The 144,179-nt window shown below is 42.2% G+C and overlaps 1 protein-coding gene, 1 pseudogene and 2 gene segments (V, D, J or C); all 4 read right to left on the minus strand.

Moving 5' to 3' along the window:
- Nucleotides 1-830: 830 nt before the first annotated feature.
- Nucleotides 831-14,752, minus strand: LOC132869389 (uncharacterized). Its single transcript, XM_060902725.1, has 12 exons — nucleotides 14,545-14,752; nucleotides 14,159-14,452; nucleotides 13,574-13,879; nucleotides 13,164-13,448; nucleotides 12,732-13,058; nucleotides 5,107-5,412; nucleotides 4,714-5,007; nucleotides 4,129-4,434; nucleotides 3,714-3,998; nucleotides 3,282-3,608; nucleotides 1,444-1,731; nucleotides 831-1,145 (listed from the first exon to the last, which is right to left on the minus strand). The coding sequence occupies exons 1-12, from the start codon at nucleotides 14,663-14,665 to the stop codon at nucleotides 982-984; spliced, it is 3,303 nt and encodes a 1,100-aa protein (XP_060758708.1). The 5' UTR covers nucleotides 14,666-14,752; the 3' UTR covers nucleotides 831-981.
- A 1,549-nt stretch (nucleotides 14,753-16,301) lies between these two features.
- Nucleotides 16,302-80,465, minus strand: LOC132868313 (Ig mu chain C region membrane-bound form-like). The segment is given in 9 exon segments: nucleotides 16,302-16,504; nucleotides 18,513-18,652; nucleotides 21,720-22,022; nucleotides 22,409-22,708; nucleotides 24,521-24,826; nucleotides 27,328-27,410; nucleotides 76,393-76,515; nucleotides 80,128-80,329; nucleotides 80,423-80,465. Coding segments are annotated over 9 exon segments (1,509 nt in total).
- Nucleotides 80,466-123,249: 42,784 nt separating this feature from the next.
- LOC132868320 (immunoglobulin heavy variable 3-30-3-like) lies at nucleotides 123,250-123,680 on the minus strand. The segment is given in 2 exon segments: nucleotides 123,250-123,554; nucleotides 123,638-123,680. Coding segments are annotated over 2 exon segments (348 nt in total).
- An 8,285-nt stretch (nucleotides 123,681-131,965) lies between these two features.
- Nucleotides 131,966-132,413, minus strand: LOC132869390 (immunoglobulin heavy variable 3-74-like; annotated as a pseudogene).
- Between the last annotated feature and the right edge of the window lie 11,766 nt (nucleotides 132,414-144,179).

The raw sequence follows: 144,179 nt of genomic DNA on the forward strand, positions 1-144,179 counted from the left end.
AGGTTAAACTTGGAATTGATCTCGACTCCATGGAAAGTCTTTCACTCTGTAAACGCTGGAGAAACTCTGCTTTCGGTGATCCACATGTGGTTCCTTCAAACTGTACAGTGTGAAGTTTAGTCAACAAAAAGTGTAATATTTCACTCATCATGTGAGAGGCAGGTGATGTACAAACGGCCAAGTGTACTTCACAATATGAAGTAAGTGTGTGTGTGCTGTCAGCTCTGGACTGGAGAAAATTGTCTGCGTGTTAATGTTAATGTCATTTTCATGTTGATATTTTGTCAGACTAGCAGTCGTAGAGTCATTGACTATTACTGATCATCTCAGGCGATTAATAACACACTGTCATGATCTTTTATTTTGAGTTTCAAAAGTCTGAACAAAATGAACGTTAAATATCTTCCTGGGAAGTGAGACACATGGAGTTGTTGGAAGTGAAAAAGAATTTTGCATGTCTTATTCTCAGGGATGTACATGTGCGTCTGAATTTCATTTGATTCAATCATTTATTATATATATATATATATATATATATATATATATATATATATATATATATATATTTTTTTTTTTTTTTTTTTTTTTTTATTTGAAAGTTTGAGACATGTCTCCATCTTCTGGTGAAAGAGTGAATAATTAATCAGCAAAACTCCACTGGCACTGCCGTGAACAAAAGATTTAACAATCAACAAAACAAACGAAAAAAACACACGAATACAAATGTAATTCAAATTAAGGAAAGGATTTGAATATATGTCTTTCAAGACTCAGAGGTAAAAAATAAAAACAGCTGAAAAAAGCTCCAATTTCCATGATCAAACAACAAGTTCATTTTTTTCCTTCTTTATTTTCCTTTTACTCACTTGCATCTATCAACTTAGAGATTAAAAAGATTCACACAAGTACAACAATACAGCAATAAAGCATGACATAATGTAAGGATTAAACGCGAGTCTAAAAGACGCCCGAAAGAGCTGATCATGCCGTCTTCACTTTGACCAGAGTCATTGAACATCCATAGACGAGAGAGATGACAAAGAGGATGATGAAGGCACAGGCCATGTTCCAGGTTTCCTCAGCCTGATCCAGTGTGCTAGTTTCAGACTTGTTCTCATCAAAGTATATCGTCTCTTCAATAAATTCTGGAAGAAGAAAGGATGTGGAGTTATTTTGTCACTGAAGGAGAACCGAGAAGTAAAGAGCTGCTTCATGTCTCAACTTCATGAAATTAAGGGCAGAGTTTGTGCTTTTGCTCTCAGATGAAGTAAATGTATTTATACTGATTCGGATTGGTCAGGAGGTGTTGAGTCATTTGAAATTTGACTCATAGATATCTGAGTAAACACCAAAGATGCTAGAATTCTTCAACAGAACTGTTTATGATACAGGATCGATCCCAGGACTACGCTAATAGATTCCAGAAATTAATAAATAAATCACCTGTTTTGGAGATGCTGCGATTGATGGTGCCAGTGACGTGCTTGACATGGCATGTGTACGTGGCTCCAGGTGCCCATTCAGCGGCCTGGACATTCAGGTGGCTTTTAATGCTGAATTTCCCATCAGGCCCTTTGGCAGAGCTGCTGGTGTTGTCCTCACGCTGTACGCTCACACTGTTCAGGAGCCAGGTGATATTAATGGCTGACGGGCTGAAACCGTACACCAGACACACCAGCTCATCTCGACCCTGCAGCAGCTCCATAGAGGGAGGATGTTCGTTCACAGAGGCTGCAAGAAACACGCAAATAAGTCAACAAAGAAAACAGCAAATCAATGAAACGAGCCGCTTCCACCAGAGACAGGACATGACACGTTACTGACCAGCTAATTCACAGGGACTTGGAGAAAATGCTTCACAAAACTGAAATAGTCAAGCTTCCTGTTCATGGAAGGAGACACCAGTGTCAGTGCTTTGGAACAGCCAGAGGTAAAGCTGTTGCTTTAAGTTGAAGGATGGATGTTAGACTGTGTTTCAGAACTTTTCAGTAAAAAGCTGCAACTTCAAGAGAAAGTGAGAATACAACTATTTATAGCTGTGGGCTGGGTGCGATTTGCTGGGGGGGGATCATCCCCCCCTCTGGTTTTTATCTCTGCTGAAAAAAAATCCTCGGGGACAACCCCGTCAATAAAACAAACAAGCCAAAAAAAAAGTTGACATGACAGGCATGTTGTGACACAGTTTTCTATGGTCTACATTGCACTCACTTTCAAAATGACCCGAAGTGGCAGCTTTCATGTTCATGAACGTCCCCAGCAAATAGATACATTGTAGATAATAACAATATCTTTGCGTTCTATGCAGGGATGCAAACAGCGCGCCTTTTGGCGGATGCCGCCTTTTTCACGGCCAATTATTTTTTTTAGGGGGGGCGTTGGAGTGTCTGATTATAATTTCAAAGTAAATTCTGTATTAAAATTACTAAATAAGCAAATCCGTTACAGTCCATGAAACAGGAAGTATAAGGATGAGAAAAAAACAGTTTAAATTAGAAAGCTGCGCACAATGTGAACTGTGCCATCAGAGCAAACTGTTCATTTAGTATTCATGTATTTTAGTGATTTTCGAGTCACTGTCCATTTAATCCGGAGGGAGAGAAACATCACAGCAACTCGACAAGCAATGCGAACTTTGTTGTGTGTTAGTGTTCGTGTATTTAGTCAGAGAGGTAGGAAGATGAATTTACTATCTCTGGTTTAGTGTTCGTTTTCATTTAGTGTTATTCATTTGATATCATCGGATGTTACTGAGCTGTTAGCCTATTGTTACCTTAATTTTGTGACGTTTCATGATTAAAAAAAAAAAAAACTCCCCCCTTCTGGTTTTTTGACAAATCGCACCCTGGCTGTGGGTGAGAACTAACCTGTTATGCAGCCATTCCACAATATTTAATTTCACTACAAATGGATAAAAAAAGTATCACGGTAGTTTTTTTTTTAATGAATAAATTGTCATTGTTGGCAAATTGCTGTAATAAAAGAAGAATAAACATGAGACTTTGAGACATGCTTTTATGATTTTCCTATCAGAGCATGCCTCCAAGTGTTATATTTTTGGAAAAAGCGGCATCGAAGCCCTCAACATGCTTTGGGAGTCTGATGTCAGGTGTGTGTGATAAATGAATGCAATGTGATATGGACTAAATCATATTTATGGCTGTTCACATTCATAAAAATAATTAATTTCAGAAACTGAATCAAGCACAGAAATGGTTTTCTTCTCTTTTCACAGAAAACTCAACAAAATGGTTCCTTAAAGGTCAGTGTTTGTCAGCACTTACCTCTGGTTTTTGAGATGATGTGTTGCTGTGCGTTCTTGGAACAGAGATGTTTCACCTCACAGGAAACAGTTGTGTCTTTTTCCCACTCTGCAGCCAGAACATTGAGAACACTTTGGATGCTCTGTGTTCCATTGCTGTGCTCTTTAGGAGTTTGTGTGGTCGCATTCTGAGAGTAATTGTCCTTTCCTACTTTCCAAATAATGGAGAAGTCCTTGAGCCTGCGGCCCAACAGCAGACAGGTGACGGGGACCAAATCCTTGGTTCTCATATCACTGATGGAGGGACCCAACAGGTAAACCTGTGCCATCGGAGCAGAAGCTGGAGTCACTGGAGATAAAGACATGATATTAGTCTACAGACGGACGTCGACAAGATCTACATTTGGGATCAACATCATGAACTTTTTGTACACGTGGTCCTTTATTCGAATACCTGCACAGACACTGGTACTCTTCTGAACAGGTTTGTGATCCTGATCGCTGACCTCACATGTAAATTCCCCTCCATTATTCCACTCCTGCTGTGGAAGCGATATCTCGCTGGACACTTTCACACGCCCGTCTGCTTGCACCGTTACTTCACGGAGATCATTCAGCACAGATTTGGGGAGCCAATTGATCTTTGGGTTAAGTCCAGTTCCAGAGCAAAGAAGTTTTTGTGTCTTCGATGCAGATTTATCCACAGTGGAAACAACTGAAAGTTCCACTGAAGGGTCACCTGGAGAGAGGAGAAGCTCAAACATTTGAGCACAAACTGGAAGGATTTCATTTCTGGCTCCACTGATTTGTTCCTGTAAATATTACCGATATTCAAACAGTAAAGACATTGAGGTTGAAATATTTCTCACCAAAAATGTTTCCTGTAGAATTGGACTCCCACTTATTGGTACTGCTTTGCTGAATCTGACAGGTGTAACGTTGGTCTTTGGATCGTGTCGTTTTGGAAACAGTGAAACGTGCAGTCAGAGTGTCCTGGCCTTTGGGCAGGTCCACATACTGAGTATCAGAGAGCTTGGCTTCGTTGGCCTGGAGGGTGACGGCGAGCTCACCAGAGGGCAGATCTCTTGCGGCACACACCAGCACCGCGCTGTCTCCCTTCTCTCCGTCTGTAAGAATCCTCCTGATCACCACTGTCGGAGTTTTCTGCACAGGTTCTGAGGAACATCAGGGAAAGGTTTGTCCTTTCACATTTTCGATGAAATTAAAATATTTTAAGTGACTTTTCCAAAGTGGAACCAGTTGAGGATGATCCCCATGTACCTAAATTCATGTATCTACTCTTTTAATCACTAATGGACTGTATGTGAGGCAACCTGGACAATCCAGTCACACATCAAGTTGTAAAGTGTGGCCTTTTGTATCTTGCTTCTTGCAATATAAATGAACATATAGATTAGAAATACAAGTTTAAATTATATCCATTATATCCTTACCTGTAGTATCGATCGTCTCCTCTACTTTGTTGAAACATGGATGCTTAGCGATGCATGTGATTTTCTGCACGGTTTTCCAGTCTGCTGTAGAGATGGTCAGATTGCTGACCATCTTGCCCAGTCTCGTCGCTTCTGTGCTCGTCGTGTCCTTCTTTTCCTTTCCGTCTACGAGCCATGACACTTGGGTGTTGAACATAGTCTCAACAACACAGGAGACTGTTATTACTGAATCTGTCAATACTGACACGAGACGAGGTTTCTCCAGACGTATCAGCGGTTTGGATGTCGGATGAGCTGCAATATATCAGCACAAGATTGTTCACTTCAATTTTGAAATCATGGAAGATTTTTATTTTGCATTTTTATTTTGCATTTTTCTTCTGTGGAACTGACCTTTACATTTGCTCCATGTTTGTTTGAAGGTCTTGGAATTGTGTGTGGCCTGACAGGTGAACTCTGTCCCTTCGTTCCATTGCCCTGTATTAATGCTGAGTTCACGGAGTGCAGCAAACATCTTTTCTCCTTTGCTGGAAGCTTCAAATACTTTCAGGGTCGATTTCTCTTGGAGTAGCTCCTCACCCTTGTACCACTCGACTTTCACTTCTTTCGGACGAAAACCATCCAACCAACAAAGCAGATGAACGATGTTGTCTGCTGTCATGATGCTGATGGTGATGTTGGGCTCAGTCACAGGCTGAGCTATAAACAGCGAGATACAAGCAATTCAAGTGCATGACGTTTATATTATTGATATATTTAGTGATGAGTCAAACTTCCTCAAAGTTTCTTCATCTTTCGTTGTGTATTAAAACACTAGCACAACAATTTTTTTCAGGAAGTCAAAGTGTAATTAGATTAGATTTGATAGAACTTTATTGATCCCTTTGGTATGGTTTCCTCAGGGAAATTAAGATTCCAGCAGCATCATTACAGGATAAACAGAGAATAGAAAATGGAAAAAAAAAACCTTCTAGATCTCATCTCATCTCATTATCTCTAGCCGCTTTATCCTGTTCTACAGGGTCGCAGGCAAGCTGGAGCCTATCCCAGCTGACTAAAGGCGAAAGGTGGGGTACACCCTGGACAAGTTGCCAGGTCATCAGAGGGCTGACACAAAGACACAGACAACCATTCACACTCACACCTACGGTCAATTTAGAGTCACCAGTTAACCTAACCTGCATGTCTTTGAGCTGTGGGGGAAACCGGAGCACCTGGAGGAAACCCATGCGGACACGGGGAGAACATGCAAACTCCGCACAGAAAGGCCCTCGCTGGCCACGGGGCTTGAACCCGGACCTTCTTGCTGTGAGGTGACAGCGCTAACCACTACACCACTGTGCCACCCAGCAGGAGAGATATTGCACTTTATATTGCACATTATATTGCACATTGTCCAGTATTGCTTATTGTTAGGTTAGGCTACTGCTCCTTCCCATCCTCTGTCCTCCTGTTACCCTTCCTCCCCCCCCCAGAGAGGAGTTGTACAGTCTGATGGCATGAGGGACAAAAGAGTTTTTAAGTCTGTTTGTCCTGTACTTGGGAAGGAGCATTCTGTCACTGAACAGGCTCCTCTGGTTGCTGATGATGGTGTGCAGAGGGTGACTGGCATCATCCATGATGTTCAATAGTTTGTCCATAGTCCTCTTCTCTGCCACCGTCACCAGAGAGTCCAGCTTCATGCCGACCACAGAGCTGGCCCGCCTGATCAGTTTGTCCAGCCTGGATGTGTCCTTCTTGGATGTGCTGCCCCCCAGCACACCACTGTGTAAAACAGGACACTGGTGACCACAAACTGATAGAACATCCACAGGAGTTTCCTGCAGATGTTAAAGGACCGCAGCCTCCTAAGGAAGTATAGCCTGCTCTGTCCATTCCTGTATAAGTGATTGGTGTTGCAAGTCCAGTCCAGCTTGCTGTCCAGCGACAGCCCGAGGTACTTGTAGGAATCCACAGCCTCCACCTTGACTCCCTCGATCAGAACTGGTCGTGACCTTGGTCTGGACCTCCCAAAGTCAATGACCAGCTCCTTGGTCTTCGAGGTGTTGAGCTGCAGATGGTTCCTGTTGCACCACACAGCAAAGTCCCTCACCAGGTTTCTATACTCCTCCTTCCTGTCATCACTGATACACCCAATGATGGCTTTATCATCGGTGAACTTCTGAATGTGACACAGCTCCGAGTTGTAGCAGAAGTCCATGGTGTACAGGGTGAAGAGAAGAGGGGCCAGCACCGTGCCCTGGGGTGCTCCAGTGCTGCTAATCACAGTGTCAGACGTGATGTCCTTCAGCCTGACGTACTGCGGCCTGTCGGTGAGGTAGCTGGAGATCCAGGTGACCAGGCAGGGGTCCACTCGCATCCTGTTAAGTTTGTCCTGAAGCAAAAGAGGCTGAATGGTGTTGAAGGCACTTGAGAAGTCCAAGAAGAGGATTCTCACTGTGCCATTTCCCTTATCCAGATGCGAATGGGCTTGGTGTAGCAGGTAGAGGATGGTGTCTTCCACGCCAACACCTGCCCGGTATGCAAACTACAAACAGTCCTGGGCATGTTGTTCCTGGGGTCTGAGGAGGCTGAGGAAGAGCTGCTCCCATGTCTTCATCAGATGTGAGGTGAGTACCACAGGTCGGAAGTCGTTCAGCTCACTGGGCCGACTCTTTTTGGGAACTGGAATGATGCATGATGTCTTCCAGAGGGTGGGCACTCTCCCCAGCTGCAGGCTGAGGTTGAAGATGTGTTGGAGTGGTTCACCCAGTTCAGCAGCACAGGTCTTCAGTAGTCGGGGGGACACCTTATCCAGGCCTGCTGCTTTCCTGGGGTGAAGCTTCCTTAGTTGACCTCTGACCTGGTCTGCAGTAATGCATGGAGGAGTCTGTGTTGGGGTGGGGGAGGAGTGGGAGGAGGGGGCTGCTGTGATGACTGGGGGGAGGTGTGTTGAGGGAAGAAGGAGAGATGGCTGCAGTGGGGGGGAGGGTGGGGGGGACTTGGGCTGGTTGAACCAATTGAAGAAGTCATTCAACTCATTCACCCTCTCCACTGTCCCCTCAACGACTCTGGTCTTTGTATTGTGGCCTGTGATGGTTTTCACACCTTCCCAAACCTCCCTCATGCTGTTCTCCTTCAGTTTCTGCTCCACCTTTCTCCTGTAGCTGTCCTTAGCTTCCCTCACCCAGTGTTTCACCTCCTGCTGTGCTGCTTTCATCGCCTCCCTGTCCCTGCTCCTGAAGGCAGCCTTCTTCCTGTTGAGGACAGCTTTGACTTCCTGTGTTACCCATGGCTTGTTATTAGGGTAACACGGTACAGTCTTGGCCCATGTTTACATTAGACCGTATCAGCGGATCATCAGATTAACATTTTTAAAACGATTAGTGTGCACACAGCAACACCAATACACGATTTGCGTGCACACAGCAACACCAATACACGGATACGCTCAGCTCCGCAGGCACCCTGCGCTCCAAATCACTCCGCCCTGAACAGTGAGTGCCCTCTGGAGGGTGCGCACTCCGGCCTTGCGCAGCTCACAGAGCGCGCGAGTGTAGTGCACAAGCTGTGATTCGGGACTGAGCCACTGTGTGTGTGATCCCAGCGCATATCACTTACCACTTGCAAGTGGAAGGATGGCAAGCCTAAAGACAATCATAACTACACAATGGGCAGTATTTGCATCAGTATTTGCAGTATTTTCATACTTTTATACTCTTTAATGAAAGGTGATACAAGGCGGAAGTCCGCGCCATTTTTCAGCAGTCGCGTCACATGACCAACGCCAGCGAATCAGGAAGGTGGATGTCACAGTGACGTTGTCCAATGATGACGCCAGCTAGAGCTCAGCACAGCGTATCCGCGTATTCTCAATGTTTACACAGCACCGGAGCTGACACGATCTGGATTGAATACGTGGACCCTGGCGGATTCCCGTTTCCCGGCGTTTCCAGGCGGTTTAATGTAAACGGACAGTGCATCCGCGAAGAAAATGAGACAGATACGGTCTAATGTAAACTTGGCCTTAGTGGGGGAAAACACGTCTGCACAGAAGTTGAGATAATCTGTCAGACAGCGTGTCAGCCCCTCTATGTCCTCACAGTGTGGGCAAAGCAGCACATCCCAGTCCGTGATGTCATAGAAGTCTCTGAGGGCATCTTCCATTTCAGGGGATCACCTCCTGATGGAGCTAGTTGTTGCAGACTGCCTTTGAACCAGGGGGGTGTACTTTGGCTGTAGACGAACCAGGTTGTGGTCAGACTTCCCTAGTGGGGGGAGGGGTGTGACTCTGTATGCATCCCTCACATTAGCATACAGCAAGTCAAGTGTCCTATTGTTCCTTGTTGGACAGTCCATAACCTGGTAAAAAGCAGCCAAAGTAGAGTCCAAAGTAGCGTGATTAAAGTCCCCAGAAATGATCATAAATGCCTCAGGGTGCTGTGTCTGCCGCCTTGCTGTGACAGAGTGAATCCTCTCGCATGCAGTGGCTGCATCAGCCCTCGGAGGGATATAAACACCGATGGTGATCATGTGACTGAACTCCCTTGGCAGATAATATGGCTGCAGGCTAACAGCTAGCAGCTCCAAGTCCAGGCAACATAAAACTGTCTTTACAGAGATATGTCCCGGGTTACACCAGCGGTTGTTCACATAAATGATGAGTCCCCCACCTTTGCCTTTCCCGCATGCTTTCGTGTCTCTGTCGGCTCTCACAGCAGTGAATCCCCGCAGGTCCATATTAGCATCCCGTACAAGGTGTGTTAGCCATGTCTCCGTAAAGATAAATAAGCTGCTCTCCCGATAAATATGCTGGTTGTTCAGTGCGGATAGCTCATCGACCTTATTCGGCAGCGAGTTCACATTCCCCATGATAACGGAGGGAATGGATGGTTTGTAGCACCACTGATTGTCCGCTAGCCTAACCTTTTGCTTAGCTCCAGCTTTGCAGCCCCGGGGTTTCCTCCTGAGCTCTGCTGGGATGGGGTGTCGTATTCCGGCTTGTCCCATTTTTTTCAGGGCCAGCAGCTCCTCTCTCGAATAAGCGAGAAAACTGGCTCCTGGTCACATGTTAAAGTTAAAAATATCCACGTGATATAAGTAAAACACACTATGTCTTCGTAAGAAGAGCAGAAGAGTAAAAAAGGTGAAAAAAAATATTGGATAATAAGCATAATGATGATGTCATAAGAAATATGACTGCATCCCATACACCACAAGGAACTCTGTTTGAAACACACCTGGCACAAATCAGAGAAGATGGCATTTCTGTTTGTTCTGTGGATAAATAATTGAAAGCTATATTATATATATTTTTCAGCACTTTTTAAAACTCCTGGCCCATCAGATCATGAGTTTGGTGAGAGACGAGCGAGAAAAACATACTGAGCACAACGTGCCAGAGCCTCATTAGCGAATGAATATCAGCAGATTTACTATCCATTTCTGTTCAATCAAAAATATTTCATTTTCACTTCAATAATCTGACATTGCAAAATAACAAAATCAAAACTTGGTAATTTTTTTGTTCTGGGAAATTCACAACATCTTTTCTTTTAATTTTCTGCCCCCAAAGTTACAGCAAAGCCAAACAACCTCATCACCAGAGTTAAAAGTTCGACCAGTGTTTATTTCATCTGCATGACTGATCATAATAAATCTCATCGACAGAGCAAGCGAGACTGGAAGCGAGGACTAGTTCATAAACAAGTTTTTTTTTTCCTTTTTCTTTTGACTCATTATATATCTGTGTTTATTTGGTTGTGTGTGGGAGTTTTCAAAAACAGAACTCAATGGAACAACTAATGACAAATAACTCTGTGTTTAGAATAAAGTGTCGGATTTATCACAGTAATCACTCTGTGTGTGTTTGATCTCGCTCTCCTCTTAGTTTTTTGCATGATTAATTTAAAGAACAACATCAGTATAATTCTTTGTGTGTGTGTTTGACAGTGTGTGGTGTTTTGTGGTGTGGTTAGAGGAAGGAGAGCAGGACAGGTTTCAGCAAGCACAGCACCCAGTGGATGGAAGCAGCAGTGAGGCAACAAGCAGGCCAAAGTGAAACGGCACAATCTTCCGAATGAAGAAGTGAAATCATCTGTATCTCTGAGATGGAGTGAAACACACCTGCACAGGAAGAAGTGCAACGTTTGCATCAATTATTCAACCATTTACATGCCCTGTTTTGCCTCTTATCTAAAGAGTGTTTTTTATTTTCTTTGTTTGCTCAGTGACATGAAAAATCCTTTGTAAAAATGCACAAGAAAGTTTTGCATCATAAAATAATAAATCAGAGAACAAGCACTTGGGCAGTACGGTGGTGTAGTGGTTAGCGCTGTTGCCTCACAGCAAGTAGGTCCGGGTTCGAGCCCCGTGGCCGGCGAGGGCCTTTCTGTGTGGAGTTTGCATGTTCTGTCCGTGTGGGTTTCCTGCGGGTGCTCCGGTTTCCCCCACATTTCAAAGACATGCAGATTAGGCTAACTGGTGACTCTAATGGCCCTTTTTCAGCTCACTTCAGCTCACTTCAGCCCGACACGGCTCGCGTTTCGACTATCTCAGAGCAGCACGACTCAGCTCGCTTCAGCCCTGCTTAGCACCCAAAACTCGCACCGTTTAGGAGTAGGGCTGAAGCGAGCCAAACCGAGCTGAGTGGGGCTAGGGGCGTGAGCAGACACTCCCCTGTACACTGATTGGTGAGGAGGAGTGTCCTCACATGCCCACACACGCCCCGCGAGCACGCTGGGATCTGTAAACACCGTAAACCCGGAAGAAGAAGAATTACGAATTACGAGAATTTCTGAAGCCTGATGCGCCTCGCCTCATCTATACGCTCTTGCCAGTATCTGTTGGCGTTGTCGGTGACAACAAGCCACAGCACCAAGACCAGCAACACTAATGACTCCATGTCCTCCATGTTTATTGTTTACTATCCGGGTCGTGAGACTACCGCTTAAAAGATCACCGATGTCACTGTTTGCGCCGCCTAACGACATCACGTGACGTCCACCCACTTTCGCTAACTCCACCCAATGTGTCCACCCACTTCCAGCCAGCACGGTTCAGCGCGGTTGTAGTCGAAATGCAACTCCAACAGCCCCACTCAGCTCGACTCAGCCCAACTCAGCACGGCACGGCTCAGCCCAACTCAGCCGCGTTTGTAGTGGAAAAGCAGCATAAATTGACAGTAGGTGTGAAAGTGAGTGTGAATGGTTGTCTGTGTCTATTTGTTAGCCCTGTGATGACCTGGCGACTTGTCCAGGGTGTACCCCGCCTCTCGCCCGTAGTCAGCTGGGATAGGCTCCAGCTTGCCTGCGACCCTTTAGAACAGTATAAAGCAGCTAGAGATAATGAGATGAGAACAAAACACTTTTACTCCATTTACAGAACAGAAACTGAAGGAAATACAATTGTCAATGAAACTGTTTAGAAAAATGAAGCCAATTAAAATAAACACTCGACTCATGGAAGGAGTCTCCAGTGTCAGTGCTTTGGAACAGCCAGAGGTAAAGCTGTTGCTTTAAGTTGAAGGATGGATGTTATACTGTGTTTCAAATGTTTTCAGTAAAAAGCTGCAACTTCAGGAGAAAGTGAGAATACGACTGTTTATAGCTGTGGGTGAGAACTAACCTGTTATGCAGCCATTCCACACTATTTCATATCACTACAAATGGATAAAAATGTATCACGGTAGTTTTTTTAATGAATAAATTATCATTGTTGGCAAATTGCTGTGATAAAAGAAGAATAAACATGACAATTTGAGACATGCTTTTATGATTTTCCTATCAGAGCATGCCTCCAAGTGTTATATTTTTGGAAAAAGCGGCACCGAAGCCCTCAACATGCTTTGGAAGTCTGATGGCAGGTGTGTGTGATAAATGAATGCAATGTGAAATGTACTAAATCATATTTATGGCTGTTCATATTCATTAAAATAACGAATTTCAGAAACTGAGTCAAGCATAGAAATGGTTTTCTTCTCTTTTCACAGAAAACTCAATAAAATGGTTCCTTAAAGGTCAGCGTTTGTGAGCACTTGCCTCTGGTTTTTGAGATGTCGTGTTGCTGTGCGTTCTTGGAACAGAGATGTTTCACCTCACAGGAAACAGTTGTGTCTTTTTCCCACTCTGCAGCCGGAACATTGAGAATACTTTGGACACTCTGTGTTCCATTGCTGTGCTCTTTAGGAGTTTGTGTGATCGCATTCTGAGAGTAATTGTCCTTTCCTACTTTCCAAATAATGGAGAAGTCCTTGAGCCTGCAGCCCAACAGCAGACAGGTGACGGGGACCAAATTCTTGGCTCTCGTATCACTTATGGAAGGACCCAACAGGTAAACCTGTGCCATCAGAGCAGAAGCTGGAGTCACTGGAGATAAAGATATGACATTAGTCCAGAGATGGAAGTCGGCAAGATCTACATTTGGTATCAACATCATGAACTTTTTGGACACGTGGTCCTTTATTTGAATACCTGCACAGACACTGGTGCTCTTCTGAACAGGTTTGTGATCCTGATCGCTGACCTCACACGTAAATTCCCCTCCATTATTCCACTCCTGCTGTGGAAGCGATATCTCGCTGGACACCTTCACACGCCCGTCTGCTTGCACCGTTACTTCACGGAGATCATTCAACACAGATTTGGGGAGCCACTTGATCTTTGGGTTAAGTCCAGTTCCAGAGCAAAGAAGTTTTTGTGTCTTCAATGCAGATTTATCCACAGTGGAAACAACTGAAAGTTCCACTGAAGGGTCACCTGGAGAGAGGATCAAACATTTGAGCACAAACTGGAAGGATTTCATTTCTGGCTCCACTGATTTGTTCCTGTAAATATTACCTATATTCAAACAGTAAAGACATTGAGGTTGAAATATTTCTCACCAAAAATGTTTCCTGTAGAATTGGACTCCCACTTATTGGTACTGCTTTGCTGAATCTGACAGGTGTAACGTTGGTCTTTGGATTGTGTCATTTTGGAAACAGTGAAACGTGCAGTCAGAGTGTCCTGGCCTTTGGGCAGGTCCACATACTGAGCATCAGAGAGCTTGGCTTCGTTGGCCTGGAGGGTGATGGCGAGCTCACCAGAGGGCAGATCTCTTGCGGCACACACCAGCACCGCGCTGTCTCCCTTCTCTCCGTCTGTAAGGATCCTCCTGATCACCACTGTTGGAGTTCTCTGCACAGGTTCTGAGGAACATCAGGGAAAAGTTTGTCCTTTCACATTTTCGATGAAATTAAAATATTTTAAGTGACTTTTCCAAAGTGGAACCAGTTGAGGATGATCTCCATGTATCTAAATTCATGTATCTACTCTTTAAATCACTAATGTACTGTATGTGAGGCAACCTGAACAATCCCGTCACACATCAAGTTGTAAAGTGTGGCCTTTTGTATCTTGCTTCTTGCAATATAAATGAACATATAGATTAGAAATACAAGTTTAAATTATATCCATTATATCCTTACCTGTAGTATCGATCGTCTCCTCTACTTTGTTGAAACATGGATGTTTAGCGATGCATGTGATTTTCTGCATGGTTTTCCAGTCTGCTGTAGAGATGGTCAGATTGCTGACCGTCTTGCCCAGTCTCGTCTCTTTTGTGCTCGTCTTGTTCTTCTTTTTCTTTCCATCTACAAGCCATGACACTTGGATGTTGAACATAGTCTCAACAACACAGGAGACTGTTACTTCTGAATCTGTCAATACTGACACGAGACGAGGTTTCTCCAGACGTATCAGCGGTTTGGATGTCGGATGAGCTGCAATACAGTATATCAGCGCAAGATTGTTCACTTCAACTTGAACATCATGGAAGATTTTTATTTTTGCATTTTCCTTCTGCGGAACTGACCTTTACACTTGCTCCATGTTTGTTTGAAGGTCTTGGAATTGTGTGTGGCCTGACAGGTAAACTCTGTCCCTTCGTTCCATTGCTCTGTATTAATGCTGAGTTCACAGAGTGCAGCAAACATCTTTTCTCCTTTGCTGGAAGCTTCGAATACTTTCAGGGTCGATTTCTCTCGGAGCAGCTCCTCACCCTTGTACCACTCAACATTCACTTTATTTGGACGAAAACCATCCAACCAACAAAGCAGATGAACGATGTCGTCTGCTGTCGTGATGCTGATGGTGATGTTGGGCTCAGTCACAGGCTGAGCTATAAACAGCGAGATACAAGCAATTCAAGTGCATGACGTTTATATTATTGATATATTTAGTGATGAGTCAAACTTCCTCAAAGTTTCTTCTTTTGTTGTGTGTTAAAACACTGGCACAACAACACTTCATCAGGAACTCAAACTGTGACATTGGACAATAAACTTCATGATGATGATGTCATTAGAAATATGACTGCATCCCATACACCACAAGGAACTCTGTTTGAAAAGCACCTGGCACAAATCAGAGAAGATGGCACTTCTGTTTGTTCTACGGATAAATAATTGAAAGCTATATTATATTTTTCAGCACTTTTTAAAACTCCTGGCCCATCAGATCCTGGGTTTGGTGAGAGACGAGCGAGAAAAACATATTGAGCACAACGTGCCAGAGCCTCATTAGCGAATGAATATCAGCAGATTTACTGTCTGTTTCTGTTAAATCAAAAATATTTCATTTTCACTTCAATAATCTGACATTGCAAAATAACAAAATCAAAACTTGGTATTTTTTTTTGTTCTTGGAAATTCGCAACATCCTTTCTTTTAATTTTCTGCCCCCAAAGTTACAGCAAAGCCAAACAACCTCATCACCAGAGTTAAAAGTTCGACCAGTGTTTATTTCATCTGCATGACTGATCATAATAAATCTCATCGACAGAGCAAGCGAGACGAGTTTGTGAGATTGGAAGTGAGGATTAGTTCATAAGTGTTTTTTTCCCTTTTTCTTTTGACTCATTCTGTGTTTATTTGGTTGTGTGTGGGAGTTTTTAAAAACACAACTCAATGGAACAACTAATGACAAATAACTCTGTGTTTAGTATGAAGTGTCGGATTTATCACAGTAATCACTCTGTATGTGTTTGATCTCTCTCTCCTCTTAGTTTTTTGCATGATTAATTTAAAGAACAACATCAGTATAATTCTTTGTGTGTGTGTTTGACAGTGTGTGGTGTTTTGTGGTGTGGTTAGAGGAAGGAGAGCAGGACAGGCTTCAGCGAGCACAGCAACCAGTGGATGGAAGTAGCAGTGAGACAACAAGCAGGCCAAAGATAAACGGCACAATCTTCCAAATGAAGAAGTGAAAATCATCTGTATCTCTGAGATGGAGTGAAACACACCTGCACAGGAAGAAGTGCAATGTTTGCATCCATTATTAGATCATTGACTTGCCGTGTTTTGCCTCTTATGTAAAGAGTGTTTTTTATTCTCTTCGTTTGCTCAGTGACATGAAAAAGCCTTTGTAAAAATGCACAAGACAGTTTCACTTCATAAAAGAATAAATCAGAGAACAAAACACTTTTACTCCATTTACAGAACAGAAACTGAAGGAAATATGATTGCCAATGAAACAGTTTAGAAAAATGAAGCTGATTAAAATAAACACTCGACTTCAAGGCCAACAACGATTCAAATAAAGATGGAAAAAACAATGAGACTTTTAACTGCATATTTTTCAAAGACCTTTATTTGAGATTTGAGTAAAAGCATGAAAAAAGTCCAACATTTAAATGTCCAAAAGGTATTTACAGATATAAAATATGTGGAAAGTAGGCGAGTAGGCAACAGCAGAAAGTATAACTCAGAACAGTATCATGAAGAAACAGAGAGAAAACCAAACTCGTTTCCGCGCAGTTTCTGTCTTCATTTCACCTGAAATCACAATTTTAATCTGATTAGATCACAAAAGTACCATTCGTCATGTGGGACAGAAATATATTGTCTTTGTTCATTATGTAATGAAATCAAAGTATCCTGGATATTCATATCTCTCTCTCTCTCTCTCTCTCTCTCTCATTAGGGTGAATTCAAATACTAGTGCATCTCAAAAAATTTGAATATTGTGAAAAAGTTCAATATTTTCTAACAGTTATTTAAGAAAGTGAAAATGTTATATATTATAGACTCAATACACAAACTAAAATGTTTCAAGCATTTTTCTATTTTACTTTTAATCAGTATGGCATACAGTACAAAAACATTAAAAAAAAACATCTCAAAATATTAGAATACTTAATTTCGAGTTTGAGTAAAATGGTATGAACACAGTGTATCTCTCGGTCTAGTTCAGTACACACAACCACAATCATGGGGAAGACTGTTGACTTGACTGTTGTCCAGAAGATGATCACTGATGCCCTCCACAAGGAGGGTAAGCCACAAAAGGTCATTGCTGAAAAGGGTGGCTGGAAAAGGTGCACAAGCAACAGGGATGGCCGCAGTCTTGAGAGGATTGTCAAGAAAAGTTGATTCAAGAACTTAGGAGAGCTTCACAAGGAGTGGACTGAGGCTGGTGTCAGTGTATCAAGACCCATCACGAACAGACATCTTCAAGAAAGAGGATACAACTTTTGCATTCCTAATATCAAGCTACTCCTAAGCCAGAGGCAATGTCAGAAGTGTCTTATCTGGGCTAAGGAGAGAAAGAAATGGACAGTTGCTCAGTGGTCCAAAGTCCTCTTTTCAGATGAAAGTACATTTTGCATTTAATTTGGAAATCATGGTTCTAGAGTCGGGAGGAAGAATGGAGAGGCACAGAATCCAAGGTGTTTGAAGCCCAGTGTGAAGTTTCCACAGTCTGTGATGATTTGGGGTGCCATGCTATCTGCTGGTGTTGGTCAACTGTATTTTATCAAGTCCAAAGTCAACACAGCCATCTACCAGGAGATTTTAGAGCACGTCATGCTTCCATCTGCCAGTGAGCTTTTTGGAGATGCTGATTTCCTTTTCCAGCAGGACTTAGCACCTACCCACAGTGCCAAAACTACTACCAAATGGCTTGCTGACCACGATATTACTGTGTTTGATTGGCCAGCCAACTTGCCTGACCTGAACCCCATAGAGAATCTATGGGGTATTGTCAAGAGGAAGATGAGAAACACCCGACCCAAAAATACAGATACGCTGAAGGCCACTATCAAAGCAACCTGGGCTTCAATAACACCTCAGCAGTGCCACAGACTGATCACCTCCATGCCACACCGCATTGATACAGTAATTCATGGTAAAGGAGCCTCAACCAAGTATCGAGTGTACAAATGAATATACTTTTCAGAAGTTGGACATTTCTGTATTGTAAATGCTTTTTTGATCGATCTTAGGGAATATTCTAATAATTTGAGATACTGGATTTCTGATTTTCATGAGCTATAAGCCATAATCATCAAAATTAAAACAAAAAAGGCTTTAAATATTTCACTTTACATGTAATGAATATAGAATATATTAAAGTTTACCTTTTTTAATTAAATTATGAAAAAAAGGAACTTTTTCATGGTATTCTAATTTTTTGAGATTCACTAGTATATTGGGACAGTTTCCACACCATTAATTGAAACAAAATCCCCAACACACGACACATTTCTGATATTTTCATAATGAGATGAGATGAGTTAACGTGTGTTTATAATATTCTAAAGAAGCTTCAGACATTTTTCCTTCATTCCCATTTTCATTCAGCACTTATTTTTATCCCCAGCAGACTGACTAAAAACATCAAGCCAACCATCCCATATTACAGGGACATGAACACAGCACAGTCTGGAAAATTATATAAATACAGGATATGAAGTAAAAAGATATGCAGACTGCTTTTATTGATTTATTTGTTTTTTCCAGTCAACCTGAATTCACCCTGTTTGTTTCTTGGATCAGGTCTCACCTTGATAACAGTCACTCCGATGCTGTAGAAGAGGGTGATGAGGAAGAGGAACACAAACGTCAAGGCAGTGTTTACCATGCTGTCATCCTCCATATCTGTCTCATGGTAGAACATCTCGGTCAACCTCAGGCCATCTATTACTGTACACATACACACACATTTGTACATGATGAGAATAAGAACAGAAAGCACATACGTATCAGTTTACAGATGATGTACACCACAACTTACACACTCTATACAGTGTAAAGGATTAAAAGTGGACTCGACATACTGAATATGAAGCATGGAATTTCCCAGTGCTAGTCTCATGCAACATGTTTTCCAACATTACATCAGCTTCGGCTCTCGTTAAATGGAAACGTTAACATTTAAAATGGCCAAAGTGGGTATATTTAATGTAATATCCTGACACTTATTTCATTTCATCCCACAGTGCTGTTGAATTCTCGACTCTGTTTGGTCAGATGATGTCGATTTGCTTCTATAACATCAGTTCTGGCTACAAGGTGCTTGTTCTAATATGTTATTTTTCTGAAGTAACATGCACATGAATTGATTTTTAAAAAAGGGTTTGGACATGTCGATATGGTCATGTTTTCTGTCAGGAGACACTGATTGAATATTTATGGAAGGAGTCTTTAGCGTTCGTTTTTGTACATTCAGAAGTCAAGCTGTAATGTTCAGTTTTCTGACATGGGAATGTCTTTCGAACGTACGGCTTTGCACTTTGCAGTTTCTTGCTTTTGTGACAAGTCGCACTTTGAAGTCAGTTTTGTTCATCCCAAAACAACAGTTTTGTTGTTTTGGGATGTGCTTTACACATGATAACAAATACTCCCCACTGTCCACTTTATTAGGAACACCTGTACATTCCTGTAGTTATCTCAATCAGCCAATCATGTGGCAGCAGTGCAATGTATAAAATCCTGCAGATACAGGTCAAGAGCTTCAGTTAATATTTGCATCAAACATCATAAAGGGGGAAAAGTGTGACGTCTGAGACTTTAATCGTGGCTTGGATGTTGGTACCAGAAGTTTGAGTTTTTCATAAATTGCTGATCTCCTGGGATTTTCACAGAAACAGCCTGTAGAGTTTACACAGAATGGTGCAAAAAACTAAAAACACTGAGCGAGCGACAGATCTGTGGGTGGAAACGCCTCGGTGATGAGAGAGATCAGAGGAAAATGGACAGATTGGTTCAAGCTGCCAGGAAGAACATAGTAACTCAAATAGTCACTCTACAACCGTGGTGAGCAGAAAAGCATCTCAGAACACACAACCCATCAAACCTTGAGGTGAATGAGCGACAAGAGCAGAAGGCCACATCAGCTTCCACTCCTGTCAACCAAGGAAAGGAATCTGAGGCCATCATGGACACCGACTAACCCTCTGTATGCATTGTGCTGCCTGCCACATGATTGGCTGATTAGATAACTGCATGAACGTGCAGGTGTACAGCTGTTCCTAATAAAGTGGACAGTGAAAGTATAACAGCAAATAACTGCATTTTATTTCTTGACTAGGTTACCGAGGTGTGTTTAAAAAAAAAAATCTTTCAATGGATTTCATGTCTTTTGTAATTTATCTCATGATTGGGGAGAAAACTCGTGTTTCAGTGGTTCCTGATCAAAGTGGTGTCACTGTTCAAAATCAGCAAAAGGTTCTCGAGCCAAAGTGCCTTCACAGGTTCTTGTTTGTGTTTCTCTCAAATTAATATTGCATATCTTGATTCGTCGATGTTTGAATGCATGGTATTATGAAAGCTACGCATGAAGGTTTGTTAATTGAAACCGGTGACCACCAACCTGTCAAGGAAAAGGGGAGAAAAAATTCTCCACATTATATGAAAGTCTGAATGTCTTGGCTTGTTGCAGATAAAACAGCATTAAACTCATTCGTTGCAGCATTTTGATTTATGGCCTAATCAAGGATATATTTATGAATAGTCATCAACACAGAGCAACAGAAAAGCTTGACAAATATTACAGAAAGACACACACACACACACACACACACACACAGAAAACTGCAGAATTCTCTGATATTTAACAGAATGAATAGTTTATGAATGGATTTGTCTTTCTTAAATTTTATGAAACTACTTGAAATGATATTTGATGGACCTTTAAAGTCCATATTAATTATTTGCTTCTTTTTGATTGGAAATTTGAGCATTTTGGAAGATCCTGTCCAGTTTTAGGGAAAATGCAGTCCAACATGTCCCTTAACTAAAGACTGATGTGTTGAGAATATGATGAAGGAGGACTTTAAACCAGCTGTAACTAAAATGTCTTCAAACAAAGCCAGTCCAGGTGCAGCCATGGCATTATTTTACACAATCCACATTTAGGATATGGTCGGATCATGATGTCTTAAGTTAGTGTAATATAATAACATCATATTTCCGTACTGCACAGGGTACATGCTGAAGGATTTTTTTATTGTCATTGTTTCAGTGTAATATTGCATCAGACATATTCCAAAGACCAAGGACACACAAGCATCAGACAGACTTCAGGACAATGACATTGCATTAATTAAAAAAAAATAGGACATGGAAGACGGGGCAAAAATAAACATAAAACAAGCATGAATAGCAGACAACAGTTTCTAATACGTCTGGCAGGTCGGGGGAACATTCAGGTTGAGATTCACTAAGGTGGGTGGAGTCGCTTTGTTATTGATGGATCTGGATATGAGGCGCACAGAGTCCTCGATGGACTCGTGATAAACCCTGCAGCTGAACACAGCGCCACTCTCCCATTCTGTACTGCTGACAATCAGCTGGCTGTACACTGAAAACAGGTGGTCTCTCTCGAGAACCCGAGTGGTGTTGTGCTTATAGCCTTTCGCATCGTCCACTTGATTATCGTCAACAAGCCAAGACACATACACCTCCTTAGGGTAGAAGTCTTTTACATAGCAAGTCAGGGTCACCGATTTGCCTGGTCTCTCTGGTGGCGGGAGCAAGTAAACCTTGGGGCAGTGTTTTTCGCCTACAAACATGAAATCACAGTTAAGGTCAGTTTCAGTGTTCAGGAACATTGGTCATGCGTGAACTCAAATCAGAATTTGGACACAATTTCAATATTATTAGAGATCACCTCTGAAAATGTGTTTCTGCTTCCTAAAAGAAATTCCTCAGAGATTTATCAGACAAATTAAGAGCAAGAGTATATATAAGTAATAAAAGCATTTCCTACCACTCGTTCTTTGGTAGACGACTGATTTATACTGCTGGATGAACGCTGAATTTTCCACCTCGCAGGTGAAATTGGTGCCTTTGCTCCAGTCATCGAAACTGATCGAGGTGATGAGTCTGACTTTGGAATCCGTTGAGACTTTTTTGACAGAAGAGAGCTCCTCACCCTCGTCATTAATCCATTTAATGCTCTTGAAACCCGAATCCAAGTCGGTCCTGCACTCGAGCTCGCCGGCGCGATCGAACAGTATGTCCCTGGTGGAAGGTGGGAAGATGATCACCTCGGGCTGCTTTGGAACTGACACTGTTAAGAAGATGTAGAATTTTTTTTTTCATGAAACAAGCAAGTATTTGAATTAAAAAAAACAGTGAATAGATTAATATATGGTACATTTTCAGATTCTACAAAGTTTTAATGCAGATTAAACAAAATAATCATAACTGATAAATAACTCAGTTTCCAATGACAGCATTTCACAAGTGCTTTGTAGTCTTTCCTTAAAAAACAGTCTCTCATATTATGGTGTGAGAGTACCATCAAGCTCAAACCCCGTCACAGGAAGTTTTCATTTAGTTCAGTAAAACTGACTGCTTCTTTAGAAGAAGTGAGTCATTCAGCTGTTTGGACAGGTTTCAAATTGGTAGGTAAAAGTCATCAAAGTAGGAGTAGAAGAATCGTATAACACGTACCATAATTCGCCTCTTCGGATCCTTTCCATTTCTTCTGCTGGAATTCGCACTTCACTGGACCCGTCCATTCGTAGGCCCCGATTTCCAAAATACTTATGGCAGTGTAAGCACCTTTATCCTGGCTTAATATGGTGTCTTTGACCTTCGAACCGAGGTCCTGGTTTTCAAGAGTCCACTTAAACGTGTGTGATTTAGGCGAAAAATGTGCAGCTAAGCAGATGAAGGTAGCTGTTCCATTGTCTAGTTCTTTTTGGGTGGGAGTTGTTAGAAGCAGAGATGTAGGGGGGTGCTCGATCACATCTGCAAAAAACACACACAGGTCCATATGCAGCAGCAATGGGCACAGCAGGTTTTGCAGTCGAGGAATAGATTGTGTTGCCACAGTATATCAAGTCCACAAAAAGTGCATTTTTTTTCGACCAAATAATATCTGAATGGATATCAGTGCTGTCAAATTCTTAATGTTAATACATATTCTATACGTTGAAACTTGGAATATTAAAATTTCCGGTTTCTCAGTAAAAGAAGCTGTGGATATATTTTTCTTATTAACTTCGAGAGGGATCAAACATTGTCAATCACCAAATTGCTGATTATTTTCCTATCACAGCACCCCTCATGTTTTCTTTCTGGCTAAACAAATGACATGGATGGATTCGAGCAGGGTTCAGGAGAAAACTCTGAACTGTACAGAGCACTGGATCTCTGGGACTGAGGCCGAGAACCCCTTCAATTAGAGTTTCCCAGTCTGTAAAATCGAATCGATCTCATAACTGTTGATGCCACAGCAAAGTTTTGCAAGGATTTTTGAGAGCATACTGTGGCAACAAGCATGCGAGAAGTCATAAGCTACAGGTGAAAAAAGGGAACAGGCTTTGTTTAGCATTGGCAGAGAAAGAGCACACAGTGTACGTCAGCTTTGGAATTTAAAGTGTTTGACTGTGGATATGAAATATTCCGGTGCTGATTGAAAAAAAAATGGACAGACATTTTAGGAATAATAAACTTTTCGTCAGACACTTTAAATGGTCAAAGCAGACTGTCTCGGTGTGATTAGACATGCAACATCCTCTTTGAAAAGGACTCGAAGGAATTGAAACTGTTGTAGACATTTATTCTTGTCTAATTTACAGTCTAATTTCATGTCCTGTGCAGAGTTTTCTGAAAGAATAATGCTCACACCGAGACTGGAGTTAGATTACACATGAAGCTGAGAGAAATATTCACACTAAATATTCTCAAGTCATCGCCATCTCTCTGGCCTTTGAGGCTGCTGGGAAAACAGTCAAAGTGTCGGATCTGAATTTCTGATCTCTTGGATTGACTAACCACAAACTCTGATTGGTGCCAGGAGAGAAAAGAAACTTCAGTCTATCACGATTAAATGGTTGGTTTCAATTCTTCTTTTTAAATGATGGAGTTTTACAGGAACTTCACTTCAGTGCTCGCTAAAACCGTGTTGAAGAAACACTTTCAAATGGAGTACAGAAGATAACATCAGTGTTTAAGCATAGTTATACACGTTGTAGCATATTTATTACTGTTTGCTTGCTTCCGAGGCATTATATATAATGTGTGTTTACATTCACTGACCATTTCATCAAATCCACCTCCCATATCCAGTGTCAGTAATCCTGTAATCTAGACACAAACTGTTTTCTCTTGTCACTGGGGTGATACCATCAAGGGCTCGTCTTTTCTACCTTGAATATGTCCATTTTACCAAGGAAGATGCATGTCGAGCCCCTTTCATTACCTTTCAGAGTAAAGCTATAAATGTGCAGCACATCCAGGGGCTTTAAGGTCCAATTATGGACGTTACATTCTTTTAAAATGTGCACTATATTCACGTTTCCACGGAAAAGATACAGACTGAAGGGCAAAAAACTGCCCCCCTGACGGTTCCACCCCAGTGACAAGGAAGGTTTAGTCCCAGTTTGTTTCTGGGAGTGTGTGTATATGGGGCAGGTTGACAACAGGTTGATGATTTCTAAGTTTGATTCACTAATCATTTCTAATTAATTTGAATATTTGCATTTACAGTGTAGGTTTCTTAATCAAGTGGCCACCGATTGGGGAAAAAAAGGGTGTTTTCAGGTGTTTCTGTCTTACCTATCTTTTGTAAGGTCGCTTCTTTGGAACCGAGGCTATTTTCCACTTGGCACGTGAACTTCTTGCTCTGGTCCCAGTCGGCAGCCTTGACGCGCGCGTTGCTCACCGAGGTGAAGCCTCCGGTCGCGCGCACCGCCGGGTATTGCACGAAGTCAGTCAGCGCGCTCCCGCTCGCATCCGTCCATTTGAAGCTCAGTCCGTCGGCGGTGGCCAAATCGCTCGTGATGCAGCCCAGAGTGACGTAACCGTCCGGGGACGAGCCGCACTGCCACACGGGAAACAGGGACTTCGGCGCGCTTGGCACTGCTGTAGATAGATAGATCAGACAGATCAGATCGGGAGATAAACAGAGCCGCAAACCAACACGATATTTATTCTGCGCCTGGAAGCTTCAAATGCAACCGATTTTATTCCCAAATCAACATTTTTTTTTATCTCCTTCCCTTTTCAAAGTGGACTTTATTCTCCTTTCCAATCAGAGAACACACGGACATTTTTATTGGCCTCCATTTTAAATTATTAATCATCTACAATTCATTCAGACTAATGATTAATAATTATTATACATTCGAATGTTTAACTGCAATAATTATACTTATTTTACACACACACACACACACACACACAGTAACATGAGAAACTCGGTCTCACCGCTCGCGCAAACTCCGGCCGCAGTTTTCCACCTGAATGAGATTTTATTCGTTCATTTCAGATCGACGCTGTGGGCCGGAAAAAGGGTCCGATCACTAAACCCGCCCATTTCTTACGATTTAATTCGTTCTCGGAATAAACGAATTGTGCCGAATTTTCAAAACATGAGACAATTCAACAAAACTAATTAAATTAATTTCCTTCCATGAAAAAAAAAAATTATAAAACTCCGATATAATAAATACAATTTAGTCTCTTTAAACAAATAGAAAGCATTTACTAAGAGTTCGACCGATTTATTTATTTACTTATTTATCGAGAATTTTCGACCATGAAGGTCGGCGACTTGAACCAACTGACTTATAATAACCAACAAAACACAAAGCAAAGGCTAAATACATTATTATTATTATTATTATTATTATCATCATCATCATCAGTAAACCCACTCGGATTATTTGTCAAGATTTTCTTCCACAGAATCTCTCTATGTTTTATTCTAATTCTACATTTCCGCTCCTTTGGAACAACGGACTCCTCTAAAGCAGAAAAGCGCAAAACAAAATAAATCCATCATTTCAAATCGTTCAGATTTTTCACACCAAATTATTTTATAAACGATGAGAAGAAGCGAAAACAAACACACAACGTTAAAGGGATTTTCTGTCTCTTCTTTCCCCACTTTTCCCTCCATTATTCCTCTCCACAAATCTGTCTAAAGCAGGAACTCATCACATTCATGCACACTTTATTAGACGGAGTCATAATCATTCACTGACTTTAAATACAATTGTCTCGCAAACTTATAGCTAACGAGAAAAAAGCCCTAAATATGATGCAAATAACCGACTTTTTAACGTCCCTTAACTTTCCCGCAGTTTTACATTTTAGACCATTAAATCTCGCTTTATGACACAGAAATAAAGCTGAAGGTCAAATCTCTGAATTACTGACCGCTTGTTCCGGTGACAGCTGAGTCTCTTCCCCAGTAATCAGAAGCCCAGTTCCACAGTGTTCAAGCTCACAGCCCACCTCAATCCACTCAACTCAACTCAACCAAACCAAACCAAACCAGGGACATTATCGCGCTCACTGACGCTTCAGACGCGCATCATTATAAATCAACCAAATAGAGAACTTTATTCAATTAAACGCTGAAAATATCCGACAGCTTATTTAAAAAATAAAAAAAGGTTTTTGTTTTAACCAGAAAAACCGCGATCTTGTAGGATATTAACAGCATTATCATGTTTACTAAAACTGACCTTGAAAACTCAAAACCTTGAAGTGAACATTTTTAAAGTTTGAAGAGAACTGAAGCGTTATTTTCTGTGTTTTCTCCAGAAGAGTAGTCAAGGCTCATTAGAAAACCTCACAGCGCACAGTCATTACCACCAGTCTGCAGTCTGATCTTTTTTAAAGAAAAGAAAATAAGGGGAAAAAAGTTTCATGTTGGTTTCACGGCACGAATAGATTAAGATGTGGCTCTTACCAGAAGTAACGGTGACCGTCGTTCCCTTTCCCCAGTAGTCAAAAGCGTCGTCACAGTGACACAAATCCACTCTGACATCGTTCAAAAACACCTGCTGTCCGATCTAACGATATATTACTGATCATGTCTCAAAGTCTCTCACAAAAATCAGATCCGAAAAGTTGTAAAGTTTCTCAGCGTTAAAGATCCACCAGGTGTCATTTTATATTCAGAATTAAAACTTTACAGCACATTGCTGATCGATGCTGGGTTTATACGAGAAAATAAAATAATAATAAACGCACATTAAGAAACATACACGGACGTGCTATTTTCTTTATTTTCCCCAACAATCAGATAAATATTTCTCTTTTAAATGAAGTGCGACTTTTTCACATGAACCCCATTTTCTCATCATTTTAATGAAACAATAGAATTGCTCCAGTTTTTCTTGTAATATTGTTGGTGTTCGAGGAGGCGAATCGAAAGAGGTTTGGTTTGAATTTCTTACCTGAAGTCACAGTCACCGTCGTTCCCTTTCCCCAGTAATCAAAAGCAGCGGCACAGTGAGAAAGTTTAAGGCGCTACTCAGACAATATGGGGACCAAAAGTGGGGACTAATCTATTTTCTAAAATTTTGTAAATTTAAGGTGATATTAAACGTGTCTAACAAATGTAATCCTACCTGAAGTCACGGTCACTTGAGTTCCTTTTCCCCAGTAGTTAAAGTAGCCGTAGCTGTAGTAGTAGTCACAGTGAGTAAAGAGGCTGCGTCTCTGTACAAAATTGCCCCGAGGCTCTGTTTTTGCAGAGCGGTCACTATTTTCTCCCTCTTTTTAATTTTTTTTATTATTATTTTTACGGACGACTCAATTTTGACCTTTAATATTTGTATTCTTCTTTAAATCGATATTTGTTTCGAAATAAAAACAAGAACATTAAAACACTTACCTGAGGTCACAGTCACTTGAGTTCCTTTTCCCCAGTAGTCAAAGTAGTAGTAGTCACAGTGAGTAAAGAGGCTGCGTCTCTGTACAAAATTGCCCCGAGACTCTGTTTTTGCAGAGCGGTCACTATTTTCTCCCTCTTTTTAATTTTTATTTATTTTTTTTTTTACGGACGACTCAGACAGCCTTGACCTTTTATGTTTGTATTCTTCTTTAAATCGATATTTGTTTCGAAATAAAAACAAGAACATTAAAACACTTACCTGAGGTCACAGTCACTTGAGTTCCTTTTCCCCAGTAGTCAAAGTATTCATCACGTTGGTTAAAACCTCGGAGCAATCGAGCAAAAACCAATATCTGTGCCTGCAAGCCTCAAATGGATTTTTCTTTTCCACCAAGTAGTTTTTTCCCCTCTTTATCAGATAATACACATGTATTTGACTGTACTCCATTCGAGGAAATGGTATTGTTTATTTATTTAATTAATACGAACTAATGAACTTCCTTGAATCCTCTAATATAAATTATTCATTCAGAATTATAATTGCAAAAATAAGTAAATCAAAATATTATTAATAAAATTAATGATTTAAATTAAATGTGCTTTGTTTTACAACCACTAATTGTGATCCCTAGACTTCTTATTCTTCTTCTATTTTAGCAAGTGCCATTTCAGGAGAAACTTCATTCAAAATGTTTTGTAGGTCTTTTTGATATTCCACCGGCATCCATCTTTTTTTCTCTCTCTATCCGTCTGTATTTTCCCCAGAGACTTTGAATGGGAACATTTTCAAACTTGCTCGACATGTTCTGGGAAATGTTACAAAGCTCTTTTCTTCCCTCTATAACTCCTGCTTTCTATTTTTTATTCTTCACTTTTCCTCCCACTGGCTTCGGTTCATTTTTCAAAGCCTAACTGTTCCTTGAGATTAAAACCTAGGACCATCGAAGTTGATATATAGAGTTAAGTTGTCATGACATAGGTCAATACTGCATTACCTTTTCTCTGCTCCTCTTTGGTCCTTTCTTTTTTATCCCAATATCCTCCCATTAGAAACCAATGATTTTACAACTCCAACATCTTTTCAGGGGGAGTGATGAAACTTGGTCTGTGGACTCAACTGCAAAAGTACAGTACTGAATGGCTTTTTGGTGACACCTATCTCACCCTTCTATTCTTTCTTTCATCCCTCCAGAGCAATCCAGTAATTGTAAGTCCTCCTTTAAGTTTTAAGGTAAACTTGCCAACTGGATGTAGATTCAACTGCTGAAATAAAGCACACTGTTACTCTGTGTATCTCTCTCCAGCTTCATCAACTTTCCCATCTCGTGCTTAATTTCTTTGAGTCTAAATTATGTCCGCTCTCGTTTTCATTCAGTGCTAAGACTTATAAAACTCTGGGTGATTGGGCCTTTGCTGCAGCCTCCCCGTTTCTCTTCAATGCACTGCCTCGCCATATTAGAGAAGAGAACAATTACAACAGATTTAAGATTTTAGCAAAGACATTTTATTCAGAATTGCTTATGAACACTAAGTAATTATATTTTTTATAATCCATTATCAATCTTTGAATTATTTTCATTCACATATTCATATATAGCTGTATTATTGATTTAAAATATTTGTAATATCTTAAAGTTAGCAATTTATTGTAATTTGTAAGGCACATTTGATCATATATACATGATATATGCGCAGTGTAAATAAAGATTATTATTATTCATTTCATTGGTCTTCAGTAACCACTTTATTCTTTTCAATTTATTCCGGCAACATGACAGGATGGGAGAATTCACCCTGGAAGGGAAAACACCCTGGATGGGACAACATCAGGTCACCATTCCTCACACAAATTAACGCCAATGTTCATGTTCACGAGTGACAATGCCACATACTGCACCGCTGTGCCACCCAATTGTCGATGTCATTATGAAGCATATTACAGGCAGGAGGACACATGCTGGGGGAAAAAAAGAAAAACAAATTCCCCAGTAATTAACATACAGTGGTTGCTTGAAAGTTTGTGAACCCTTTAGAATTTTCTAAATTTCTGCATAAATATGACCTAAAACATCATCAGATTTTCACAGAAGTCCTACAAGTAGATAAAGAAAACACAGTTAAACAAATGAGACAAAAATATTATACTTGGTCATTTATTTCTTGAGGAAAATGATCCAATATTACATATCTGTGAGTGGCAAAAGTATGTGAACCTTTGCTTTCAGTATCTGGTGTGACCTGCTTGCGCAGCAATAACTGCAATTAAACATTTCCGGTAACTGTTGATCATTCCTGCACACTGGCTTGGAGGAATTTTAGCCCATTCCTCTGTACAGAACAGCTTCAACTCTGGGATGTTGGTGGGTTTCCTCACATGAACTCCTCGCTTCAGGTCCTTCCACAGCATTTTGATTGGATTAAGGTCAGGACTTTGACTTGGCCATTCCAAAATATTAACTTTATTCTTCTTTAACCATTCTTTGGTAGAACAACTTGTGTGTTTACGGTCGTTGTCTTGCTGCATGACCCACCTTCTCTTGCTGCATGACCCACCTTCTCTTGAGATTCAGTTCATGGACAGATGTCCTGACATTTTCCTTTCAAATTCGCTGGTATATTTCAGAATTCATTGTTCCATCAATGATGGCAAGCCATCCTGGCCCAGAAGCAACAAAACAGGCCCAACTATTCTTTTAAGTTCGTTTCTTAAGACACGTATTTTTAAGTATGTTACCTCGCTTGTTGACAGTTTCGGCGAACACTTCCGCCTTCTTCAAAACAGTCACCAGATCAAAGGTGACTGTTTTGAAGAAGGCGGAAGTGTTCGCCGAAACTGTCAACAAGCGAGGTAACATACTTAAAAATACGTGTCTTAAGAAACGAACTTAAAAGAATAGTTATAATTATCAGACATAATGAATTTTCACTACATAAAACAGGCCCAAACCATGATACTACTACCATCAAGTTTCACAGATGGGATAAGGTTCTTATGCTGGAATGCAGTGTTTTCCTTTCTGCAAACATAACGCTTCTCATTTAAACGAAAAAGTTCTATTTTGGTCTCATCCGTCCACAAAACATTTTTTCAATAGCCTTCTGGCTTGTCCACGTGATCTTTAGCAAACTGCAGACAAGCAGCAATGTTCTTTTTGGAGAGCAGTGGCTTTCTCCTTGCAACCCTGCCATGCACACCATTGTTGTTCAGTATTCTCCTGATGGTGGACTCATGAACATTAACATTAGCCAATGTGAGAGAGGCCTTCAGTTGCTTGAAAGTTGCCCTGGGGTCCTTTATGACCTCACCGACTATTACATGCCTTGCTCTCGGAGTGATCTTTGTTCGTCGACCACTCCTGGGGAGGGTAACAATGGTCTTGAATTTCCTCCATTTGTACACAATCTGTCTGACTGCGGATTGGTGGAGTCCAAACTCTTTAGAGATGGTTTTGTCATCTTTTCCAGCCTGATGAACATCAACACTTTTTCTGAGGTCCTCAGAAATCTCCTTTGTTTGTCCCATGATACACTTCCACAAACAAGTGTTGTGAAGATCAGACTTTGATAGATCCCTGTTCTTTAAATAAGAACAATCAATCCCATTGATTGAAAACACCTGACTCTATTTTCACCTTGAAATCACTGGTTCATCCTAGAGGTTCACATACTTTTGCCACTCACAGATATGTAATATTGGATCATTTTCCTCAATGAATAAATGACCAAGCATAATATTTTTGTCTCATTTGTTTAACTGGGTTCTCTTTCTCTACTTTTAGGATTTGTGTGAAAATCTGATGATGTTTTAGGTCATATTTATGCAGAAATAGAGAAAATTATAAAGGGTTCACAAACTTTCAAGCACCACTGTAGGTGCTGACTGCACCAGAACAAGTTATGGCTCACTTCCATTAAGGACCCATGTACAGTGTCTTGCAAAAGTATTCATCCCCTTTGGTGTTTGTCCTGTTTTATTACATTCGAAGCTGCAATTAAAATGGATTTCTGGGGGTGAGCATCATTCGATTTACACAACATGCCTACCATTTTCAAGGTGAAAATTGTTGTTTTACTGTGACAAACAATAATTGAGATGAAAAAAGAGAAATCTGGAGTGTGATTGGTATTCACCCCCAAGTCAATATTTTGTCGAGCCACCTTATGCTGCAATTACAGCTGCAAGTCTCTCGGGGTCTGTCGCTATTAGCTTAGCACATCTAGCCACTGGGAATTTTGCCCATTCCTCAAGGCAAAACTGCTCCAACTCCTTCAAGTTGGATGTATTGCATTGGGGTCCAGCAATCTTCACAGATTCTCAGTTGGATTGAGGCCTGGGCTTTGATTAGGCCATTCCAATACATTTACATGTTTCCCTTAAACCACTCCAGTGTAGGTTTAGCAATATGTTTAGGGTCATTGTCCTGCTGGAAAGAGAACCTTCGTTCCAGTCTCAAACCCTCTGGCTGACTCAAACAGGTTTTCCTCCAGAACTGAGCTGTATTTAGGGTCATCCATTTTTCCTTCTACCTTACCAGCTTTCCTGTCCCTGCAGAAGAAAAAAATCCCCACAGCATGATGCTGCCACCACCATGCTTCACCGTAGGAATGGTGTTCTCAGGGTATTGGGTTTCCGCCACACGTGGTGTTTCCCACAATGGCCAAAAAGTTCAATTTTAGTCTCATTTGACCAGAGAATCTTCTTCCATATGTTTAAGGAGTTTGCCACATGTTGTCAGGCAAACTCCAAATGTGTTTTCTGAAGGAATGATTTTTTTTTTCTGGCTGCTCTTCCATAGAGCCCCGCTCTGTGGAATGTATGACTTAGTGGCCTTCTGGACAGATACTCCCATCTCCACTGTGGATCTGTGCAGCTCCTTCAGTGTTATCTTTGGTGTCTTTGTTGCATCTCTGATTAATGCCCTCCTTGCCTGGTCTGTGAGTTTTGGTGGGTGGCCTTCTTTTATCAGGTTTGTCGTGGTGACATATTCTTTCCATTTTGCTATAATGGATTTAATGGTGCTCCCTGGGATATTCAAAGTTTGGTGTATATATATATATATATATATATATATATATATATATATTTTTTTTTTTTTTTTCTCTTTTTTTATTTTAATTTGCTACAAAACCAAGATGTGTGTAACAAACAATATAACAAAAAACATACAACATTAGTGAACCAGGACATAGGACATTCAGTAAGGGCTAGGGACATGGTACTGGGTGGGGGGTGGGGGGGTGGGGGGGTGTATTAAAATGTATGTGTGTGTCTGTGAGTGTGTTAGAGGGGGATGTTTGAGTGTGGGTGTGAGGGGGTATTTGTGTATGCGCGTGTGTGTGTGTGTGTGTGTGTGTGTGTGTGTACATGAATACATATGTATATTATCAGTTTAGCAATTATGTAAATGATATGTGAGCAGAAAAGTCCGGGGCATGGGGGATTAGGATGAGTCCCAGTGGGAGGGAGTGGAGGAAAGGAGGAAGAGACAAGGGAGGGAGAAGCAGACTTCGGGCAAACTGATGCACCCCCCCAGACACAATCACACACCCAAGAGAAAAAATAAATAAATAAAATAAAATGGAGGGGGGGGTGGTAAGATGACTTCCTCTGACCACTCCAAGCCCCAGTGCATCAGAGGTACAAGCCGAACCCTAGCGGGAGGAGAGGACAGGAAAGGGCAGCCGCAGAGCCCCCCAGACCACCCCCGGCCCCCACCATCCCGAACAGAACAGGAGCCCAAGGCTCCCCCAATCCATGCGCCTCACTGGCCCTATGATGTGTTTTATCTAATGTCTAAATGCATTAAAAAGAGGGGGGGCAGAGCAGAGAGAGAGCCTTACTAAAGACTCCCCCCCGACCCACCCCCACCTTTCCTATAAATTGAGATTGTGATTTTTCTAAGATGTGATGCATTAAAAGAAGTGAGGCGCAAGCTGATTCGGGCCTTTTTACAGGCCACTCTACAAAGCGCCCCACCTCGGCCCTTACTTACTGGACGTGTTTGTGTTATTGAGTGGGAATGTACCTTCCGAGTCAGCTAATGTGGAGCGTTAAAAAGTGAGACATGCAGAGTGGAGGCAACCCGGTCCATTCCAGGGGAGGATGGGGTCCGCAGCAGAGGCAGAGGGGGAGAGGCCCCACCACAGCCCCACCATGGCCAGAACCCCCCACACAAGTCAGCCAGCCCCCGACCCCTGGAAGCCAGAGCAGTACAGAGGAGAGACTGATGTTATGTTGTGTTTTGGATGGGGGGGCGCGGGGGAGGGGATAGATAAACAATGGAAAAGGGGGGGTAGGGGTGGGCGGGGGGGATTGGGGTGGGTCTCATCCTGTCTCAGGCAGAGAGGGCCAGCAGAGCGGTTATAACCGTAAGAAATTGGAAAGTGATGACCAGGTTAGGTTATTATTAGATGGGATATTAGAGGTTTCTAATGATATGTGGTCCAGTAACAAGTTTTTCCAGGCAGATATGTGAATTTTGTTCTTTGATTTCCAGTTCATGAGGATAGTTTTCTTGGCGACAGCTAGCGCAACCAATAGGATGATGTTAAAGTGATTCAAGGTGGATACAGTGGTATCTCCAAGCAAACAGAGCGATGGAGAGGTTGGGATGCAGCAGCCAAAGAAAGTGGAAAGTAGATCTGTTGACAGTTTGGAGTCCGATCCCTGCAGAACGGCTGAATGGCTTTGTGAGTATCGCGAGAACTCAGAGGTGAGATTGAACATGGCGGCGCGCAGTTGTTGACAAACGGGAGATACAGCACTAAAGATCCTACCAAAATAAACCCTTTTTTTTCGGACTAAATCAAACCAATACTCAGCGACTTTTTCTCATACATAATCCAACTTACATTCCGATTACACTCTGGATGAATTAACGGAATTGGAGGCTTTCATCGAAGACCATTGTCTACATCTTCAGACAACTATGAACCCGGACCAGATTCACTCAACTCCGAATGCAACTCAGCCCGACTCCAAAAGAAGGAAAAAGAGACTCTGCAACAGACACAACCGATTTAACAACCCAGGAAGTCGAGGTCAGTGTACTTACAAACATGAATAAAAAGCTGGACATGCTATTCACCATACACGAAGAGCTGAACGATATCCGTAACAGTCTCGAATTAGCACATAGTCAAATTGCAGTATTACAGATTTCAAACCAAGAGCTTCGAACTTCGGTAACTTCACTCACTCAACAAATGGAATATGTCACCGCCGAAAACAAAGTAATGAAAGAAACCATACTGGACATTCAAACACGTTCAATGCACGACAACCTCGTATTCTCAGGCATCCCGGAACCCAAAGACCCCGTTAAAACACCCGACAATCCAGAGCTACTCATAAAAGACTTCATGCTAACACAACTCAAACTGTCTAAGGACACTGTCAATCTAATCACATTCCATCGAGTTCACCGTCTTGGCAAGCAGCAAAAGGACAAACCCAGACCCATCATTGCAAAGTTCGAACACTACAAGCAGAAAGAAATGGTAAAAAACAAAGGAAAAGAACTCAAAGGCACCAACTACGGAATGAACGACCATTTTCCCCGTGAGATCAACGAAAGAAGAAAGATTCTATACCCAATACTTAAAGAAAACAGGAAAAAAAAAAACCATCCGCGCAACTCTGACAGTCGACAAACTCTACCTAAATGGACAGTTATTCAGGAATCCCGACACAACTCCTTGGCTTTTCTAAGTATACACACCCATGCCATAATCTACATTAATTCTATTATCCCTCCACACCTCTTTAATAACCAGCTCCCCACTAGCCCATACAAGTGCGTTACATATCTGTGTTACTGTATTCTTCGTTAACGTTGTTTTTTTTCATGTCATTGATAATTATGTTTCTGTTTGTACTTGTCATCTTGTCCACTCTGCCCCATGTTACCCTCCTCTCCCTATCCTGTTTTACATTCCAGCCTACACATTCACACTCACTCAGCACCACTCCACACATACCCCCATTTGCATCATTTCACCAATACATCTCTCATTTACCACAATCAGACATTAACCATATTAGCATGTCCAAGCTAACCTTCCTAACTTGGAATGTCCGCGGCATTGGATCTCAGGCAAAGAGGGCCAAGGTATTTGACCAACTTAATAAATTACAAGCAGATATTTGCCTCCTTCAAGAAACCCATCTATCAGAATTTGACTGCAACAAAATCAAATCTGCTCAATATAATCAAGCATTTTCAGCCAATTATAACTCAAAACAAAGAGGTGTTTGCATATTAATTCATAAAAAAATCTCATTTATTCACAATACTACCATTTCCGATCCAGAAGGACGCTTTATCATCATTAACATCTCAATTAACAATAGCCCAATTACAATCGGAAACGTGTATGGCCCAAACTCAGATAATCCAGCTTTTTTTCAATCCTTCTTTTCTTCAATAGCAAATATGACCGACTGCCCAGTAATAATTGCAGGAGATTTCAATACTGTCTTAGACTCAACAATTGACCGCTCTAATAATTAAAAAAACAAACAAATTTGGCAATCCACCTCAACTATCAAGCAGTTCATGGGTGATTTTGGTCTTGCCGACAGCTGGCGCATACAACACCCATACAACAGAGAATACTCATTCTTCTAGTCCGTCCACCACTCCTACTCTCGTCTGGACTTTTTTCTTACAAGTAACTCCCTTATTCCCAATATTTCTCAATCAATAATCCACCCAATCATCATCAGTGACCATGCCCCTGTAACAATTAACTGGTCTATGAATCAACCACACAGATCAATCCCCGGATGGCGCTTTAACATATCACTCCTCCAAGATCCACATTTTGACACCCTTATCAGGAGAGAGTGGGCACTCTTTCTAGAGATGAATGACTCCCCGGAGTCATCACCTTCTCTTCTGTGGGAAATAGGAAAAGCAGTGCTTAGAGGAGTCATCATCTCATTTTCCGTCTTCAAAAAAAAAAATAGAAAAGCAAAAGGAAACTCAATTGGAAGAAGAAATTAAACATTTAGAGAATATTAATATGACAAACGCATCAGTCGAAATTCAAAACAAATTAGATAAATACAAATTAGAACTCAATGAAATCATCAACAAACGGACCCAGTTTTTAATACACCGACTAAGACAGGAACATTTTCACCATGACAATAAATCTGGCAAATACCTGGCAAACCAAATTCAAAGAAACAAAGAAAAATCTACAATCACAACGTTACAGGACTCAGCAGGGAAGCTTACTCACTCACCAACTGAAATCAATCAGATTTTCTACCAATTCTACGATAAGCTCGATTCATCAGAAATAAACCCAGATATTAAAGACATTAATCATTTTCTGGACCACATTCAACTACCAATAATTGACAATGACCAAAAAAAATCACATTAGAAACCCCGATATTCGAAGACGAATTACATGCTGCACTAAAGACAATGTCAAATAACAAGGCCCCCGGTCCAGATGGCTTCCCTGCTGAGTTCTATAAACGTTTCTGGTCAACTTTAGCTCCACTTTTCTACCGGATGATCCATGAATCAAAACACAACTCCAGACTTCCGCCATCCTCTAATAGTGCTTCCATCTCACTTCTACTCAAACCCAATAAGGACCCAACGTTACCATCAAGTTATAGGCCAATATCGCTAATCAATGTTGACACTAAAATTATCGCCAAAGCCCTTGCAATCAGATTAGAAAAAGTTATTCCCTCTATAATTCATCCAGATCAAACACAGGGGTGATAGCGTTCCGGCGCCGCGCCGGATTTCCGGCGTACCGTGGCTGGGGAAAAAAAAAAAAAAAAAATCTAGTTCGCCCATTGTCCTGTGTCATTCTGAGATGCGCAGATAGACAGTAAAGGGAATTCCGAATTCCCTTTACTGTCTATCTGCGCATCTCAGAATGACACAGGACAATGGGCGAACTAGATTTTTTTTTTTTTCCCCAGCCACGGTACGCCGGAAATCCGGCGCGGCGCCGGAACGCTATCACCCCTGCAAACAGGATTCGTGAAAGGCAGGCTATCTTCGAGTAATACACACAGGTTATTTAACGTAATGCACCACTCAATAACTCAGGAAAACAATACAGTCATCGTTACATTAGATGCAGAGAAAGCATTTGACAGAGTCAATTGGAAATTCCTGTTTTCCATATTAGAGCGGTTTGGCTTTGGGGACTCATTCATCAACTGGGTCAAACTGCTATACAATTCACCATCAGCCACCGTCACTACAAATGGGTTAGTTTCCCAAAACTTCACTTTGCACAGGGGGACTAGACAAGGATGCCCACTCTCCCCCTTATTATTCACTATTTTCATTGAACCCCTAGCTGCAGCCATACGCCAAAACACGCTAATCACAGGTATTCAGACTAAAAACATGCATCATAAAATAAGCCTCTATGCAGATGATATTCTACTTTTTCTTCAAAACCCAGTAAGTTCATTACAAGAAACAATAAAAACAATAAACTCATTTGCTAATATTTCAGAATACTCAATCAACTGGAATAAATCATCAGCTCTTCTTCTAAAACCACAAAGTGGGAATGCAGCAGCCAACACCCTTCCTATCTCACTATGCACCGATCACATCACCTATTTAGGAATAAGAGTTTCCCCCAGGCTGTCTGATCTATTCACTTTAAACTTTCCCCCCTTCTAAAAACAATTCAGGATGATTTGCAACGCTGGACAAACCTTCCACTCTCCATCATGGGCCATATATCTGCTATCAAAATGATAATTCTACCCAAAGTTAATTACCTCTTTTCAATGATCCCAATACAACCACCCACATCCTGGTTTAAATCTCTAGATTCAGCAATCACAAAATTCTACTGGAAAAACAAGACACCCAGAATTAAACTAGCAACCCTTCAAAAACCCAAGTCCCTAGGAGGATTAGAAGCACCAAATTTCATTCTATATAGTCTGGCAAATCATCTCCAATACGTGCACAGATGGACCCATCATAACCAATCCGATACTATCTGGCTGGACTTAGAACAGAGAATTTGCAATGACCTTCTGATTTCAGATCTGCCATTCCTTACTCCATCAATCAAAAAACACCCCTGTTTCAAAGCCCCTACCATCCGTTCGGGTCTGACAGCCTGGTGGAAATTCCACAACATCACTAACACAAAGCACTCACTCTCAAAGCTCGCCCTGATTTGGAGTAACCCAGATTTAATTTGCAACAAACGAACACTTAATTTCTGCACCTGGAAAGATAAAGGCATTACACACCTACAGCACTTGTTTACGAACAGCAAATTTTCCACATTTGCGGACTTGGTCCAGAAATTCGGCATCACCAACAAGCACTTTCTACAATACCTACAGATCAAATCAACAATCACATCCACAATGAATACCTCAACACCCAATTTAGAACTCACTACACCCATCTCAAATTTTATTAATATATCTTCTTCAAAAAAGCTATTATCCAAAATTTATAAGTTATTGATACAAACTGATACCAGTAGGAGCTTACCATCTGCCAAATGGGATTCAGATCTCTCTATCTCTACTGATGCCAATTTCTGGACTCAAGTCTGCAAAAATACCTTTCTCATGACCAAAAATACCAACCTACAATTAATCCAATACAAGATTATCCACAGGACTCATCTCACAGGCCACAAATTGTTTTGCATGGGTTTTTCCACAGACATCTGCCCTCACTGTATTCAAAACTGCCCGGACACCTATATTCATGCACTCTGGCACTGTACCCCCATCAAACAATTTTGGGAGATGGTATATATTTTTATAACCCAACCCTGATCTAAACTTTTCCACAACTTTGTCTCTGACCTGTCTGGAGTGCTCTTTGGTTTTCATGTTGCTTGCAGAGTGTTGCAGAGTCAGACCCCTTCCAGAACAGGTTGATTAATACAGACATCTTGTGACGGATCACGTGACACTTCTATGGCACCCAGGTGGATCTTAATCAACTAATTATGTGACAAAGGAAGTTAATTGGTTGGACCACCTCTTATTTAGGGGTTTCATACACAAGGGGGTGAATACCTATGCACACTCCAGATTTCTGTTTTTTCATCTGAATTATTGTGTCACAATAAAACAAAAATTTTCACCTTTAAAGTGGTAGGCATGTTGTGGAAATCAAATGGAGCTACCCCCCCCCCAAAAAAAAAAAATCCATTTTAATTGCAGTTTGTAATGCAACAAAATAGGACAAACATCAAGGGGGATGAATAATGAATACTTTTGCAAGACACTGCATTGTGGGGCTGGGGTGCCATTGGAGCAGCACAGTCAGAGCAGCAATGCATCTGAGCAGTTTCCAAGGTGCATGGGCCAAACAATGGTTCAGTTTGTTTCTGAAAATCCAGAGTGGCAAAAGTTGCAGAAAGCCAATATCACAAGAGTGGCTGTCATTCAAATCCAAACTAGACCTGTGTGAGAGACCATCCCAACCCTCTGTTTTTTAAGCTTCATTTCAAGGCTATGATACATGCAATGCCAGGGGAATGTGGGGGGACAACAAGACAGAATGCCAGGAAAACATCTTTGGACATGGTGGACTCAAGGCAACATCAAGTTTCAGTTTAGAGGAGCAACAGCAGCAGCAAGCAAGCCTGCCTAAGTGACCAAAGAAGAGGTGAAAGAACTGCAGCAGAGAAGTAAATAGAGATACCAAGAAACAGATTGTCAGGAGTTGAGAAAGCTGTTCAAGGCCTGTCTGGACTGGCTTGGTCGAGCACCACACATACACCAATACAACAGCCCCAAAACACCTCCATCTTCATTATCTCTCTTTGACACGTGACAAGTAGTTGAGTGAAAGATAAAGCAGACAGCTCCAGTCAGGATTATTGACCCAAGAAGTGGCACATGGGCCGCCCCAGCCATGCCAGTCAAGAAAAGGAAGGATGGGGGCATGTGGTTCTGCACAGATTACTACTTCCTCCACAGAGTCACAAAGCAAGACTCTCACCCACTGTCTCACACCAATGATGCCCATGACTGTGTTGCTGTTTCCAACTGGTTCAGCTCCTTGGACCTGCACACTTGGCACTCCAGAGGTGCTCCAGATGGAAAGAAGAGACAGCAAATGGTGTGCTTTCATGTGCTTTCAATGGTATGAATTCTGACCAAGTGGCCAAGGAGTACTGCATGGTGTGTTCACCATGCACATGGACCATGCATCCATAACCTGGAAGATGTTGTTCAGTGAGTGAGAGGGACAGATAGCATGCGGGATCATCATGCTGCAGAATTATTGGTCTGCCATCCACCTTCATTTGAATATTATCCCCTTGTCCTGGCAGCCTGGTGTTCAAGGGCATTCCCATGATTATGAATGGTTGGAATCTAAGCAAGAATGAGAAGAAATGGCACTGAGTGATGGAACTGTTCAAAGTTTCAGTAAAGGGGTTTTAGCAAGGGGAAAATGCAGAGATGGCAAGGCTGCATAGGTGATTGAAAGAGAGGTAGAGGCCAGCTTACCCCCCATAAAGGAGGGTTACGCTGCACTTGCAGTGTGGTTGCTTGGCTGGATGCAAACACCTTCTATATCAGTGCTGGGTGGATACAATCTCAGGCAGTATCATTTGCATCAGGACTGCACGCAGACAGCAATGGCCTTGAGTGATTTAACAGAACAATCCATCACCATCCATCTGGCCATTGATACTAACTGGCATCAGTGCAATTGAGACAAGCATTTTCACTTTGTGCTATGGGAGTCTCTCTTGCCAGTGCAGGAGTCCATGTGTTTCATGCTGGCAGTACTGATGTTCGGGCATTATTCAGGTTCCCACATGCACCGGGTGTTTGGAACACCACCAGACACAGATGGCAGATCTGAAATGCTACTGGGTTATGAACAAAACCTCAATGCCAGGATGAGAACTGTCCACTTCCTTGCAAGACAGCAGCAGCAGGGGGCAAGCAGCTACCAACAGCAGGCTTATGACACTCAGTGCCAAGAGGAGCCTATATATGTGTTTTGGGAACTGGGTGTGGAGGTTTTCCCCACACCAACACAAGAGATGCTGCTCCAAACTTGGCAAAGAGGGGACTCTGTGTGGTGATGAGCAGGCTCACAGTGTTGTTGATCAAGCTGGAGGACTGGAGTGGTATACCAGGTTAAGCTCACATTTTATCGGCCCCAGGAAAGCACTTTGGATGTCGTCCAGGACTAGTTTTGTCATCGATTGTTCCAAAATTTCAATGTACTTTTGCACATAAATGCTGCCATCACAGAAGTGTAAGGTACCTTTGGCAAGGGCCCTGACACAACCCTCTACCATGACAGACCCTGGCTTTTGGACTTGTTGCTGCGAACAGTCTGGACGGTCCTTTTCATCTTTAGTCCCGAGCATACGGCGTCGATTCCATTGAAAAACAACCGAGTTTCAAAATGAACTGAAATTTTCAGATTTTTCAGGTGCACTTTCAAACTGTGAATTTACAGCAATACCACATCCTAAAGCTGTTCAGTAGAATTCGGATCCAGTGACTGGGAAGACCAATGGAGAAATAATTCTCATGTTCATGAAACCAGTTTGAGGGGCACTGACATACCAGAAATTGTCATTGAAAGTTGGGCAAATTATGGCCATGAGAAAACACTTGCTCAAAAAAAAAATTCAAACTGGCTGTGGCAGTCAACTAAAGATCGACTGGTAGTAATGGACCCAAAGTGTACCAAGAAAACCTTCCTCACACCATCATATCACTTCCACCAGCCTGGACTCTTGACAAAGTCGGCTGGGTCCATGGCTTCATGCTGTTGGCACTAAATTCTGACCTTTACTTCTGTGCGCCTCAGCAGAAATTGAGATTCATCAGACCAGGAGACATTTTTCCAGCCTCAAACTGTAATTTTGGTGACCCTGTGCCCACTGCAGTCTCAACTTTCTGTTCTTGGCTGACACAAGTGGAACCCATGCAGTGTTCTGCTGTTGTCGTCCATCTGCCTGAAGGTTCGACGTGTTGTGCGTTCTGAGATGCTTTTCTACTCACCACAATTGTACAGAGTGATTATGAGTTAGTGTAGCCTTTCTGTCAGCTTGTACCAGCCTGAATATTCAGAGGCCTCTTCAGGAAACACCTGCATCATGGACAGCAGCGTTTCTGTTTCCGGTGCACTCCTTAATATTACACGAATAACCCCTGGTTCACTTACAACCTTCACACCACTGTAACTACTTAAAACTTTGACTTTAAACTTTAATTGAAGTTTTTATTTCCTAAAAACAGAAGACATTCTCGAAGCAAAGTATACTGGAGTAATAATTTTCTTGTTTGCAAAAATATAAAACCAATGTTCAAAAAATAAGTGATGTAAAAGGCGAGACATATTTTAAGAGTTTATGAACAGTTGCACTTTTCCTGTGAACCATGGCAAAAGAAGGCCAGAAGAAAAAGCTCCAAACTCCAACATATACCATATTAAACCTACTAACTTGAATAAATATTTTAAACAAAGGCTCGTGACCCTCACAAGGGGTTCTCCTCTTGCAGAATAATAGGAGACTCACTTCCTTACTTTTCTTCACTGTACCTGAGGAGAAAGTGCACATAACACTTGTGACAGCTGATTCACATACAATAAACTGGAAAGAAATCTCCAGTGTTGAATTATTTGTGGTGTTCCTCATTGAATTAATTAAGAAAAAAAACTTGAATTATTCAGTTCATGACATGTTATACAGTAATATTCAAATAAACACATTCACAACTGGGTGCAAATTAACAGCTCACCAGGGTCTTGAGTTCAAGTCTGAGCTTGGGTTACTGTCTGTGTGGAATTTTGAAGCCTCTTCACATGGATTTCTTCTTGAAAACATGAATGGAGGTAAATTTGGGACTCTCCTGCCTTCCAGTCTGTGAATGTATTTCGAATCTGTTGATGGCATTGGAGAAAAGAAAAAAAAAAGCATCTTTGAATGAAATGCAACAATGTTTAAATTAAGGCTTATGTGACAGGATGATAAATAAACTGTCAAATATTTTTTCTTTACAAAAATTATTATTGTTAACCTTCCTCAAGGCAGTCAGAGACCGTCTGTATTTTTTCAACATGAACTCACTTTATTGATCATTTTTAAGATGAAAAATGTGCATCAAGTGTGAACTCCTTAAACTGTACTCTACATTCTGAAGCATTCAAGGCAGTTCTTAAACATGAAACATCAGAGTTCAAACTTGATTCACTGATGTTCATCAGGCTTCAGTTTCACCAACAGGTTTTTGTCATGGCATAAACCACTGTGCCCCAGCTACTGTAGCACAGTGATGCACTCTGTGACAAAAACTACTCCCACATGTCACACAGGAACAAATGTCCTACATTTACCACCAAAATTGGTTCAATTCAAAATTGATTTTAGAAAATAATAAATCCACAATTAAGCTGACTGAATAATTAAATAATTTACTTGAATGAAAAAAAATATATACATCTTTCTCAACTCATTAAAAAAATTTTGCTCAAGATCCCCCTGTGGACATTCTTGGCCCCCAGAAGGATATTTAAATAAGATGGATTTTATTTTATTGCCTTTTGTTTCCAAGAACTCTACTGTTGCCATTTCTTGTATCTCTGAAGTATAAGTATCAATTTGCACAACTGGGAAAGCACCATCATTCAGCATGATGTGAAAAACAAAAGGGCTTTTCAAAAACGTGGTTGACCGAAACATGAACATTTCCAAAGCACAGTTTAATCGATTCATGAAGTTCTCGAGTCCACTTACAGACTCAAACACGTCCATAACATTCATGAAATCTATCAGTCAAGATTATGGCCTCATGACAGTACTGAGACAGCTCTTTTAAAGTGGTAAATGACCTACTACTGGCCTCTGATCACCAGTGTGTCATTTTACTCCCTTTGATCAATGAGAAAATGTTGTTGGAGTGAATGAAACAGCCCTCTCCTGGCTCAGGTCTTATTTGACTGATTATTATCAGGTTGTCGATGTAAATGGTGGCTTCTCCGTGCAGAGTAAAGGAAAGTTTGGTGGACCAAAAGGTCCTGCATTAGGCCTACTGCTTGTTTCCTCAATATATGCTACTTCTGGGTACAGTTACTCATAAACATTATATTAGCTTCCACTGTTATGCTGATGACACACAGCTATACATTTCAGCCAGATGAGTGACGCCATATTAATAAAGTTAAGGAACGTACAATGGACATGACACATTACACACGACTCAGTCTTTCAGTCTTGGTTGAAAACCTTTTTGTTTATTCAAGCTTTTTGTTCAGAGCTTTTCTCTTGGGTAAAGGCACAGATCTGGAGAGTTCATGGGCTTTGTGTTTTGGGAGAATGGTTTGGTCCCCCTTGCTTTGTGACAAGGTCCATTGTTCAAAGCACAATACAAAACAATTGAATAGAAAGCTATTATTAACCGATCTTAAGTAATCAAACCACAAACTAACAAACCACTGACAAACTCATTATTAATTCTTGCAAACCTGTGTGGGGGGAAAAATGTCTCCCAGTGGCCTCATGTCCCCCTAAATGCAAGATTCTGCATGAAGCCCCTGTTGTTTTCAGATCAGGATCTGTTGGCATTTTTTTCCTCCAAAAATGTATTATTCTTGTCATTGTGACCATAAAGTGAGGGGGTAGGGCAGCAGGACACAGTTGCTATAATTTATAGTACTTTTCAGTTAGTGCATCGTGCAAATGGTTTAAAGGCCACATCAGGAAACACCTGCATCATGGAGAGCAGAATGATGAATTTCCAGCCGTCTGCATAATATTACACAAGTAACTCAGATACTTAACTGACCATTTTATCAGTGGGGGTTTGCCATTTATTCTGTAAAAGATTTCTGAAAAAGCTCCCCTCAAAACAATGTGAATGCTGTAAGCAGAAGTACACAGCAAGAGTAATTTTTAAATAATTTACTGTATAAACCATTTTTTAAAATGAGTAAATACTTTTAATAACTCGATAAGACACACAGTGTTGAACTATAGTTCGGCGTTCCAGTAATGCAGTCTGCAGTGGACTGACATCCCATCCAGGATGAATTTTCCTGCCACGAGGGCGATGGCTCCATGGGGTTGCTTGAATAAAAATATGGCATAAATCAATTGTCGATAATTCATTTTACAGTTTATAATACACAGTAATTCTTACCACCTGATACAACATGAAAAGAACGACTGTAGATCCACTTTAGATCACAATATGCAGTCTTGGGGAATGCGACTACTAAAAATTTTACGTCAGAAAGAAAGAATTATATTATTTTTAAGGCAGACTGTTTCAATAATCTTGTAAACTGACTGTTGGTAACGATATTCAAATCTTCTGGAATGTTATTTTCTTATAAAAATATTAGTCATTTGTATTTTAAACACAAAAAGAGACTGAAAACATGATCTGCCCAGGCCGATGGGTTTTTGTAATGGCATGAAACACTGTGGCCCCCAGTATATCACCGTGATGCACTCCATTACAAAAACCACTCCCAGATGTTAACTAAGCAGTACAGAGAGTCAATGCCAGAATGTGAACTCAAATAATTAAAATAATAAAGAAATGATTCTCATGTTTGTCCTGATTGTCATGTTTGAAATGATTGTCAAAGAAATGATTGTCATGTTTGAATTCATATGACATTTTTTGAAAATGGTTTTCATCAAAATTCTCCAAGTTTAGCTAAATTCTTGGCATCCTAAATAATATTTTAATAAAAGGCAAATCAGACCTGAAGCAAATGTCTTTTTTAATCTCTTGTTGATCTTATTTACATTTTTTCATTCTTTGCTCCAAATGTTGCTCTCAGTCTCTTGAAAAAAATGCAATCTTATTTAAAAATTCAAATTAAAGTCTATCGCGCAATATCTGTGTCTAACTATATGTATGTTTATATCTGTCTGTCTGGACGTATATTTATTGATCCTAATACTCTCATTACAGACTCGTATTATAATCGGCCTGTCAACTTTTATATGCATTTCACTTCAATGCAAATTTGCACTTCTGATTGGATCCCAAATGCATTTCTTGTTTCACTTGTTCAATGCCAAAGTTGAATCTCAACTAATAATCAATATGATGTTGCAGCTCTGTAAAATCCATCCAACACGATGTGAAAAATCAAAGAGGTTTTCAGTCCAAAGACATATTGTCATCGCAACACACCAAACTCAGTGCATGTAATTCACTCAACATCACTGGAAATACAACAGGAATCATGTGTCAGATGGAAAACTTTTCATCCACACACACTTGTGCGATGTCGGTGAATAAAAGGGGGCTGCATCAATAAAAAAGCACCTGATAACTGCTAGAAAATATGAAAGCGTCGTGGGCCATTTTGCAACGAGTGCAGGGGTGCTTGTGAAATTGATGGCATGAATTCTGCTGAGTACGAGTGTATTCACGCTCCAAACCTGGTTGCCTCTGCCAGAAGGTTAAGACTTGAAGGATCAGTCTACAGTCAACAAGACTGCAGACAAGAAGACATCAAGATGCAAACACATCGAAACAGAAATAGTTTCAGGAACACAGTGTTTCAGTCCACAGACAAGACTTGTAAATAATATTGTGCTTGAAACGTGTTGAAACATTCTTTCTATTAACAAGTTTCAAGCAATACTTGATGAGACACACTATCAAAGTATATAGATCGAGATCGTTTCATTTATTTATTCATCTTCACGAACCACTTTTATGATAAAGTTACTTATAAAACTCCGTAAAGTACACGGTTACTCATATTATAGGTGAACACTATTAATCACTTCTCTCAACACATTTTATGAGAAGTTCAGTCTCAGCAGCAGGTTTTTGTAATGGCATAAAACACTGTGCTGCTACCCCCGTCACAGTGATACACCCCGGTACAAAAACATCTGTCTGTGTGAATACATTAACTGTAGCTTTCAATTCTAATTCATTCTTCTAATGCCAGAGTTATACAAATAAAAACTGCTACCTCCATTAATAAACCGCTTTAAAACATTATTAAAGCATTTTACCTTCATATAATTTGTTGCCTTTTTCACATTTTGCAATAAATAAAAAAAAAATAAATTTGTGCATCATTATGAAATTATTTAATGATGTTTAATATGTAGAGCCTCAACATTTTCAGTCTGTTTGGACTTTTAAATGACTGCATTTCTGTCGCCGTGTGTCAAAGTTCCTGCTGTACTGGACGTGTAAAAACCTTTAAACCTGACAGATACAGGAGAAATACATTTACTGACTTATTTAATGACTTTTTATGCATTGGGAAATATTTTTGAGCTCTTCACATCCATGAAAGAAGGAAAAAAAAACCACGAACTTTACATGTAAATTATCACATGCTTCACTGGTGATTTTTAGAAATTGCACATGATGCGTTTCACAGTTTTTAATCACATGGAAGGGGTGTGTTTATTTTTGCGCATGTGATTAACACCATTCACTTATTTTCACAGGTTTAATTTTGGACATGTGGGGTTTTATTTTTCATTTTCCCGTGATCTTGTCTTATTCACAGGAATTATCGGGTTTATTTAAGTTTACAGTTGAACATGTTGAAATGAGCTTTATGGGATCACATGTTCCTCGCACGTGAAAAGCACAAGATCACGTGTGAAATGCGATTTTTCCCGAAAGACTGATGCTCCTGATATTGGTGCAGGATCAGAGATGAAAATGCTTTCTACACACTCCGTCCTGAGTCACATGTACAGTTGGGGGCCTCGGGGATGAGCCTCTTTAGGCCCTGTCCATACGGCAACGGATTCAGGTGACTCCGATACAATTGCTTATCGTTTAGGCCTGGCGTCCACACGGCACCGGCGTTTTGGGTGCCCAAAACGTAATCTTTTTGAGAACGGGTTCCAGAGTGGAAAGATCTGGCAACGTTGCCGTTGTGAAGTCGTCTGGATGAGTAGAACGGATTTGTTTACGATGAGGTCACAACCACATGACTGTGAGTGCTTCACGCCGGGTAGAAGTGTAACGAATATCACCAGGAAAAAGCCTTACAGAGCACTAGTGAGAGTGAAACACGAGCTTGGATATTATTATTATTATTATTATGTTCAGTGTTAGTTCACAGTAGTAATGCAAGAAGCAGAATAGTGACAGTAATAGTGAAGCAAAAACATGCAATTGTACAAACACTGCAGCTCTACAGCAAAATATTCATTTATGAAATGGTCTGATTCTTAACACCAGTAGTGCCAATGATCTTCTCATTGCAATGCGAGTTGTCAACAAATCCTATAACTTGGTTCATGAAACGCGCTTACAAAATATTTTCACTGTGAATATTTATTGTGTAATGGTGCAATCCCGCCAGCAAAAATAGGGGAAAAAAGGAGCGATCTCACCTCTTCAGATGTTGATTTAAGTCCGACAATACATTCCTCAAAAAGGGCGTAGAGGAGCAAATTAATCCAATTTATTCCGGACCATTAAAGACGCCGCCTTCCGCGTAGAATCATACGTCATCCTCGCCGCCATATTGGAGAGGTCAAAGCGGAGAATAAAGATTAGTTGCGTTTAACTGTACCAACAGGTTTACCGTCCAAACGAGATCACATGGGATTACCTTTCACAGGTGAGAAACAGCAAATTAATTCCATCAACGTGTAGCATTCACTTTATTCCGGACCATTAAAGACGCCGCCTTCCGCGTAGAATCATGTGTCATCCTCGCCGCCATTTTGGAGAGGTCAAAGCGGAGAATAAAGATTAGCTGCATTTAACTTTACCAACAGGTTTGCTGTCCAAACGAGATCACATGGGATTACCTTTCACAGGTGAGACTGGAAAAATACTTTTCATTGTATTTGGTCATTATAATGTAATTTTACGAACAGATTTTCCTGACTTTGTGGCTAATATGAAGTCTCGCGCATAATAGTTTATGCGCATGCGTCCTTACTTCTTCTATTGTTCTGGTGTCTCCGAAGGGACCATCTTACAGCGCCCCTAGAGGTGTGGCATGTGTATTGCATCGTTTTCAGCAAGCGTTGCGTTGCCATATGGACCTGATATTTTACTGATTGTTGCCCATTTGGACGCGATATATTTTTAAATAACATCTCGTTGCCGTTGTCGTGTGGATGTAGCCTTAGGCCCTGTCCACACGGCAACGGATTCAGGTGACTCCGATACAATTGCTTATCGTTTAGGCCTGGCGTCCACACGGCACCGGCGTTTTGGGTGCCCAAAACGCAATCTTTTTGAGAACGGGTTCCAGAGTGGAAAGATCTGGCAACGTTGCCGTTGTGAAGTCGTCTGGATGAGTAAAACGGATTTGTTTACGATGACGTCACAACCACATGACTGTGAGTGCTTCACGCCGGGTAGAAGTGTAACGAATATCACCAGGAAAAAGCCTTACAGAGCACTAGTGAGAGTGAAACACGAGCTTGGATATTATTATTATTAATATTATTATTATGTTCAGTGTTAGTTCACAGTAGTAATGCAAGAAGCAGAATAGTGACAGTAATAGTGAAGCAAAAACATGCAATTGTACAAACACTGCAGCTCTACAGCAAAATATTCATTTATGAAATGGTCTGATTCTTAACACCAGTAGTGCCAATGAGCTTCTCATTGCGATGCGAGTTGTCAACAAATCCTATAACTTGGTTCATGAAACGCGCTTACAAAATATTTTCACTGTGAATATTTATTGTGTAATGGTGCAAAGTGAGAGAGAGAGAGAGTCAATCCCGCCAGCAAAAATAGAGAAAAAAAGAGCGATCTCACCTCTTCAGATGTGGGTTTAAGTCCTACAATACATTCCTCAGAAAGGGCGTAGAGGAGCAAATTAATCATTATTTAATTAGCATTCAATTTATTCCGGACCATTAAAGATGCCGCCTTCCGTGTAGAATCATAGGTCATCCTCGCCGCCATTTTGGAGAGGTCAAAGCGGAGAATAAAGATTAGCTGCGTTTAACTGTACCAACAGGTTTGCCATCCAAACGAGATCACATGGGATTACCTTTCACAGGTGAGACTGGAAAAATACTTTTCATTGTATTTGGTCATTATAATGTAATTTTACAAACAGATTTTCCTGACTTTGTGGCTAATATGCATCCTTACTTCTTCTATTGTTCTGGTGTCTCCGAAGGGACCGTCTTACAGCGCCCCTAGAGGTGTGGCATGTGTATTGCATCGTTTTCAGCAAGCGTTGCGTTGCCATATGGACCTGATATTTTACTGATTGTTGCCCATTTGGACGCGATATATTTTTAAATAACATCTCGTTGCCGTTGTCGTGTGGATGTAGCCTTAGTCTTTATCAGGCTTCCAGGAGGGTTTTTTTCTCCTCCCCCGATATGAAACTGCTCGTGACTGGAGGTTCTTGTGCTTGTGTACATCACCGTGGTGGTAGTTACCACAACAATAAACTGCTGGACAAAAACCTCTGTCACAGCTGGACTTCGGGCTGCAGGGAATTCAGGAGAGTCAGGTTAAAATCCGGATGCACTTTTGGAAGACGAGCCTCAGATTATTTTTTATTATTCATTTTTTTTTTATTTTCATGCAATTATTTGGAACGAATTTTGAACATTTTTGGTTCATTTGCCTGAATCCGTCTGGGAAAAGCTTCGACTGAATGGAGGATTCATTCATTTATTCATTTGGGTTGGAGGATTTACAAGATATTTGTAATTATATGAGAATTTATGAATAAATATGAATTTATTCATTTATCTTATATGATGACCTCATCACGCAGGTTACACTCTAAAAAATAAAGGTGCTTCAGTGGTTCTTCAAATCTCTGGATGGTTCCATGGAGAGTCAAAACTCTGTGATGAACCATTACATTATGCGAAAGGTTCTTCTTCAGAGCCTGGCATTCTCTTACCATTTGCTGGTCAATGCATATAGGCTATGTTTACACAAATCTGTCTTCACTGCTCAAACAAATGGTTTAAATGGTTCTTTAAAGAACTGTTGCATGAACGGTTTTTTGAAGCCCTGAAAAAGGTTCTTCTATGGCATCGCCCTGAAGAACCGGTACTGGCCCCATTATTTTTTAGAGTGTATGTTTTCACTTCCGTTTGTTTGTTTGTTTGTTTCCAATAGTGAACGGTTTTTCATGAAATTTGGTGTCCAGTTGTTGTTGTTGTTATTACTATTATTATTATTACTACCGCTTTTACCCCCACAATGAAGAGTATTAACCAGTTACAGAGACAAATTATTTCATAGGTTTATAATAATGTGTAGTTACAAATATATTTAAAATAGTTACAATTGAAACAGATTCAGAAACAACAACAACTAATAATAATAATAGGAAGGTGAAAGTGGTTCTGGGAGTGGGATTAGACAGAAGAGATGGACTGTCGGTTCTGGACTGTGAGTTGCAGTGGGTTTGAAATGGATCTGGGTGATGAAGCAGCTTCTCTTCCAGCCATTTAAAAGGAAATCGGTGCAACATTTGCATGACAATAAACATCATCAAGGAACAGAAGTCCTTTCATTCATTCTGCAGTGTGACTCCTGAACAGCAATGGACTGTGAACTTGATCTCTGTAAAAGGTCTTTTTCCCCCTGAAACTAGAAATGCGCCTCGAACTTTAATCTACAAGGGAATTACGGTTCAATTCTGGATCTCCAATGTGTGCTCGCCTGAATAATGTACGACAACCCCAGTCATTACACAGGCTTTTTTTCTTCCTTTCTTTCTAAAATGGAGCCTATAATCTGGATAACGGAGCAGTTTGAGCATGCTGGGCTGATTTTATTTTATTTTATTTTTTCGATGTGGTGACACGAGCAGCTTTTTATCAGCACAAAGGAAGCTTCAGGCAGCGATTTTTCTCCACAAAAACCCGCCGTGTGAAAGCGGTCTTATCAACATCATATCAGCGGATTATTAAAACCACAAGTGACAAATAACAACAGAGGATTAGCAATAATTCAACTCCACAAAGAAACTCGCTCGAAGTAACAATAATGATTAGAAAGCAGCCATAAATCAAAATGTGAGCTGTGAATATAATTATGAATAACTTTAGCTCGTGTACGTGTTTGTCAGCAGGCTAACGATTATCACACACACGATTAGCATCAACTCGACTCCAGTGCTAGTGAGCTAATGTTGGACAGAAAACGTGACATCATTTTTAACGACCTGGAAGATAAACAATAACCTTAAATTAATGTTAAATGTCAGTTAACACTAATTTACCTAATTTAAGGCTGCTGTATAACAACATTTCCCCTCAGCTCACGGTAACTGCTGTACATTTTGTCAGCAGGCTAATATTGCCTATTAAACAAACCTACACGGTAAAATTACCAACATGCCTTAATGCAAAAATATAATAATTTCAAAAGATTAAACCAAATTAAAAATTAAGTTATGTGAAACATTCTTACTGTTGCACCGGATTCGTTTTACTTCAGACTTTTTCTGGTTGCTGTTCTGTCTCCACAAACACAGTGGAAAATTCCAGAAAATGAATCTTTCCGGTCCGCATCCCCAACCCAGCATGCTGGAGGTTTCCCCAGAGTTCACCCAAATTTGGGTCACAGAGACCCAGAGACCTGATCCAACAAGCTCAACCCAGCAAGTACAACAGGAAAAAAGTATGTTGTATGATGGAATTGAAATTAAAACTGAATACAATTAATTATAAATAATCTTTGACCTTGATTGTCCTCAAAACAATACAAACAGCACATTGTTTTACCTCATAAATTATTTATTTATTTGTTTGTTGATTTATTTCATTCAAAGAAAGATATTTCAAAAAAGTTGAGACAGGTAAACACTGACCACTTGATAATGCTGTCATTCATTCTCACAGCACTTAAAAGATGATTAGGGACTGAAGAGACCTAATGATGAAGCATTAGAGGTCTTATTTTGTTTCATTCTTACAGTAAGGTGGTCTTAAAGTTTGCAACAGTACAGGGTCATCATCATCATTTTGAAAATCGCAACACTTTCTCGATTGGGGACAGGCATCCTCTCTGTCCACAGCCATGCCTTTGTCCTGTGTGCAGAATGTGGTTTTGCATTGTCTTGTTGAAATCTCCCTGGACAATATGCCATCTTGAAGGCAGCATATGTTGCTCCAGAATCTCACTCTACTTTTTCTGTGTTAATGCTGCCACCACAGAAGTGCAAGTTACCTTTCCAGAGGGCACTGACACAACCCCATACCCTGACACACCCTGGATTTTGGGCTTGTTGTTTGGAACAGTATGTATGGTCCGTTTCATTTTTGGTCTGGAGCATACGGCATTTCTTTCATAAAAGACCTGGAATACTGATTCATCTGACCACAGTACACATTTCCACTGTGAGATAGTTCATCCCAGATGCCTCCGAGTTGCTTCTGGACACAGTTAACCTAAGGTTTCCTTTTTGCACAGGAAGGTTTTAACTGCCATTTGTGGATGTAACTATATTGTACTTGACAAAGATTTGCCAAAGTAATCCCAAGCCCATATGGTTATCTCCGTGATAGATGAATGATGGTTGTTGATGCAGTGCCGCCTGGGGGATCCAAGATCACGGGTGTTCAGATTAGGCACGTGCCCTTCCCCTTTATGCACTAAAATTCTTCCAGATTCCTTGAATCATTTCATGATCTCATGCACTGTAGAAGGTGAAATATCCAAATTCCTACCTATCTTTCTTTGAGGAGCATTGTTTTTAAACAGTTCAATAATTTTCTCACACAATCTGACAAACTGGAGATCGCCCCGTCCCAACTTTTTTTGGTAATGTGTTGCAGACCTGAAATGAAAGAATACATGTCTATTCACAAATAATGAAATGAAACAACCAATGCATGACATGAGCAGGTACAACCTTTCACGTGGAGAATGGGTTTAATGAGGAACTTGCACAAGGCAATTCTCTGAAAAACAACTCCATGCAAGTGAAACAGGAGAATTTCCTGAACGTCCCTCAGTGTGATGTTGCATTGTGCAACATCAAAACTTAATAAGGCGTGTAGTCTACCGGGCTATCAAAACTTAATAAGGCGTGTAGTCTACCGGGCAGAGGCATCCCCATCAACGCCGTTGGCGTCGAGTTCTATCTAGTCTCTTTTAAAATTAGAACAGCAAAATGTACTGCTCTATATTTCCCTCTAGTGGACGAACAGAGATGAGCTTCTCCCCCGCAAATATTTTACTTCATTTCGGGTCCAAATTCTTCTGTTAATTCTCTGTTAATTTGTTGGTCTGGAGGCCGAGTGTTTGACATTTCTGATTCCAACAAAATTTGCTACCTGGGACAGATGAGGTTCAACCTCCACCAAGTCTGTCGTTTTTCCTGTTGATCATTTATTACGAGTCCGGAGAAAGACACAAAAGAGACACACACATACAGTTGTCAGGTTTTGAAATCTGAAGGTTCCTGATAAAGCATGAGTCCATGTGAAACTTTATTCAAGCAAAGTGTTGATAAATGCATGTTGAAAGAAGAGGTGAGGGTTGTGACGTTTCATTCACGAGCGCAAATCCCAAAACCGATTCTGACTCTTGGCAGAACACACAGACTGAGTTTGTGTTCCAGGACCATTGTTGATTCAGAGCAGCTTAGGAACATCAGATTGAAAAGGATTTCTTTCCTCCCTGACACAGTCATCATTTTTTAACTTTCAATTTTAAAACAACAAGACACAATTTGTTGCATTTTTAGCTGTGTTTTTCATTTTCAAATTCATTTTTAAGGTAGGGGCGGCACGGTGGTGTAGTGGTTAGCGCTGTCGCCTCACAGCAAGAAGGTCCAGGTTCGAGCCCCGTGGCTGGGGAGGGCCTTTCTGTGCGGAGTTTGCATGTTCTCCCCATGTCCGCGTGGGTTTCCTCCGGGTGCTCCGGTTTCCCCCACAATCCAAAGACATGCAGGCTAGGTTAATTGGTGACTCTAAATTGACCGTAGGTGTGAGTGTGAATGGTTGTCTGTGTCTATGTGTCAGCCCTGTGATGACCTGGCGACTTGTCCAGGGTGTACCCCGCCTTTCGCTCGTAGTCAGCTGGGATAGGCTCCAGCTTGCCTGTGACCCTCACTGAATATTTGCTGTAATAAAAAATACTGCACACTATGATTGTGATAGGGCGGCACGGTGGTGTAGTGGTTAGCGCTGTCGCCTCACAGCAAGAAGGTCCTGGGTTCGAGCCCCGGGGCCGGCGAGGGCCTTTCTGTGTGGAGTTTGCATGTTCTCCCCGTGTCCGCGTGGGTTTCCTCCGGGTGCTCCGGTTTCCCCCACAGTCCAAAGACATGCAGGTTAGGTTAACTGGTGACTCTAAATTGACCGTAGGTGTGAATGTGAGTGTGAATGGTTGTCTGTGTCTATGTGTCAGCCCTGTGATGACCTGGCGACTTGTCCAGGGTGTACCCCGCCTTTCGCCCATAGTCAGCTGGGATAGGCTCCAGCTTGCCTGCGACCCTGTAGAAGGATAAAGCGGCTAGAGATAATGAATGAATGAATGAATGTGATAACAATTACAGTATTGTGATTATTACTGGAAGAACAATTCCAGTATTTTAGTGGCTCGAATTACATTCACAGGAATGTGTATACATGTGAACATCCTGTGAAATGTACTCCAGTCACTTACTCGCTACTTCCTGCCAGCCAGTTACTGGACATTTCACAGTGTCCTTTTTAGTGTCGAGCTCATGACTTTAATGTAAATCCCAGGAGAACATGTTCTCATATTCCACTCTCTCAGTCCTTTGAAGCTCAGCATGTTGGGTAGATGTTGTGTGAATAGAGAAAGTGCGCCCCTCACAGGCCTAAAAGCTGAAAGAAAAACATCATGTTCAGTCATTTCTTATGTGGCTACAGGATAAATATACAGGAGACACTACAAGACCAAAGGTGGAAGAAACTTTCTAAATTTGACTGTTTGTCAAACAACAATGCCACACGCCCGACACGGGCATCACACAATAAATAAAATAAGTATTGATTGTCTCTAGAGTTCAGTTCTCCGACATGGGCATGCAGAGATGCCAACCTTTCAATAAACAGATCTGTAGTCCGGGGCCGAAGAATCTGTAGTTTTCGGTTGCAAACTGTATGCATATATATATATGCACACAATACGATATATTGTAATGTTTTCACGAGTATAGAATGCACAGTGAAAGAGAACATTTGTTACTTTGCAGAATAAAAAAAAATGAAGCTTAGACAAGTCAATCCTTATGAAATGTGTTTTATTCACAGGTCATTTCATGCCAAATCACATTTTTTTCTTGGTTCCAACTGCAGACTTTGAATTTTTTTATTAAGTTGATTCTAGGGGGCGGCACGGTGGTGTAGTGGTTAGCGCTGTCGCCTCACAGCAAGAAGGTCCTGGGTTCGAGCCCCGGGGCCGGCGAGGGCCTTTCTGTGCGGAGTTTGCATGTTCTCCCCGTGTCCGCGTGGGTTTCCTCCGGGTGCTCCGGTTTCCCCCACAGTCCAAAGACATGCAGGTTAGGTTAACTGGTGACTCTAAATTGACCGTAGGTGTGAATGTGAGTCTGAATGGTTGTCTGTGTCTATGTGTCAGCCCTGTGATGACCTGGCGACTTGTCCAGGGTGTACCCCGCCTTTCGCCCGTAGTCAGCTGGGATAGGCTCCAGCTTGCCTGCGACCCTGTAGAAGGATAAAGCGGCTACAGATAATGTGATGTGTGATGTGATGTGAAGTTGATTCTAGATCACGGGCAGCACGGTGGTGTAGTGGTTAGCGCTGTCGCCTCACAGCAAGAAGGTCCTGGGTTCGAGCCCTGGGGCCGGCGAGGGCCTTTCTGTGTGGAGTTTGCATGTTCTCCCCGTGTCCGCGTGGGTTTCCTCCGGGTGCTCCGGTTTCCCCCACAGTCCAAAGACATGCAGGTTAGGTTAACTGGTGACTCTAAATTGACCGTAGGTGTGAGTGTGAATGGTTGTCTGTGTCTATGTGTCAGCCCTGTGATGACCTGGCGACTTGTCCAGGGTGTACCCCGCCTTTCGCCCGTAGTCAGCTGGGATAGGCTCCAGCTTGCCTGCGACCCTGTAGAAGGATAAAGCGGCTAGAGATAATGAGATGAGATGAGATGATTCTAGATCACAGTCATGAAAACTTATTTCATTCAAAGTAGTTTTAAGAATATGTCAACTGAAAGTTTGAACCCAAACCTTATCGAGCTTTGGCACTGGAACCATTTCTGAGGACTTACAACTACTGTTAATATTATCATATGTCATGATTTTGTTAGGCGGCACGGTGGTGTAGTGGTTAGCGCTGTCGCCTCACAGCAAGAAGGTCCGGGTTCAAGCCCCGTGGCCGGCGAGGGCCTTTCTGTGCGGAGTTTGCATGTTCTCCCCGTGTCCGCGTGGGTTTCCTCCGGGTGCTCCGGTTTCCCCCACAGTCCAAAGACATGCAGGTTAGGTTAACTGGTGACTCTAAATTGACCGTAGGTGTGAATGTGAGTGTGAATGGTTGTCTGTGTCTATGTGTCAGCCCTGTGATGACCTGGCGACTTGTCCAGGTTGTACCCCGCCTTTCGCCCGTAGTCAGCTGGGATAGGCTCCAGCTTGCGTGCGACCCTGTAGAAGGATAAAGCGGCTAGAGATAATGAGATGAGATGATTTTGTTAATCTAAAGCATATTAAATATTATCATTAAACCTGCTTGTATGGTTTGTAGCAATGGTTATAACAATTTCAATGAAATAAAATTCAGATCTGTCCTTTTTTACTTTATAACTAACCATATACATTTCAAGTTCCAAATTGTACATTTGTTGGTGACAAATGCTCAAAAAATTAGACCTGAGGTTAAAGGGTAACCTTCATTTTGATGAATATTTACATAGATGAAGACATTTATAAGAAAATGAATATTTATGTACATGAATAGATAAATTCAAGACTCCAGGAACATTTCAACATTTTGTGACGGAATTTCACACACAGGAGCTATGTTGTCGGGGGCATTATGCCCCTGTCAGGGTTTCCCAAGGCAGACAGGTCCTAGGTGACAGGCCAGACCAAGAGCAGTTCACCAAAAACCCCTATGGAGAAAAAAATCAAGGACCGTGATGTCGCCCGGTATGACGCAGCTGGGGCCCCACCCTGGAGCCAGGCCCGGGGTTGGGGCTCGTATGCGAGCGCTTGGTGGCCGGGCCTTTGCCCATGGGGCCCGGCCGGGCTCAGCCCGAAGAGGTGACGTGGGCCTGACCTCCTGTGGGTTCACCACCCACAGAGGTAGCAGTAGAGGATTGGTGCAGTGTGGATTGGGTGGCAGTCGAAGGCAGGGGCCTCGACGACCTGATCCCCGGACAGAGCGGCTGGCTGTTGGGACATGGAATGTCACTTCACTGGGGGGGGAAAGAGCCTGAGCTTGTGCGGGAGGTTGAGAGGTACCGGCTAGAGATAGTCGGGCTCACCTCCACGCACAGCTTGGGCTCTGGAACCCAGCTCCTCGAGAGGGGCTGGACTTTCCACTTCTCTGGAGTCACCCCTGGTGAGCAGCGGCGGGCTGGTGTGGGCTTGCTTATAGCTCCCCAGCTCAGCCGCCATGTGTTGGAGTTTACCCCAGTGAACGAGAGGGTCGCCTCTCTGCGCCTTCGGATTGGGGAGAGGGCTCTTGTTGTTGTTTGTGCCTACGGGCCAAATAGCAGTATAGAGTATCCGGCCTTCTTGGAGTCCCTGGGAGAGGTACCGAGGGGTGCTCAGACTGAGGACTCCATTGTGCTACTGGGGGACTTCAATGCTCATGTGGGCGACGACAGTGACACCTGGAGGGGCGTGGTTGGGAGGAACGGCCTCCCCTATCTGAACCCGAGTGGTGTTTTGTTATTGGACTTCTGTGCTAGTCACGGTTTGTCCATAACAAACACCATGTTCGAGCATAGGGGTGTCCATAAGTGCACATGGCACCAGGACACCTTAGGTCGGAGGTCGATGATCGACTTTGTGGTCGTTTCATCTGATCTCCGGCCCTATGTCTTGGACACTCGGGTGAAGAGAGGGGCTGAGCTGTCAACTGATCACCACCTGGTGGTGAGTTGGATCCGCTGGCGGAGGAGGAAGCTGGACAGACCTGGCAGGCCCAAACGTATGGTGAGGGTCTGCTGGGAACGTCTGGCCGAGCACTCTGTTGGGGAGGTCTTTAACTCCCACCTCCGGGAGAGCTTTTCCCAGCTTCTGAGGGAGGCGGGGGACATTGAGTCTGAGTGGACCATGTTCTCTACCTCCATTGTGGATGCAGCTGTTCGGAGCTGTGGCCGCAAGGTCTCCGGTGCCTGTCGTGGCGGCAATCCCCGAACCCGGTGGTGGACACCGGAAGTAAGGGATGCCGTCAAGCTGAAGAAGGAGTCCTATTGGGCCATGTTGACCTCCAGGACTCCTGAGGCAGCTGACGGGTATCGGCAGGTCAGGCGTGCTGCAGCTCGGGCAGTTGCGGAGGCAAAAACTCGGAACTGGGAGGAGTTCGGGGAGGCCATGGAGAAGGACTATCGGTCGGCCTTGAAGAAATTCTGGCAAACCATCCGGCGCCTCAGGAGGGGGAAGCAGTACTCTGCCAACACTGTTTACAGTGCGGGTGGGGAGCTGTTGACCTCGACTGGGGACATTGTCGAGCGGTGGAAGGAATACTTTGAGGATCTCCTCAATCCCACCGTCATGTCTTCCACTGAGGAGACTGAGGCTGATGACTCAGAGGTGGACTCGTCCATTACCCAAGCCGAAGTCACTGAGGTGGTCTGCAAGCTCCTCGGTGGCAAGGCACCGGGGGTGGATGAGATCCGCCCTGAGTATCTCAAGTCTCTGGATGTTGTGGGGCTGTCTTGGTTGACACGCCTCTGCAACATCGTGTGGTGGTCGGGGACAGTGCCTCTGGAGTGGCAGACTGGGGTGGTGGTCCCTCTTTTTAAGAAAGGGGACCGGAGAGTGTGCTCCAATCACACTTCTCAGCCTCCCAGGGAAGGTTTACTCCAGGGTACTGGAGAGGAGAATTCGACCAATAGTCGAACCTCGGATCCAGGAGGAACAATGCGGTTTTTGTCCTGGTCGTGGAACACTGGACCAGCTCTATACCCTTCATAGGGTGCTCGAGGGTTCATGGGAGTTTGCCCAACCAGTCCACATGTGCTTTGTGGATCTGGAGAAGGCATTCAACCGTGTCCCCCGTGGTATTCTGTGGGGGGTGCTTCGGGAGTATGGGGTTCGGGGCTCTTTGCTAAGGGCTGTCCGGTCCCTGTACGAACGGAGCAGGAGTCTGGTTCGCATTGCTGCCAGTAAGTCAGACCTGTTCCCAGTGCATGTTGGACTCCGGCAGGGCTGCCCTTTGTCACCGGTTCTGTTCATAATTTTTATGGACAGAATTTCTAGGCGCAGCCAGGGGCTGGAAGGAATCCTGTTTGGGAACCACAGGATTTCATCTCTGCTTTTTGCGGATGATGTTGTCCTGTTGGCTACTTCAAACCAGGACCTTCAGCATGCACTGGGGCGGTTTGCAGTCGAGTGTGAAGCGGCTGGGATGAGAATCAGCACCTCCAAGTCCGAGGCCATGGTTCTCGACCGGAAAAGGGTGGCTTGCCCTCTCCAGGTTGGTGGAGAAGTCCTGCCTCAAGTGGAGGAGTTTAAGTATCTCAGGATCTTGTTCACGAGTGAGGGAAGGATGGAGCGTGAGATTGACAGGCGGATCGGTGCAGCCTCCACAGTGATGCGGTCGCTTTACCGGTCCGTCGTGGTGAAGAAGGAGTTGAGCCAAAAGGCAAAGCTCTCAATTTACCGGTCGAGCTACGTTCCGACTCTCACCTATGGTCATGAGCTTTGGGTAATGACCGAAAGAACAAGATCGCGGATACAAGTGGCCGAAATGAGTTTCCTTCGCAGGGTGGCTGGGCGCTCCCTTAGAGATAGGGTGAGAAGCACAGTCACTCGGGAGGAGCTCGGAGTAGAGCCGCTGCTCCTCCACATCGAGAGGAATCAGCTGAGGTGGCTCGGGCATCTTTTTCGGATGCCTCCTGGACGCCTCCCTGGGGAGGTGTTCCAGGCATGTCCCCCCGGGAGGAGGCCCCGGGGAAGACCCAGGACACGCTGGAGGGACTATGTCTCTCGGCTGGCCTGGGAACGCCTCGGTGTTCTTCCTGAGGAGCTGGCCGAGGTGTCTGGGGAAAGGGAAGTTTGGGCTTCCATGCTTAGACTGCTGCCTCCGCGACCCGGTCCCAGATAAGCGGAAGAAGACGAGACGAGACGAGACGAGACGAGACGAGAATTTCACACACAGTCTGATGAGTACAAGCAGGAACATGTATTTAATTTATCTCATGATGTATAACACAGGAATGTATTTACCAAATTTTCAAAAAAAAAACCAACAACTGCACTTCTCCTCATGCCAAAAGGGAACAATTCTACAAATTTCAATTTTCCTTCATTCACCAAATATAGTTGCACAAATGAGAGATTTCACCAATGTGTTATTCCCCCAAATTTTAAAAACAGCCAAATGTTTTGGGGACAATAATGCAGTTTTGAAAATTCAAAAGGCAGCATAGATTACAGATTTCAATACTGTTTTCATGAATATTGGGAAAAGATGAACAGAACAGGGAAAAGCAAACTTACCATGATGTTCAGATTATTTCAAAAATAGAACAAAACTGTAGAAATATACAAAACTACCCCTGCCCCCAAAAAATAACAAAAAAGTTCTGTCAAAAGGAACCAAAGTTACAGACTTAAAAGTTGTTTGTCCAACAGTACTTGTACTGACATAGCACTGACGGTCAATTAACAGAATGAATTTCAATCCTGGGAATTTAGGCCTCTGGTTGTGGCTTTCTTGGCCTTGACCAACAAATCTGGTGAAAAATCCTGAGAAAAGCATGGTGTCTGCCTGGCTTGTCTGTCAGTCTTTGTGACCAGAAGGCTCTCCAGCACTGGCACACCGAGGTTTGGTCGGAATTCCGTCTGATTCTTCCTTACACTGGAGAAAATCCTCTCCGAATCAGCATTGCTGTGTGGAATAACTAATATTCCCAACATAACCTTGGCTAGGTGATGATATTTGGGCATGTCTGATCTGCACTCTTTCAACTGACCCAGCAGATGCCAAGCCACATCCAATCTTTCTGCCTCAAGGACAGCTGCTGGCAAAGAGTCCACCTGGTAATGAAGAAACTGCATCTCCAGTTCATCGATTGTGGACTCTGGCAAAAGGCATGGGAACCATTCCACAAAATACAAGACATCCTTGAACTTTGCAGTCTGCCTCTGCCCAATGTTGGCGACACTTGCCTTCTGGAGTAGGGGGTCATCCAGCGGAAACTTATTCGCAATATATGTTGAGGCTGTGGCATAATACCTCCTGATGGTATCAAAAAACTCTGTTCTGTCCATAGAATCCATCTGTCCATCCTCTTTGCATTGTGCCAGATAGCTCTTTGCCTTCTGGCCAATGACAATATCTTACCTGGTTTTCTGAAGAGATCTGTCATAAAAATCCAATGTGAATAAGTTGCTGGCACTTGCAATGGCATCAGGTTTGAAATACCTCACAAGCAACGCTGTCAGCAAGCCAACACATCTGGAGTAGAGTGTGTGTATCATGGGCTCCTCCTTCTGCAGCAGCAAGTTCATGGAGTTGAACAGAGGAATTGTTGACTGAAGAAAGAAACAATAGAGCTTTGTTTTGGGGTCTATCAATGCCTGGTAGACCCGGTTGGCCCTTGAACTGGCTTTATCAGTTTCACTGTCCTAGAGAAAAGGAAAATATAAAATACCATTCAAATACACATGATTTCATTTAGTTTTTTTTAAGTTATGGCGTGCTCTTTTTCCAATGGTTTAGAGTCTTTTTTTAGGTTTGGGTGCTCTTTAATCCAAGGTATTCTAGATCCACAGCCAAAAAAGAGAAAAAAATCTCTGACTAAGGCACTCCAAATTAAAATGTCTTTAATATTTTAGACAAGTCCTACATGGACAAATTAAAAACAAAGCCCACGCGTAGCGGCATGGGTGCCTTCTTCAGGGCAATATCACAAAGGAACAAGGTAGCTTTGTTCAAGATGTAGAAAAGGACAGGTGAAGACAATTGGATAATTAGTCCTGAAGCTCTACATATTGCCGAGTCCGCCCCTCACACAGCTCCCAGCACTAAAAAGTTTTCCATCAAAAACTGTCAATCAATGGCTTGGGCCCGCCTCTCACACGGCTCCCAATCCAAGACAGCCATCATTCAAAATATTGCAAAAACATCAAAAATACACATATATTCCAGTCACTGCAAGTGTACACAACCACATACATGCACAAAGGGTACAGAGAGAGAGAAAAAAATATAAAAATCTTTTCTTTCAGATAGAACCATGCAAAGCCAAAAACTATCACAAAAAAGGTGTGTAGTCTATTTCCTCATTCAAGCCTGGAAACTCCATTGCTTTTAACTTCCAAATCCAAAAAGTTTCCCGTTGTAATAATAACTTCAGTTTGTCACCTCCACGGATTGATGTTTTTACAATTTCAATGCCTTGGATTTTCAGGCTTGAATGGTCACTGTGATGTGCATCTTTATAATGCTTGGCCATAGGATAATCCTCATTCTGAATTCTTATTGCATATTTATGTTCATAAAAATGCTCTTTTAATTTTCTTTTCGTCCTACCCACATAAAAACATCAACATGGGCATCTCAGGCAATACACCACATATTCTGAATTGCAATTAATAAACCCATTTGTCTTATACTCTCTCTGTGTCCTCAGGTCATGAAAACATTTACTTTGGACAACTCCTCCACAGTGTTTACAGGAAGCACATTTATAAGTTCCCCTTAGCTCTGTCTGTAACCATGTTTTTTGTTTGGGAGCTGGTAAATAGCTCCTTACGAGTTTATCTTTTATGGTTGGTGCTCTCCGGAATACAGTAATAGGTGGATCTGAAAAGACACGTCTCAAAAGTGGATCACTCTGCATTATTTTCCAATTAGATGTAATTATTCTTTTCATTCTTTGGGCACAACTGTTATATTGGGTGACAAAATATGATCTAGTAGTAGTCTTGGCTCGATCAGTTTTCTTATTTTTCTTTTTTAAAAGATCAGAGCGAGGTATTGAGCGAGCCTTCACTATGGCATTATCAATTAGCTCAGGCGAATAACCTCTTACACAAAACCTTGATTTCATATCCTGGGCCTGCTCCTCAAAATCAGTCTGATCAGGCTGATTTCATATTCAACTTGATACAGCAACAAAAACTACAATTTTATCAGTTATAAGCTTCAACTACAAGCAAACTAAACATAACATTCAGCTGATAGAGTAGATCCTCATCTCATCTCATTATCTCTAGCCGCTTTATCCTTCTACAGGGTCGCAGGCAAGCTGGAGCCTATCCCAGCTGACTATGGGCGAAAGGCGGGGTATACCCTGGACAAGTCGCCAGGTCATCACAGGGCTGACACATAGACACAGACAACCATTCACACTCACATTCACACCTACGGTCAATTTAGAGTCACCAGTTAACCTAACCTGCATGTCTTTGGACTGTGGGGGAAACCGGAGCACCCAGAGGAAACCCACGCGGACACGGGGAGAACATGCAAACTCCACACAGAAAGGCCCTCGCCGGCCCCGGGGCTCGAACCCAGGACCTTCTTGCTGTGAGGCGACAGCGCTAACCACTACACCACCGTGCCGCCCAGAGTAGATCCTAAATGTCATAATAAAGCAAGAAATGATAGAAAGTCAAGACAATGTTACACAAACCACCAAGGCATTGCCATTTATTAGTAACAGCACCAGAATTTCTTAACCTGGCAGGTGATTCCTACTGTCCAACCACAATTCTTCTAAGTATGGATTAAGAATTTTCTGAATGTATCTTATAAATAGCATTTAGGTGTTAGAAATAAAACACAACTTCTCTTTTTTGCTACTGATGCTTTATACTTGACCTTGGGGGGTATTTCACCTGCCTGTCCCTTACAGTGGCTGAAAGCCTGAACACTAATGATTAAGAAGAAATTAAAATACTACTTCGAAAGCTATAAACAAATACATAGGTGATAATTAAATGTACAACCCGGATTCCAAAAAAGTTGGGACAAAGTAGAAATTGTAAATAAAAATGGAATGCAATAATTTACAAATCTCAAAAACTTATATTGTATTCACAATAGAACATAGACAACATATCAAATGTCGAAAGTGAGACATTTTGAAATTTCATGCCAAATATTGGCTCATTTGAAATTTCATGACAGCAACACATCTCAAAAAAGTTGGGACAGGGGCAATAAGAGGCTGGAAAAGTTAAAAGTACAAAAAAGGAACAGCTGGAGGACCAAATTGCAACTCATTAGGTCAATTGGCAATAGGTCATTAACATGACTGGGTATAAAAAGAGCATCTTGGAGTGGCAGCGGCTCTCAGAAGTAAAGATGGGAAGAGGATCACCAATCCCCCTAATTCTGCGCCGACAAATAGTGGAGCAATATCAGAAAGGAGTTTGACAGTGTAAAATTGCAAAGAGTTTGAACATATCATTATCTACAGTGCATAATATCATCAAAAGATTCAGAGAATCTGGAAGAATCTCTGTGCGTAAGGGTCAAGGCTGGAAAACCATACTGGGTGCCCGTGATCTTCTGGCCCTTAGACGGCACTGCATCACATATAGGCATGCTTCTGTATTGGAAATCACAAAATGGGCTCAGGAATATTTCCAGAGAACATTATCTGTGAACACAATTCACCGTGCCATCCGCTGTTGCCAGCTAAAACTCTATAGTTCAAAGAAGAAGCCGTATCTAAATATGATCCAGAAGTGCAGACGTCTTCTCTGGGCCAAGGCTCATTTAAAATGGACTGTGGCAAAGTGGAAAACTGTTCTGTGGTCAGACGAATCAAAATTTGAAGTTCTTTATGGAAATCAGGGATGCTGTGTCATTCGGACTACAGAGGAAAAGGACGACCCAAGTTGTTATCAGTGCTCAGTTCAGAAGCCTGCATTTCTGATGGTATGGGGTTGCATTAGTGTGTGTGGCATGGGCAGCTTACACATCTGGAAAGACACCATCAATGCTGAAAGGTATATCCAGGTTCTAGAGCAACATATGCTCCCATCCAGACGACGTCTCTTTCAGGGAAGACCTTGCATTTTCCAACAAGACAATGCCAAACCACATACTGCATCAATTACAGCATCATGGCTGCGTAGAAGAAGGGTCCGGGTACTGAACTGGCCAGCCTGCAGTCCAGATCTTTCACCCATACTTTCACACATTTGGCACATCATAAAATGGAAGATACGACAAAAAAGACCTAAGACAGTTGAGCAACTAGAATCCTACATTAGACAAGAATGGGTTAACATTCCTATCCCTAACCTTGAGCAACTTGTCTCCTCAGTCCCCAGACGTTTACAGACTGTTGTAAAGAGAAAAGGGGATGTCTCACAGTGGTAAACATGGCCTTGTCCCAATTTTTTGAGATGTGTTGTTGTCATGAAATTTAAAATCACGTAATTTTTCTCTTCAAATGATACATTTTCTCAGTTTAAACATTTGATATGTCATCTATGTTCTATTCTGAATAAAATATGGAATTTTGAAACTTCCACATCATTACTTTCCGTTTTTATTTACAATTTGTACTTTGTCCCAACTTTTTTGGAATCTGGGTTGTAAATCATTATGCATTTTCTTCATCAACTGGAAGTAAGAACAGAAATATAATGAAAAAACACTTTGCTACCTCCACCAATTTCCTTTTGACACCAATCCCAGACTGGGCAGCAGGTTTAGCACCACAAGTACGATCAGGTTTGGAAGATTTACAAGCTGATGAAGCAGATTTAGTACTACAGGTTTGAAAAGCAGAACCAACACCATCAGTAAGCTCAGAAGTGACTCGTGTATTGTAGACAGGTGCAGAATCCTCTGCCCCAGAGGAAGATGGCTGTGGATCCTGAAATTAATTTCACAATCATTAGAAATAATATCCCAAGCAATTTTTGCAGCAGTATAGTATAATTGTGAATGTTACTCTTTACTGAAAGCTACAAAAGTAAATATTCCCACCCTCAAATATAACCACATTCACTTTTTTAAATTTATTCATTTTTCACCCTCCATGTATATCTGCAACTGCCAGATGTGTGCAGTCATGCACACCCCTCCCCACAAAGAAACTTAAGGGCCAGAGAATAATAATAATAGTGTCATGCATATAACTTTACAATATCATTAAAAGAGATGGAAATATCTTACGTGAAGCTTGGATTTCTTCTCTCTGTTTGTCATATTGCTCTCTTCACAGAAAAACTGTGTCAGTGGATCCCACATGTCTAAAAGCCTGTCAATGGACTGTGCTAGTGACAACCAGCGAGTGTTTGTGTGTTTCAAAATTTTCAACTTGTCCTTTCCACAAACTTCCTGACATTCCCTGAAGTGCTTGGTTCTCTTCGAACTCTTCTCCAAGAAGTAATAGATGTCAATGAGAAGTTCATCTACTTTGACCACAGAATTGATCTCTGAGGCAGCCTTTGAGGCAGCAAGGTGACATAAATGGCAGGTGCAGCCAGTCACAAAGATGTCAGGGTGTTCATTGAGGATGCGTCCTGCCACTCCCTTCTTTTTCCCTATCATCATGTTAGCGTTGTCACTCCCAAATGCGATGTATTTTGTCCACTCTGTGTGCTTCACTACTTCTTTGTTTAAAATCTGGAAAATATTTTCCCCTGTGCTGGGTCCCTCGCAAGCAGGCAGACTAATGAGACCAGTCAATACCTTGCCTGAGGTTTTGTCATAGTATCTGATAAAGATGGGATACAGCTGGTTCTCGTATCCAGAATCATTTCTTCCGTCTGTCGCAATGCTGAAAACATCATTCTTGATGATGTTTGCCATGCTTTTTACACAATCTTTGGCGAGTTCATGAATGATATGTGTCGTTTTTGTTCTCCGACAAGCGAAGGAGCTGGCGATTTTGCTGTTGGGAAACATTGCTTTCATCAGCGGCAACAGGTGGTCAGAAATCGCGATTGACAAATTGTGTTCTATCAAAAAGTTTGTCATCAAGCATTCTGCCTTTATGACCGAGTTGTCGCTGTTTCTCTCCCATGTAACAAAATTTTCAATAGAATGTGAAGTGGTCGCCACTTTCAAGTTTCCTTGATGCTTCGGCGATGAAATGTGTGTTTTCACGTCGTATTGTCTGCTGTGCCGGACAGAAATATCGCAGTTGCAAACCGTGCATTGTGCGAAATACATCCCCTTTCGCAAAGGAACAATACACGGCCATGTTGCTGTATATTTATCATTAAATTTCTGGTTATTCTTGCTCGGCTTCTCCATTGTCGGACGGCACTATCACGAATTTTGATTGGTCGAGTTCAAACCCGGAAGTGAATATCAACCAATCAGCGACGACGTATCATGAAAGCTTTGAATGATTCCCGTGGATTTCATCCTTCTGAAAATGCGGAACGGACTGAATTTTCTTCGATCATGGCGGAGTTCAACGTACCAAACAAAAATGCGGAACGAACTGATTTTTTTTTCTGATCACTGCGAAATTCGTAGTTTCGAATTAACTGGTCGTAGTGGTGCAAAAGTGGCAGAAAATCATATAAAATACAAAAATTTCGTAGTGGTTGGCATCTCTGGGCATGACACAATAAATAAAATAAGTGCTGATTGTCTCTAAGGTTCAGTCCTCTTTCTTTCCTTTTCGTGGCGTTTTCTCCTCTTTTCCTCATTTAGAGCCTGTCTGTCAAAGTCAATCTTACAGCTGACACTTCCAACTATATCCCTCCATACTCGTCTGTCATACACAGCATTGCACCAGGACTGGAGCACACATCCACATTTTAGAATGTACTTGATTGTATCTTTATACCGTAATAGAGGTCGACCGACTTTCCTTGAACCTTCGTCCAGGACTCCATACAGAAGCTGCTTCACTGGGTGATCTTCTGGCATACGTGCAACATGGCCTATCCAGCGGAGTCTGTTTCAGATAAGAGTGGTTTTGATGTCCGTGGCTCTCGCATGATGCAATACCTCATCGTTTGTGACAAAGTCATTCCATTTAATATTGAGTATTGATCGAAGATGGCGTTGTTGTACGGTTTTAAGGAGATTTGCATGTTTACGATAGAGAGTCCAGGATTCGCTCCCATATGTCATCTGGGGGATGATGCACTGGTTATACACCTTGAGTTTTGTTTCCATTGTTACGTCTTTACAATCGAAAACCCTTTCCCTGAACCGTCCCATTGCGCTCGATGCGGTTTGAATCCGTACAGTGATTTCCGCATCTAACCTGCAGTCTTTAGTGACGTAGCTACCCAGATATTTAAAGTGGTCTACTCTCCGCAATCTCTGTCCATCAATATGGAAATCAACTTGATCACCAATACTCATTGTTTCAGTTTTCTTGATGTTGATACAAAGGCCCATCTTCTTTGATAGACTACTGTAGGCAGACAACAAACACTGTAGACCTATTCCATCAGTGGAGAACACTGCAATGTCGTCTGCATATTGGGCTTCTCTTATATAGCTGGTGAGAGTCTTGGTCTTGGATTTCAGTCGTCGCAAGTCAAAGAGGTCGCCATCGTATCTAAAGCGAATTTTGATGCTGTACTGTGAACCAATGTCTTTAAAAGCCAAGAGCAGCATAATAGCTGCGTAGATACCGAACAGAGTAGGTGCAAGTTTACAACCTTGCTTAACACCACTGTTGTATTCTATTGGTTCAGACAGTTCCCCATCAATGCACAGTCTGGCATGTACTCCTGAGTAGAGTTTCTTGATGACTCAGACAAACTTGGGAGGGCAACCGAGCTTGTGTAGAATCACGAAGAGGAAGTCTCGGTTAATGCAGTCAAAAGCCTTGGTGAAATCAATGAAGGCAATATGTAAATTCTGATGCTGCTCCCTGCATTTTTCCATGATTTGTCGCAAAACAAAGATACCGTCAATTGTACTTCTTCCATCTCTGTAGCCTGACTGAGATTCAGGATTGACACATTCTGCGATACATTTGAGACGCTGCAGCAAGATATCAGAGAATACTTTGCCAACTACACTCAGCAGAGATATACCACGGTAGTTACCACAATAACTACGGTCACCTTTTTTGAATATAATGCAAACAATTGCATCGATCAGGTCCGCGGGTAGGCTTTCTGATGACCAAAAGAGGTTGAAGATGGTGTAAAGGAAATTTATCAGGGTGTATCCACCATTCACTAGGATCTCTGGAATTATTCCATCTGGACCAGAGGTCTTCTTGAGTTTCGTGTTTTTGACAGCATTCGCCACTTCATCCATGTTGATTGGGTCATCAAGTTCTACAGTGACCGAGCGCTGTTCCAGCTCATCCAGTATGCTCGGATCAACTTTGGTGGTTTGGTTTAAAAGCTCGTCAAAATGCTCAATCCATCTGTCCTTGATGTCATGAGGTGAGGAGAGCAGTACTCCACTTTTCGATTTAACTGGATTGAGAGTTTTCGGCTTTGGACCATAGATGGCTTTAATGGTGCAGTAGAAATCTTTGAGGTTGTTCTCTTTGGCATATTTGTCCGCTTCGTCTGCTTTACGCTGAAACCAACTGTTTTTGAGACTCCTGATCTCATTTCGTAGTGCGGCTCTATCACCATCCCGTCTCTTGTCTTTGATGACAGCCTGAATCATTTCAGCTTGATTGTCGAACCAGTCTGTGCTTCTTGCTTTCTTTTTACCAAAAATATGGCTCGTTGCACTTTGAAGAACTTCTTTCAGAGTGCCCCATGCTACCTCACATTCAGGAATATTTTCGTTCAAGAACCTTTCCAGTTTCTCTTTCTTCTCTGCATTAATTGCAGTATCCAGTCTAGGAGGTGGTCTTGACCCTCTTTTCTTCTTTTTTACCATTATTGAGCATTTACATTTAAGGAGCTTGTGATCTGTGAAACAGTCAGCTTTGGGATCAACCTTGACTACATTTATGAAGCACCTAGCTTCTTTATCGGCCAGTACGTGGTCTATCTGATTCCAGTGTTTGGATCACATGTGCTGCCAGGTATTCTTAAGATGGTTTCTGAGTTGAAACATTGTACCCATAACTGATAGTTTGAAACTGGTGCAGAACTCCAACAGCATCAAGCCATTGGCATTCATTTTGCCAACTCTGTGTTTTCCGATGACAGATGGCCAGGAATCCCAATCTCTTCCAATCCGGGCATTAAAATCTCCCAAGACAATGATATTATCACCCATATCAACATTCCCCAAGCTTCTCGTAGAAGCACTCCTTCTCGATTGCAGATCTTTGCATTGTGGGGGCATAGACACTGATAAGTGCTAAATACTTCTCATCTAGGAGTTGAATGCAGATGGTCATTAATCTGTCATTGACAGGAACTGGGATAATGTGACCCAATTTGTTAGAGACTGCGAAACCGACGCCAGCAGTCTTGTCTACTCCACCACTCCAAAAGATGGTATGGCTTTTCTCCTTGATATTACCGGAGCCAGGGCATCTAACCTCACTGAGCGCACAGATGTCGATTTCCGACTTTTCAAGTTCTTTGCAGATGATGGCTGTTGCACGTTCAGGTCTGATGCCTGTATCGCTGTCATTAGTAGTGCGGACATTCCATGCTGCAATGTTTAAATACTTTCTTCTCCTAAGAGGATTGAATGTCTTATCTGATTCATTGGCTGATATAGCATTCTCATTCTCATATGGACTTCGCCTATTTCTCGCCACCGCCATAGATTGTGGCGTGTCGGTTCCCTCGGATGCAGTAGTATTCTCTAGAGACATTCTTGACAAACTCATCATCAAATTGTGGGGCTGTGCCTATGAAAGTTGACACTTACCGGCACGAAAAAGTGTCCCTTGGCGAGTGCTGCCTGACACACGACGGGACAGCAAAGCTGACACAGTCGTAGGAAGCACACGTTACAGATGCTAGAACAGCTGCCGAATTGACAAACTGAACTACCTTTTGCCAGAACAGCTGCCAGGTTGACAGACTGAACTGCCGTTTGCCAGAGCAGCTGCCAGGTTGACAAACTGAACTGCCATTTGCCAGAGCAGCCGCCGAGTTGACAGACTGAACTGCCTTTGGCTGGAAGAGCTGCCGATTTGATGTAACCCTGTCCAGGGAGGCTAAGAGTGTGCTAACGCTTGCCTAAGGCGTTCACTCAGACTAGTGGAGGGAAGGAGTCGTCTTACTTCTCCATTCTAGACCAGCTCTAAGCCAAGTCTAGCCACTGCCTATTGTTTGTCAAAAATGGAAAATAATTTGCATTTCTCCTGGTTAGAAACCAGAGGTGGACAGTAACAAAATACATTTACTTGAGTACTGTACTTAAGTACACTTCTTGAGTATCTGTCCTTTCCTTGAGTATTTTTTTTTTTTGGAAACTTATGACTTTAACTTCACTACATTTGAAAGACAAATATCATACTTTTTACTTCACTACATTTCTATCAAGGTCCTTGTTACTCATTACTATGAAACAGCTTTGAAAGTGGATTTTTTTTTTTCTTTTCTAAAACATGATTAATTTTTTCGCAGGTGACATTGAGACAGCCTATCAGTAATCATTAGGGTCACGTCACATCCACAGACTGGATAAAATCAAGTTCATTGATTTCTCCGCAACATTATTTTAACATGATCAGTTGATGGCAGAATGGAAGGAGGCGGTTCTTCTGGAGAAATGCACACGCACCCATGGCTTTACCTAGAACCCATGTTTCGGTTTTCTGAAATGATTAAAGATTCATTTTGTTTTAAATGTTTGCTTTGTTTGCTGAAAACGAACCACATCACAGCCTACAAAAACTTGCCGTCCAACCTGCAGAAGCATATTGAGGTCCGTAAATGTTTTATTCCAAGGGAAAGCTTGCAATGAAGTTGTCTGTGCTTTTAGAGCTAGCGATAACGTTGCAATAGTTATGCAGTCTGGTTAGTCAAATGACTATGGTTTTGCCCGCCAAGTTGCCATAGCCTTGTCCACAGCTAACATTGACACATAACTTGGACACTGTTAGTTAGCATGTAAAAATGGAGTAATGCGAACATGAATAACATTAACTGATCTGAAGTCCTCTCAGATATATGTTTGAGCAAAATCTTGCCAAAGAAACAGAATATAGAAATCTTTCTTTTCTAGGAGCATTAGCTCCCCAATATGATTTTGAGTTTGAAAAGAGTTTGCTCGCATGTCAGGTGGAGTTTCACTAACTAGCTAGCTTAACATTAAAGGGATAGTTCGGGATTTTTGACATGAATCTGTATGGCATCCCCATCAATAGTGTCGTGCAAACACACTGACTTACCCCTGACAGCATCCTGTGAGTCCAGTTCTTGTCCAGTTTTGGTCCAGACGAAAGTAGTCCGGCAAGTTTGTTGGGGTCACGAAAGTAAAAAGTTTTTTGTCTCAAAACAGTATGTGTTCAAAAGAGTGATATATTTGCATCACAAAACCGTTGCCAAATAAAAAGTCAGACCTCAAAATCACTTGGCACTATTTTCTCTCCCTCAGTATCACTGGGCGCTGTCATGTTGACATCTGCGCAGGAATCAACACCTTTCCCATTGTTTGGCAGTGATTAGGAGTTCAGATCAGCGGCGCTAACAAGCTAATTTGAGAGCAAGAACAGCGACAAATTTATCACCTTCTATAACCTATACAATAATATATTTGTGAAAATGGTGCGCACTTGCGACTATCCAGGCTGTAGTAACAAAGATGTGGCTGAATCTCCGCACACATTTCACCGTCGTAGTCAGACATGTTGTCGCTAACTTTGCTAGCAGTAAACAATGTAGTGATGTGTCGGTCACGAACGATCCGGTTCAAAGAGCCGGCTCTTTGAAGTGAACGACGGGAGCCGGCTCTTCGGTGGGAGCCGAGTTGGGGAGCCGAATTAGTTTTTTGTCCTTAGATGCCTCAGAGAGAGAGAGAGAGAGTTCAGCTCAGCTGAAGGATGATTGTCTATTTGACAACCATGATCATTGTTTTGTTGCCGTGAATTCCTAAAGCTCATGATATAAATTGTCACTCATAAATTGACAGGTTCGGTCGGCAACCGCCTTGGCATGGCCAGATTAATCTGCGGTATACAACGAGACAGCAGTCATTATAACAGGAGCATATTTGCTGTTCCAGCGGCTTCTCATTACTGGTGGAGCAGAGTGCGGCACTTTTTTCTCTTTTTACATACGCTCAAGGTGCCACATATTTTGTTGTACATTGTTCTGTGTTTGTTAAAATAATTTCCAACTTTGCTTCATAGTTTCTTAGGCCTGATTTATACTTCATAATTTATTTTGTGGCATTTTGTTCAAGGTCGAGTGTGAAATAAAGCCATAAAGGATAAACAGTTGATGTCTTCTGTGTATTTTATATTGGTAATATAACACAGTTTTGCATAATGTTTGTGAGAAAATAATTTATTAATTGGTAAGTAAGTTTTATTTCTATAGCTAGAACATTGTTACACTGCTATACTTTACAAAGCTTTACAATGGCTACAAAAACTAAAAAAATAAAATGGAAAACATCCTACTGATAAAATATAAATAATAATGTAATTAATTAACTCGTTAATTGCAGCAATTAAATCAAAAATAAAATCTCAGGAGCCGTTTGGGAGCCGAAAGAGCCGGCTCCTTATAGTAAGAAGAGCCAAAAGAGCCGGCTCCCGAAAAAGAGCCGAAATTCCCATCACTAAAACAATGAATGAAACAGCCGTGGCTGTCACCTGGCGGCAGCGCGCAGTGATAAGAAGGGAGAGAAAATAGTGCCAAGCGATTTCGAGGTCTGACTTTTTATTTGGCAACGGTTTTGTGATGCAAATATATCACTCTTTTGAACACGTACTGTTTTGAGACGAAAAACTTTTTACTTTCGTGACCCCAACAAACTTGCCGGACTACTTTCGTCTGGACCAAAACTGGACAAGAACTGGACTCACAGGATGCTGTCAGGGGTAAGTCAGTGTGTTTGCACGACACTATTGATGGGGATGCCATACAGATTCATGTCAAAAATCCCGAACTATCCTTTTAAACCACCATGATGGCACAGCATGCGTTCATTTTGTGAATTCACATTTCTGTCTTTGGTAACGGCATTAGGTTTTGGAAGCGATGTGGCAATAATACAATGATGCGTTGACAGAAAATGTATTTTTAACACTAAAGTATTTTTAAAAGCAAGTACTTCTGTACTTTGACGAAAGTAAAAATTTGACTGTACAACTTTCACTTGTATTGGAGTAACATTTGACCAGTGGGATCTGTACTTTGACTGAAGTAATGAACTTGGGTACTTTGTCCACTTCTGTTCGAAACTGCTGCATTATTTTTCTCTGGCTGTTCAATAACTCATTGATGTCAGAGAATATATTTATGGATGATTTACTCGACCTTCCTTTTTCCCCAGAATGGCTTTCAAGAAGAAACTCAAAGTCAGTGAACTAGTGACACATTTTCTGATCAAAAACCAATTACACAAAAGGACAGACAACAGAACTGCACACTTAGTGTTTCGTTGTCATAATTTACTCCACATTATTCTGATGATGGCATGGATGAGACCTAATGATACAATGTATTAGTCAACATGAGCAGTTTAACTGGCAAGCATTTGATTGATCTTAGATTTGAGCCTGTCAACTATTAATCGACTATTTGTGTGATTAAAAATGACACAAACTATGAAAAGTTCATTCTAGTGGAAGAAAGTAAAAGTGTGACTGGGATGTTTATTGTTTGCATTGAAAGGAAGTCTCGAACACATCTCAAAGTTTTTGTAAGGGGAATCCACTATTCTGTGTCACTGTGTGTATCTCGCGCAGTAATACACAGCTGTGTCTTCAGTCTGCAGATTCTGTCCTCGAATTGTTATTGTGTTAGTAGCAGTGTCTCTGGAGATGCTGAACCAGGGCCAGATTATGGGGGGTCTGGGCCCCGGGGCCAGGAGTTCGCAAAGCCCCCCCCACACACACACACACAAAGGCTACTGAGGTCGCAAACTAGCAGAGGGCAACATGTGAATGAAGTAAAGAAAGTGACGTGAACATACTGTATGTTTAGAACATTAAGGCATACAATGTTAGTGATTAAAGATATATGTATTGTGTCAAGAAGTTAACAAGGAAACTGATTAGGATATGTCAATAATTAAGCCGTACCTAAGGAATAATTCATTCTAGGCTATATAAGTTTTTTCCTACTCTTCCTTCTTGCAAAGTCATCCACTAATTCTTCAAAGTTAAGCTGTCAGACCAACTCTGATTCAATTGCCAGAAGAGAAAGTGAATTCAAGCGGTTTTGGCACATTGTCATCCTGAGTTCATTCTTAATACGAGCCAGTCTGGAGAATGAACATTCCCCTTCACAATTTGTAATAAGCAGGGTCAAAAAAAGTCTGAGTGCTATGTAGACATTTGGAAAAGTGGACTGTAGATCCAAATCCACCATGGTCTTTAGCATTGTACTTGGGCATTTTTGATTTTCTGACATGAATGATTTGTATTGTACAAGTTCATCTGCCAGGCTCATGTCCAAATCTGTGGGATATGCTGCAGCAAGTGATTTGGCCCTTGAAGTGAGCTCACTGTTGGACATATTGTCAGGCATGAAAAGAACATGAAAAAGATTGGTCAAGTGTGTGTATGCAGTTAACCGATGGTTAAGACAGGACACAAGTTTGTCAATTAGAACATTGAATGTTTCAATCCGAAACTTTTCTTTTCCACTAAATTCAACACCTGGCTCTTCACTTTCATCAGCCATACGTTTGCACTTCTTTGTGCGCTGGAGGTCATGCCTGTAGTCTTGGGAGACTGAATGGGTAACATTTAAAGCTGACCCTTCAAAAAAGGCGAAATTGTCTCTCTGTTCTGCCACAAAGTCACGAAGTGAAAGGAGAAGCCGTGTAGCCGTGTGTATGTCAATGTTATGTTTCTGCAACTGCAGACTTGTGGCTTGGAACCGCTGCAGTATTGTATCCCAAAAGTGTGCCATGAAGGCTATCTCTAGGGTGTCCAGCTTGCCACAGAGTGCAGAGGCCTTGCTTCTCGTTTCACATTTCTCCTGTGAATCTTTGGAAACATTGTTCAGTGCCTCTCTCAATTGTGGATAATATTTCCAAAGAGCCTTTGTGGATTCAGCTCTTGAACTCCTGACAACGATTTCAATGTGAGTTTCACATCTGTATCACGAAACACCTTTCCCCACCTGTGTGTTGACGAGGTACAAAATGTGTATAGTGATTGCACAAAGTCAAAGAAATGGCCAGCTTCTGAGCAACTGTCAACAGCATTGACACCAACTAAATTCAACGAATGTGCTGCACAGGGGTCATAACAAATTAATGGGTTTATTCGTTTCAGATGAGCTTGGACTCCATTGTACTTTCCTGACATATTACTTGCATTGTCATAAGACTGGCCTCTACAATTAGTTAAGTCTAGGCCCAGCTTCTCCACCATAGCAACAACACACTCAGCCAAACTGCTCCCACTATGATTTCCAAGAGGCTCAAAAGCCAGAAAACGCTCAACTACTTCTCCACCATTATTTACAAACCTGAAAATAAAAGTCAGTTGGTCCACATGAGCAAGGTCTGGAGTGGAGTCAACTATAACAGAAAAGTATTTGGACTCTTTAATCTCGCTGATAATTGCTTCCTTTGTTCTTTCTCCCATTAAGTGGATAAATTCCTCACAGATTGTTGATGAGAGGTAGGACACATAGCCTTTGCCCTTGCCTCCAAACCTTTGGAGATGGTCGGCTAGAAAAGGGTCAAATTTGGCCAACAGTTCGACAATGCCCAAGAAATTACCATTGTGAGGTGATCCCAGCTGCTCATCGTCTCCCCTGAAAGCAAGGCCCCTCTCCCCCAAAAACTGGATTACAGCAACAACTCTTTTCAAAACTTCCCGCCAGTATTGCCTCTCTGCATCCATTTGTTTGACAAGATCAGAATCAACTCTTCCTGTGTTTTTGGAGCGATTGTGTAATGCTAGCATGCAAGCCGTATGCTCCTCACTCCTCTCATGCTCACCGATACGCTCAGAATGTTTCCAATCAGAAAACCTGTGGACAAACGCATTGTGCTTACTTGAAAATAGCTTGCAAGCAAAACAAAAGATGCAACCAGTTGAAGGGGAGTAAAGTAGCCACTGCCTAGTCACAGATTGGCCATTAGGTAGAGAACATTTGAGTAAGGAATTTGTGAAACTCCTAGTCATGCCCCCCATTGTCCTATCCCTACTTGAGGCAGGGTACTTTTCACTTTGATTTTGAAAAGCAGCTGCTCCTCTACTAACCAGAATCGACTTGGCTTGTTCAGTAATGGAACTTGGCCATAAAGCAGGGTCATTATCTGTTTCACACCAGGAGTTTGAGCCCCCAGCTTCTGGTGTGATACTGGTCTCGGTGTACCCCTTCTGACTTGACAAGACTTTCTCAGGCGATGCCTGGTCTGACAGTGAGTCTCCTGTACTAACAAGAGTGCAGTCTTGGTCGGTTGTGGTATTTGGCTGTAAAGCAGGGTCATTAAGTGTTTCACAACTGGAGTTGGAGTCCCAAGCTTCTGGTGTGAAACTGGGCTCCGTGCACTCCTCCTCACTTGGAAACACTTTCTCAGGTGATGCCTGGTCTGATTATGGGCCTGAGCCTGACAGGTCGGGTCTACACTTGATTGGGTCTGTGAGGGCCACCGCAGGCGAAATTCGGTCCTTATTTGTATAATATTAAACTTGGCCAAATATTTTCACTTCGCTTCGCCCTGTTCGCTTGCCTTCACCCCACTTCGCTTCCCTCATAGGAATGAATGGCGAATTTCGCTTCGCTTTGCCAAATTCGCGTGTATGTGTCCCCAGCGTGAGGCACACAAGGCATGTTGTTATCTGCCTATGACATGACATGAAGTAAGGAACAAAAACGAACCCCAACACCAAAACCCTTGGTAAATCAGAGGCCCTTTGTAAGGGCGTTTGTAATCAGAGGGCTCTCTTCAGGGGCGTCGAAGTAGGGGGGAAAGTGGGACTCAGTCACCAGGGCCCTACGTATCGGGGGCCCCATAGGGAGTCAGGTTTTTTTTTGTAGGGGGGGGGCATTTGAGCTAGGTCCATAGGGCCCAGAATTTGGTGCTACTCTTAACAGTATGCTTTCCCATTAGGGCTCTCTCTAGGGCCCCCAGATAGCCAGAAGTCATGACCCTTAGCAGGGGCTTTCATAGGATCCTCTGAAAGCATTCCCCCTACGTCCTTGAACCCCTAGTTGGCAGACGTTACGGCCTCAGGAGTTTTCACGAGAGGCACTACAGCAGGGCCAGGGGCCCTCTGATTGCCGTCCCCCGCCGCCCACCAACCCACCCCTTCCCTCTGTTTTCTTCAGATATGCCCTATAACAGTGTAAGTAGTCATAAGATCCTAGAGAATAGAGGCCCTCTGATGTAACAATTGGCATCGGCATCGCTATGGGCCCCCCTGGGCCCCTGGACCCCTTGGGCCCCTGGGCGCCGGCCCCACTGGCCCGGTCCGTAATCCGGCCCTGTGCTGAACCTATTTTTTAGTTTCTCACTGTAATATGGACTTCCACCATCACTGATGGTTCCAATCCACTCCAGAGATTTTCCTGCAGGTTGCTGGATCCAAGCTGTACTATAGCTCGTAACTGAGTATGAAACCTTGCAGTGAATGGAGAGACTCTGGCCTGGCTGGACTGTCATGGAAGCAGGCTGAGTCAGTTCCTCACCGTGCACGTCTGTGGAGGAAAACACATGGTGATATCTCACACAATATATGCTGCACATTTATTGTTATTGTAGTAAATGAATGAATTTAATAAAGCACTCACAGGAAGCAGCTGCCAGCAGGAGCAGGAGAGATGGAGAGAACATGGTGTGTGTTGTTTGTACTGGGGTCTTCTCTGTTCTCCAAAGTTTAACAGAGACCATCACACAAGGGCGTAAAAACGGTGTTGATATTGGTGGGGACATAATTTGGCCAAGCGCCCCAGTGCGCCATGGTTGTCGCATGAAATGTGGCCTACACTGTACAAATGATTGGTTGTCCATTCCTTTGTGTTATTTTGATTTTTAGCACCAGGTACACTTAGTCTTAGACTTAGGCTAACATCTGCATGTATACGGGCAATACATTATCACACAGAGAAAGTGGACATTGAAGTTGCTGTGAATTTCGCTGTAGTGGATGACCTACCCAAAATACAACAACACAATCAATCAAAATTATGTGCTGCTGCTTCATTTTCACACAACTTTTACTATTTTCACACATTTGAAACATCATGTGCTTCCTTTTGAGTTACTGCAATTTCAGAATCTGGAAGTAATGTAGGTATGGGTGGTAGAAGTGTGAAGAGTTTTGGTAGCTGTAGTGCATTTTGCAAAAATGTTTATTCATTAAGTTTCACATTTTTACATTTTCACATTTTATTGCAGAGGTTACATACATACGCATATACACATGCATATATACTGCATATACATGCAAACAATGAGCAAGAAAAAAGTAGATATAAGTAAACATTTAGCATTACCTACAAGCATTTATTAGTGTGTGTGTGTGTGTGTGAGAGAGAGAGAGAGAGAGAGAGAGAGAGAGAGATTGCAAACAGAAACTCCTTGCTGTTACAGTAAATATAAGTAAACATTTAACATTGTTTTGAATAGCTTACCGTTGACTGGGTAAAATAATGTCTTATGTCCTCCTTACGTTTTCTTTTATTGCCCGACATCACTGCCTGTGTGCTGTTTTGCTGTAGCAGCGAGCTGGATGCTGATTTTACCGCTTGCTACTGCTTACAGCCAATGACAACAAAAAACCATAGCAACGTCAAGGCAACGGGAGGTGGGCCAATCAAAAACCATAGCAACGTCAAGGCAACGGGAGGTGGGCCAATCAAAGCTTCATAAAGCTTTTTTACCTGCTGTCCCCACCAATAGTCAGCCGCCTTTGAGAGGTCTGTTCACAACTGAAAATCAGCTGGAAGCGATACCGCGTTTGGTGTTTTTATTCAGCGTTTCCCACATCGCGGCTTCTCCATTCAAAAATGGTATGGACATTTTAAACTCAGCTGAATATTGGTATGGACGCGTCCATACCGTCCATACGCATTTTTACGCCCATGCCATCACACCACATAAATAGAGCGATATCCAGCCCTGACGCTTGTATTTGCTTCTCTGCTGATGATGGGAGGAGAACAGATTTAAAATTTATTTAAATCATGAGGAGGAGATTCCTCCAATGGAGAAGGTGTGGCTTTTTAATAGAACAAATCTTTTCCATGACAGAAAGCTCTTTACCAACTTCCATTATTTATAAATCAATAATAGAGGGAATTATATATGTTGAGAAATTCACAACAAGGATTAGATACTGAACTTAAGGAGATAATTATTATCTGTGCTTGAGGACATAAATTCCCCTCCTGCCCACTTCTGCATTTATTTTTGTTTCATAATATTTTTTCACAAACTCTGTTGGTTCTTTTCTTTTTTTTAAACCACAGTGACGTGAACAAGAATGAAGCAGAAAACTTGTCACGCAGTAGAGATGGAGAGAACATGCACTGTAAAAACTGGGATTCATCTCATCTCATCTCATTATCTCTAGCCGCTTTATCCTTCTACAGGGTCGCAGGCAAGCTGGAGCCTATCCCAACTGACTACGGGCGAAAGGCGGGGTACACCCTGGACAAGTCACCAGGTCATCACAGGGCTGACACATAGACACAGACAACCATTCACACTCACATTCACACCTACGGTCAATTTAGAGTCACCAGTTAACCTAACCTGCATGTCTTTGGACTGTGGGGGAAACCGGAGCACCCGGAGGAAACCCACGCGGACACGGGGAGAACATGCAAACTCCACACAGAAAGGCCCTCGCCGGCCACGGGGCTCGAACCCAGACCTTCTTGCTGTGAGGCGACAGTGCTAACCACTACAGCACCATGCCGCCTCCAACTGGGATTCAGGTTAATTAATATTTAGTAAATAAATAATAGTAACCTGTAAATAATAATAAAGACTTTATACAGTTTGGAATCACATTGAGCTGAATTCAACCAGCTTGAATGATTTAATAATTGCATTTTATTCAGTTTTTGTTTGAATAAAATCAGCTGTGAAGAAATGAGTAGAATTTAATTGCATTTTAGTGTGAAAGTCAAAGATGCTGGAAATCGATTAATTTTACTCATTGAGAGGTATTTACTTTTAAATCACCTTACACTTCCGGTCAAGGCAATTTGTACCACACCTGTTAACGTCTGCCACCTGCTTCAGCATTTCATGGACTGCCATTTTCCTAAAGGTAAGACCTGTTTAATTATTGTTAGCTGATGAACAATTTGTAACCAAGTTGTATAGTTGAACATTGTTTTGTGTTACAATTAATTTAATGTGGGTGGCACGGTGGTGTAGTGGTTAGCACTGTCGCCTCACAGCAAGAAGGTCCTGGGTTCAAGCCCAGTGGCTGGAAAGGGCCTTTCTGTGTGGAGTTTGCATGTTCTCCCCGTGTCTGCGTGGGTTTCCTCCAAGTGCTCCGGTTTCCCCCACAGTCCAAAGACATGCAGGTTAGGTTAATTGGTGGCTCTAAATTGACCGTAAGTGTGAATGTGAGTGCGAATGGTTGTTTGTCTCTGTGTCAGCCCTGCGATAACCTGCCGACTTGTCCAGGGTGTACCCCACGTCTCACCCATAGTCAGCTGAGATCAGCTCCAGCTTGCCTGCGACCCTGTAGAACAGGATAAGCGGCTACAGATAATGGATGGATGGATTAATTTAACGTGCTAACTTTACTGCGCTGTACATAAATCAAAATTAAGCTCTGTGGTGATTCAAAGTCAGTCTGTGTTGTCTTTTTATTTGACTACAAGCATGGGAAAGACTGAAGAGTTGGTCAGTCAGCTTGGTGTCACAGTTTCATGTGACTTTCTGAAGTATAACGCCATATACTCTATCTAATGCTCTTTTATCATACCATCTAATCTACTTTTACAGCACATCATGTTCTCAAGTAAACTGTATTCAAGTAATATTTTATTACTCAAGTAACATGCTGTTAAAAGCAGTATACGTTTTTAGTTTTTTTACATGAGGGGGGGAGGGTTCCACGCTGCTCTCGGTTTCTGTTGACAGGATGCTGTTTCATGTCTCTGTTCATGACACTGAGGCCACAGCAGGAAATTCAGATGACATAGCCGGCCTTTTTCACTGTTTCTCTGTCAGAGTAAGCTGTGAAACAGTAGTTGTAGCTCCTGCTGTCAGATTACATCGCACTGTGTTTGTGAGTGCTAGCTTAAATTAGCGCATGGTGCAGACTGTGGAGCTGCAGAATTTTTGTTAGGCTTTTTTTTTTTGCGATGACCCATTTAACACTGTACATATTGTTAGCATGTCACACTGTAGAGTAGAGTGGGGGAAAAAGCCCCCCTTAAGGAAAATTCAGTTTTTCTCCAAGTTGAAATGAACCATGTGTTGTTTTAATCATAGTTTTTGACAACAGTGACCTGAACAATAATGCCACCTAAAGTTTGCCTAAAGTTAATACTTATTTTTTTTTTTTTTTTTAACAAAAACAAACATTGTGCTAAGGGGGCCTTTTACCCCCCCAGTGGGGTAAAAGGCCCCCTGAGGTGGGGCAATTGAGGTTTTTCACCCACGTGACCAAGTCATGTGAGGCTGCCATTTTGGACGTCACGGCTTGAATCAGTTTGAATGCGAGGAAGGCGACAAACAAAAAACATAAAAGAAAAAGGAGCGAGATGCAGAAAACTCCTTCACTATCCAGCGACGTAGGGCATTTACAGGGCGAGCAGAGGGAGAGGTATTTGCAAAAATTGAGGTTAGCAGGCTTAGAGAACGACGTTTACCTGCTTCCACCAGGATTGTTCACTGACAGATGTTTGTTCACATTTTCATTTACTTTCGGTCCTCAGGATAAACAAAATGTTATTAAATGTCATTGAAATAACTTCTTAGTCTGTTGAGACATGGCCCGTTATAAGTTTTTCCTTTACTGTATTTACTAGTTTACTGAGCTAGCGCGCTCCGGGGCAGGCTGGCGCTAGTTAGCGCGCTCTGGGGCAGGCTGGCGCTAGCTCCGGGGCAGGCTGGTGCTAGCTGGCGCTAGCTCCGGGGCAGGCTGGCGCTAGCTGGCGCTAGCTCCGGGGCAGGCTGGCGCTAGCTCTGGGGCAGGCTGGCGCTAGCCCCGGAGCTAGCGCCAGCCTGCCCCAGCCTGCCCTGGAGCTAGCGCCAGCCTGCCCCGGAGCGCGCTAGCTAGCGCCAGCCTGCCCCAGAGCGCACTAGCTCAGTAAACTAGTAAATACAGTAAAGGAAAAACTTGAGACTGAAAGGTTTTAACAGTCATCCAAATGACTGAATGTAAACGTTGCTACAGTAACATACTAGGTACTATGTTGAAATTAACTAGCTTGACGTTCAAAATGGCGGACACCGGGGCGTCACGTGACCCTGTGACGTCAGGTGAAAAACCTCAAAAGGCCCCCTCACTCAAAAAAAGCTGTTTGGATAGCAAAAGTGTTTACTTAAGCCAATAATGTGAAAGAAACAAGAAAATATCCCTGAATTAATGAATAGATGCATTATTTTATTATATTTTGCATTTTAATTTCAATATAATTTTGTGTGGATTGAACACGAATTAACAAAGAACAAGCTATTCATTAATTCAGGGATATTTTCTTGTTCTTTTGAGTGAGGGGGCCTATTGCCCCACCTCAGGGGGCCTTTTACCCCACTGGGGGGGTGGGGGGGGGGTAAAAGGCCCCCTTGGCACAATGTTTGTTTTTGTTAAAAAAAAAAAGGATTAACTTTAGGCAAACTTTAGGTGGCATTATTGTTCATGTCACTGTTGTCAAAAACTATGATTAAAACTAAACACATGGTTCATTTCAACTTGGAGAAAAACTGAATTTTCCTTAAGGGGGGCTTTTTCCCCCACTCTACTCTAATTATGATAAAAGGAAATGATGCCCCCTGGGGGCCATTTACCCTGCCATTAAGGGGGCGTTTTACCCCACAGACTACACTTTTACAAAAAAGGGTCTTACTTTCAAAATGTGATTCAACTTTTTATACCTAATGTATTTTTTTAACGTACTGACTTGTCTACTCATACCACATACACAGCTGTGATATCTGACGAAATAGCAGCTATCTAAATACAGTTTTACTGATATCTGAAAATTATATCACTTACCATGAAATTTGATTTCTCTCCGCTGCATTGCTGATATGCGATCCACAGTGGATATTTGTATATCCCCGTTGTCAAGCCAGTCCATATCAACAATAGAAATGTAACTTTGCACCATCTGGTGGTTATTTTGGGTAAAACAGACCGGGGGCCTTTTACCCCACGGGGGCATATTACCCCACTCTACTCTATATCTGTATAGCCAATACTTATCCTTTCTAATTAATTTGCCTGATAATATTTCAACCGCTAAGAGTCTTCCTCAGCTGTAAATGAAAAGGAGAACACAATTAATAATCTTAAAGTAAAGGATCTACATAGATTCATGTTAAATGTGTAATTTGCCATATTTTATGGGAACAAATCTACCATAATGGTGTCTGACAAGTTTGACTCTTCTCTCAGAGGCTACTGGGTTATTTCCTGTAAATGCAGATCTAGGATGAGTTTTATAGAATCTGTGCAGTCTGAAATAAACATTACTGTTTCAGGATGCTGATGAAGACAGTGTGTCACAGGACCTTGCTATCCAAGAGATGAAAATTTACAGCATGACTGCTACATTGTAAAAAATGTAACTTGCAAAATTGTTGAGTGAAAAAAGTATTCTAAGTTGAATGAACAAATTTCCCGTCTAATTGTTCAAGTAACTAAAAAAAATAGTTGAGACGCCTTTCCTTCACCACAAGTTCATAGGAATTGGAAAATTAAGTTATGTGAACTTATATTCAAGTGCTGATTGACGCCCCTTAACCGATGCCACTGCGCATGCGCACTTCACAAGTTCGAAAGTTTCAACAGTCGGGTTGCTCAACTTCCTCAAGTTAAGATGGACTATTGCCTTTTTATGCAATTTAACCTTTCGATTTATTAAGTTATAAATCATAAAGTTTCAGGATGTACATGTCGGAGTAGTCTAGTTGCTATTTGAAAAATGACCATATTAATATTATTTTCAGCCCATACACAAAGAGAAGGCTATTACTTTATTTGATCATATTTTATGTTTCACTGTGACATGTTTAGTCTGTTGACTTCCTCACTGGAGTCTAACTATAAACAATACAATACAATGTTACAATACAGTGTTAACTAGTTCCCAAAACAGAGAGAAGTCAAAGGTATATTTTTTAATCATATTTTCTATGTTATTTACTGTGATACTTTTTTTTTTTTAAATCTGCTGACTTGTGCAACTGTAAAAAGTCTGTTAATTTGCCAAGTAGTAGACAAAGAATTCTACAATGTTAACTTGTTTCAAACACAGAGAGAAGGCAAAGGTATATTTTTATTTATAATATTTTATTTTACATTGTGAGACTTTTATTTATAACTGCTGGCTTTTATTCCTGAAAAAGTCTATGCTAACTTGCCAAATTGTGAAGAGAAATAAAGATGCAATGTTAACTAGTTCCAATTTCATTACCTTACAGCCAGAACCAGAAACTGACACTTTAGAGACGTTGTATAGGAGTATAGACTAAGCTTTCCTCAACAGAGGCCAGGGAATTCCCTCCTTGTATGTCGGTATTTGTTTCTGTTTGTGTAATAATAGGCAAAGTGAAGTAGAACTTAAGTGTTGAGAGGTTTGTGTTAACTAAAAAATGTAATGCACACTAAATCATTGTAAAAAAAATAGTCAAGCCAACTTAAAAATGTAACGCAACCTGCTGCCAAAGGATTTTGAGTAAACTCAACTTAGAACCATGATGAGCCAACTTGCTCTTCTAAGTTAATTGGCATTATTATTTCAATTTATTTCAACTAAATTTGTTGGACTGAACTTCTAAAGTCAAGTCAAAATAAAATACTCTTCTATGTGAACTTAAAAGAATAATTTAGGATAACAATGTTTTTTGTGCCAACATGCTTTTCCAAGTTAATTGGAATGATTATTTCAATTTATTTCAACATCACAATTTGAATGCACTGAACTTGCTAAATAAAGTAAGGTCCACATAAAATACTCATCTGTGTCGACTTAAAAGAGCAAATCAGCACAACTATTTGGCCCGGAGTTGGGTTTACTCAAAATCCTTTGGCAGCAGGCTGTGTTACATTTTTAAGTTGGCTTGACAATTTTTTTTTTTTTTTACAGTGTATGTCAGAGGGTCCCAACTACATTGGCATCATGGTTGAGGGCATGAAAGTTCTGACTGCACTGGGTAACTTTCCAAGGGCTTGCTTCATGGTCATTGGGTTGGCATACATAGTGAATCTTGCCTATCTGAAGGACGTCAGGTGCACATTTGAAGTCTTCCAGAAGCTCTTCCTTGAGCTGGATTGTTCAAAGCTGTCCCGCAAAGTCAACGGCTTCAAGAATAAGTTACTAGCTTAAAGCATATACGCAGAACCATGGCCTCACTTTCGTTTATAAATGCCTTGAGACCTCAAGAATGGCACAGGAATAGTTTTAAGCATTAACAATAAATCTAATATGGTAATTTTTATGATTAAAGGGATTTATATAGGTAGCGGTCTGAGTGAATGACCTTGATGTCCGTAATGTCACAGCAGGAAGTCTAGCGGTCTCATCGCCATTTCTGCTATACTAAAACACAGAGCTGACTGCAACCCTGATCCTCCATTTTGAGCTAATTTATCACCATGCCACATAGATGTGTTGCTGCACCTGCCAGCAACACGACAGAAGGTGGATTTACGTTGCATTCATGGTCCAAGAATGTTCAAACTGCAAAGATTTGGATGCGTTTTGCAAGAAGTTCACGGGCACATTGGGCACCTATGCAGTGATCTGTCCTCTGCTCTGCACATTTTACTGAAGACTCGTACGAGACCTCTGATCTGTTGAGGAGTGTTGGCTATTAGCCCGTATTGAAAGAGGGTGCAGTACCAACAATTAAAGAAAAAGAAAACTACAAGAAAAGGAAAGTATTTATTTATTTATTTATTTAAAAAGCAAAGTTCAGTTGCAACAGTCTTCCCGGAGTAAGCCGAGGGTTGTTGCTAAAACCTGGGATGGAACAGGATGCGACATATCGCTCGGGCAGTGACCTCCTCACGGTTGTTGCTAAAACCGGTGACTTCCCATTCCATCCCGGGTTTTAGTAATTGCCTGAGCTGAGCAGTAATGGTGGAGCACTCCGTATGGACAAAATAGAAAATGAGTGGAGCAGCCATCTTATTTCTAAACCGGATATCGCTACCATCTTGCCCGTATGTGGAAGAAGTGAATGAATGGAGAACTGAACGAACAACTGAAAGTCAGATTGTTTCAAAACAATCGGCTACAAGATCGGCCTTCAAGAAGCGAGAACGCAGACGGGTAAGCTCCGACTCTTATTTGGATAAAAAAAAAAAAAGAGCACGTTGTTTACCTGCATTTAGATTAATGCATGTAACTTGTATTGTGTATTTAAGTTACCGGTATAAGATTATTTAATTTGCTTCAGAATGTGATTGTCTCAGTTCATCTAATTATTTAATTAGCCTTTTACGTTTTATCAGTGAAAATGCATGCATGTACATGTATGTTGCGTAAGTTATAACACCTATCCTGTTCTAATGATAGTCAACCCACAATCAATGAAGTCAAATCAGTCTTAGTTGAGCAAGTCGGTAACGGTATTTCTTACTTTCACCATAAATTTTTATTTATATGACTTTGGTCTACAGCTGTAAAAAGCCTCGGCCTTAAAACCGGTTACTGCAGTGACGTCACGCACTCAGGGCTGGTTGGCTCAGCGGGGCAACTTGAATGCCAACTTTGTGGTCGATTTTAACTCTCAAAAATATATTTTTTTTATCCCCATTTATGCAGCATACAAGAGTCAAGGATGGAGATACTGTCCACTCAGAAATTTATTTAAAAATAAAGGTTCTGCGTATCTGCTTGAAGAAAATTGACCCTTGTGGAATGAAAGGGAATTGCTAAGTGACTGTCAAAACATGTCGCAAGGTTACCTTCAAGGCTTTGTTGAATATGTTGTTTATTGTTGGTCAGGCCATCATTGAGGGGAGTGTGTGGGGCCATTATTGTAGCAAAACTATTTACAAATGTGAGTGGATAGTTGTGTAACTGTATCTCAATCTGTGTGTGTAATCAGATTTGCAAATGTGTAAAAAAAATCTCTAAATATGTACTGAGTTTCGTGAATGTGTACAGTAATCTACAAATCTGTATTTGGATTTGTGTACAAGTGTATATACGTAGCTCTGTAAAAGTGTAGACAAATATACATGCATAGATCAGTACATATGTCACAAATCTGTAAACTCAGTTTGCCTCTCAACTGGTTCCTTTTACTTTTGATTTTTCTGATTAAATACACATGGATTGAGATATAGTTACACAACTATCCACTCACATTTGTAAATTGTTTTGGTACAATAATGGCCTCACTGGAGTGGCATCATGTTTTTGAGCAAAGGCAGCTGTTCTTGTACCTTGTGATTCCAATGTGCACACCAGAGATGCAGATTTTACATGTTTTAATTCAGGAACTTGAATTTGCACATGAATGTGCTTGTTGAAGTCGGTCACATTTTAGCAATTGAAATTTTAAAAGTATTTTTTGCAGTCTGAAAGCACTGTCGGAATTTAAGTGCAATTTCTCAGGTAAAACATAATTCATGGACAATGAAGCCAATGGTGTAGCACAAAAGATTACACCTTTATCAACATTGACAAATAGATTGCCAGGATACAGTTTATCCCTGTTGTACACACTGTACAATATTGTGCATGATTACTGTCTTATAGCGACTCTGTGTATTTTATTGTTGTATTTTGGCATTTTGCACTTGGAAAATTTTGTATGTCCATGTTTAGATGCAAATAAATGTTTACCTGCTGTTCCTTTTATGCCTGTTGTTCGATTGACTCAACTTAATTAAGCTGTGGTACCAAAAGTACATGATTTTGTGTAGAATAGAAATTTTGACAACAAAGTGACATGCAATATTATTGAATAGTTTTAAAGTCCTGTGATACCAATTAAAACTGTAATTTAAACAATTTATGTAGGCACAAATATAAAAGAATAGTAATGTAAACGTAGTGAATTAAGCAACAATGTGCTAAAATATGAGTTAATAATTTATTTTAGTCAGTGAATCCAAATCATTTTTATCCAGATATTTAGTAAGCTTATGTTAATTTCACCCTGATAACTGGTAAATATAAATAAATATCACCTAGATATTTAGTAAATCTAAATTACCTTTGCTCAGATATTTAGTAAATATCAATCAAATTTTCTTGTGAAATTGATTTGGATTTACTAAATATTTTTGGGCTATATAGCTCATCATTTGGCATGCTATTAGTAAATCAAACACATTTTAACTGTTGCTTTTATTACCATGTACTTATTTTTTCTGTTTAAATTTAGTTAATTTATTAAATACTTTTTAATCAAAATTGTAATAGTAAAATCTATTCATTTATATTACGTGTCATTTTGTTGCCATAATTTTTTAAAGTAACCTTAGGTCAAACTTTTTACAGTGTGGTGTGCGTTGTTTGTACTGGGGTCTTTTCTGTTCTCCAAAGTTCTCCACATGAGCTCCCAATACACTGCCATGTTCATGTTTCTGGTCTTTTGTGGCTCCCACAAGCTTCATATCTGACCACATGCTCCTGTGACTTTATTAAAGCTGATTCCCATCCTGATGCACACCTCAAGATTGTACTTTTCTGATAACTATTTAAAAAAAAAATCAAACTAATTCCAGTCACATTGTTGGACATCTCTCAGTCCTTTTAATCTCTCAGTCCTTTTAACCTCAACATGTTGGGCAGATGTTGTTGAAGTAGAGAACGAGTGCCTCTCAGAGGACTTGAAGCAAAATGAAAAGCAGAATGTTCATGCATTTCTAATGTTGCTGCAGATCTCTTGAACCCCATTTCTGGAAAACTTGGGATATTTTCCAAAATGCAATAAAAACAAAAATCTGCGATTTGTTAATGAAGGTGAGCCTTTATTTAACTGACAAAAGCACAAAGAAAAGATTTTCAATAGTTTTACTGACCAACTTAATGATATTTTGTGAATATGAACAAAGTTAGAATTTCACGCCTGCAATACACTCAAACTAGTTGGGACAGAGGCAAAATAAAACTAAAACATTGATATAATATTCAAGTACCACTGTTTTGGATGATTCCACAATAAGCAGGATAATTGGAGAGATGTGACATGGACAGAGCTGCAGGAGGACGAAGTTTAGGGCCAATGCTCTGTGAAGCCTGGAAACAAACAAACTGCAATCCTTCTGAACGTTGTATGCTTGCTTGCCACTCAATTTTTTGACCAGTTTCTGTGTCCTGTTTCACAGCAGAGTTTTCTTCCCTCATCTTCTTCATTCAGTAAAAAATACCAACATTTATTTTAAAACCTTGTGCTTTACATTTCATTCCAGTTGTGTTCTGTGCCGTCAGACACACTGAATGAGTTGCTGATTAAAGTCTCTGATACCATAGTACTGTTGAATTCTCAGTTCTGATTGGTCAGAAGGTGTTGATTCATTTTCGATAACAGCAGCTCTGGCAGTTGTCCTGGCTGCAAGGTTAATATCTGTATGGCGCTCCATATCAACGGATATAAAATGTGTGTGATTGACATGGTCAGGTTTTCTCTGATGAGATGTTTAATTAGCCTTCAGGGAAGGAGTCTCCAGTGTCAGCACTTTGTAACAGTCAGAGGTAAAAGTGTAACTCAACTGTTCAGAAAGTCTTCAGAAAGGAAGGGTTTATAGTTTCTCAGTGACAGAACAAGCTGCAACTTCATGAGAGAGAAACAAGAGAGAGGCTGGTGAGGGACCAATTGCTGAAACTGCTCTAACGGAAGTGATAAAAGGAAATAATTTGTTTTGTGGACGTTTCATCAGATTACTTGTCACCGTCATGAATAAAAAATTCCATAATGTTGTCTGGAGTTAATAAAAGAAGCAATTATTCCCAAAATGCTGTGATATCAGAGGAATAAAACACTGTTCATTGTGGATCCAGCGACAGAGCGATAAAGTCCTGCTTTACTGATAAATAAACACACAAGCAGGGTTTATAGATACAGTTGGGAAGATGAAGGTCTCAGGAAGGGTTTGGGTGTGTTTTTGTGCACTTTGGAAATCTTTTCAGTTGTGTTTAATATCTCATCTCATCTTATTATCTCTAGCCACTTTATCCTGTTCTACAGGGTCGCAGGCAAGCTGGAGCCTATCCCAGCTAACTACTGGCGAAAGGCAGGGTACACCCTGGACAAGTCGCCAGGTCATCACAGGGCTGACACATATGTTTTATTCTTTTCTTAGACAGAATATTTAAGATTTGGGAGAAGAAAAGAATCATGTCCCTTATATTTTCTGAAGTAACCAGGACAGAAAAAAGACAAGCTTCCATATTATGAAGGGGTTGACGTCCAGCTCTAAAAACCTCATGTGTCCCTGTGCTTCTCTCGCACCGTCATACACTGCAGTGTATTTTGTCCTCATGCTGTTCATGTGCAGATATACCTGCATCTGACTGTTGTCTCTGGAGATGATGAAATGGCCATTAACTACATTGGAGTAATATTTGTTACTTCTACCCTGTTAGATAGTTGCAACCCATTCCAGCCCTTTTCCATTTACAGGCACCTGTCTGATCCAAGCCATGTAATAGCTCTGAAAGTTAGTTTCTGAGACTGATCAGGTTTGATGATCACTGAATCAGACTCGATTGGTGTCTGAAAAACCAACTCGAGTTCAGTGACATTTAATTGTACTTTATCTTGTATGCACTGTATATTCTTTGTATTATGTATGTAGGTGCATTTGGGTAATTGAGTGATCAATCTCATTAAATCTGAAGGTTAATAATTAAATTGAATCAGTCTCATTTGAATCATTTTCAGTGAATCATTTTCATTGAATCAGTCTCATGTTATCATTAAATCACTCATGGAATCAGTTTCATTAATCAGTCTCATTAATTAATACCATTAATTTTGGTGCTTAATAATAAGTTACCAAACAGCTAAATTATGGTATATTACAAATTATTATGATCACTTACCATATTAGATAAATCATATGCACCTTTTAGAATTCTTTGGAGATTGGGGACTTCAGAGATATTGGAACACAAACACACAGTTTCAATAATAAATGAATTTATTATAACAAGGATAAAAATGGATAATGGCAGTTGAAATATATACAAACAGTGAGATGTGTGTGTGTGTGTGTGTGTGAGATGTGTGTGTGTGAGTGAAAGGCCCTATGGCCTGAGCAGAAGGCTAGCGTGGGATGCTAGCTAGGTATGTTCATGTGTGTCCACGTGGTGTAGGGATCATCACGTGGGATTTGAGGAGAACAAAGGAATTAGCCTTGTGTGGCTAAGCTAAGACAAAGGGAAGCTAGCTAAAGTGGGTTTGTGAGACATGTGGCCACGTGTGGAGGCCTAGATTAGCCTTGTGTTTAGCTAAGACAAAGGAATGCTAGCTAAGGTGTGTTTGTGTGTGGGGAGAGCGAGAGGCCTTGTGTGTGGCCTACAAAAAGGATTAGCTCTGGTAGCTAACTCCACGTGTGTTTGTGGGGGAGGAGTTGACCACGTGGTAAGGCCTATGGCCTAGCAAAAGAAAGAAGCTAGCGTAGGATGCTAACTGAGGTGTATTTGTGAGGCCTGTGACCACGTGTTTGTGTGTGTGTCAGGCCTGGTGACCACGTGTTCGTGTAGGCCTAGATTAACCTCATGTGGCTAAGCTAAGACAAAGGAATGCTAGCTAAGGTGTGTTTGTGTAGGCCTAGATTAGCCTTGTGTTTAGCTAAGGCAAAGGAAAGCTAGCTAAGGTGTGTTTGTGAGGCCTGTGGCCACGTGTTTCTAAGTAACAAAAGACTAGCCGATAGCTAACCCACTAGCTCATAACAATACTGAATCCACTGAAATCTTGATGTGGTCAAGATGTGATAAGGAAATTAAGTATGTTAGTAAGGAATAAAGAGAAGCATGCACAGCCTATCTATTAAACAATTGAGAGGACAAAATTAGAACAATTCAACACGCTGCGTGTCTACAGTGTAACAATTAAACGTTCCAGAGTTTAAATTCACACTAGTTCAATAAAAGCTAATTCCTAAGACTAGGTTTTGCCCGAATGCCAAGTCTTACTCAGTATCTTACCTCTAGCAAGATTATGAAGAGATGTTCTGAGACTTTTGGAGTTTCGCTGTTGTGGAGCACGTGAGTCTCTTCCGTGAGGCACAGAGAACTTCTTGATCTGACGCGTGGTCGCTCGTGATGAAAAGAAAGTCTCTGATTAAACAATGTGCACAGCTTTTGAGTTAAAAAGGATCCAGTCGCTTCTTAACTTTAAAATAACTGCCTGGTTGCAGTGTTGTACGTACTTACAAGGAACAAATGAAAAACCGGTTGTAAACTCAAGCTGAGTTTAAAATCGCGCGATCTTAGAGTCTACCGTGGCCAAAGGTAAACAAAGAAAAGCGCGAAACTGATTCTTGCAAGAAAGAAAAGACGTCTTTTTGGGTTTGCTCGCGGAGCGAGCGATTCCTCCCTGTGTCCATGTTGAAATCACAGCACCAAAAGAGGAGGAGCTAGGAGTTTCCGGGTGGTTTATTCCTTCCTGGAGGATGTGATGTAGATGATCCCGCCCACGTGTGACGTAGGTCAACGCGGAAGTTGGCTGATGGGAAATGTAGTTTCTTAAAGAGATGGACTGAATGTACCTACATGTATTAAATGTACTGACTCCCAGTCATGATAACATTCTGATTCTCAGACTTGGAATTGCAACATGGAGTGCTGAAGGTTAAAAAAAAGTATATTTTTACTCATGATTCTCAGCATTAGTCTTCCTGTCACATTAACCATGACAGTAAATGTTATGATTTCCTGCAGCCAGTGTTGTTTTCGTTAACGATGACGATGATGAAATAATTTCATTAACGCACCTTTTTTCATGACTAAAACGAGACAGTGACAAGCTAAACATAACTCTTTGATCACGAAAATATGACGAGACGTATCTGTTGTTTTCGTTGACGAGACGAGATGAAAATGTTTGTGGGGTGGCTATAGGACTATCAAAATGCATGGCGTTTCCTCCAACGGTGCGTGCAACCTGTCTGCCAAATGCTGAAAATATCAGCAATGCACTGCATCCTGTCCTTGTTTGGCCACGCCCACCACCGGGCATGTCCGGGCACAGCGCACACCGGGACAGCAACACAGTTCATGGACCATGGCGGCGGCAGCGCCAGCACAAGGGCTTGGTGGGAGGAAAAGACACAATGATTTATGGACATACTTTACATAGCATCCAGCCGAAAATAAAACGGAATGCCTTGTAGTGGGAGACAGAGGTACACGCTGTGGCTATAAACTACGTGGCAAGAATACAACCCACCTCAAGAGGCATCTTAAAGCTCACCATGCTGCTATTTCTGCGACGGTAAGTTAACTTTACAAGAAGTCCTTAACAGATCATGGATACATTTGCTAGCTTTGGTTAATGTCACTCACGAATCAGGCTGTGATGAATTTCCTATGAAGTTTTCCAAAACACCGTGACCTGGCAAAAATGAATGGGACTGCTAGCTTCATGCTAAAGTTGGCTTGGTTAAGCTAACTTAAATTCAATTAACATGTCATGAATAAAACTTGTCCTGCAGGGATTATTGGTGGGACAGCAACTGAATGCTTTGTCATATATTGACCCATATTTGAGTTACTGTGAAACATACGGGGGGAAATGTAGCTTTTCAGACCTGTTGCTGTGCCTTAATATGTGTAAATGAGCAGCAGCACACCTGGCTACTCTAACGTTAGCAGCATGTTTAGCCATCATATTTACATTAACGGACAGCGTGGTCATCTTCTAGTTGTGTGTTCATCATGACATGTTTGTGCTCTATCAGCGCATTGTGACATGTTAAACGGAGGCAGAAACACGAGTCTGTGAACAATGGCATATACACACTAGAGAGTGTTTATGTAGAGAGCATGCGCACTAGACAGTGTTTATGTAGAGAGCATACGCACTAGACAGCGTTTATGTAGAGAGCATACAAACTGTGCTTTTTGCTGTACGATTTTGTCCTCCATATGACGGTGACGTCACGAGAGAAAGTTGTCTGTGTGTTTGTGTCCATATCTCACGTCCAAATCAAAACTCAACACCATGGTATACAAACATCATTACAGTCATGTGATTAATAAGCAATTAAGACTGGTCTAGGCTATTCTATTTTCTGAACATGGTCGTATTTTGGGAAAATTATGTTGTAACACATGATGATGTGCATATATAATCGGCTAGTTGTACTGTGTTATCTCATAATTTTAAATTTCAAAATGTGATACAGTTTATGATAATACTGTTAGCACATTCATATAAAAAATGTACATAGTATTGGCCAACATTTTGCATTTACTCGAGGTCTACTTTGTATACAGAGTAATTATATCCCCCTTTGTTTTTTCCTTATCCAGATCCCAGAGACCACATGTCCTAAAGCAAAACCTGGTGGTTCAAAGGACAGGGTACAGTCATCTATCCCAGCAGCCTTTGTAGCAGGATCCAAATATAGGTCAGACTCACAGGAACAGTGTGCTAAAGAGCAGATGATTGCTCTCTGGATTGGGCGCACTGGTCTTCCTGCTTGCACAGTTGAGGATGAAGATTTCATCCTCATGATTGAGGCCTTTGACAAGAGGCTGACCATACCCAAAAGAACAAAAATCAACAACTTGATTGTAAAGCTTGTCAATGATGAAAAACAAAAATTTAGAGAGAGACTTGCCAGAGCACGCAAAATAACAATCGGCCTGGACATATGGACCAAAAGTGGACTCACAGCGTCATTTCTGGCAATTAGTGCATGCTATTTTTGCACTGAGGAGAACAAAGCAGAACATATACTGCTGAGACTTGACCAGATCCCTCACCCCCACACTGCAGAGTGTATAAAAACTTGCATTGAACGGTGCACAGAGGACTGGGGAATACCACAAGACAAAATTCTGACAGTCATCACTGATAATGGAAGCAACTTGGTTGCAGCTAGAGGTCTGCGCGGGTCGGATTTTTCAGTCCCACTCCCGCCCGTGCCCGCATTGTGCAGTCACGCTCCCGCCCGCGCCCGCAAAGAATTATGATTTTCAGTCCCGCTCCTGCCCGCGCCCACAAAAAAATTATGATTTTCAGTCCCGCTCCCGCCCGCGCCTGCCATATTTTGTCCCGCTCCCGCCCGCAAATCCCGCATGATGCAGACGTTCGCGTTATTTCTCAGGAAAGTTCTTGTCTTGACACAGCGTGATGGTGCCCCGCCCCCTACTTTGAGTGGATTTGAGCATAAATATCTACAGCTCACGTTCACATTTGTTATTATTTACCTTGTTTCTGAATTCAGTATGTAGTGTCTCTAATAATAATAATAATAATTAGTGCTGTCAAGTGATTAAAATATTTAATCATGAATCGCACATTTTTATCACATGAGAAACCATTGTAATTCTCTGATCAGCATAAAAAAGTGAATGGGCTTGCTTTGTACCAATGGTGTTTTTTTTTTTTTTTTATTGCAAAGCAGAGCTAGCAAGAGGAGTGAACTTCACTCTTCTTCCACTTCACTCAGTGAAGTGATTTACTGCTTGAGTTAGTCTACAGCTCTAATCAGAGAGACAGGTTACACAGTGACGGTAGGCTTGACATGCTTGATTATAATATAAAGTACACTATTATATTAACTTTAAGTTGTTCGTTGATAAATATTGCATTGAATCTGATCTTTACTGTTTCATCTCACTTAACACAGTTCGTACTTTTACACTTTTTCTGCCTGTTGATGCGTCGCGTTGTCCAATCAGAGGTGGCCAAATTTGCATATTACAGGAAGGATTTCTGGGATAGCATTGAGTTTACAGACACTGTCTTCTTAAAACTGAATAAATATTTAAAAAGAGGCAAATGAGCCAGTCTTCTGAACGGCTCTTTTCAAAGAACGGATCACAAAGATGCGGATCCCATCAAAGAGCCATAAATCCCATCTCTACTAGTTTCAAAAGCTTATGAAAAACCTACATCATGTCACAGAGCGTTAATCTCGCGACAAAAAAAAATATCGCCGTTAAAATTGAGTCAAGTTAATGCGATAATAACGCGACATTTTTTACAGCCCTAATAATAATAATAATAATAAAAGGCAGGCAAGCACGTAATTCCAAGTGGAAATTTTTAACGGTAAATGTACCTCTTTTTAAACCAGCACTTACTTTTGAAGCACTGTGAGATTCAGTAAAGGAGCTCTGCTCTTCTGCCATGATCGGAGATCTCAAACATGAAAGAGGAAAAGAATCTAGAAACGAACGAGAGATATTTATCCTCTCCTGAATCAGAATTATAATTCTGATGACCAGCTCATCTAAGGCTACGTTTACATTACGTCGAATCAGCGGATCATCAGATTAACGTTCTTAAAACGATTCGCGTTTACACTAAAACCGTTAGCCGTGCACACAGCAACACCAATACACGGATACGCTCGGCTCCGCAGGCATCCTGCGCTCCAAATCACTCCGCCCTGAACAGCGAGTGCCCTCTGGAGGGTGCGCACTCCGGCCCTGCGCAGCTCACACAAGCACGCGAGTGAAGTGCACAAGCCACGATTCGGGACTGAGCCGCTGTGTGTGTGATCCCAGCGCATATCACTTACTACTTGCAAGTGGAAGGATGGCAAGCCTAAAGACAATCATAACTACACAATGGGCAGTATTTGCATCAGTATTTGCAGTATTTTCATACTTTTATACTCTTTAATGAAAGGTGATACAAGGCAGAAGTCCGCGCCGTTTTTCAGCAGTCGCGTCACATGACCAACGCCAGCGAATCAGGAAGGTGGATGTCACAGTGACGTTGTCCAATGAGGACGCCAGCTAGAGCTCAGCACAGCGTATTCGCGTATCTCAATGTTTACACAGCATCGGACCAGATACGATCTAGATTGAATACGTGGACGCTGGCGGATTCCCGTTTCCCGGCTTTTCCAGGTGGTTTAATGTAAACGGACAGTGCATCCGCGAAGAAAACGAGACAGATACGGTCTAATGTAAACGTAGCCTAAGGTGTCATTGAGGCATCATGTTAGTGTGGGTCACTGGAGGCTGGGTGTGAACTGCGAGTCATTAGAGTGATCAAAGGATTTCCTGTTAGGGTGATCAATGGCAAATTTAAGATGCCATTCCTTACTCAATCTGGCAATCTGACTCTCTCTGCAAATTTAGGTGGGGTTTACATTAGACTGTATCAGCGGATCATCAGATTAACATTTTTAAAACGATTAGCGTGCACACAGCGACGCCAATACATGATTCGCGTGCACACAGCAACGCCAATACACGGATACGCTCGGCTCCGCAGGCATCCAAATCACTCCGCCCTGAACAGCGAGTGCCCTCTGGAGGGTGCGCACTCCGGCCCTGCGCAGCTCACAGAGCGTGCGAGTGAAGTGCACAAGCAGTGATTCGGGACTGAGCCGCTGTGTGTGTGATCTCAGTGCATATCGGGCATGCGCGTCACTTACCACTTGCAAGTGGAAGGATGGCAAGCCTAAAGACAGTCATAACTACACAATGGGCAGTATTTGCATCAGTATTTGCAGTATTTTCATACTTTTATACTCTTTAATGAAAGGTGATACAAGGCGGAAGTCCGCGCCGTTTTTCAGCAGTCGCGTCACATGACCAACGCCAGCGAATCAGGAAGGTGGATGTCACAGTGACGTTGTCCAATGACGACGCCAGCTAGAGCTCAGCACAGCGTATCCGCATATCTGCGTATTCTCAATGTTTACATAGCACCGGACCAGACACGATCTGGATTGAATACGTGGACCCTGGCGGATTCCCGTTTCCCGGCGTTTCCAGGCGTTTTAATGTAAATGGACAGTGCATCCGCGAAGAAAACGAGACAGATACGGTCTAATGTAAACTTGGCCTTAGGCATCTTAAAATGTTTTTATTAATGCCAAATAAAATATCCAGCACAAATTATATATGATAGACATAAATTAATAATTTATAAATTTTATTTCAAACACGTTTTTAGTTAGCGGGACTGCAGCTTATCACAGCTCCCACCCGCGCCGCATATGTGCACCCCCGCTCCCGCCCGCGCGCGCATATGTGCACTCCCGCCCGCGCGCGCATATGTGCACTTCCTGTCCCGCCCGCGCCCGCAATGAGCTTTCAAAATTTGTCCTGTGCCGCACTGCTTTGCGGCGGGTCCCGCGAGTCCCGTGGGACCCCCGCGGGAGTGCAGGGCTCTAGTTGCAGCGTTCAAAACTAATGAACAGGTTGAAGCCAGCAGCTCCGAGGACAGCGAGGAGGATGAATCCATGGAGAGTGACAACGAAGACCATGAGGTGGTTGGAGATGACCAAAGGTAAATTATTTCAGTTTAGCAGATTAGATTATGTCTGTCATATAGAGATCTTGCATGTGATGTCACAGCCGATCCAGATTGTAACAAACACCATCTTGTCGGTCAAACGCCATATTTCCGCCTTCTACTTCTGGTTCTACTTCTGCTTCTACTTCTACCTTTTCTTCTGGAAAACCCTACTATATACACAATTCTCCTACAATGGCTGCGGCTACAAGCTCTTCCTACCTGTGCACGTTTTTTGTGTGTATTTTTGTGTGTTGTTCGTCTGTACCGGACTTCAATATCCACTACAACCGTATGGACTAACTGGACATTGATTTCCAGCAGAAAATGACGGTTTGTAGCGATTTCCATCGCATGCACAACATTCCGGACGAGATAGCGAGACCAGAGGGGTCTCCGTGGATTGTTATCGGGTCTGGCAGGCGAAGGAGGCGGCGGCGTCGGGAGCAGAAGCAAAAGCGAGGCTGCAGAGCCGGCCTGTTGACTAAGCTCAGAAAACAGCCACTCAAATCTCCACTGCCGCCTCTACGTCTCCAACGCCAGATCCATGGTAAACAAGACGGACGATTTGGAATTACAGCTGGAATTACCTTATTCTAGTCTATTCTATTCTATAATCGGCTGGTCAGTGCTATACTAGATACTTAAGTGACTTACCCGTCCAATGAGGATTGTTATTTTCTTGTTTACAAGATGCCACATCTGAGGGGGGGGGGCTGAGTCGCTGACAAATCCCGAATTTCTGTAAAGATAACTGTCCAGAGATTTATAAGCACACAGTGCTTCACCACTGAACAGCGAGGGAAAGTTAATGAGGTAATTATACACATCTGGGTATTCCGCTGGCAGTTCAATATCCACTGACACGGTCATGAAAACTACGTCCGGTAAGCCATAAGGGTCACTAATCTGTAGATCGTTTATTTTAGACATATATCTAGTTATCTCTTCATTAAAAAAATGAGCCGTGTAGTCCGTCGGTTGAAATTGATCCATTCTGTACACGAGTGCAGCAGTATTCAGCTGTGTTTTTTACCGACAAGATGGCGGCTGTTAACTTTCCGGTCACGTGACTGCAAGATCTCTATTGAGCTAGGCTTGGTTACATTCACTATTAGCAATGAAGATGTGCGAGCGTGTGCATACATTGTTTATTGTATTGCATGGTGTTGCTCATGTTAATTATGCTTACTATAGGAAGTTAATTAAAGCAACACTTACCTTTCTTGTATTTCACACAGCACTTTGAAAAAATTTTAACATCAACAACTCCACCTCCCTCCATAGTCCTGCTCCCCCTCCTCCCTGGTGGAATTCTCTTAGATTTTAATGTGCCATCAGCTAATTAATAGCATTTTAACCTAAACAAAGAAAAGCGTAAAATTTCCAGAAAAGTAAGTGATGCTTTTAACTCTTTTTTTTTTTTTCTATTTTTGTCTTCTCTATCTAGGTTTGGAGTCATAGTTAGGACCCCCTGCATTGTACACACACTGCAACTTGTGGTGAACATGATTCACAAAGAGGCAAGCATCAAATGACTATTGGACAAAGTTAGAGTGCTTGTCAAGCTCTTCCACAAGTTGTCAGTGGCAACTGAGCGGCTGCTGCAGCTGTGTCAACTTAGGTGGGGTTTACATTAGATCGTATCAGCGGATCATCAGATTAACGTTTTTAAAAACGATTAGCGTGCACACAGCAACGCCAATACACGATTCGCGTGCACACAGCAATGCCAATACACGGATACGCTAATCACATGACTAATTCGGCACGTAAGTTGAAATGTGTCAGTGCGGCTCATCGCTTCCTCCTCAGCGGCTGCGCTCCAAATCACTCCGCCCTGAACAGCGAGTGCCCTCCGGCCCTGCGCAGCTCACAGAGCGCGCGAGTGTAGTGCACGAGCAGTGATTCGGGACTGAGCCGCTGTGCGCAAGTCACTTACCACTTGCATGTGGAAGGATGGCAAGCCTAAAGACAATCATAACTACACAATGGGCAGTATTTGCATCAGTATTTGCAGTATTTTCATACTTTTATACTCTTTAATGAAAGGTGATACAAGGCGGAAGTCCGCACCGTTTTTCAGCAGTCGTGTCACATGACCAACGCCAGCGAATCAGGAAGGTGGATGTCACAGTGACGTTGTCCAATGACGACGCCAACTAGAGCTCAGCACAGCGTATCTGCGTATTCTCAATGTTTACACAGCACCGGATCAGACACGATCTGGATTGAATACGTGGACCCTGGCGGATTCCCATTTCCCGGCGTTTCCTGGCATTTTAATGTAAACGGACAGTGCATCCGCGAAGAAAACGAGACAGAGACGGTCTAATGTAAACTTGGCCTTACTTTGGTCAAAGACTGCCCCACTAGATGGTCCAGCACATACCTGATGATATCACGGCTTCTCCAAGTCAAGGACTCAGTAGTTCAGGTTGCTGATGGGATGAGCTGGGACTATCTACTGCCAAGTGAGTGGCAGAGGCTGACTGCTCTAAGAGATTTGCTCCTCCCCTTTGCTGAGCACACCCAGATGCTCCAGAGTGACACACAGTCTTTATCCCTTGTGGTACCTGCCCCCCTGGACCTGCATGGTCACCTGTCTGACTTCCCCCATGCCCAGGGTCCGAGCTTTAAGGACCTAGCTTCCCTGGCAAAGAAGATGAATGCAAACATGGAACAGCGGTTCAGCTGCTTTCTCAATCCCACTGACTCCAAGTTTTTACCCCTCGCTGCTGCTGCATGCTTACTTGACCCAACAGTCACCCCTGAAGCACCCCTTGAAAACGATGATGAACAAATTTAGGAGCTTCGAAGCAAAGCTATTGGTCAGTTGGTGCCACAAGCAATACAGGAGGAGGAGGCTGAAGATGAGGAGCCAGAGGCAGGAGAAGAAGAAACAAAAGAGGAACCACAGAGAAAGCGGTACAGATTCAGATTCTTGTCAAAAGCAGGCCGTCCATCCAGGCTTAGCCTCTCAAAGCCGTGTGTCAGGCAGGAAATGCAGAAATTCAAGGAACGCCTATCACAACTCATAAAAGAAGAGGGTCCAGAGATTGCCCTTGACTTTTGGGTTCCACAGGGAGATCCTGTTTATCCAAGCCTGAAACCTGTTGCCTTAGGTCTTCTGGCCATGCCAGCATCTCAAGCATTTGCTGAGCGAGTCTTTAGCATTACAGGTGACCTCAGTCGTGGCCGTCGAAATAGAGCAAGATTAATCCTAGAGAGAAATGCTTTCCTCAAACTGAACCGGTAGGCTAATTCTGCTAACAGCAAGTTCTTACTGCCATTATCACTTATATCCAACTATGTTTGTTTGTATTTACTGTGAAACTGCACTAGGAGCCTGTGCTCTGATTGGTTTAGAATGTTTTGTTTATTTTTGCCTTAAGTACCAAATACACTGTTTACAGTGTTTAAAAAATTCAGGGGTTGTCTTCTTATTTTACAGACATATCATGCACTTTTGTTTTGATTTGTATGGAGAAAGTTGAGGTAAGGAATACTTACAAAGTCTATCAAACTCAAGTTAGGTTTGTCATTTCATTTTTGAAGACTTCCAAGTGTTATGTTTGTTTCATACCATTCAAGTATGTACATACAACCTAACAACCTCATGTACCTCAGGAATTAATTTTGTTTATTTCAGTTGTTCTCATGATGGTGTTTTCCTCATTACTGTTTTCATAAATGTTTCATTGCTGCTCCCAAAAGTAACAACAGGTTATTACTTTTATAGGTTGAAATGACTAACCTAGAAATCATAGACAGGGCTTTAATAAAAGATGTCACCCTTTGTCAGCATGTTTGTGATAAAAATAGCTTGAAAGTGTATTACTCTTCAGAAAAAATCCATCTTAGGCAGTCTGGTTGGCAGAGCTCATATGAGCCACTCACTGTGATTACTTAGGTTGCAAAGTCTATCAAACTAGTCAAGTTTGTTATTTCATGTTTGAAGACTTCCAAGTGTCATGTTTGTTTCATACCATTCAAGTATGTATAACCTTACAACCACATGCACCTCAGGAATTTGTTTTTCTTGTAGTACTCTTAGTTTTAGAATATTTGCAGCTTACATGATGTTAATATAGACTGGGGTTGTATTTTGGGCATGTGTGTGTTAATTACACTATAATAGGTTCTCAGGAATAAAGCCACAAAGAAAGAATTCTCAGTATTCTCAGCTATTCTCAGTAGATAAGCAAGTACAGCATGACAGAATTGCATCTTCATGGATGGGAAAGTCTAGGCTAGTGCTATCAAACTGGTAAGGAATCTGGTTATTATACAAAAGTGTTAAGAGAGTTAACTGTTGCTTTATGAATTGCAGCATAACCTGTCAATCTCAATTACAATTTTCTATCTCTGTATTGGCCTAATTTAATGTTTTAAAGTAATTCTTTTTTCGACTAAAATGAATGACTAAAACTGGACTAAAACCCTTTTAGTTTTCGTCGACTAAAACTAAACCAAAACTATCAAGGATAGAATTGACTAAAATGTGACTAAAACTAATAAGCATTTTGTCCAAAAGACTAAGACTAAAACTAAATAAAAAAAATGGCTGCCAAAAACAACACTGCCTGCAGCCCCTTCATCCTGTCGACCGACAGAAAAACTGTCATTTTACACTTCCTTACATTATGCAAACTCAGTCCCCACCTTTACTTCAATAAAGCTGGACCATCAAAGAGCAGATCCGACCACTACAGCCTCATCTGCAACCACGTGGCTACTTTATTCCCTGGTGCTGCTCGTCACTGCTTCCTGGAAGTTCATACATGTGTTGTAGTATCCATTGTTGTACTTTGTGTATTTGTTGTTGAGATATTTTCGAGAAATTACTGTTTTTTTTTTGTTTGTTTGTTTGTTTTTTATTGCAGTCACATTTGGTGCAATCGATTTTGCTCAGTCAGGTCATGAAATTGTCCAGCTTGGACAGGCTTTGACCACTGGGTGTAAAGTGTCTGGATGATAACAGCTATTGTACAAACTGGATCCAACATGCTCCAGGGAAAAAGATGCAGTGGATTGGATACATTTGTAGCAGTAGAAGCACAGGGTGCACAAATTATTATTAATGCTGGAGAATATTGGATCATGATCGTGGAAAAATTCAACTTCTCTTCAAAATCATGACAAAATGCTCTCACACTTTCTCACACGAGATACACAAACTCTGATTTGTTGAGGTGATTATTGTTCCATTGACACAATGTTTAACAAGTTCTTGTTAGTGATGTGATTATAATAGTGTGTTTCATGTGCAGCAGTGTTAGACAAGTAGCACTGTGGTTTAAAATCTCCGCCGCAAACGAATAAAAAAAATGAACATGAAACTCTGTTGTAATTTGGTATTTTCGAGGAGTTAAAGAAGCCAATTTTGTCAACCTGGAACGGCCATCACTGAACAGAGGTGGTGGTCTAATACCCTGTCCACACGGCAACGGATTCAGGTGACTCCGATACAATTGCTTATCGTTTAGGCCTGGCGTCCACACGGCACCGGCGTTTTGGGTGCCCAAAACGTAATCTTTTTGAGAACGGGTTCCAGAGTGGAAAGATCTGGCAACGTTGCCGTTGTGAAGTCGTCTGGATGAGTAGAACGGATTTGTTTACGATGACGTCACAACCACATGACTGTGAGTGCTTCACGCCGGGTAGAAGTGTAACGAACTCGATGCGAGTTGTCAACAAATCCTATAACTTGGTTCATGAAACGCGCTTACAAAATATTTTCACTGTGAATATTTATTGTGTAATGGTGCAAAGTGAGAGAGAGAGAGACTCTGCCCTTAGGGCAGAGTCAATCCCGCCAGCAAAAATAGGGGAAAAAAAGGAGCGATCTCACCTCTTCAGATGTGGGTTTAAGTCCTACAATACATTCCTCAAAAAGGGCGTAGAAGAAATTAATCCATCAACGTGTATCATTCAATTTATTCCGGACCATTAAAGACGCCGCCTTCCGCGTAGAATCATATGTCATCCTCGCCGCCATTTTGGAGAGGTCAAAGCGGAGAATAAAGATTAGCTGTGTTTAACTGTACCAACAGGTTTGCCGTCCAAACGAGATCACATGGGATTACCTTTCACAGGTGAGACTGGAAAAATACTTTTCATTGTATTTGGTCATTATAATGTAATTTTACAAACAGATTTTCCTGACTTTGTGGCTAATATGAAGTCTCGCGCATAATAGTTTATGCGCATGCATCCTTACTACTTCTATTGTTCTGGTGTCTCCGAAGGGACCGTCTTACAGCGCCCCTAGAGGTGTGGCATGTGTATTGCATCGTTTTCAGCAAGCGGTGCGTTGCCATATGGACCTGATATTTTACTGATTGTTGCCCATTTGGACGCGATATATTTTTAAATAACATCTCGTTGCCGTTGTCGTGTGGATGTAGCCTAAGACAACATTTATCAGTCACCTACAATGCAGTCCTTAGCACACTTCCCAGACAACTGAATGCACACCAAAACCCAGCTGGTTTCAGTGATTCACAGGAGGACAGAGAGAACCAACAATCCATTGATCACCCCAACGACTCTCGAGGCCGTTCACACCCAGCCCCTAGTGACCCACACCAACAGGATGACTCAACGCCACCTTAGGATTGCTTTTCATCCATGAGAGGATAAATATGTGATACTCCCTATTAGTCAGACAGAACTGAAAAAGCCTTTTGGATGAGAGGTGAAACATCTTGAAGAATCTTCAAATCCAGTTGCTCTCTTTTACCACCCACAGTTTACTATGACCTGGATGACAGAATCTTCACAGACATGCCTTATCAACATCATATCAGCGGACATTATTAAAACCACAAGTGATGAATAACAAATGGAGGATTAGCAATCATTCAACTCCACAAAGAAACTCGCACGAAGTAACAATAATGATTAGAGAGCAGCTATAAATTAGTGACTCAAAAAGTGAGCTGTGAAGATAATTATGAATAACTTTAGCTCGTGTACTTGTTTGTCAGCAGGGTAACAATTATCACACACAAGATTAGCATCAACTCGACTCCAGTGCCAGTGAGCTAATGTTGGACAGAAAACGTGACATAATTTTTAACGAGCTGGAAGATAAACAATAACCCTAAATTAATGTTAAATGTCAGTTAACACTAATTTATCTAATTTAAGGCTGCTGTACGTTTTGTCAGTAGGCTAATATTGCCTATTAAACAAATCTACACGGTAAAATTACCGACATCATGCCTGAATCCAAAAATATAATAATTTCAAAAGATTTAACCAAATTAAAAATTAAGTTAGGTGAAACATTCTTACAGTTGCACCGGATTCATTTTACTTCAGACTTTTTCTGGTTGCTCTTCTGTCTCCACAAACACAGTGGAAAATTCCAGAAAATGAATCTTTCCGGTCCGCATCCCCAACCCAGCATGCTGGAGGTTTCCCCAGAGTTCACCCAAATTTGGGTCACAGTGACCCAGAAACCTGATCCAACAAGCTAAGCCCAACAAGTTCAACCTCAAAGCAGAAAAAAAAGTGTATTGGAATTGAAATTAAAACTGAAAACAGTGAAATATAAACAATCTTCAACTTTGATTGTACTCAAAACAATACAAAAAGCACAGTAAATAAAGTTTTACCTCATTAATTTTTATTTATTTATTTGTTTGTTTATTTTTAATTTCATTCAAAGAAAGACATTTGTGGCAGTTCTTTACGAGTGGGTGGAACACAGAGGACGGCAGGACAGAGATCAGGTTGGTACAAAGGCTTTTATTGCCACACTTTTCAGTCTAACAATATTTTTCCTCAATCAAGAGACAGACAGACAGACACACACACCAGCGTCTCGTCCGGGGATGAGTTCCCCTCTGCTCTCACTCTCCCTCCTTAAATAGCGCGGTTTACTGGGGAGAACACACACAAAACATAGGTTAATCACACTCAGGTGAAGCGATTCTGCCACTTACCTTCCCCAACTCCGCCCTCCTGTCACAGACCGGCGCTTGACCACGCCCCTGCTGCCACATACCCCCACCGCCCGACTCAGGCCGGGCGCCTGTCCGGCCCGCAGCCGACTCCCCCCCCCCCCCCCCCCCCCCTTGACGGGAGAGGAAGTCCGCCACGACCATCTGCGCCCCCGGCCTGTGGACCACCTTGAAGTTGAAAGGTTGGAGCGCTAGATACCAACGGGTGATCCGCGCGTTGGCATCCTTCATGCGGTGGAGCCACTGGAGGGGCGCGTGGTCCGAACAGAGGGTGAAAGAGCGCCCCAGCAGGTAGTAACGGAGGGCAAGGACCGCCCACTTGATTGCCAGACACTCTTTCTCGATGGTGCTGTAGCGCCCCTCACGCACTGACAGCTTGCGGCTGATGTATAATACTGGGCGATCCTCTCCCCCCACCTGCTGGGACAAAACGGCCCCCAGCCCTCTGTCCGACGCATCCGTCTGTAACAAAAAAGGGAGAGAGAAGTCAGGGGAGTGCAAAAGTGGCCCCCCACACAGTGCAGCCTTTACCTCAGAGAAAGCCCGATGGCACTGCTCCGTCCACTGGACCGGATCTGGCGCCCCCTTTTTAGTGAGGTCAGTCAGCGGGCTGGTGACGTCCGAATAATTAGGTATAAACCTACGATAATAGCCAGCCAGCCCCAGGAACTGTCTCACCCCCTTTTTGGTCTTGGGCCTCGGGCAGGCCGCAATCGCTGCTGTCTTATTAATTTGGGGATGCACCTGCCCGTTACCCAAGTGGAAGCCCAGATACCGTACTTCCACCCGCCCAATCGCACACTTCTTCGGGTTGGCAGTGAGCCCCGCCTGCCTCAGCGACCTAAGGATGGCCCTCAGGTGTTGCAGGTGCCGCTGCCAGTCATTACTATAAATGATGATGTCATCCAAGTAAGCGGCCGCATAGGTGGCGTGGGGCCGGAGGATCCGGTCCATCAGCCGCTGAAACGTAGCGGGCACCCCAAACAGCCCAAACGGAAGTGTGACGAACTGGTGTAAGCCGAACGGTGTGGAAAAGGCCGTTTTTTCCTGGGATAATGGAGTCAAGGGGATCTGCCAATATCCCTTCGTCAAATCCAGTGTTGAGTAAAAACGAGCCGTGCCTAGTCGATCGAGCAGCTCATCAATACGAGGCATTGGGTACGCGTCGAATTTAGACACCGCATTGACTTTTCTATAGTCCACACAGAACCGGACCGAGCCGTCGGCCTTGGGAACCAAGACCACCAGGCTGCTCCAGTCACTGTGGGACTCCTCGACGATGCCCATTTCAAGCATGGCCTGAAGTTCTTCCCAAACCACCTTTTTTTTGTGTTCGGGTAATCTATAAGGACGGCTACGCACTACCACCCCCAGGGGCGTCTCTATGTGGTGTTCTATGAGGTTGGTGCGACCGGGCAGGGGCGAGAACACATCCGAAAACTCGGCCTGCAACTGGGCGACCTCCGTGAGTTGGGTCGGGGAGAGGTGGTCTCCACAGGGGACCGGAGAGGTGCGAGATGCCAATGACCCTTTTTGGACCTCCGGCCCCAGCTCCGCCTTCTCCGGAACTACCGACACCAACGCCACGGGGACCTCCTCGTTCCAGAGCTTCAGCAGATTGAGGTGGTAGATCTGTAGCGCCCCCTCCCTGTCAGTTCGCCTAACCTCATAGTCGACGTCCCCGACTCGCCGTGTGACCTCGAAGGGCCCTTGCCACTTGACGATTAATTTGGAGCTCGACGTGGGCAACAGGACGAGTACCTTATCTCCCGGAGTGAACTCTCTAAGGCGCGCGCCCTTGTTGTACAGGCGGGTTTGCCGTTCCTGGGCCTGCCGCAAATTCTCCTGAGTTAAGTGGGTGAGCGTGTGGAGTTTTGCGCGCAGATCCATAACGTATTGAATTTCATTTTTGCTCTGCGAAGGTCCCTCCTCCCAATTTTCCCGCAGTACATCTAAGATGCCGCGCGGCTTACGCCCATACAATAATTCAAACGGGGAGAACCCCGTGGAGGCTTGGGGGACCTCTCGCACTGCAAACAACAAGGGTTCGAGCCACTTATCCCAGTTACGTACGTCCTCACTTACGAATTTTTTGATAATATTCTTGAAGGTGCGGTTGAACCGTTCGACTAAACCGTCCGTCTGTGGGTGATACACGCTGGTGCGGATCGGCTTAATACCCAGTAGCCCATACAGTTCGGCCAGTGTTCGTGACATAAACGAGGTGCCTTGGTCAGTCAGAATCTCTTTCGGGATTCCGACCCGGGAGATGACGTGGAAGAGGGCCTCTGCAATACTACATGCGGAGATATTGCGGAGAGGCACCGCTTCCGGGTATCGCGTTGCATAGTCCACCAGAACCAATATAAAGCGGTACCCTCGTGTTGACCGATCTAATGGCCCGACGAGATCCATCCCAATTCTTTCAAACGGGGTCTCGATTAATGGTAGGGGGCGCAAGGGCGCTTTTGGAATGGCCGCTGGATTTACTAACTGGCATTCGCGGCATGCCGTACACCACTTACGGACATCACCGCGAATCCCCGGCCAATAGAATCGGGCCATTATCCGGGCGAGTGTTTTATCCTGCCCGAGGTGTCCCGCCATGGGATTAAAGTGAGCCGCCTGGAATAGCAATTCCCGGCGGCTCTTTGGAATTAACAACTGGGTGACACGCTCCTTTGTCTGAGTGTCCTGCGTCACTCGGTATAACCTATCCTTTAAAATGGAAAAATAGGAGAAGGTCGGGGTGGCGTTCGGCTGGAGCGTTTGACCATCGATTACTCTCACTTGGTCAAACGCGTGTCGCAGAGTTTTGTCTCGTGATTGTTCCAGGGGGAAATCCGCGAGGGATTCCCCAATAGAAAGAGGAGGGGCCGGGGGCTCCTCACTCTGTCGCGGAGATGACGTAGACGGCTCTGCGACCGCAGCTCCAGCCAAAACAACACCAGGACCCCCCCTGCTAACCGGCAGGACCCACTCTTTACTAGGTGTGCCATCAACCCCCGGAATCCCGGCCAATCAGTCCCCAAGATCAAAGAGTGGGTAAGGCGAGGATTAACCGCCGCCTTTACTATGGATTTGTCCCCTCTGAAATGTATGTGGACCGACACCAACGGGTAGCAGTGAACATCCCCGTGCACACACAACACCTTCACCCCTTGTGCTCCCCCCAATGCCTCGTCTTGCACCAGGCTTTGGCGGATCGAGGTCTGGTTGCAACCCGAATCCACCAACGCCTGATATGTCGCCCCTTGTACACTTACCGGTATGTGATATGCTCCGGCCTGATCGAGGGCAGCCTCTGGCGCATCGGGGATCCGCACCACCGCCCCCACCTCCATCGCGGCACACTGTTGCTGCAGGTGGCCCGGTTCCCCGCAGCGCCAGCAAACCGGCCCGGGCCTCCCCTCTGCAGCTGTGGTTTGAGGGTCACTCACCTGAGGGGGGGGAGAGACAGACACAGAAGGGAGAAATGGGAGGGCACCACGGGTGCGGCGGGCCGGCTGGGGTGGAGCCGGCCCCCGCCTCCGTGGTGGGGGGATGGGGCGAGGACGGGACACGGGAGGAGGGGGAAGAGAGAGAGAGAGAGGAGAGAGAAGATGATGACATCCGTTGTCCTTCCACCGGGACAGCCGCCAGATGATCCTCCGCCAGTCCTACGGCCTGATCCAGCGACGCCGGGCGGTGGCACTGGACCCACTCTGCGGTTCTGGCGGGTAGGCGGGCGATGAACTGTTCCAGCGCCACTTGGTCAATGATCCCCTCGGCATCGCGATCTTCGGCCCTCAGCCACTGCCAGCAGGCATCCCGGAGCTGCTGGCCGAACGCAAACGGGCTGCCGACTTCCTCCATTCGCAGCGCGCGGAAGCGCTGGCGCTGCTGCTCCGGCGTGCGCCCCACGCGCTGGAGGACAGCCCGGCGAAGGTCGGCGTAGGCCAGCCGGTGGTCGGCGGGGAGCTGTAGTGCGGCTAACTGCGCCTCTCCCGTCAGGAGAGCGGAGAGCTCTCCATCGGCCACCCCGAGGCTTCGGCGACCTGTTCGAACAACGCGATGAACGCCTCGGGGTCGTCCTGCGGGCCCATCTTAGTCAAGGTGATGGGAGATGGGCCCGCGGCTGGGGCGCTGGTGGGTCCCGCCGACGCGAGGAGGCGCCGGAACGCCTCTCGGTCTTCCTGTTGAGCCAGCACCAGGGCTTCGAAGCGGCGCTCCTGCTCCTTCCGGAGCGTGACGAGTGCCTGGTGCTGGCTCTGCTGAGCCGTGGCGAGGGCGTGGACCAAGTCCGCGAACGGGGAGGATTCCATGGGGCTGCAGGACAGGTGCTCCACCTTCCCGGGTTTCGGCACCACTGTGGCAGTTCTTTACGAGTGGGTGGAGCACAGAGGACGGCAGGACAGAGATCAGGTTGGTACAAAGGCTTTTATTGCCACACTTTTCAGTCTAACAATATTTTTCCTCAATTGTGGAGACAGACACACACACCAGCGTCTCGTCCGGTGATGAGTTCCCCTCTGCTCTCACTCTCCCTCCTTAAATAGCACGGTTTACTGGGGAGAACACACACAAAACATAGGTTAATCACACTCAGGTGAAGCGATTCTGCCACTTACCTTCCCCAACTCCGCCCTCCTGTCACAGACTGGCGCTTGACCACGCCCCCGCTGCCACAACATTTAAAAAAAGTTGAGACAGTAAATCACTGACCACTTGATAATGTTGTCATTCATTCTCGCAGCACTTCAGAGACGATTAGGGACTGAAGAGACCTAATGATGAAGCATTTCACATGTTATTTTCTTTAATTCTTACAGTAAAGAGGTCTTAAAGCATGCAACAGTACAGGGTCGTCGTCATCATTTTGAAAGTCGCAACACTTTCTCTATTGGGGACAGGCACCCTCTCTGTCCACAGCCATGCCTTTGTCCTGTGTGCAGAATGTGGTTTTGCATTGTCTTGTTGATATCTCCCTGGAAAATATGCCATCTTGAAGGCAGCATATGTTGCTCCAGTATCTCAGTTTGTTTTTTCTGCATTAATGCTGCCATCACATAAGTGTAAGTTACCTTTCTGAAGGGCATTGACACAACCCCATACCCTGAGACACCTTGGCGTTTGGACTTGTTGCTTGTAACAGTCTGGACGGTCCTTTTCGTCTTTGGTCTGGAGCATGCGGCGTCCATTTCTTCTGTAAAAGACCTGGAATACTGATTCATCTGACCACAGTACACATTTCCACTGTGTACTGTGTACACAGTGGAAATGTGTACTCCAGATGCCTCTGAGCTCAGAGGAGTCAATGTTGGTTCTGGACACGGTCAATATAAGGCTTCCTTTTTGCACAGGAAGGTTTTAACTGGCATTTGTGGATGTAACTGTATTGTAATGCTTGACAAAGGTTTGCCAAAGTTATCCCAAACCCATGTGGTGATATCCGCAATAGATGAATGATGGTTGTTGATGCAGTGCCGTCTGGGGGATCAAAGATCACGGTTGTTCAGATTAGGCATGTGCCCTTGCCATTTATGAACGAAAATTCCTCCAGATTCCTTGAATTGTTTCATGATCTCATGCACCATCGAAGGTGAAATATCCAAATCCCTTCCTATCTTTCTTTGAGGAACATTGTTTTTCAACAGTTCAATAATTTTCTCACACACTCTGACAAACTGGAGATCACCCCATCCCAACTTTTTGTGATAATGTGTTTCAGACCTGAAATGATGGAATGTATGTCTATTCACAAATAATGAAATGAAACAACCAATGCATTACATGAGCAGGTAAAACCTTTCATGTGGAGAATGGGTTTCATGAGGAACTTGCACAAGGCATTTCTTTGAAAAACAACTCTATGCAAGTGAAATATGAGGAGAATTTTCTGAACATTCCTCAGTGTGATCTTGCATTGTGCAGCATCACAGTGTCAGATTCACCAGTGTGATATCTTCATAAAGCACATTGTTGCCTGTGTCTATGGAGATGCTGAAGTAGGTTTTAGAGGAAGCAACAACCACCCCATATGATCCCGATCTGCTCCATGCCTTTTTCCTGGAGACTGTCTTATCCAGCCTGTGCCATTGCGCATTAGGTTATTGCTAGAAATCTGACAGGACAACCTCACTGAGGCTCTCGGAGACTTAACCTCAGCAGGAGATGAGATCAGACTTATGCAATGCACATCTGAAAAGAGAAGAGTGGCAAAGAAGTTATTCAACACACTTCACTTTAACTTAATCTGAAATATGGAGCTGTGGCAGCGGGGGCGTGGTCAAGCGCCGGTCTGTGACAGGAGGGCGGAGTCAGGGAAGGTAAGTGGCAGAATCACTACACCTGACGTCAATTAACCTGTTTGTGTGTGTCTTCCCAGTGATCGCGCCCTATTTAAAGAGGGAGAGCAGAGAGCAGAGGAGAGCACATCCCTGTACAAGATGCCAGTTGTGTGTGTGTGTCTAGTCGAAGTAAAAATTGTTAAACTGAAAAGTGTAGCAATAAATGCTATTGTTACATCCGATCTCTGTCCTGCCGTCCTCTGTGCTCCACCCACCAACACTGAGCCACTACAGGAGCATATAAAATGGTGAATAAAGTGTGGAGAGAAGTGTGCACTCACAGGGCTCAGAGTACACCAGAAGAAGAAGAGGCCACCTCATGATGCTCAGAAGAGAGCAGCTTTGTTGTACTTGCTGTGTGCTTTCAGGCTGCTTATACCTGTGTGAGGTGTGGAGATTTGCATGCAGTCTTGGTAATGCATTGCCAATTATGAAAGCAGTTGCCTTATGGAATTTTAGTGCAGGAAAGAAAAATATTTTACATTCTTTAAACCAATAAACAAAACTGATAGCTCACCATCTCCTGCAGAATATACAGGCACACGAACATGGCAAAATACATGTTTTGACATATTTGGGGTTCAGTTTCCTGCTGAGGGAATATTTACAGCTCATAAGGATGTGCTTGTGTCAGTTTTTGTACAGCTCTGCAGTCTGTTGTGTCAATGTGACTCTCGTGCACAGTAATAAACAGCCGTGTCTTCAGCTTTCAGACTCTTCACTTGGAGGTACAGCATGTTTTTACTGGTGTCTTTAGTGATGGAGAACTGGCCCTGCAGAGACTGAGCGAATACTGTGCCAGTGCCACTATCAATGCGCCCGATCCACTCCAGTCCTTGTCCTGGTTTCTGACGGATCCAGTGCAACCAGCTCAGCGAGAGTCCAGAAACAGTGCAAGACAGGGTGACCGACTCTCCAGGTTTCTTCACGACAGAAGCAGAGGAGGTCAAGGACTGTCCATAAGAATCTGTAAAGAAGTGAATTATGAATTAAAAGGTCATACTGCTGAAAGAAACATGAGAGAAAATATTTAATTTTCCTTGCATCATGTGAAAATCTCCAAAACGTACATGAAATTAGCATAAGTAAAATAAAGTACGCTAAAATCATTTTCAGACTTCGTCTCCACACAATTTTAAAGAGCAGGAGTGTTGTCAGAGAGCACACTGATAACCAGACGGACCACAAATATTGTGTTTATACACGACTCAATTTGAATAGGGAGTGTCCATGACCACTATGGATGCAATAAATCAGTCACAAGATGAGCATTAACTCACTGATGTTAACAGATTGGCTTCATGAAAGGGGTCTCGTGGTGTGCATTTCTTTTTATTTCATGAAAAAAATATATTTCACTCATTCGGTTTTGGATTGGGTAAAAAGTGACAAATGCATGTGTTACGGGTCCCGTGAACAGGGACCATGGCAACAAATAAATTACCTGTAAAAGCAGGTGAAAAGCAGAATAAGGAAGACAGGATGCGTCTCTGTTTTCCTCCAGAATGTGTCTGAGTCTGATTTATTTTCCACAAAATAAAAGCTTTGTAAACAAACATCAGTCTTTGCCATACAATTCAACCAATTCTTTGTGCACATCATGTACATTTAAATATTCCACATCTGTTAGACTCCTTCAGTTTCTCTAATCTTCACATTTCTCTTTACAGTTATAAAATAACCAAAATAAGTAAATACATTATATGTTTGTCTTTTTCAGTAATTTACTGGTAGAAATCACTATTCACAGTGCCTTATGAAAATCCAGCATGTTGGACGCATTGGCCCTTTAAGCGCGTCTCTCGGCTACACAGAATTGCTAATCGAATGCTTGTGCTACATCAGCTAATCAACTCAGTCACTTTTAAATATAACATGAATTATTCACATCTTAACAAAAAATACGTTAAAGGAAAGATACAAATAATAACCTGCCGTTTGTAAGTGTGTAAAGTGTACAGGCTCACGTTAGCAAGTGCTAAGCCAAGATGAGCTCGACCCGTAATGGCGGCCATGTGGGAAATTTCTCCCTTTACTGTTATGTTTCTCCGGCAATAACTTCGACGAACCATCTGAACCTCTCTTGTTTATGTTAGCGGTGGTAAAAAGCAGTAAAATAAAACAACTTTTTTTTTTAAGTTAACACACCACTTACTGACCTGTAAAAGCAGGTGAAAAGCAGAATAAGGAAGACAGGATGCGTCTCCATTTTCCTCCAGAATGTGTCTGAGGGAGCGGCGGGAGGTGGGGCTCCCTTACCGTACCCCCCGAACACCTGAATCAACAACAAATGTTCTGCCCCACTGCTTTTAAACTAAAATTACCGCTTTAACTGGTTCTTCACTTTTAAACTGAAACTGAAATTGAAACACATACATTAATGAAATTGTCCCATTAATTTGCATGTGACATGTGACTTGAAATTGGAGAAAATTGTGTTGCTTCAACAGAACTTCAAAACCATATGAAACAATGAGATACTTAACTTAATTTTCTAAAAAGGATGAGTGAAAATTGTCAGGATCAGTGAGGCCTGTTCCTCAGGAGACACAAAGTATAAATTTCATCTTCACAAAACTCAGAGGTAAAATGCTCGGTGTGGATAATATTTCAATGTTGCCCTCTAGAGGCCTTGCATGTGTTTGACTCTTTTGGTGAAGAAGAAGAAGAGTTCAAGTTTTTTTTTTTTTAAACTGCCCCCTGCCTCATTTTTTACAGACCTCCCACTGAGGTGTACAGCTGTGTGTCTTGCACAGTAATAAACAGCTGTGTCTTCTGGCACCAGGCTGCTAATATCCAAGTAAAGTGCATTGTTGCTCGTGTCTCTGGAGATGCTGAAGCGAGTTTTAAAGGAAGCTCCAGAGTCTATGCTTCCACCACTCCATATGATCCTCATCCACTCCAAGCCTTTTCCTGGAGGCTGTCTGATCCAGCCTGTGCCGTAGCTAGTGAGGGCATAGCCAGAAACCTGACAGGACAACTTCACTGAGGCTCCGGGAGGTTTAACCTCAGCAGAAGACGAGGTCAGACTGATGCCATGCACATCTGAGAAGAGGAGAGCAGGAATACATACAGAAATGATTAAATAGACTTCACTTCAACTCAGACTGAAATTTGGAGTGGCTGAAAAAGGTGAGTAAGTTGTGGATAGACGCGTTTACTCACAGGACAGAGGATATCAGAAGAAGAAGAGACCAGCTCATCGTTCTTCTGCTGTACTCGAACACACACAGAGGCTGCTGGACTTGCAGTGGATTTTTCTGTCTGAATTTTTTTTTTTTGGGCGGGGGGGGATTTGCATGCATTGTGTGTCTCATCTCATCTCATTATCTGTAGCCACTTTATCCTGTTCTACAGGGTTGCAGGCAAGCTGGAGCCTATTCCAGCTGACTACGTGCGAAAGGCGGGGTACACCCTGGACAAGTCGCCAGGTCATCACAGGGCTGACACATAGACACAGACAACCATTCACACTCACACCTACGGTCAATTTAGAGTCACCAGTTAACCTAACCTGCATGTCTTTGGACGGTGGGGGAAACCGGAGCACCCGGAGGAAACCCACTCGGACACGGGGAGAACATGCAAACTCCGCACAGAAAGGCCCTCGCCGGCCACGGGGCTCGAACCTGGACCTTCTTGCTGTGAGGCGATGGCGCTAACCACTACACCACCGTGCTGCCCTGCATTGTGTGTTCTGTATTTAATGGTTTTTATGGCAGGCTTTTGATAGAACAGCTTTTCTTCAGACATTTTCATTTATAAAACTGTATCAACTCAAATATCCCAGCTTCTTAAAAGGAACAAATGAACAAAATTGAAGAAACAGATTTGATCTCAATATATTTTCAGTCTTGTGTTTGAAGAAAAGAATCATTTAGCAAAAAGATTTGTTTCAGTTATCTTTAAGAATTAATAAATTAAATTAATTCTCGAAATTATTTTTTCCTGAATTAAACTACTTTTATTACTTCATGTGTTTTGTTTTTAATTGATTTTTGAGGAAATATTTCCTGCTCATGAGGACGTGCATGGATAAGTGTCTGGAGTCTGTTGTCAATGTGGTGATTATGCTGTTATCTGTTTGGTCCTCCACATGAACAGATGAAAAAAATGTGTGTAATTCTTGACATAGTAAAGTTTTCTTTGAGAAAATTTATTTCACATTCTTGGAAGGAGTCCCCATTGTCAGTAAAGATGTCAAGTCTACAGAATGGAAGGGTTTGTGCTTTCAGTAACATAAACTGCATCTTTGAAAGAGAGAGGGGAAGGGGAGGGAGCTGGGAAGGACCCAACTGTTGATATTTTGGATCACTATCTTGTGAGAGGATGAACAACCTGGCCACCAGCTGTCTCGCAGAAAGGCACAGGTTTTTGTCAAGAATTTACTTGTACTTGACAGCATCCATTCTCCCTTCAGTCCTTATTTATTGCCCAGTTCCCACTGAATAGAAAACACCCCCACAATGTTGCCACCACCCTACTTCACAGGAGACTTTTTTTTTCCAATGGTGGATTGTGTTTTTTTTTTTTCCAAATATAGCACTTGAATTTTAGTCCAGAAAGGCAAGTTTTGGTCTCATCTAACCAGAGCACCTTTTGCTACATAGCATCAGAATCTTTGAGGTGCGTCTCTGCATCATGCAAACAAAAGTGTGACACAATTTCAGGAAAAAAAAAAAAAACAGCTTCTTTCTTCACACCCTGCCAAACAGGCCAGCTTTGTGTAAAGCTTGTGAGATTGTTGGAACACATACAGACTGACCAGTCCCAGCCATAAAATCTTGGAACTCCTTTTAAGTTGCAATTGGTCTCTTGGTAGCTTCTTTGATCAATATCTTCCTGGCTCAATCATCCAGTTTGGATGTACAGCCTGATCTCAACAAGGTGTTGGTGGTGTCAGACACTTTCTACTTCTTAATGATGCTCTGAACCTGACTCAGAGGGATAGTTAAAGCCTTCAGTACCTTTTCCTCACTTTCTCTTGTCTTGTGCCTTCCTACAACTGTATCCCAGAGGTCTTTTGAAAGTACTTTCCCAACCATTGTGAATTCTTTGCAGGACCATGCACTACTAGCAGTTGAATATTCAAGAAAGAGCTGGTTTGATACTGAAATCCTCAAAACTAATTGATGTCAATTGGGGCAATTAGCCTGGCCTTTGATCTCCAAATTGACGGGTTGCACTGGAGCAAGTTCATAACAAAACACTCCAATGGGCTGATCAATGAACTACACCAGGAATTTCACTACTTCATTTTAAGTAAGTGTCCAGAAATGTTTTAAATTCTATTTTAACTTTGATTATGAGGGTTATAATGTGGACATACAGCTCAAAAAGTAAAACTGAATTTAGTTTAATTTCCAGGCTGTAATGTGACAAAAAGTAAAGATTTCTCCAGCATACAGTATGATGACTTTCTATAGCCACTGGATATACAGTAGTAGGATGAAGGTCTCAGGAAGAGCTCGGGTGTATTTTGTGCACTTTAGAAAATGTTTCAGTTGCTTTCTTTTCATGGTGTCTTATCTTTGTCTTTTTCTTTTCCTGGCCATGCTTTAAGTCAATCTAGTACCTTCTTTCTACCACTTTCTATCTGTTTTCTTTTGTTTCTTTTCCATTTCTTTATTCCGAGCCTCATTTTTTTTTCCAGTTTGCGCTTAGCTCATGGCAAAGCCCTGACATACCACACCAGTCTCCTCTCCACAAAGAGGTTACAAAGCACTGCCTCCAGTGTTGGCCTTCAGTAACCTTCCTGGCAGGTGCAGGCAGTCCAGGTTAATCAGCCTGGAGAATTCTGGGTAACCGAGTTCTCCAGCTTGGCTGCTCTCATTGTGCACCGCTGCACCCTCTGTTGGCTGCCGGCGGTGTAGCGCGACCTCTTCCAGTTACAGGAACATCATCAACTTCAGAGGTATATCAGCAGATAAAACATATGATGTCATTATTCATTGTACAAAACATTGTGATTTGTGGAACATTTCTTTTGTTCTGTTGTTGCCTGAGTCAGGGATGGAGTGGTGTTCAAGTGTCTTCAACTTGTCTGGACTTTATTTTCGGCTGTGATTTGCGAGACTGTTTTTCCTCCACTCATAAAGTCGTTACAATTTTTGTTTGTATCTGTCTGTGATCTTTGACTTATTTCTGTTTTTCAAGGTATCAGCAAATCTTATTGAAACCACCGCAACCCTGATCAGGCAGGTACTGAAGATGATTGAATGACCACTCATGCCTGTGCAAAAGGAAGATACCTCCTACTTGGGAAACTTGTTTGTTGGGATCAGTCTTGATGCCACACACCCTGTGAACATTACTGGCAAGATTTTTTTTAAAATAAAACTTCCTCCCATCTCTGTATTTGTATCTGTTTTGAATCACGTAAACGTTTTGTTCCAAAGAATGTATTCTTATTCGGACAGGAAATTTTTTTTCCTTGATATTTTCCCTGTAATTGAACCCTCAGGGCAGTTGTTAATTTCTGATGGTAAGTTTTAACCAGTGTAGATTTTTGGATGATACAGCCATGAGAAAATGTCGACTACTGTTATTATAGTTTTGTTCAAGTTTCTAAAATTTCAGTTCCGGTTCTTTCCCCAAAAGGTTTTGTGGTGTCCATGCGCAGACAATTGGAAAGTAATGGATCATGACACGTTCCTCATTCTGAAAAGAATGAATGCCACCTAGAATGATGCCATCATCAGGCATTTTGCATCTTGAAAAGGTGTTTTTTTTGTTTGTTTTGTTTTTTAAGTTGTGGACCTCAGTTTCAAAGACAAAGGCCCTACATCATTCTTTATGGGAGTTGGGGGCTTTCTTGGAAAGAGTTGAACCTCAACTTCAATGGTTGTGGGTTCAAATCTGTCTGGAAGAGTGAATGAAAATAAACAGTCATTTTTGAGCCTGGCTTTTGACCCAAAAAGGACAAAAAAAAAAGCCGTGAAGATGATAACTAAAACGCAAAAGTCCAATGAGCAACTTTATAACCTGTCCTATATGGTTTGTCAGTTCAGTTTTGTGGTTGTTTTTAATAATCGGTGAACATGCAAGTGACCTTCAAAGTTCTTGTGATTTAGTAATTTCCTTCACTTTAGATATGGTTGTTAATTATTAATGAACATATTTTATAGAATGAATCAATGTTTTTAGTCACTGTCTATATCAGTGTTTATAATCTACATGTTGAATTTGTCTGAATTGATATGTTGAGTGTGTTACTGTTGTTATTTAGACGATACCTCTGCTCCTAATTCTGAGATAATACTTGTGTATTTTTTTCATAAAAAAAAAAAAAAAATCAATTTTCATGAGTTTCACCTCAGGAGAAGTGAGATACTGCCCTCTATAGGGGCAGAAACATTTCCACATTTATTTTTATTTGAAATGAAGAAATGAAAAAGGTTTACAAATAAGTAATCTTGAAAGAATATACTTTTAATGCAATTCTTTGATCAAAACTGCGATTTGTGTGTTTGAAGTGAAACAAATTATTCAAACTTCATTCCAGTCAAATTTATTTAAAATATGGGGAGGAGATTCATCTGATGGAGAATGTGTGGCTTTTAACGGAACAGAAAACTTTTTTCTCAAATAATTTTCAATCAAATATTAAAGATCAGTGAAACAGGATTGATACGTTTTGTATCTTGTGGACATTCTGTTATCCTGTACACTGTATGAGGTGTTTTTGTACAGGGATGTTGTTGATTTATCTCACTGTGGTCTTCAAGCGCAGTAACACACAGCTGTGTCTTCAGTCTGCATGTTCTGCCCTGTTAATGTTACTGTGCTGCTGGACGTGTCTCTGGAAACCTGAAATCTGCTTTTCAGTTTCTCACTGTAGGCAGTGCCCCCATCATAACCTACCCATCTGATCCACTCCAGAGTTTTTCCTGCAGGTTGTCGGATCCAGTGTGTAGCGTAGCTGCTATCAGTTAATGAATATCCAGACACTTTACAGGTCAGAGTCAGTGACTGACCAGGGGTTAATACTGTGGATCCGGTCTGGATCAGCTCAACACAGTGAACACCTGGGAAAGAAAAGTTATTTTAATGTTGGAAAAAGAAAAAGCTCAAAGGAAGAAAAACTGCATTAAATATTAAAAACACTTACAGTGTATGGCTGTCAGCAGCAGCAAGAGGGACGTAGAGATCATGGTGTGTGTTGAAGCAGAAGAAGCTTCTGCTTCACTGCTTAAAGTGCATATCCTGGACCAATTTTTTTTTTTTTTTATATATGAAAGAATGTCCCTTTACACACTCATCCAGAAGGGTAATTTTGCACAAGGCCATCTGTCTACAGCAGAAAAAAAATAAAATAAAACGCGTCTGGAAAAATCCAAAGGGAGTCTGGAGCCAGATTTGTGACGTCACCTGCAGAAGCACTAGCAGGCTGCGAGAGCTTGTATGGTTTCAGTGCACAGCCTGTGTAGATCAAGTTTAGCAGCTAGCGATTTTGCACTGAAATATGCAATTGTCACCTGAGCACGATGTGGGAAACGATGAGTACTAATCCCATCAAGATTGGTGTTGCTACACCCTCCTATGATACATCTGTTAACCATTTTAATAATTACGTGATAAGGTTGAAGAAATTTGCAGAAAACCACCAGGTCGTTTTCTCATAAACAAACCAATGCTGATGTAAGATTCAGAGGGAGGCGTCCCGTACGTAACGTCACAAAAATCAATGTTTCCCGGGAAATCCAAATGCCACGTTTTTTCAGAGGCGGACCAATTCGCCTCAAATGGCTTGATTTCAACTGAATTTTTCTGGTATTGCACAAGGTAAAAAAATTGCACAAAATGAAAAATGTGACAGTTATTTGACCAAAGTTTAATATAAAATAGGAGAATTACATTGATCTTGCTCCTAAATTTCCCCATGATACACACTTTAAATACATAACAGGGAAGGCCATTTGCATGGAGACACTCCTTATCTTCAGGGAAATTTGATGAATTCTTCGACATGAGAAAACCTCCCCATCTTTCAAGCATCTCTAATCTGTGAGTTTAAATGTAGAATAATTGAAAACACTGTCATGTCTGTTTGTAGATCGATCTGTCAGTCCTGTTTGTGTTTATATTTTAACAAATAAGAAGCTGAAGGCAGTTGTTCATGAGTGAGTTTATCAGGTGTTTTCAAGTGAATTTATTCAAAGAAGATTGATTGATTGATTGATTGATTGATTACTTTATTCTGAACAATAAAGAAAAAAGATATAAAAAATAAAAAAAAATTAAATAAAAAATGCAATAATCAAAACATCGTCATAAACAAACAGAATAGAGTAGCCACAAGGCAGTAACATAATAATGTTCAGAAAGGATTAGGAAGAAGTAATAACTTATCCAATCCTAACCCTCTAATCAGTTCCAGGGCTGGTTCGGGGCCAGGGCCGGTGCTGGTTCACAACTCGTTCAACTTGCGAGCCAGCTGAGAACCAGTTTGCTTTTCCATAGCTCGCGGTGCTAAGGGAAGCCACGTCATTACGTCGCTGTATACGTCAGTTATGTCGCTGTATATGTCAGTTACATCGCTATGTTTGCATAAACCTTGGCGTGAATATCGAAGCAAAAACAACACGGAAGAAGCAGCAGCAACAACAACAATAATAATAATGGATGACTTCGTGATTGTACAGCTTCTCGTCACTTAAAAATGGCGATCTTTCGCGGTCTTGTTATTGTTGTTGGTCTTAACAACTCCGCCCCCCCATTGACGTAAGTGGTTCTTTCCTCTGGCCCAGCAGAGAGTTGGTGCTAGCTTGGAACCATTTTTTCTGGCCCAAAGCCAGTTCTTTGTCAGTGGAAACAGAAAACCCTGTTCCAAACTAAGCACTGGCCCCGAACCAGCCCTGGAACTGCTTTGGTGGAAAAGGGGCATGTGTCTTCACTTTCTGTCCTTATTGAGTTTTAATTTGTCCAACCTGTGCTGTGGATTTTCCTCCATCCTGAGATCAGATGAATTGATGAGACCATACGAGTAACCTCACTTTATTATCAATCTCTCAAGTGAAGAACAGACTCTTATGCCCCTTTTCCACCAAAGCAGTTGCAGGGCTGGTTCGGGGCCAGTGCTTAGTTTGGAACAGGGTTTTCTGTTTCCACTGACAAAGAACTGGCTCTGGGGCCAGAAAAAAAACAGTTCCAGGCTAGCACCAACTCTCTGCTGGGCCAGAGGAAAGAACCGCTTACGTCAGCGGGGGGACGGAGTTGTTAAGACCAACAACAATAACAAGACCGCGAAAGATCGCCATTTTTAAGCGATGAGAAGCAGCAGCTGTACAAACGCGCAGTCATCCATTATTATTATTATTATTGTTGTTGTTGTTGCTGCTGCTGCTTCCGTGTTGTTTTTGCTTCGATATTCGCGCCAAGGTTTATGCAAACGTAGCGACGTAACTGATGTATACAACGACGTAACTGACGTATACAGCGACGTAATGACGTGGCTTCCCTTAGCACCGCGAGCTATGGAAAAGCAAACTGGTTCTCAGCTGGCTCGCAAGTTGAACAAGTTGTGAACCAGCACCGGCCCCGAACCAGCCCTGGAACTGATTTGGTGGAAAAGGGGTATTAGTGTCTTCAGAACAGTCTTTGTCTCAGAGCTCTTTCTCCTGTTTCTACTGAGAAGCTGAAGTGGAACCAGTTCACACATGTCTTACTTGTTAGTCAGCATGATAAAACAGGGTCAGCAGTGTTTTGTCAATGTGAAATAATGACAGTTTCCTGAGGCAAAACAGACACTGGTTCCCCTTTTTATATACAGCTTCACAGTTTGCCTCAAAAGTCAGTTTACTATCGATGACTGTGCCAAGATACTTATATGTTTCAACACATTCTACTGTCTGACCCTTTATAAAAGTGAGTTCCTGTGCCTGGGGGAGTTTCCTGAAATCAGTTAACATGTCTTTGGTTTTTAATATGTTGATCTGCAAAAAGGATTTGTCACACCACTGAACAAAGTCCTGAATGACTTGAGCATGGCAGGTTTCATTGTCCTTCAGCAGACTGACAATGACGGAGTCATCTGCATACTTTAAAATGAATCTGCCCTCCCTGCTGCTACGACACATGTTTGGGTAAAGGATGAACAGGAGAGGTGACAGAACGCATCCTTGTGGGGAGCCAGTGGAGGAACAGACCTGATCAGACAGAGTGCCGTTCACTCTCACTCTCTGTGTTCTGTTTGTTAAGAAATCTAAAATCTAGCCCACAAGATCAAAACTTAGATTAAATTGTTCTAAAAGCCTCTCTGTTAAAATGTGGGGTTGAATGGTTTTAAAAGCAGATGAAAATCAATGAATAAAAGCCTTGCATGTGTTCCCTTTCCCTCAAGATGTTGAAGAAGCAGGTTCATTAAAGTGACTGTGGCATCCTCAACTCCTCCAAGTGGTCGATAAGCAAACTGCAGAGGATCCAGGTCATTCTCTTCTTTATGATTTCAGACCTCACCAATTTTTCAAAGATTTTCATCACAATGGATGTCAGTGCAATGGGTCTAAAATCATTCAGGGTTTTTGGACCTTTTATCTGGGGAATAGGGACAACTACAGCCTCCTTCCAACATTTTGGGACAAGCTGAGTCTGTAAGGATTTATTAAAAATATAATAAAATATTGGGCACAGTTGTTTGGCACACGATTTGAGCAGTCGACCACAGATGTTATCAGGTCCCTGGCTCTTATTTGTCTTTATGGAAGAGAAAACCTTCACAATATCTATGTGTTCAATCTTAAAATTATGGTTGTCTTCAAGTTTATGACTCACTTCCTGCATCTCTTTGCTAAAATCAAAAACATCAAATCGAGAATAAAAACAATGAAGAGCATTTGCTAGATCAGAGTCTGAGTCAAAACCCTCTAAAGTGACAGTGCTTCTATTTTTGGGGTTACTTATGCCTGCTATGGCTTTCATACTTGACCAGGCAGAGCCACGATTATTTGCAGCCATTTTGTTTTTCAGTTTAATTTTATAGTCCTGTTTTGCTTTTAAAATGTTAATTTTTGGCTCTTTAGTGGCTGTGTGCAAAGCAGGGACAGAACCAGACTTGAAAGCACATCTCTTAGTCTGTAAACTGGATTTCACAGATTTTGTAACCCAGGGCTTGTTATTGGGGAAAATTCTGACCTTCTTGCATGGTATGACCATGTCTCTGCAGAAGGCCACATAGGAGCATGTTACATCTGCTAGTTCATCTAAATCCCCATCACATGCCTCTTTCAAAATATTCCAGTCTGTGCAGTCAAAACAGTCCTGCAAGCACTGCACGGACTCCTCTGTCCAGTTTTTAATGTCCTTTGTTTGGCCTTTTTCCCTCTTTAGTACAGTTCTGTATGTGGGTAGAAGGTGGACACAGTTGTGATCTCCATTTCCCAGGGGAGGTAAAGGAAAAGATATATGCCTCCTTCACTGACCCATAACAGAGGTCGAGAGTCTCATCCCGCCTAGTGGGACATGTTACATATTGAGTAAAGTTAGGAACTGTCTTTTTAAGGGAAACGTGGTTAAAATCACCCAATACAAAATTCGGGGCATCAGGTGAGATAGACTGAAGCTTCTGCACAACATCATAAATAGTTTTACAGGCAGAAGACGCATTGGCTTTTGGGTGAATATACACAACGGTGATAAAAAGCTGGGGAAAATCACGGGGCAGGTAAAAGGGGCACAGAGATACTGATAAAAGTTCCACATCAGGAGTGCAGATGCGCTCTCTCAAAGTCACAGAAGTGCAGTATCTCAGGTTAGTGTAGAGGCAGACCCCTCCTCCCTGTGTTTTCCCCGTCACCTTAATGTCACGATCTAGAAGGTGCGGTGCTCCAAAGCCACCGACTGACAGCTCACCGTCCTGGTCATGCTCAGTTAGCCAGGTCTCTATGAATTCCCTCACGCAGCAGTCTTTAAAATCCTTCTGGAAGCAGACATTTCCCTGAAGTTCATCCACTTTGTTCCTGAGGGACTGAACATTCGCCAGGATCATCGAGGGCAGTGGGGTCCGGTTGAGCTGCAGTTTCCTCAGCCGTAGCCGGACACCCTCTCGCTTCCCTCTCTCCCGCCTTCCATTCTCCTGTGCTCTGCTGGAGGATTTATTCTCGTGTCTTCGTCTCAAAATGCGGTCTGGAACCTGTAGCGTGACACTTGGCATGCCAGCCGGCCTCACACAGTTCAGTTTCAGCAGCTCATTCCTGCTGTACTGCCTCCTGGCTTCGTTTGCACAACTGACATACAGCATGAACAGGAGAAGGAGTAAAACAAAACAGCTCAGGGCATAACGGATCCATATCAAGTCAATAAAACACAGCACACACTTAAAATCTCAATAAAGAAACTTATACATACTTAAAACCAGACAAAACAAGATAAAACAAGAACGAACATGACGCTGACACAAGAATGCCAACTCTCACTGCCGGTCACAGCGTGCGCATGAGTAAAGTATATAGCTTGAATGATAGCAGCTATTGTACAAACTGGATCCGACATGCTCCAGGGAAAAAGATGCAGTGGACTTGTAGCAGTGGAAGCACAGGGTGCACAAATTATTATCAATGCTTGAGGATATTGTGATCATGATCGTGGAAAAATTCTCCTTCTCTTCAAAGTCATGACAAAATGCTCTTACACTTTCTCACACATGATACACAAACTCTGATTTGTTGAGGTGATTATTGTTCCCAAATGAGACTACAGTGTAACAAGTGCTTGTCAGTGATGTGATTATAATAGTGTGTATAATGTGCAGCAGTGTTAGCGATGCAGCACTGTGGTTTCAAATCTACACTACAAACTGAAAAGAAAAAGGTGTGTGTGGCTCCTCTCTGTGCTGTAGCTGGAGGTCTCAAAGTGGGTGTAGAAAGTGTTGAGGTCATCTGGCAGGCTGTCTGTGGAGCTGATGGTGCTGGTGGTGGTCCTGAAGTCTGTGAAGTGCTGCAGTCCATGCCACATCCGCCCGGGGTCAGCAGTAGAATAGAAGTTGTCCAGCTTCTCTCTGTACTGCCTCTTGGCCGCTGTAATGGCTTTCCTCAGTCCATACTTTGCCACTTTGTACTCCATTTCATTGCCTGATCTAAATGCAAGAGATAGAGCATGCAGAATGCATCATACCTGACTGTTTACCCAGGGCTTTTGGTTGGGGAACTTCCTGATCTGTATGGTGGGCATGATGTTGCAGACCCTCACATTTTTAGAACAGCAGCTCTGACAGTAGTTTTGGCGACAAGGTTGACAGAACAGTGCTTGTTCTAATATGTTTTCATTTCTAAATAATTTACACAGACACATATTATGGATGCGCCACATAAATTTATTTAAAACATGGGGAGGAGATTCATCTGATGGAGAATGTTTGGCTTTTAATGGAACAGAAGCCTCTTTATCATATACTATAATTTTCAATCAAATATTCAAGAATCAGTGATATAGGCAATAAGGATTAAATACTGAATTTAGAATTATAATTATTATCAGTGCTTGAGGATATTGTGATCATGATTATGGAAAAATTCTACTTCTCTTCAAAGTCATGACAAAATGCTCTCACACTTTTTCACACATGATACATAAACTCTGATTGGTTGAGGTAATTATTGTTCCTGAATAATACGACAGTATAACAAGTTCTTGTTAGTGATGTGATTATAATAGTGTGCAGAATGTGAAGCAATAATGGAGATGTTACACAGTGGTTTACAATCTATGCTACAAACTACTTAAAAAATAATTAACATGGAACTTTGTTGTAATTTGTGGGATTATTTATTTTTTAGTTTGACTCGGATCTACAAGACATTTTCAAAAGAAGAAGAAGAAGAAGCCTTTGTCACATGCACATTCAAGCACGGTGAAATTCATCCTCTGCATTTAACCCATCTAAAGCAGTGAACACACGTGGACACACACCCACAGCAGTGGGCAGCCATAGTACAACTGCCCGGGGAGCAGTTCGGGGTTAGGTACCTTGCTCAAGGGCACTTCAGCCCAAGGCAATCCCATGAAGACATTCTGTTATACTGGACAATGTATGAGGTGTTTTTGTACAGGGATGTTGCTGATTTGTCTCACTGTGGAGAGCGAGCGCAATAATACACAGCTGTGTCTTCAGTCTGCAGATTCTGTCCTCGAATTGTGATTGTGTTAGTAGCAGTGTCTCTGGAGATGCTGAACTTTATTTTTTAGTTTCTCATTGGAATATACCGTAGACTCCCACCACTATAGATGTGTGCAATCCACTCCAGACTTTTCCCTGCAGGTTGTCGTATCCAAGATGTACCTTCGCTCGTAACTGAATATGAAACCGTGCAGTGGATAGAGAGACTCTGGCCTGGCTGGACTGTCATGGAAGCAGGCTGAGTCAGTTCTTCACCATGCACATCTGTGGAGGAAAACACATGGTGATTTCTCACACAATATACACTGCACATTTATTGTGATTGTCGTATATGAATGAATCTGATAAAGCACTCACAGGAAGCAGCTGCCAGCAGGAGCAGTAGAGATGGAGAGAACATGGTGTGTGTTGTTTGTACTGGGGTCTTCTCTGTTCTCCAAAGTTTAACAGAGACCATCACACCACATAAATAGAGCGATATCCAGCCCTGACACTTGTATTTGCTTATCTGCTGATGATGGGAGGAGAACGGATTTAAAATTTATTTAAATCATGAGGAGGAGATTCATCTTATGGAGAATGTGTGGCTTTTGAATGGAACAAATCTTTTCCCTGACAGAAAGCTCTTTAAAACTTCCATTATTTATAAATCAATAATAGAGGGAATTAAACATTTAGAGAAACTCACAACAAGAATTAGAGACTAAATTTCAGGCAATAATTATAATCTGTGCTTGAGGACATAAATCCGCTCCTGCCCACTTCTGCATTTATTTTTCTTTGCAATATTTTCTCACAAACTCTGTTGGTTCTTTTCCCCACAATATAAACACATTAGTTCTTTAAACCACAGTGATGTGAACAAGGATGAAGCAGAAAACGTGTCACACAGCATCACATGGGCTCCCAATACATTGCCATGTTCATGTTTATGGTCTTTTGTTACTCCCACAAGCTTCATATCTGACCACATGCTCCTGCGACTTTATTGGAGCTGATTCCCCTTCTGATGCACTCCTCAAGTTGGACTTTTCTAACAACTATTTTTTTTTCAGAATGAAACATAATTCCAGCCACATTGTTGGACATCAGTCCTCTCTCAGTCCTTTTAATCTCTCAGTCATTTTAACCTCAAAATGTTGGGCAGATGTTGTCAAAGTAGAGAAAGAGCACCTCTCAGAGGAGTTGAAGCAAAAGGAAAAGCAGAATGTTCATGAAGATGTTCATAATAAATGACTCTGGGGTTCAGTTTCCTGCTGAGGGAATATTTACAGCTCATGAGTATGTGCTTGTGTCAGTTTTTGTACAGCTCTGGAGTCTGTTGTGTCAGTGTGAGTCTCGTGCACAGTAATAAACAGCCGTGTCTTCAGCTTTCAGACTCTTCACTTTGAGGTACAGCATGTTTTTATTGGTGTCTTTAGTGATGGAGAACTGGCCCTGCAGAGACTGAGCGAATACAGTGCCAGTATCAATCCTCCCGATCCACTCCACTCCAGTCCTTGTCCTGGTTTCTGACGGATCCAGTTCATCCAGTGGCTGTCCATTGAGAATCCGGAGACAGTACAGGACAGAGTGACTGATTCTCCAGGTCTCTTCACCACAGAAGCAGAGGAGGTCAGGGACTGTCCATAAGAATCTGGAAGAGAAGAGTATAACTGGGTAATGTTATAATGTCTATCAGGATAAAATGGCTCTTTTTCCTTCCAATAATCTCATGAAAACTGTGAAACTTACATTAAATGAGTCCAAATAAAATACACTGTCCGAAAATCATCCTTCTCTGAGTTCTGCTTCAGCCAGATTTAAAGTGTATGGCAGTGTTATCTATCACACAGCTCACTGGAAACTAGGAGAGCCAAGAACATGCTGTTTATACCCGACTCTATTTGAATAGGGAGTGTCCATGAGCACTATGGATGGATTAAACCCACAACCACAGGCTGCTCAGTGTAGAGATGAGTGGATGATGAGAAAGTTCTCTGTGGAACCCAATAACAGAATGTTTCACTGTTGGAAATAGTTCCAAGTTGGACCATATAGAAGCTGAGAACCCTTAATTATCCACAGAACAATTAAACCATTCTAATGTCTCTGAATGAAAAAAAGGATATGATTTTAAACAGTGTAACATCATACAGATTCAAATTTCATATGAAAAAGTTCAAACGGGTTTATTTGTGTAAAATTAGACAATTGATCAACTTCCTTATTTCAATCCTTCTGAATTTTCCATGAAATCAGGTTCTCCAGAACAAAGAGCCTTATGTACTGATCAGCACAACACAGGTTGCTGATATGCTGTATGTAATTCTGTTTAATCTGAGGGTCATGATTCATAGCAGAATGTGAGAAGAAAAATGGCCTGAATGTGCAGAGAGCAACAGGTTGAGATGGTTGAGTTTGCACAGACTGCCCTCTAGAGGCACAAAAGTCCTGTTTTCAAAATATCCAGAACTGGAAGGAGAGATTTTAAAGAAAAAGGTTCAAATGTTCTTGCGGTCAGTAAAAAGGTCTCCCATGGGGCAGCGATACAAATGAAGGAAGTCTGAATTCCAGATTGGAGCATTTGTATCAGCACAGTGTAAAAGAGAGAAAGTGCTCAGATACAGTATCAGTGGGAAATTAATTCATTTATAACCGTCTCTTGATGATGGAGTTTGTTCTTCACTCTCTGTGATGAAGCTTCTTGAATGTCATTTAAGGAGCAAAATAAAGAAACTTCCTGAAAGATGAATGAAATGGATGAAATGCACTGATACCACAGTGCTGCTGAATTCTTGAGTCTGATTAAGGTGTTGATTAATTTTTTGTGGGATTATTTATTTTTTCAGGTCGACTTGTTGGATAAGTTTTGTATCTTGTGGACATTCTGTTCTACTCTATACTATATGTACAGGAATGTTGTTGATTTGTCTCACTGTGATTGATGAGCGCAGTAATACACAGCTGTCTCTTGAGTCTTCAGGCTGGTCATGTGCCAATACACCTGCTTCTTGCTGTTGTCTCTGGAGATGGTGAATCTTCCCTGAACAGACTGAGAGTATCGTTTCGTACTACCACTTGGAGCAGAAATATGAGATCCACTCAAGGCCTTTTCCTTGAGCCTGTCTAATCCAGGAAATGTGTGCATTGACCTCACTAATCCCAGAGTAGGTACAGGTGAGTTGATGAGATCCTCCAGGTTAAATGACCACTGGCTCAGACTCGGTAGTGTCTGACATCCACAACCTGTCAAATACATTTCATCATTTCATAGTCTTACATCATTATCCAGTTTATCTGAGTGATACATGCACAAAAAAGCTGTTCCTCACAGGTTATGGTCAATAATGTCAAAATAAAACAGTAACTGATGAGTGGTTGCATGGCTGTTCCTGAAAAAAAAAAAAAACTGAATTCAGTGGAAATAATGCAGCTGGAGTCTGTGTTTATAAAGGGAAAGTCTCATTTGCATGCCCAACCTACAGAGGAGTTATAGATGATACAATACATGATCACTTGAAGAAACAGGTGTTGTATATGGGAGGAAAAACGTTGTTCATTTGATATGAATGATGTGAAAGGATAGTTAGATGACATTTTTCATACTCAGGTGCTTCATTAACACTGTGGGCCATGACTGTCTTGAGAAGAGTGAATGTGGAATCAATTGAAAGCAGTGTATCATGAAACTCCTCGTTCCAACAGTGTCGGTGATCAACTCAGGGGAACAATTAGTTCTTGTCTTTGTGGTCTCCTGAACATAAATCTTCATGGAACATGAACTGAAACAGCTCGGTTTGTGAAATTATTGTAGCTCTGTGGATTGAGTGAAGTGAACAGATGTGATTGAGCAGTTCTATAACCACACTAAGAGGGAGATTATATTCATCATTTGCATAAATGACAACAGTAACGATTCGTTCAATAAAATGCTGTGTGAAAAATCTGTGTCTGTTTTTTGTACAGCTGCTTCCTCAACTCCAGTTACTGTGTCTGTTCGGGCGCAGTAATAAACTGCAGTGTCCTCTGTCCTCAGACTCTTGGCCTCTAAATATTGTGTGCTTGCTGGGATGTCTTCTGTAAGGGTGGCACAGTGGTGTAAGTGGTTAGCACGGTCACCTCACAGCAAGAAGGTTCTGGGTTCGAGCCCAGCGGCTGGAGGGAGTTTGCATGTTCTCTCCATGTCTGCGTGGGTTTCCTCCGGGTGCTCTGGTTTCCCCCACAGTTCAAAGACATGTGGTTTGGTTAATATGGGATGGCCTTGGGCTGAGGTGCCCTTGAGCGAAGCACCTAACTCCCAACTGCTCCCTGGGCGCTGTTAGCATGGCTGCCCACTGCTCTGGGTATGTGTGTGTGCTCATTGCTCACGTGTGTGCATGTATGTGTTCACTGCTTCAGATGGGTTAAATGCAGAGAGGAATTTCACAAGTGTGTGATGAATAAAGTTGTGCTTTCTTTCTTTCTTTCTTTCTTTCTTTCTTTCTTTCTTTCTTTTTCTGTCATGGTGAACTGGTTCTTCACAGCCTCTGCATATTTTGCTTGATTATTGCCTGTATTCATCCTCCCAATCCATTCCACAGCTTTCCCTGGTTTCTGTTGTATCCAGTGTATGTTTTTGCTCGTCATTGAATATCCACTTATTTTACAAGAGTTCTTCACAGTTTCTCCAGGTCTCTTTACCACAGCAGGAGACTGGTCCAGTCTGATCTCAGCACTGCAAAAACCTGCCAGATAAAACAATCAGAAATAATCATGAATGCATTCAATCATACACTCAGTGGGAAACATATAAAGAAGTCTCAGAGACCTTGTGTTCACATGAGGATAAAAATGCACTGCTAAATGATGCTCAGCCCCATAATCAAACTCTGTGATGGCTGGAAGTTCTGGAATTCATTTGGATGATATGAGCTTTAGCTGAGCAACGAGCTGATTTTTATGCAGAGCAAATAAGAACAGGATGAATTTGCATTGACATCCTTTTAACCAATAGAGTCAGGTCTATAATATGAAGAGCCACGGGCTGATTTTGCATGTGCCGAGGATGAGAGCGATGACACATTTTCGAGTTTGTCAGTTCAGCTTAGTGGCTGTTTTTAATAATTGGTGAACATGCAAGTGACCTTCAAAGTTCTTGTAATTTAGTAATTTCCTTTACTTCAGAGATGGTTGTTAATTATTAATGAACATATTTTAGAGAACAAATAAGAATAGAATAGAATGGAATAGAATGCCTTTTTTGTCACTATACACATGTACAATGAGATTAAAGCATCTCCAATAACAGTGCAAACAGCGTGTAGAGTGAGATAGAGAGAGGGGAGGGGAGGGGGGGAAGCGGGGGGAGTGTGTAAGGGGGGTAAGGTGCACAGTCCTGAGGTGTCTGTGTTGTGTTACACATTATGGAGTGAGGTGTTGCTCATTGCACATATAAATTATTGCACAGAGAGAGTCACATTATAAATTATTGCATGAGAGAGTCACATTATAAAATAAAATATTACACATTTATGAAGTATTGCAAGGTAAGTTAGGTGCACAGACTTGAGGTGTATGTGCTGTGTGTAAGGTGCACAGTCCTGAGGTGTATGTGTTGTGCGTAAGGTGCACAGTCCTGAGGTGCATGTGCTGTACAGTATGTAAGGTGCACAGTCCTGAGGTGAGGTGAATGTGTTGCGTTTCACATTATGGAGTGAGGTATTGCACATTATAAAAGTATTGCACAGAGAGAGTCCCTTATAAAGTACTGCATATTATAAATTATTGCACAAGGAGAGTCACATAGTAAAATAAATAGACTATAAAGTCAGAGCATATCCAAGTTCAGGGCAGTTATGGCTTTTGGAAAGAAGCTGTTTTTGAATCGGTTTGTCTTTGTCCTGATGCACCTGTAGCGCCTCCCTGAGGGCAACAGGTCAAACAGATCAAAGCCAGGGTGGGAGCTGTCCTTGATAATGTTCTTAGCTCTGCTAAGGCAGCGGGAAGTGTAAATGTCCATCAGGGAGGGGAGAGGGCAGCCAATGATCTTCTGTGCTGCCTTTACTACCCTCTGGAGCCTCTCCCTGTCTACAGCAGGGAAGCTGCCGTACCATACTGTAATACAGTACGTCAGCAGGCTCTCGATGGGTGAGCGGTAGAAGGTCAGCAGCAGGTTGGAGTTTAGGTTGTACTTCCTGAGGACTCTCAGGAAGTGTAGCCGCTGCTGAGCCTTCTTAATGACTGCTGTGATGTTTACTGACCAGGAAATGTCGGCGGAGATGAGGAGGGATGTAGAAACCATGGTGTGTATTGAAGCAGAAGAAGTAAAAGCTCTTGGTCTTCACTGCTTAAATATATAACAGGGAAGGACATTTGCATCGAGACACTCCCTATCAACGGGGAAATTTGATTGATGAATCTACATGTGAAAACCCCCCATCTCTCAAACATCTCTAATCTAAGAGTTTAAATCTACTGAGATTTGGAACAATGTGTCATGCTGGGGTTTTTATGGTTGAACAAATAAGAAGCTTAAAACACATTTCAGGTGAATTTATCTGAAGACAACATTCTAGAAAATAACCAGATTCAGAACAGAGTAAAACACTTGGGGGTGTGTTGTTCTCGGAAAATAATCAAGTACCGGGTGGTGTGATGGAGTGTGGACATGATAAAGAGGAAAACACACAAAAACTACAGCAACAACAAAAGCTTGATCATGAGATGCTAAAAAAGTAAAAGTTCAATTGTGATACTCAGGAGGCAAAACAAGACACTGGTAAAAGTGATTAATAAGGCATGTGACATGCTGGGGCTGATGGGTCATGTAGTTGTCAGTTATGATGCTGTAGCACCACCTGCAGATCGTGTGAAAATGGTGTGTATACTGAATGCACTGTTCTTTTTTAACACATCTGTGGGAAAATTTTGTCCAGCTGATGAAAATGTTTGGACCACTGTGGGATGCAGTGCAGTTATACACAACAGAGTTCTGCGCAGTCAAACTGGTCATCTTCAGATACACCATGTTATTGGAGTAACTGCTCTCAGTTAATGAATATTCAGACACTTTACAAGTCAGAGACAGTGACTGACCAGGGGTTAATTCTGTGGATCCGGCTCTACAAAATCCCAGACCTCTTGGCGATAACTTTGTTTGCCTGAACTGTCAATGTAGATACCGATCAAGGAAAGGGCTGATCAGCCACCGAAGAACACATGTCCATCAACACAAGTAAACTTGAGCTCAGAGAGACAGGAGATTCATCAATAATGACAGCTCAGTCCATCATCATTACACACACACACACACACACACACACACACACACACACACGTTCATCTCAAACAATGAGAATATTGTGAAAAAGTTCATTTTTTCACAATTTTATTCAAAATGGTAAACTTTCATGTATTCTATATTCATTACATGTAACGTGAAATATTTCAAGCCTTGTTTTAGTTTTGATGATTTTGGCTTTTAGCTGAGGAAAATCAGAAATCCAGTATCTCAGCTTATTAGAATATTTTCTAAACATCAATCAAAAAAGGAGTTATAATCCAGAAATGTCCAAGTTCTGAAGAGTATGTTCATTTAGACAATCAGTACTTGGTTGGGGCTCGTTTGCCACGAATTACTGCATCAGTGCAGCGTGGCATGGAGGCGATGAGTTTGTGGCACTGCTGAGGTGTTATTGAAGCCCAGGTTGCTTTGATAGCAGCCTTCAGCTTGTCTGTATTTTTGGGTTGGGTGTTTCTCATGTTCCACTTGACATTCCTCCATTGATTTTCTCTGAGGTTCAGGCCAGGAAAGTTGGCTGGCCAATCAAGCACAGTAATATCATGTTCAGCAAATCATTTGCTAGTAGTTTTGGCACTGTGGGCAGGTGCTAAGTCCTGCTGGAAAAGGAAATTTGCATCTCCAAGCTTGTCAGCAGATGAAAGCATGAAGTGCTCTAAAATCTCCTGGTAGATGCTGCATTGACTGTGGACTTGATAAAACACAATGGACCAACACCAGCAGATGAAATGGTACCCCAAATCATCACAGACTGCGGAAACTTCATACTGGACTTCAAACACCTTGGATTCTGTGCCTCTCCACTCTTCCTACAGATTCTTGGACCTTGATTTCCAAATGAAATGCAAAATTTACTTTCATCTGAAAACAGGACTTTGGACCACTGAGCAATAGTCCAGTTCTTTCTCTCCTGAGCCCAGAAAAGACCCTTCTGACATTGTCTCTGGTTCAGGAGTGGCTTGCTATTAGGAATGCGACAGTTGTAGCCCCTTTCCTGAAGATATCTGTGTGTGGTGGCTCTTGATGCACTGACACCAGCCTCAGTCCACTCCTCGTGAAGCTCTCCCAAGTTCTTATTCGACTTTTCTTGACAATCCTTTCAAGGCTGCAGTCATCCCTGTTGCTTGTGCACCTTTTCCAGCCAGCCTTTTCAGCAATGACCTTCTGTGGCTTACCCTCCTTGTGGAGGGTGTCAATGATCATCTTCTGGACAACTGTCAAGTCAGCAGTCTTTCCCATGATTGTAGATGCATGTACTGAACTAGACCAAGAGATACACTGAATTTATACTGTTTTACTCAAACTCGAAATGAAATATCCTCATATTTTGAGATTTTTTTGTGCCATCAGCCATAATTATCAAAATTAAAAAAAGAAAAAATGCTTGAAATATTTGAGATTCCCTGTAATGAGTCTAGAATATATAAAATTTTCACTTTATTCAATAACTGATGGAAAATATTGAACTTTTTCACACTATTCTAATTGTTTGAGATGCACAAGTATACCAGGCATCCCTGGGGACAAGTGTACTGCAGAGAGATGAAAATGAACAGGGATGTTTTTGTACAGGGCCATAGACCGCGGAACGCATTTGAACAAGGGGGGGCCACAATCGCAAGAGGGTGTCACTAAAATGTTAGGTCGGACATGATGCATATAGGCTACATTATACACGGACACGCACATAATGCTATCCAGTCATGACAGCCAGCACAGAACCGCGCAGATTAAAACGCACAAGAAAAGCACCTCGGTGGTCGGTGGTAACTCAACTTAAACTGCTTGCTTGTACCAGTACTAAAGCACTATAGAGAGAAACACTGAACACAGAGAAGTGCACTCGGCGGTGCTCGGTCAGAGGAAAGTATGGGAATATGCCTGCAGTTTTGTCAGAGCTGCATGTGTGTCCACGCACGCGAGTGCGCATCTGTGTGTGTGTGCGCGCACGCGTGTGTGAGCGTTTCCATAATATGCCAGCACATAACTGCGCAGAATAAAATGCCAAAACAGCCAACACTAATAACCCCAGCATCAGTTATGACTTTAGTCCACAATATGCCAGCACAGAAGTGCACAGAATAAACTGCCAAAACAGCCAACAGCACAGAAGACTATAGAAGATTAATCCATCGGTCATGACTTTAGCCCACAACATGCCAGCACATAACTGCGCAGAATAAAATGCTAAAACAGCCAACAGTACACAACAAAAGCACCTTGGTAGTAGGCTAACTCAACTTAAACAACTTGCTTGTATCAGTACCATTGCAGTATAGAAACATTGAAAACAGAGGAAGCAGTGCACTCGGTGGTGCTAATAGAAGTAACCAATGACTTACCCTTAAAACTTCCCAAAGGCCTGCCTGCGTCTGTCATTGGCCTGCACAAACTCCTTTGCGATGGCTGTCATGTCAGCTTGTTCCAGAATGTCACGGTGAATATGACAGTTCATCAAGTCATTCAGTCTCTTTTGTGTCATTGTGGATCGGAGGTATGATTTCAGTCGACGAAGTGTGGAAAACGAACGCTCTGCTGATGCCGAGGGCATGAAGGCCAAAAGCCAGGGCACCGAGGCCATAAAATAAAACAATGATTTTAAGTTCATGTCTATAATGAATTTAATTTAAGGACTAATGACTCTTCTGAGGAAGATTGGAGTCCCGGTCAAAACTATCAAGCAGGTAAAGAAACATCTACAATATTATGTCTGAAGATAAGAAAATATTGAACACATCTAAACTTATCAATCCATCACTCACTTCAAAAATTGTAAAACTTATTAAACCTATATCCTCCCATAATTTTTGTTCAATTGACACCAAATGTGCAAGAGCATCTTCAGACTGTACTACTATGCAGATTTTTGATGAATCAAAATTGAGCCTGGAGTACATCAAAATGTTTGACTCTAAATGGAACATATACTAGCATGCAGGCTACTGATTAACCCATAAAAGCCCAGACCGAATTCTCAATCAAGGAAAATTATTGAGGAAATAAAATGAAATAAATAGACGACAAAGAAAACATTTCTGACCTTTTATTTTTTAAAATAGCACTTTCATGTCTCAAGATCTGAAATATTAAATTGCAAATTTGCGGAACACTGCAACACTATTACACTGTTAACCCGAAAGTTCATTCTATGCAAACAGTTTGAGTAAATTAAACTATCATGTTTTACCTCAGGCCACAGTGCTGCCCTGTTGTGATTGGCTCAAAACTCAAGACAAGTTGAGGTGACAGCTACAGAGGAAGTTGCTCCATTTTCTAATTTACACAGAGCAATTTAAGGTCTTTGCACTTTTGACAGCAAGCTAATTAGCATGTTAGCAGCTACGGTCGGTACTTGGCACATTAAAAGTGGGTCAACGTTGTAACGACATAACGCTACTGTACAAGCAATGCTTATTTAATGGTAACAAACTTAAGCCCTATATGTTGAAACTCCTCTCTTATTCGTTCGTTAATTTATCACACAGTCTTACCTCAGTCAACTTCTTCCCTCCTGTGAAAATTCAATGTCTCAGACGCGGACACAAGTGGGCGGGGGATGCGTTTGATTAAGTCTCCTGATTGGCTGGTGATTGGTGTCATTATAGCGTGTCGGAGCGGTTCATGCCGGGCTTGAGTCCACTCAACGTCAAAAATATTGGTTTAGCCTATTTTTTAAAATAATTTTCAAAAAGTTACCCGGGACACAGCCCCCCTGGCCCGGGTGGTTCCGCGGTCTATGTCCAAAAGGCTTCTTCAGTTCTGTCTAACTAAGTCACCTGCAGTTTATCACCCATAGTTTACTATGACCTGGATCACTGAGAATCTTCCCAGACAAGTGGTGCCAGTGCATTTCATCTGTTTCATTCATATTTCAGGAAGTTTCTTTATTTTGCTCTTTAAATGAAATTAGAGAAGCTTCATCACAGAGAGTGAAGAACAAACTCCATCATAAAGACACGGTGATAAATGACTTAATTTCCCACTGATACTGGATCTGAGTGCTTACTCTCTTTTAAACCGTGCTGATACAAATGCTCCAATCTGGATTCAGACTTCCTTCATTTGCATCGCTGCTCCACGGGAGACCTTTTTATTGACAGCAAAAACATTTGAACCTTTTTCTTTAAAATCTCTCCTGCCAGAAAAAGGTTCAAATGTTTTTTGCTGTCAATAAAAAGATCTCCCATGGAGCAGCGATGCAAATGAAGGAAGTCTGAATCCAGATTGGAGCATTTGTGAAACATCTTCAGGAATCTTCAAGCAAGTCCAGTTGCTCTCTTTTACCACCCACAGTTCCCTGATACCACTGTGCTGCTGAATTCTTGAATCTGATGAAGGGGTTGATTCTTTTTTCTGGATTTTTTTTTTTAGATGAACTTGTCAGATCAGTTTTGTATCTTGTGGACATTCTGTTCTATTGTCAGACCCATAGATTTACATAGAAGACTAGATTCCTCACCGCGTATTCCAGAACGTCCGCACAGGGCGGCCATCTTACCACAGACAAGCTTTTCCACAGAATTTGTGGTACACTGAGGTAAACTGAGGTAAGACCATTGAGGTGCTTAAATGTTTATACTCTTATCTCGCTGAAATTTTGACGTATATACAAATGGTTTGATTTCTTAAAACATTATTAATGTGGTTGTAATTCTGGGTGCTTGAACATGCTAAAATCGTACCTTTTCTCTTCAAAAACGACTTACTGCAGCTTTGTCAAAGTTGTGTTTCATGCTAGGCTAGCTCGTAGCACCAAGTAATTTTACATGGAAGGTCATGAGATAATATTTTCAATAACTGAAGTTGCACTTGCACATGGTTTTCATTTTCAGGTTGGTTAATTGAAAACAACTTACATTATGATTTCTAGAGGAAATTAAATTACTGACTGTGACGAGATGCCAGACTTCTGCGCGGCCTTCGGTTGCTCGAACCGGCAATGTCTGGAAAGTAGGGCATGCGGGATCACCTTTCACCTGTAAGATAATACATCATTTTTTTAAGGATAATCGTTAGCGTTATTTACTTAGTGAAATAATGTCCAATACAGTTCCTGATATGAGCAGCCGGGCTAGGACAACAGTATCATACTGTATTGTTACATTTGGGTGTGAGGTTGTAATTATTCCTGCATGTAGGCTAAACAAAGGGAAGTGACTGATAACTCGCCTACGCAGGTGTATGCACAGTAGGTGGTTAGTGGTCATTTCCATCCCTGATCTGGGTACATTTTCACTTTTTTAAGGTTTCCCAAGAGCAGGGAGAGAAGGAGGAGGTGGGAAATTGCCATAAGGAGGGAGGGTTTTGTGGCTTCCGATCAAGCACAGCTCTGCAGTAACCACTTCAGGGATGAGGTCTTTGACAGGACAGGGCAGACTGTCCGCCTTAAAGATGATGTGGTCCCAACCATCTTTAACTTCCCTGCTCATCTTCAAAGAGTATGTGTATCATTAACCAACAGTAATTTAAGGTGTTGTAGGTATCATGCTACCATCTTGTGTCAGAACTACAACTCCCAGGCAACTTCCGCATTGACTACATCACGCCTGGGCGGGATCATGGACATCACATTCCTCAGGTTTCAACAAAAGGACTTGGAACTCGGCCATCTTCGCTCTTTCGCATCGGACTCTAACCGAGACTGACCTAAAAAGAGAACTCATCATCAGACGTCTAAACAGCGCGTTTCCTTCTTTAATCTGCTCCTGATCAAAGTAGATATCGGAAACACGCGATCATCAACTCAAGCGAGTTATTAACCGGCTTTTGCAAGTATCATTTTCTTTTAAAGGCGTACGCAACGGCAAGTGAAAGCAAATTTATTTTTGCTTAGAAAAGTGGCTGGGCCCCCCTTTTCTCTTCTTAAATCCGTGCGCGCGGCACTGCTGAAAAGACTTTCGTCATCATCCACGAAGATCTTCAAAGCAACCTCTCTCTCTTCCTTTCCAAGATCTACTTCTCCAGTGAGATGGTGCTTCCTCCAAAGGCGAGACTCTTTGCAGTAAGAAAAGGCACTGGGCAGAAGTTTAAGTCTTAGGAATTAGTTATTCACTCAATGTGAAGTTGTATGAAGTTAAATGAAGTGTATACACTGAATCTTGGTTCTCTATCATTTGTTTATTGATTTAAAATTGGTTAATCCATAAGTCTTGCATGTACTATCTCTCCTAACATTCTAATTTCATTTAACTCAGTCATATTGTGACCTCATTAAGATTTCAGTAGATTAAATAATATTAAAACTAGGGGGTTTAGCTGTTTGAAAAGTCTCTGTCTCCA

Source organism: Neoarius graeffei, chromosome 20 (assembly GCF_027579695.1).
Source record: "Neoarius graeffei isolate fNeoGra1 chromosome 20, fNeoGra1.pri, whole genome shotgun sequence".
NCBI lineage: Eukaryota > Metazoa > Chordata > Actinopteri > Siluriformes > Ariidae > Neoarius > Neoarius graeffei.

What these genes read in the sequence shown, in the direction of transcription:
- LOC132869389 (XM_060902725.1), bottom strand. Translation starts at nt 14,665, where the DNA reads ATGTTTGCTGCACTCTGTGAACTCAGCATTAATACAGAGCAATGGAAC. An exon ending in TTCTACAGGAAACATTTTTG is followed by an intron (nt 3,999 to 4,128) that starts GTGAGAAATATT and finishes TCCTCTCTCCAG; the next exon opens with GTGACCCTTCAGTGGAACTT. An exon ending in CATCATCTCAAAAACCAGAG is followed by an intron (nt 1,732 to 3,281) that starts GTAAGTGCTGAC and finishes TGTTTCTTGCAG; the next exon opens with CCTCTGTGAACGAACATCCT.